Raw genomic sequence first — 103,953 nt, 5'->3', positions numbered from 1 at the left:
GTTGAGTAGTTGTAGTCTATTTCTTGCATTGTATTTTATTGCCACCATAGCAGCTGGCATAGATATGATGTTGAAACTGGCAAAAGTGTGTTAATTGCTTTCTTCATTAGATTAGGACACTCAGTTTCTCTGTTAGACTCTCTCAGTCCGAGCCAAAAAGCAGGGTTGGTAAAAAAACGTTTTTTTTAAAAAAACCAAAAACCGGGTTTTTTTGGTTTAAACTGGTTTTTTGTTTTATATAGTATTAACATTAAAAACAATAAAATTTCTGAAAAATCATTAAAACTTCCAATAATTAACTAAAATAAAATGTTTATTAATTTTAATTAACACTATTCCCATGCTAATTAATCAATAAATATTTATTACATTTTAACAAAAACCAACTTTCCAAATTTAATTATTTTTTGCTTAACTCAATGGATTATTGTGTGTTTGAAAATTCTTTTAATGTTATTATTAACCATATAGTATATAAAGGTTTTTCTCCAGTTACTTTCAGTATACTTAATTAGGAAGCTATTTTACGAAAAGTAATAAAAATTAGGTGAATATAATGTATCTAATGAAGCATAAATAATGCAGATTAATTAGCAATGATTTATACGATATACAAGGTGATTATAACTAAGGTTCTGATTTCAAAACACTGTAAAAAAAGAACGATTGTCAAAATGACTTGAAAATTTACATGAATATTCCTGAAAAAATTCAATTTTATTTGATAAAGGGGAAAAAATACTTAAAAATGTAAAATTAATGACATCATCCAACATGTGGGAAATTTGCCCGTAGAATGGAAACGATAGCCAGTCATGGCAGAAAGATACCTTAATTATAGCATTTCACGATTTCATAATTCATGGAAACATCACAAAAAACAAAGTAATTGAACAAATAACTACAACTTACTTAAGAAATGTTAAATATGTTGTCCACCGCGTGTTCTGGCAATGAGGTTGAAAGCACAAAAATTCTTGTTCAACAGCAGAATCGGAATATGCCATGGTCATAATGTGGATGTGCTTGCAATTCAGCTTTATTAAACTAAACCAAACGTGCCCCCCCCCCCCTCCCGTTAATATTCCTGAGGAACTTCTAACATATAGGGAATGTGCTGGAGATTGCAATTCACCAAAGTTTGCAATCTGACTACTGTTTATAACATTTTGAGGTACCCCCACAGCCAGAAGTTGCAAGGGTTAAGGTGCATCCCGTCAAAGTGGGTCTTCAGCAGCTGCTTTGCTGGTATTGCAATGTGCATCTTGATAGAAGTTCTATCCCCACACTGATGCTGTGGAAGTGCCGGAATGATGTGGTTGCACAAAATAGATTATACTGCTTTCCAAGTACAGCATCGTCTACTTGCACATTTTTCTTTTGCGAAAGAAACTTCCATTGCTTCAGGAGTACCCATGCAAATTTTCAAGTCATTCTGATCAGTACTTATTGTATAGTTTTGGAATCAAAACTTAAATTATAATCACCCTGTATATAGCTGATTATTTTTCATAAATCTGTTACTACTATACAGTAGAACCTTGATCAACTGGGCTTAACAGTGTGTGTGTGAAAGTATAAAAAAAACAACTATTGAATATTAAGACTGGGAGATATACAGTAGGCGATGTGCTACTTCTTATGGGAAAGAAAATGAAAATGTATGTGAGGTAACGTAACTACTAGTACACTAGTCTTTGTCCTTTAAGGACAGCTGGTGTCTTTATTGGATTATAGGACCACCTGCCCCTAACATGATGGTGTCATTACTGTAGCTGCTTCTTTGTGAAGGGAAAAAGAAACCCTGTGAGATATAATACACCACTACATTTAGATGTGTGATGCAATCGTCACTCATGAATTTGCTAAAGATAGAGCATCAGAATGTAGCCAAAGGTTAGAAAATGTTGTAAGAATGAGAAATTTTGGCTTTTATATATAACTTTAAATAACTAAGATACTTCATATGAAGAATATATATATATATATATATATATATTCTGGCCACTTTTTGAAAAAACCACTTATAAAATCTTATGCCATTTAAAGATATACCATCAGAATGTACCCCAAGGATATAAAATGTGGTAAAAATGAAACATTTTGGCTAATAATGAACCAATATGATATTTTTCAAGGAAAAAAAATGATATTTAGGCAACTTTTATTTGATTTTTTGAAAAAAACCACTTGGTTTAAACCAAACAACCCTGCCAAAAAGTAACACCTGACACCTCACTCTTGGTGAATTTACCTTTGAGTGTGAAATTGGCGCAAAGATCAATAAATTCACCTCGTTCACATGCAGTGAAAAAAAAAAATTGCTTAATCAAATGGTGAGACAACCAACCCAGTTGAGATTCTCAGTGGCAAGCGATGGAAAGTACATATCTATTGAATCTTCCAATCTTGATAAGCGTTCACAAATGGGGTCTTTCAGCTTATCCGAAGGTGTGATGTTACTCTCCACTATTACTACACAGGTTTCGAAAACTGGCTGATGCGAAGATAAATCCAAGAAAGAAAATTCAACTGGCCTTGCGGGGAATCGAACCCACGTCTTTTCACTTGCCTTGTGTGAGCGCCCTAGACCACTAAACTACAAAGCCAACAAATCCTCTTTCCTTGGAGCTCATGTGTGTTGAACCAACACCATCTATAGCAGAAAGCCTCCACACGAAGCTTTGACTCACTGAAGAAGTTTATTTCACCTGTAGCCCCATTGGATATAGCAGGCTGCAACGCTTGCGAAATCTTTACCTTTCTTGATGTAACATCAAATGCCTACAGGTGAAATGGACTTCTTCAGTGACGTCACGAGCTTCACGCGAAGACTTGCTGCTATAGATGGTGTTGGCTGAACGGGGCCTTACATGGCCAGCCAGACCTAACTCAGGCCAAAGCTCACATTGCTGACACTGCCACCAGATGGCGACATATCCGATGAGTCTGTCATGCACGAGTGTAATTAATTCCGCTTGATTTATTTTAAGACCTTAAGTAGGTTAATATTTTTATCTCCGTAACATCTCGCGGCACAATGGTCGGCAAACACTGCTCTACATTCTTGATTGGAAAATTTCTGTCTTAAGTGATACAAAATTTTCTTCCCACATCAAAAGGGGTCATTAAGTCCTGGAAAAAAACTTAAGACTGACAGAACCATGCTGTCCTGTCATATGAGCAACCTGTTATCTTCAATTTACGGAAACTTTGCCCTAAACATTTCACCAGGCCTGGCCATGTTAGTGGGTAAGTAACTGGTCATTTACATGATGAAGTGAGTGCATAAGTGACAGTATGAATGACCCTGAAGTTGGCTTTCTGTGGTTTCAACTTTGAGGCGCAAATGCGAGCCGATCTCCCCGTTGAGAAGTCTCATCACAGAGAACAACAGACCTACAAACAGTACAAATGTAATTAAATCATAACACATCACTCACTTCTGAAATATAGATGGCAGCACTGAAAAATAAAACACTACTTTCGGCACAACTCACTAGGTAGTAAATCGCCCATAGATGGTGACAGACCCGAGTTGTGCTCGGTTTGAAAGAAAGTATGAATGAGACCAAGTGGGTGATCTTATAAGTGATGGAGGTGCCTAATGAGTTACTGTATGAGTGATCAAGTGAGCTGGACATTTTGCCTGCACTGACCAAGTGCGTGACAGTCATTCACCTGAGACGAACCAGCTTACATCCCCTAGAGCGACAGAGCAAGGATCACAGTTGGTCTGGAGGTCATTCACTTAGTTACTCAGTCAGGACAAGCAAAATGTACCAGGGGTAAAATTCCCGGAACCCATTAGCTTCACGTCTTGACCTTTATAAATACAAGAACCTTGATCCCAACAGTTTTAACCATCAATACAAGATTTGGTATTTTGGGGGTCAAGAATCATAGAAAATTCATTACTCATCAACACAATCTGTAACATTAAGACAATGCAACTTATCACAAAACAAACTATGATCATTTTTTGTCGAACACTTTTTAATTTGTAGACTACAAATTTTCCACACTCAAAAAACACAAAATCAAAAAAAAAACCTAGTTAATGTGAAATGCATATATAAATCCTAAAGAAATATACATAAAACGACTATATTCATAGGTTGGTTTCGTCTTTCTGCAGCTCGTTGATTTTGCTCTTGTGACGATTGATTTCATCTTGCAATTTCTTGATAGAATCCTCGTGATGGGATATTTCTTCACTCAGGTGGTGCTTCAACTTTTGGATCTGATCTTTTTGCTAGAAGAAAAACAAATCGCCAAATTACAAACACGTATTTATTTGGATCCATTGAACAGCACATTTTCATCGAGATCCAAGGAATAATTTTGAATCTGGAATCATGAAGAAATATGGTCGTATCTGTCAATTAGGTGACAGAATTTCTGAGATCTACACCAGGGTTGCACGAATTCCTGTATGTAAAAGGGTTCAATCTGATACATGAAAGATTTTTGGGAAAAAATATCTTGTGGCTATGTGTTCCTGCCCTCTCCGTTCTGGAATTGTGTTTTCAAGAAATATACAGGATAAGTCTTAATTTTGTCCTTTTCGCATCAACCATTTGTTGTAGAGGTACGGTTTCAATTTAAATAAAATACTCAAAATGTGTTTAGAAATCACCCTGTTCCAGTTTTAAGAGAGAGAATACAGTGTATAGAGAGCTCCCACCTAAAAAATTAGAAAAACTAGGAATAAAAAATAGAACGGGGAGGTACTCCCCTTAGACAGCAAAATCATGACACAATTTTTAAAATCATTTTCTTCCATAGCAGTATTTCAGCATCCTGTAAGATTCACTCGAGTTAAAGCAAAATGACAGTAACAAAAACAATTTTTGGCCAACCAGGGTTCGCAAAAACACAACCCACCCAGGGATTTGTGGGTTTTTGTGAATGTGCTCTGTTTGTGTAATAATACATATCAATGTACATATTAAGTAATAAATATAAAAATAGTTTGTATATATTTAGAAATGAATATTCTAATATCATGCTAATTAAATTTTGATATAAAATTAGTATTAGTGAGATTGAGCTACTTTTCAAATGTTAAATCTTAATTTCTTTAAAACGTTCCGAGCTCTTCTGTTCTTTGCATACATTATAACATTCTTTTCTCCCATGCAAAAAAAATTCTTGTATTTCATCCAGTAATTTATTTACTAATTTCATCAAAAAAATTTTGGAAATTTTTAAAGCCAACAAATGGTTTTTAACGAAAAACCTAGTGATTTTTTGTACGTGGGCCTGTACTTTATACAGTGAATACCACTTATAACATTTAAAAAAAAAACCATTGTGAGAAAAACGTAAGAGGGAAAACGGAATAAACTGAAAATGTCAATAAGAATTTGTTGGAATTGTGGGACCATGAAAGTAAGTTGTATTGAGCGGGAAAATGTCTTAAGTGGGAACATTATAAGCGGGATCGACTGTATATGTTAGAATGGCATTCTCTTCTCCCATGCAAAGGAATTGTATTCAGGTGGTATAAAATGCAGTGAAACATACAGTAACACTGATCTTAACTCATAAGAAGGTAAAGCATATAATTTTATAAATGATTTTCTCAGATTTTTATCTCCAAGTATATTCAAGAATTTGAAAACAAAGAATTAATTTTTTAAAATTACTGATGAGGCTAAAAATACAAATTCCTATATTTCCACAGTGAAATATGCACTTTTAACATTGATTTCTGGAGCAATCATTCTGTGCTTATCCTTCAAAGTGATGCTGATGATTATTATGTGAATAGGCTCATATAGGATTTTTACCATATTAATTTCTATACAGGTTATTAAAAAAAACTAAGGCTAAAAAAAGGTTGTCATTTTACGAAAGACTTAATTAGTGTGATTTTGCAATTTTTTTAAGCTAACAAATGATTTTTATCAAAAACTCTGTGGGTTTTTGTAGGTGCGCCCAGAAAAACCAGCCCGGTTTTTCTGGGCTGGGCCCAGTTCACCAACCCTGGCCAAAACAGTGTACTAGCAACCACAGATAATTCTCTTCTGTCTCTCCTTACAATATAATTACATTTTTTTTGGAGTATTTATTCCACAGTCGTCTGTCAGCTCTTTTCAACAATGCACAGCAAATCATGAAGACATAAGTTTTTTAAGAATGTTCTCTCTAAACTACTTTCAAAAGCACAATGGAAAATGTGTAAATTACAGGGTCCAATGTAAATAAAACAAGGTGATGGTTTTACTGTGTTGTTTATCCCTTTTTAAAAGCATTTGTTTAAACTTCAACGCTCAATGCCAGTGTAATCACTTTTTACAAATGAAGCACTTTCATTTCTAGCTCTTTGCTGAGCGTTGTAAATATTGTTTACGCCTCTGCATGCCCTAAAAATACAGATGACAATTAAATATTATTGGGTGTCATCAAAGTCACATAACCTAGAATAAGCCTATGTACCCAAATGCTTTGTTATGTAAACTGTTGTTTTACCTATACACAAAATGTGCACCATAATTTTTAATGACGAATGTGAGTTACTGTCCAAGACCATGAAGTAATAAATACAAAGTTACTTTTCCCCATCCAGACAGAAGTTCTTATTGACAACTCTACTTGTTGAACCCCCAAACTAAACAGAAAAATTGATAAACCAAACGGTCCCACATACAACCCCCAAAATTGTAATACAAAAACAATGCTACAACAGGCAAAAAGAGGTGGCTGAGAAAAAGATGCCCATAACAAATATGGATGTCATATATTTCAAAAATACAGCAACCCAATTAAAAATGCAAACAATATATATACACATGAAATATTATACAATGCCCATAATGTATTTATGGATAGCTTCTCGATCTACCCCAACATCTTTATCGTATTTATTTTTAAACGTGTCAATTGTGTTAGAATTTATGATCTCCAGGGATAGCTATTCCATTTATTAACAACCCTATTAGAGAAAAACTCTGTGCGACACAACCTAGAATTGTCTCTTATCAATCGATACTGGTGTCTACTTGTAAAAGCAGTCGATTGACGGCGAATTAATAAATCATGATCCATCCTATCCATCTTGTTGAACATTTTTAGCACTTCGATTATATCTCCCTGACACCTGTGTTCATCCAATGAAAACACATTCAAAAAATGAAGTCTCTTCATAACTTAAGCGCAGTGTGCCAATAAAGACACTCTGTAGCTCTTCTCTGCACTCCTTCAACCAAGTCTATGTCCCTTTGTAGGTATGATCACCAAAACCTTACAGCATACCACAGGACAAACCAAGCCTCGGAAAAGCAATAGAATAGCTTCAGGAGAACCAAAGAGACTTTTTTGAAAATGAAACCGAGCATTCTATTCGCTTTCTCGACCATTGCTGAATGATGTTAAGAAAACCTAAGCCACTCCTCAATGAGAAATCCCAAATCTGTGACCCTAGTTGCACTCAGGATAGTGACACCATAAACTCATACGTGAAACGTGGGTTGTTCAAACAAATTGAGCTACCTTGTCAATGCTAAATTTCATGCTCCATTGATTTGCTAATGCTCCAGTCCTGTTTAAATTAGTCTGAAGTAACTCTCTATCGCTTTGATTTCCAGACTACCCCCATTAGCTTCACATCATCTTTAAATTTGCTAGCAATTCCATCGATACCCTGATCGAGTTTATCGATAAAAATGAAAAAGGCATAGGATCAAGGGCACTTCCTTGAGGAACCCCACTTGTGACGCCAGTCAAATCCGAGAATTCTCAGTTCACCATCACCCGTTGTGATCAATCTCTTAACCACGATTCTATCCAATTCAGTAAGTTCCGTCAATCCCAATTTCGTGTAAATACTTCAAGGGTTCACAGTGTTGGACTCGATCGAATGCTTACTGGAAATCAAGGTAAACAACGTCTACATTTTTGCCCTTACCCAAAGCCTTTTCGTCATGTGATCATAGTAGCAAATGAGGTTAGTCACGCATGACTTCCCTTCCTGAACCCATGTGAATTATCCGACAATACATTATTCTCATCTATCCACTTCACCAACTGCCTTTTGACAATAATTTCCGAAATTTTCGAGCGGGAGCTCGTCAAACTCACTGGATGATAATTGGGCACAGCTTCTCTATTACCAAAGCTTTTAAATATCGGAACAACATTAGCAAGTTTCCAATTCCTTGGGACGATACCCTCAGCAACACAACTGTATATCTGCGCGACCTGCCCCAATTCATTAGCACATTCCCTGAGGACCTTGGGATAGATATCATCAAAGTCCTGGTGCTTTGCTGGCACATACATTTTTAGAAAATTTAGGACCTCCACGTCCTCGACTTGAATATCGTTGAGGATTTTATTACCCCATGCAACACCCGTATATTGAATATCATTATCTCCATTAAAAACCGACATGAAAAAGTCATTGAAAGCACTACACATGCCTACATTGCTCTCTACCCTAGACCCTCCTATTGACGGGGGGGGGGGGGGCAACTATCTTCTTACATCCATTATTGACATATCTAAAAAATGATTTTGGGTCACAGTCAATGTTATCTGCTGCTAAGCAAATGTTATAACCTGAAAAACGTTACAATTTCTGCTTTGGCAGAATTCTGACTTATAGGACACCCTGTATACTATACAAAATTCATATCAGTAGAATTGCAACTATGGTTCTGGGGCTTCGAGATATTGGGGAGGCAAAGGAAAAGCCACAGCAAGAAACTCATACAATTTATAGAAAGAATATTGCTACTTGGAGGAGAGTATCACAGAATTGAAACATGATCAAAAGTGAGACAGTCAGGGCTGTCTTTAAAGAATCATGGATCCCCCTCCCTTCCCATGTACTGTTCTGTCTGGATGGGAGTACGAGCATTCCAATTCATATACTTACTCTAGAAAACCATAGTACCAGATCTCATTATGATCATCAGCGATGATGCAGATGATATTACATTTTCTTTAAAAGGAGAAAATCCTCTTTTTTTTTATGCCCTTTTTTACACTTGTATTGATACAGAATTTGGATCCATGTAAAAATCTCCCTAATTCTGCGACGTTGGCAACTATGATATGGGGAAAATCTGTCCATCCGGTATTTAACAGGATTATTGCAAACTTACGCAATCAACCACACCTTCCAGCATTTTTCCCTCAATCTACACCTGTCTGCATGTATGTAGAATTCTTTTTCTTTTTGCATTGTATAGCAAATTAAGATGATCTTTGTGCTGACACGAAACCCCAAAACAATGAAAAAAAAAATTCAACTATACCATTTTCTTGAAATATTCCTCTTCTCTAGCTGCTTCCATCTTTCCAAAGCTACCGCCCGCATCTCTGTAAAATGTAGGAGAAAAAAATGTTTCTAAAAAAATTTAGCTAACATGTGAGAAACATACACAGGGAGACCGGCATGATGGGAAATGTGTCATCACAGATTCCAGAAAATTCTTAAATATCTAGACTTCGAGAATCAATTGAATTGGGTAATTTGAACCTCACCTGGTCTCTGTAATTTACGGGATTCTCTATTTTTTAAGAACTATATTGTGAATAGCTTAAATGAGCTGCTGTCTAGTTTCAAAACCAGATGGATCCATTTTTTTCTTCGATTTTTAGATTGTCATTTATTTTTAGTTTTCCTACAAATCTATCAGTAGGCGAAGTCATAACATTAAAAAATTTGCAGCGGAATTACCTCACAGATCCTCCACTTCCACCACCCTGAAAAATTAAAATTTGCCAATTAGATTCTCCAAACAAAATGAATAACTTCTTACATGAAATTTAATATTAGCATGAGAAATAAAACTAAAAATACAGTAAACAAAAAGAAATGCGGCACAAATGTACCACTAGAAAGACAATCAGACTTAAAATTTCATTTATCCACGATTTCTGAGACAACAATCGCTGCTCGATTGCATATATTTATTGATTTAACTGAACGGAACAAGCCCAATACCGGTTCATTGATGCATTCTTTTTCCAGTCTGATCAAAACATCTTCACTCAGAACTGTGTTCTATCAAACGCGTGCATGTGAATTTGCCATTATGCTTTAATTCAAGGGTGCTCAACGTTTTGGAGAATGTGGACCACTTCATTGATTTGAAAACCGCATCGCGGATCGCTTGAGTTATCTAGAACTATGCCATGAATCACTCAGTTGACTTGAAAGTGTTCGTGAGTAACTCAGGTGATCTGAATGTGGCCTCTTGAGTGATCTGAAAATGTGCTGTGGGCAATTTAAGTGATCTGGAAATGTAAATTTAACTGGTAAATCTCTCTATCGCGATATGTTTTCAATATATTTTAAAATTCGGTAAAATATTTTTTTTATATCTCATTCAAAATTGACATCAATATATTTTTATACATGGAAATAGAAAACACATTGTGAGCATTTTCAAGGGATTCCACTGTAGATAATAAATAAGATGTATTTACCTTTCCAGCGCCACTTCCCCATTCACCAGCTTGTGAACCATTGGATCTTGATCTAAGACGAAAAACAAAAGAATATTCATCAGTAAACAATCAGCAGTAGAAATCAGCTTAATTGATTACAGATGGCAGCACTACACATAACAAGCATTACACAGAAACAAACTTCACCGAAGGTTCACTATACATCACACATATTCCAACCTATTCGTTAGAAATTCCGCTGAGGAATATGGACGAGGTGCATGTCTCGTTTAGTAGAAATAAGCTGGTTCACTTTGATCCAATAAAATTACAACCTCTGCGTGTCAGAGCCAACCCCCAATGGTGCATAACCACCCCTTTTTACCATCCCTTGGTATTGCTGGGAAGTAGAGCTCAGGGGGAAGAGGAGAAAATATAGAAATTATATCCCATTTGGACATCGGATGGGATTCAGACTGAAATGGGGATAAGAATGAAATAATAGGTTTACCAGCTTTTAGAGTCGAAAGCAATTCAGTATTCGAGTAATACAACTAAAAAAATTGTGAGAGTTGAATGTTTAACAATCCTCAGAGTTGCCAACTGCTAGGAATCGTCTATAGTTTCTACAGATGGCCGCACTCAACTACGGGCGATACTCTCAGTGTATTATAGAAATAGTTTTCTCTTCAAAAATTGTATACTATGTTTCCTCCTTTTTTTTCCAAAAAAAATAAAAAATTGGGTCTTTTTCGGCTTTTCGCTGTATTCTACTTTTTTTTCAAATCACAATCTTTACCCTAATGATGCATGTTAAAGAGTTAGAAAGAATAAACTTGGACTTGAAAAGGATTGGTGATCAAACTCAACCTTCCAGCGGGTGTGCATGCGTAGGAGATATACGCCGAGGAAATGAGAGAGCGCCTATCTTCTACATACAAGTGCTGGCTAGAAGGTTAGAGGATTATGATGACAAGCTTGTGATCCAGGCCGACATCAGAGCATGATGACAGGGCGAATAAAAAATATGTAATATCAGACATTAAAAATTTTGAAAAGTATAAGGAATGTGTGAAAATTGTCCTCTAGAAGGACCTTTGGTTGGTCCTCACGTCTGGTCTCGGCGATTTGGATCCATTCACTGCTGTGATGATCCCTGATCGCTCATCAATCTTAGATTGTATGTCTCCTAAAGGTGACAATCTATCTCATGTCAGAATAAAAGTTTCTAGACTATACCGCTGCACCACTGCCACAAGGGAAATTCCTCCTAGTATGAGAATTAATGTAGATGGTGCTTGGAACGCTTCAACTCATATAAGCCATAGTTTCTTCTTGCTCTGCTGCTTTTGTGCTCTGACTGAGTACGAGTACTGCTGGTGTGCTTGGAGTTCTCAATCTATCAAAAAGACCTCCCAAGTCACTGCTGAGGTCTTTGAATGCACATGGATCGAACTACTCTTTCTCTCAGGACCATCTCGCCTAGAATTTGCCTATGTTAAATTGTTGCAAAATATACTCATCATAGGTGTAAGCAGGATCTTCTCGAGAAGGGGGTTCCACGTTTTTTCTTCCAGGGGAAGAGAAATTTTTTTTCCCTGAAAAGTAACACTATAATCTCAACTTGAAAAGAAGGAGGTTATAACCCCAATTCCCCCCCCCCCTTTCCATACACCAATGATCATCATTCCAACCTGTTACATTGGACAAGGGAATTTCAACCTTTGAATGAGCACTTCCCGTGTCCACCATCAAACGAAGAGCATCCCTTACGGCACCACTGATATATGAATGCCATAAATCTGTATAATTTTAAACCTTGAATGCAATTTTTTCAGTGTAATTGAAGCTTTTATCGGGTGCTCGTGAGCACAAAATTGGATATGAGCATTGAGCATACTTGGTGCTTCAAAGAACACCCTGGTGCTCATGAGCAACAGGTTGAAGATGGCTGCACAGGGCTTAACTGCCATTTTTGAACACCCTTGCTTCCTCCTCATCAGATGGACAAGTCACACTAATGGGAGCCTATAGACTCATCGTAGCCAACTGGACCCTACAATCTCATCGCTGCCAACTGGGCCATATGGATTCGTCACCGCCAACCACTCTTCATCCCAGATGTATCATCTCTTATCGGCAAAAATACAGATTGCTTGTTGACTTGGCTCTGGCCCCTTTGAATTGCCCGACACGTGAAAAGGTGAAACATTTTCCTATTCAGAAACCTAATAAATTGCTTTGTTCATTTTCAATGTGTCTTTGCCTGGTCACATGCAGCGACATATAGAAAAATCCTTAACACCACCAAATCGTCACACAGCATTACTCAATGCCGAAACTTATAAAAAAAATAGTTTCTGTGGTCAAAATCACCCAGCGCTGTGGGCTGAAAACAACTTTTGAACAGTTGTGTGGTAGGTCTAGACCAGGGCCATCTTGAGAACATAATGGGAGGGGGGGGGGGGGCTCTCCCTAAATTCAATTACTTTTCATTTTCCCGAGGCCCAGGTGGGCTCATACATTAAGACAACACTTTTTCTTTCAAACCAAGCACAACTCAAGTCTATCACCATCTATGGGCAATTTACTACCTAGTCAGTTGTGTCGGAAGTGTGCGTATACCTAACAGTCTGAGTGTGTATCTAGTGTTGTGTCTGATTTTCTATACTCCCATCTATATTTCAGAAGTGAAGTGTAATGATTGATTTACATTGGTACTGTTTGTAGGTCTGCTGCTCTCTGTGGCAAGACCTTTTAAAGAGAAGATCAGCTCGCATTCGTGCCTCAAAGTTGGGAACTGTTAAGACGGCACTGGTCTGGACCCTGGTATATTTAAATGATAGTGCACAATTAAGTCCCCAAAACCTGTTTCATAGTAGGTGCTCTGACACGAAGAAAACAGAGGGAGGGTCGCTCGACATCCGTATATACGACCCACACAAGACCATATGCAGGGTGGGATTGCATCTAATCTTCATAAAGGATCTCAGCGACCTCACAAAGTTGATTTGTGGACGAGGAGGGAAGTACGAGATGATGTACTTGAATAAAACATTCAATAGAAATTTTAAACGAAAATATTTTTGAGTGTTTTTTTTAATAGAACAAAATGATTATGTTGTCCCATGGTGGGGGGGGGGGGGGTATCACCCCCATGACAAAGCTAAACATTTATCACTACTGAAAGGCTTCATGCCAATGTTGCCATGTCTGGATACATTCTTGAAAGTTTGTAAACAAAGAAGTTTTGTGCATGTGTAACCTTTACATGAAGTTGATAAACCTTTCACTTGTAACATTCACGCAAATTAATTAAATGATCACGGCGAACGAATTAAATATTTAAAAATTGAACTTGAAATTTAAAAAAAAAGGTACAAAATTCCCAATATACTTACGTCCACATTAAGGAAAGCAATCGAGGACGTAGAAGCCTAGACATCATTTTTCATTTACCTTGCGATAACCTACGGTGCAATATCAATGACAGTACAGCCCCCGGTGGATATCGTTGCCATAGCAGATGACAGTAATTTTATCAGACTCTGGATTCGATTACCATATTTTATCGACATGCACACGGGATATTATTATTTCCAGCATAAAAAAAAGGTATTTTTTGTTTCACTTTGTTTCCATTGAAAAACATGGACCCAGCTAACATCGCGCTAGGTGTATATCAAAGATAGGTCTGTTTCGGGGATTGAAAAAACAATGTGGAACTTTATTGGTTAAGTATTGCCATCTGTTGTAAACAAATGAAAGTGCCGTTGATTTGGTTTCGCGCACGCGCAAACGTCTTCATTTTTAATTTTTAGTCTCGCAATTTGGTACCCCATCGTCATAGTTTCCCAAACTGTTTTTACACATCGCAACCCCCTCAATTTTTTTTATTCATCGTTCCCCCACGGTATTTTCTATTGTGCCCCTCACCCTGTCGCAGGGCCCCAGTTTCGAATCCCGTTGGCGGCACAGTGGTAGTCGGTGAAGTCGGTTTTCTGTAGTTTTCCAACATATAGGTTCAAAGGACAACCAGTCTTACATTTGAGGAAGTCTCCCCGTAGAGAGCGTGGTGGACCTTGAAAATTCAAACATGGGGCATTTATCAAGGAATTCGCATATTGTGTGAATGTTTTTCCACACATTTTGTTCATTTTTAAATGGAAGAAGTAAGAGGTAACCCTAACCCCATCTCAACGCACGAGATAACTAGAGAGATTCGGGTAATTACAGGGACGCAACTAGATGCTTGGTCAGCCGGAGCAAGCGCGCATTTTGGCACTCCTTCGTAATGTTGAAGGAGAGGTCAAAAATTAAATTTGCACCTCCACTGTTCCGGCGCCCCAGACTCGCCTGCTCCCTCCCTCCTATTTGCGGCCCTGGGTGCACGGGAGGACTAGAGAGTCTACGAGACGATCAGATTCTATCGCAAGAAGCATCGTAAGCACGTCTGCCCCCAGGGGTGGAGTAATTCATCGGAGGCTTGTGGTTCTCGTTCTTTAGCGCTGTTTTCTTCATGGAATCTCGTTTTAAACGTCTCTCGATTACACGACTTCCACGTTCATACGACGTTTGACTTCGGTCGCAATTGGTTCCTATATATATTAATGCCAAACAGGCCCGTCATTTGGATGGGTGGGGAAGGAGGGCGGCCGTTGCCCCCCCCCCCGGCTTTAGCTAATTCACTAGAAATGGTATAATTAATTATATATATATATATTGAGTACATGTTCTTTGCCCCACGCCCTGGAAAAGTTGAAATGACGGCCCTGTGATGTTAAAGTAATTCATTATAACTCGACGTAAAACCTCAACTATTCGAAGTTTCCACTTGACTCGAACTCCAAATCTTCTGAAAAAATTTAATTTATATTCATCAAATGCGTGCAATTTTTGTGTGCTGTGAAAACGCGTTGCTCCACTAGTGTTTCCTGCATATTGTCATCGTAAAATCCACAAATTTTAAGGTGATTGCTGATGTACACTAAAATAGTCAGCTGACTGATGGCCATTTTTGACACTTGAAAGGCTTTTTTATTGCTTGTTTCTGAGAATTCGCAGACGAGGCGAGCCCTGAAAGAAACGAGCTTCAATTGTTTCGACGGCCATATGTCCTTTAAATTTCTTTTTTTTTTCTCCCAAATTTTCTTAGCGTTATCCCCAGAGGGTAAGATAAGAGTACAGGTATGCCGATAAGAGACACGTATGGCACACATACACAGTAAGTTCTTTCGTCATTAATTAATTAATAATAATTTCCTTGTTTCTAAGTATTTACTGATATTTGAGTTCAAAATCAGAGGAAAGTTGGGAAAAAAGCAGCAAAACTAATGGACAATGCTTCTTTTCCAACTTTTCTCCCATTTTTGAATTTAGATATCTCTGCGAATATTGTACTTACAAACGTGGAAATTTCTTCGTTGGCATCAGAAGAGACATGGCAACAACCTTCTATTTCGGTTTAATATTATTCGGGCATAGGTTGTCCGTATAAAAAGTCAATTTTTTTTAATAACTATACAATCTCTTGAAGCATGAATAACGTAGCTGAAATTCCTGACTTCAGACATTATGACTTCTATCTGTCACCGTTTTCTTGCTATTCCTATTTTCAAAACCGTCAGGCGATTGTGGGACACTGTATATTCAAATAGTGCAAGCATTTAAATCACACGAGTGTGCAAACTACCGGCGGCCCCTGTCTAGAATTTCAATCGGGCCACGAAACAATTTTGAAAAAGTATTTCATTATTTTAAAATGCACTTTAGGACGTGTGGTTGAGCATAATATGTATAGATACTGTATTGTGTAATGCATTATTGATTTTGTTGCTAGACTATAACTAATCATCATTGATTGGTGCTGAGATACTTTCATATGGGGCCGTTCAAGTATTACGTCATCGTCGCTGGAGGGGGGGGGGGGGTTTGGATAATGCTTACGTCATCAACCACCCTTTATGAAAACATGAAATATTTTTAATTGCATCGTACAACGAGATACACCTTTCGATAGTTTGTGGGCACTTGAAGTAACATCCACCCCCCCCCCCCCATTGATAAGTGCCCTACAGAGCCACTGTAGTGATCTATAAATTTTTCGCGGATCTAAGTGATCTGGAAATGTGTCCGGGCCGCTTAAGTGCTCTGGAACTGTGCCACGTATCACTCAAGTGATCCGTAATTATATGCTGTGGATCACTTAAATAATCTGAGAATGTGCCGTTGGTAACATGAGTGATGTAAAACCGCACTGGGGGCCACTTAAGTGCTCTAAAACTACGTCACACGTCACTCAAGGGATCTCTAAATGTGTCACGGATCGCTTAAGTGTTCTGGAACTGTGTCCCGGGTCATTTAATTGATCTGAAAATGTACCACGGGCCATTTAATTGATCTGAAAATGTACCACGGGCCATTTAATTGATCTGAAAATGTACCACGGGCCGCTTAAATGCTCTGGAATTGTACCACGGGACACTTAAGCGATCTGTAGATGTGCCGCTTAGTTCATTTTTCATACAAAATTAGGTTTGAGGAGGGTAGGCCGCATCAGATAACCCCCCGGGACCATATTTGGTCCAAGGGCCTTTATGCGAATTATCATTGTGTTTCTTAGAGGGTGGGTCGCAATGAATTTATTAAAAATAAATTTTGCGTTCATAGCCTTCAAATTACATTGAAATTAACAGAAATTGATTATAATAACATATAAAGGTATTTTCTTCCGAAATTTCAGTTCAAAAAATATTTTTTTGCATTAAAAAATAAAATTTTGAAACTATACATATACTGTGTACCACTTTTTTGTCTTCTGTTTATGACTTATTAGTAATGACATGGAAGGGGTAGGGGGGGGGGGGGTAAAAAAGTTAGACTGAAATAGGAAGGGGCTGCAAAATTTGTATAGCCCACAGGCGGCAAAAACATAAATACGGCCCTGTGTACTGCCGGTTGTTGGGTATAAATCTTTGGATGTTTTTAGTCTTTTTTTAGTGTGTAACAATCAACTGCCGTACTATTTCTAATGTGTCTGATGTGAATTTTTTTCTCAAATTTTTTGATAATTCGTTGTTACTGTTAGATCGATGTGATAGAACCATTCTGTTCTGCTATATAACAACACTGAATAGATTTGCGGATTCTTGTTTTTCCTCTGCTTCCTCATGTAGCTGACTTCTTGGAAAGGATTTTCCGTATTGGAAGAGATCTCGTCAACTTTCATCTACATGATTTGATATTATAGAGTCCTTTTATTGAGGATGGGAAGCTATGGAAAAATCGGTATCTGTGGGATTTTTTCAGAATTAGTCACAATGGGCGCATTCTTTTCTGCCGATTTTCTAACAATTCCGTGCTGTTTTTTAAAGCGCTGCCCTTGTGGTGATGGGGAGTCTGTTTTGTGTCAAACCACTGAGTTCTTGTTTTACCGTCTCTTAAATCCAAAATTCCACAATAGAATCAATCATAGAGTTGTTTTTTTTTCCAGTGACGCTGCAGGGAGGTTGTAATTGTTGCTTCACCACTGTTCAAGTCTTGTCCGAGTTCCAACTCCAGAGGAGTAGGTGTTGATGATAGCTTCAATACTATAGTTACATTGTTAATTGATGTGGTTGCAGATGGCGGTAATATAACTTTATCTGATTGTCGCAGATCATGCGATACTTCTGGAATGTTGGTGTTGACTCCAGCCTCTCTGTGAGTTTCTTTAAGCCGGGTTTTCCTAGGAGTATGTTTTTTTGCACCGCGTGAACCGAACTGGGCCATTGCGCGTCTGCAGAAACGTGTTGCATAATCATGCTACGCATTTGTGTTTTTCTAGCGTGGCGCATCAGATCAGGGTGGCTATATTATAGTAGTATATGGCCTTGGCATCAGCTACTCTGTCGTCTGCATGCTCCGGTTTGAAGGGAAGGGAAAAAAAACACACAAGAGTGAAGAGAACATCGGTGAAACGTAAGACTTGACTGTAAGATTTGACTCCTCCAGAAGCAGTCGGCCAATCACTCCCGACGTAAAGCGCTGTCGTGAAGCGTATTGAGCTCTGTAGGAAAACAGTCATGCTGCTTTTCTTATTGGTGAGTGACGGCGTGTCGCGCTGTGCGAATCACGTTGCGCGCGGCACAGGAAACCTGCTCTTAGGAAAACCCGGCTTAAGTGACATCTCTTTGTGGTTTCGGAGGTTGTTGTGGTGCACTGTAGCGCATCTCACTCATATTGCTAATCTGCTGTTGAAGAAGTTCCTCGATCTGTGGGTTGAGCTGAGAGACGGTCTTGGTGCGACTGAGTAACAAAATGTTGGGTAATCGAAGTGAGTGTTGGTTCCTGAGGAGAAGATATTTCTGTTTGGCAGAAGTTGTCCCTATTAGATTTGAGGATGTTGTCTGCCTAGATATTGATTGCATCAATTAGTTTATTGCTTCTTATGCGTTGTTTAGCGGGGATGTTGAACCCTACATTTTCTCTGGTTTTGTCACCTATATAGGAGTACAAAATTTCCCGAAGCTCCTCCGGGAGTACTTGAACATTTGGTTGGAGTGTCTTATGTGCTGAAAAATCAGTTGAGATTGTAGTAGTATCACCCATCGTTCTTTGTGCATCTACTTGATGACCGTTGAGTTTGGATATGACTTGATATGATGCTTGTTGAGAAGGTAAGGTTAGAGAATTATTTTTACTCAAATTATCACTAGATTGTATTTGTGCTATAAAACTGGGCTTGTCGAGTACCGCAGAACCCTCATGACCCTAGATATGCCAAGGTTCTTGTCTTTTTCCTTGAGTCTTGATGAACTTCGTCTGGCAGATTTTCCGGTTGATTTGAGTGTCTCTAACCGACGAGAAGTTTTTTTGGTATTCTTGTTCTGGGAGCAAAGTTTGTCTTCCCCATGAGTTTGTTTGTTAACACTTATCTCAGGGTTTTTCTTTTTTCCCCCTAAATGTTTTTGAACTATCTGTTTCTTGGGGAATGTTAAAAATGGCAGTATTGTCCTCCTCACTTCTTTTTTTGCCTAGAAACTTGACTTTTTGGTTACTCGAATTTTTATTTTTTTCTTAAGCTTATTTTTTTGGGATTTGTATACAAAGTGGTATTCTGTATATCTGTTGTCGTTTCATGTAGGAGAAAGAGGCTTCTATCAAGTTTAGGTTTTTTGAGGTCTAAGAAGTCAAGTATTGTTTGAAGTTCCTTGCTGTCCCTAGTGCATCCGCTTCCCTCTGGGAAAGAATCCAAAACACTATCGTCATCCCATGATTCAAATGATGAGTCCATTATTTTGGGTTGGAAGCGATTGTTTTGTTGCACCGTCACTATGAGAAGTTTCTTTTGAGTGAGATTCACACAGGGGTACAAAATATATTTCATTAATAACCATATATTTTCTATTTCCCACAATAAATTCAATCTAAAGAATGGCCGCGGAAATGATAGCAGCACCATCTGAGAATGTAGCACTCTATAAATACAAATACAACCCCACAACAGGCAAAATGCCCAACGAGGTGACTGAGAAAAATATGACCATAAAAATATGGATGTCATAATTTCAAAAATGCAGCAACCCAATTAGAAATACAATTAACACATGATAAAATATTATACAATGCCCATAAAGAATACTTATGGTTGTCTTATTCTAAGAATGGATAGCTTCTCGATTTACCCCAACATGTTTATTGTATTTCTTTTTAAACGTGTCAATTGTGTTACAATTTACTACCTCCGAGGGTAAGCTTTTCCATTTATTAACAACCCTATTAGAGAAAAATTCCCTGCGACACCATAGCCTTGCATTGTCCCTCACCAATCGATACTGGTGTCCCCATGTAAAAGCAGTCGATTGGCGGTGTACTAAAAGTTCATGGTCCATCCTATCCATCCCATTGAAAATTTTGAACACTTCGATCATATCTCCTCGACACCTGCGTTCATCCAATGTAAACATATTCAAAAAATGAAGTCTCTTTTCATAACTCAAGCCCCGTAAAAAAACCACTTATCTCACAATCCAACGTGCGAAAAAAAGAAAAAACCGCAGAATATGTCCCAAAAATAAACAACACGCTAAGTAAAACTCACGAGAACGAAGAAAAACACAAAGAAAGGCACAAAATGGCGCACTGACGTGACGGATAATCGTTCGGTAATCCCCCGACAACGGTTTCGGATAAAACTGCTGCTATCGGTTGGTGAGCGGAGCGCAATAAAAGCACGTCCGTTCTCAACCACGGCGAAGACGATAATGCATTATTAGGGATACGTAAATTTTGCGAAAAAAAATTCGAAGTTCACAAATTTTTTTTTTTAAATCAGAAATTTCGCATTTATTCACAATAATGAATACCAAATGAAAAATTTCACTTTCGTTCTCACACAAAAACAACAACTCGAATAAATGAAACGGTTTAAATCAAAAATTTCGCATTTAAAAAAAAAATGTATTTCTATTTTCTATTAATTTAACCTTATTTTTCAAACGCTTTTTACAGAACCATTTCCCGAAATTCAAAAAAGTTGCACATGCAGTCGGGTACACTTATAACATACGGTTGTGAAATCCTTAAAATTTGGCCCATTCACGTCTATACATTTTTATCTGTGTTATAACATACCCTGCTTAAAACACACTGTGGATATAACAAGCCAAAAAAACGGGATTAACCGAAAAAAAATAATCCAGATATAACATGGCAAAAAGAAAAAAGAACCCAGGAAAATATAGTCAAAAACAGCGTTTTATGGACAACATTCCTTGTATATACGGGCGACGTCTTAGACCTAAATTTCTTCAATAACGCAAAAATATATGGATGGAATAGTTACACTTCCTAATCAACAGATAGCACTGAATATTATAATTGGCAAAGTTTAGCGTCACCTGTCGATAATAAATGTAACTATTTTGGCAATAAGATCATGAGACTTGGCCACTCTTAGTATCGTAATTTGTGAGTCTATCGTGATCTTTGACACCCAGGTTCAGAAGGGCAGAAAAGGAAAGCGTTAAGTGACTCCAAAAAAAACTCAAACAGAATGAGAGGTAGAAATGGATATTTAATTAGGTTCTCCTTAACCTCGTTGCTGTTGAAAAAACAAAATTACATTCCTTAATTTCTTTAAATAAAACTTCACATAGAAATCACATTATTAACATCCTTTTTTTTTTTGATAATGAGATCTCAGTATTACACGGGCAGGTGCACCTAATTAAAACAACACAATTAAATTCTCGATTGTCATTATTAATTCTCGGAAGTGGGGAGGATTCCAACCAAAAGGAACATCAAAGAATTACTACTTAGGGCCCTTTCACACGGAGCGGATGCGGGTCCGGAAGAAGTTTTAACAATTGGAATATACTGCGCCGTTCAGACGAGCCGAAAAATCTCCTCACCTAGGAAATGTTCATGCGGGTCCGGACGTCGTCCGCATGTGTCAAAACCTAAGTGCGGACTCCGCATCCGCACATAGAAGTTTTGACAATAGGTTTATTCGGAGCTATTCACACGATGCGGATGCGGAGCGAATTCGTCCGCATCTTTGGCTACTTTTTGAAGGTGATTTTTCACGGAATTTTTTTAATTATTTGCCATAAATACCCTTAAAAACACCATATGATGGTCCCTGCTCATTAATATAATGTACCTACATACGTCTATCCCTCCGTTTCCTTCTGAGATGGAGATATAGCAACTTCAACTGCCTTTTGTCCATATTTCACAATTGTATACAAAAAACCTGTCAACAACGGCCACTGATGGGACCAAAATTATAAGCCATTACGAATATTTAATTGACTACATACTTTAATCACTTTTAAATTTAATTTTAAAATTTCAATTTTTTTATTTTTAAATTTTTAAAATTATTTAAAAATATAAGTATCAAATATTATTTTAAATATTTGTTATTTTTTAAATTTTTAATCTGTTAGTTTTTTTAAAGTTTAAAAAAAATACTTTTCATAAACAACGTTATCCACGTACGGTGTTCACTCTGGGCCGGATTAAGACGTTTGAAGACCCTAGCGCTTGAATATTTTTGGTGGTTCCCTCGATACCTACAAGTATATTTTACTCAATATTTAGTCTATAAACTTAAAAAAATGAAATTTAATATTTCAGAAGTGAGACTAATCTAAGGATGGGATTTCACTCTAAAAGGTTTATGAAAGTTATTTTATAAAACTTGAAAAAAGTAACTAATAAATTGCAAGTGCAACCGATAAATTTATTAGTTGCTTTTTTAAAAGAATTATTATAAAATTTTTATAGTGCAATCCATACTTGAGGCCGGGATTATACTATAAGGTTTTGTAAAAGCTCTTTTATAAAAGTTGAAAAATTCAACCAATAGGCGCATCGGTTGCATTCAAGCAAATGCAACCGGTGATCTTAATGGTTGAATTTTTCACGTTTTATCAAAGAGCTTTTACAAAACTTTTATAGTGTAATCCCGGCCTAAGACAGAATTGTGATGTGAATATTTCTAAGCACAGACATTTTGAAAGTCCCAACCCCTCCTTTTTTTTATACTTGCAAATTCTTTGATATTTGCTGAAATTTTTTTTTTTTTTTCTGGAACATCGAATATTTTGGATTGGATTTTTCGAACATCGGATGTTTTTGGAATTTTTCTTCCATATTTTTCCGAAAAGACGGATATTTTCTTCCATCGACTACTTGTGAGGATCGGAATGAAGACATCTTTATTCCCATATTCTATGTGGCTCTAGATTAAACCACCAAAGAATGCCTCTAGGCTGCCTATGGCCACTGAATCAGGGGTGAAGGAGAAAAATAATTACAAAAATTGCGAAAAAACAGTTTATATGCACGAATTTCGAACTAAAGATGCGGGCGATTCCTCCGCATCTTCAGCGCTCGTTTGAAAGGGTATGCGGACCCGCGTCCGCATCCGCTCCGTGTGAAAGGGGCCTTATCTAGATACCGTCACCCTTATTTCTTGACTGTTGACCCCGAAGTTACCTCGAGACACGCACAACACTGCTAGAACACTGCGATGGATGAAACGGAGGGTTGGTCGATCATTCCTGGCTGCAGTGCGATGGATTAGTAGGTGGCGTACGCGATGGCTCGGTTGTCCTCCTTGGACGTCTCTCGATGGCGAACCAGGTTGTTCGGTATCATTATGAGCTCTCTTTCTTGCTGGTTTGGGGAAAGGTCTAATTCGTTTTGTCTATTTTTTTTTTTTTTTGATTTTATATTATCACGGCAATATTACGATGGACCGCCATGGATTACACCAAGCCTCTAGGCACAGCCACCCGCATCTCTTCCTCCGTTCGTGCTAGTGCTTCGCTCCAACTGCCAGGAAAAACCGGTACTCATCGAGTATCCTACCTCGATTCCACGTGATCGGAGATACCCTATTGGTCGAGGTCCCCTGTACACGAGCTCTTCTCTAGGCATTCCCTGTACGAGATCACGTGCTTCGTTTGGGAGCGTCAGCTTGATGATGATGATTGGTACTTTTTCTGCCGATGAAGTTTTCATGAACGAACATGTTGAGGAATCTGCACGTACAGGGTGCTCTATGGCGTGTGTGTGGTACAATTCAGTACCATATATATATAATTTTTTTTTTTTGTTTCGATTATTTTTATATCTAATTTCAGCGAATAATTTCGACATTTTAACTCTTTAACACCAATATTTTTCCTATTTTGATTCATTTAGAACACATAAAAATTCGTCATATATATACACGTTTCAACTTTGAGGAATATTAAAAAAAAAAAAAATTTTAATCTGTTGTGAGCTGCCCCGCGGTACTGCACAAACACTCCCCCCTATAAAGGAAAAAAAAAAAAGGTCGGTTATTACATACCCTTCTCGAATCACCATCTTAATGCAGCTTTGCCTAGGGGCGATGTATAACCGAACTCGACTGTATTTATATCTAACACAACATTAAAGGGGAAAGAAGTAATGCTTGTGGTTTCCCTTTCAAGCACGCTCACGAGTACTGAGCAAAATTACCTAGATTTCGCGAAAAAGTAGTAAGAAAAATCAAATTTCGCATTTATCGTGGTTATTTCGTAAATACGAAATTTACGTATCCCCTAAGCATTGTATGTGAAGGCGTCTTATTACAATTCTCTTACTAAACAACTTCGCTTTTTTGGCAAAGCCAAAGCAACGACGAAATGATCGACAAGTGTATGATTGCAATACACAAAACAAAAACTGATATTATATGTAAAATTACACTGTCATAAACAGTTAACTGACAAACCATATCGATGAAATTATCCTTGTTATAGTTGTTAAATATCTTTTATCAATAATTTTCAAAACTTTTCTAAAACTATATAGCTTACTTTTAATTAAAAAAAAAAATTGGACTTTCTCTCTCTGATCAGCTTCAAAGATTCTTATTGAAATATATTGTAGATGGCGCGCATTAATGTGGTGCTGCCATCAGTAGCTTGCCTACACTGTCATCTAGGAACGTAAATAGTAAATAAGTGATTTCGGGAATTTCCCATTTCCGTTGGCTTCAAAATGTCGGGAATTTGAAAACCCTAGTCGTAGGAGCCACAGCTGCAAAAAGTAGGAAATGGCCCGCTTTAAGGGCCAGTCACCATCGCAAAATTTTGAGTCTAGGAAAACCGCCAATTCAGATCATTTCACACCATCGCTGTCTAATTGGTGCTCTGCGGAAACCCGAGGTTAAGGTTTTTTTTTTTTGGGGGGGGGGGGAACTGTGCCCTTTCCCATTTGTGCAGTAGCAATCTAATTAGTAGTTGTATTAAAGCAATAATCACGTTTGGTTCGACTCCGTGGGGCAGTCTAACCATCAATGGCTCTACGTGACATGTATGTGTCCAGTGCTCTCCCGCCCAGTCAATGATGAATGAAAGTATATTTATTTCAGAGGAGAAAAACCTACAAAATGGAATCAAAACTTTTGTCATCGATGGCCGGCGAATGTTCGAGAAACGAAATCCGCGGAAAATTACGGAAAGCAAATCCAAAATAAAAAAGTTATTTATTTCCGTAACAGCAAAAGGTTCTTAGCAACATCGTTGGGTATTTTGCCTGTTGTGGCGTTGTATTTGTATTTGTAAATGTAGGCATTTTTGCTGGTGAAAGACCTCAGGAATTTCGCTTCGAAGTTAAGTCAGATTTTCACAGAGTGCATTGAAAGGAAACAACAACAATAATAATAACGCATTCTTATGTTATAATCGATTTCTGTTAATTTAAATGGTATTCTAAGGCTAAGAACTTAAAATTTCTTTTTAAGAAATTCATTGCGACCCACCGTTTGAGACATATATGGTAAACCCTTGGCCCGCCGACCAAATGTGACCGCAGAGGGTTATCTGATGTGGCCTGCCCCCTCAATCCTAATTTTGTGAAAATGAACTAAGCGGCACGTTCACAGATCGCTAAGATGACCCGTGGCACAATTCCAGAACATTTAAGCGGTCTGTGCCGCAATTCCAGAGCATTTAAGCGGCCCGTGCCACATTTTCAGATCACTCAAATAGGCCCGTGGCCAGGGCCGTCTTAAGAGCATCATGGGCCCCCGGGACAAGTGATTTTTCTGAGGCCCTACCAGGCAAACTCTCCAAAATTTCAACTAATTCTCATTTTTGTGAGGCCCCTCTTCTCCTGAGGCGCCCGGGTGGGCCCATGCGTTAAGACGGCACTATCCGTGGCACATTCACAGACCACTTAAGCGACCCACGACATTGTTCTACAACACTTAAGCGACCCACGACACTGTTCCAGAACACTTAAGCGATCCGTGGCACATTTAGAGATTTCTTGAGTGACGTGTTTCACAGTTTTAGAGCACTTAAACGGCCCTCAGTGTGTCTCTACTTCACTCAAGTTACCCATAGCACATTCCCAGATTACTTAAGTGATCCGCGCCATAATTACGGATCACTTGAATGATGCGTGGCACAGTTCCAGAGCACTTGGATCCGTGAAACATTTAAAGATCACTAAAGTTGCTCTGTAGGGGACATATCAATAGGGAAGAATGTTAGTTCAGTTGCCCACAAACTAGCGAAAAAGTTTCTTCTCGTTTTTTGGCGCACCTATTGCGATGCCATTAAGAATATTTCATATTATTATAAAGGGTGGTTGATGACGTAAGCATCATCCAATCCCTCCCCCCACCCCCATCGATGCTGACGTAATACTTGAACAACCCCAATGCATACCAAAAATGACAAAAATTTTGATTGATTAAAGCTAAAACATTGTGCTATATTTTACTACATACTGTACAGATGAAATTATTAGTTAAGTTACACAATAAGTGTTAAATCACACTATATGCAAATACACTAAAATATATTCCAATTATTTTTGTTCGAGTCAGATTTCCTCTGAATTTTCGTCTCCTGTTTTTTCCAGTAACAATTTTGATACCAGTTGAGGTAATGCAAGTTTGTTGTGAACGATCCATTTCTACCAAATCGCCAAATCGGAATGGAAATTTCTAGATGTAAGTGTTTTTTTCACTGATGCCCCAATTTTCTGAAATTTCATGTTCAGCATTGTTCTGAGGATCGTTGAAATTCGAGTGAACCAACAGATCTGAGATCCGTCATCACTGAGATGACTGATTCCTTCTTGAAGCAATTTTTAATTGTCTGTTGGCTGACTTTTTGCCACGCTGAACAAAGCCATCCCCATGGCATCCAATTCTAGCCAAAATCATAGTATCCGCCTATAATTGACAAAATCCATCAACACAATGGGCTGTAATACGAACAATCCTTTCTTAGTTTATTTCACCATCGGAAAAATAAGCTAAATTTATGCAAACGACAATGAATTTCAGTGTTTTATTTTTACCATTATTTTGAATCGGCCTTCCAGATAGCGTTTTTTGAAAATTATTTTGAGACAGAATACATTGAGTGTTAGTGCAGTATAAATGCAAGAATTTTTTTTCTTCCTCGAGATGTTCGAGAGTTTTCGAGAAATATAGAAGTTTGACTGCATTATACCAAGTCAAATTTTAACATTATACAAGTCAAATTTTAACATTATACAAGTCAAATTTTAACATTATACAAGTCAAATTTTAACATTATACAAGTCAAATTTTAACATTATACAAGTCAAATTTTAACATTATACAAGTCAAATTTTAACATTATACAAGTCAAATTTTATCATTATACAAGTCAAATTTTAACATTATACAAGTCAAATTTTAACATTATACAAGTCAAATTTTAACATTATACAAGTCAAATTTTAACATTATACAAGTCAAATTTTAACATTATACAAGTCAAATTTTAACATTATACAAGTCAAATTTTAACATTATACAAGTCAAATTTTAACATTATACAACCCCCTCCCCCCCCCCCCCAAATGCAATAATTCTTTTTTTCCACATGTTTGACTGAGACATTTGTACCGCGGTCCTTCTGCTATGAATATCTCGTAATCTATAGATTATGGTTCCCGTGGCTCCTTTGCTTCATACACTTCATGATAGGGTATGGCTACCACGATCCCCTTCTGCTATGATCACCCCTTGATCGATACAGCATGGTTTTCGTTTTCCCTCTGCTATGAACACCCAGGGCCGTCTTAAGAGCGTTATGGGCCCCCCCCGGGCCAAGTGGTCTATTTGAGGCCCTACATTGCAAATTCTAGGAAAGTTCAAACGGATCTCATTTTTGTGGGGGGGGGGCCCATGCGTTAAAACGGCACTGTGAACACCTCGCGATCGATTGAGTAATGTTTCTCGTGATTTCTCTGCTATGAGAGATAATGCTTCTGGTGCACCCCTGGCCCAAACCTAAGAGCATACAGGTTAATTTCTGTAGATCTGACGTCGCCCTCTCACTCATTAGAAATCTGACAGGGCGGAAATAATTCCCGAATCGAGAGCCAGGTGCGGGGTGCTAACCCTCTTAATGTGGTTCGTCGTGTGGTTGCGTGCTAAAGATACAGATCTATATCTATACAGATCTAGTCCTAAACTGCAGGGCTTAAGTGCTGACGCGCTGCCTACTGCGCTACTGAGGCATTAGGGCTTTAGTGCTATATAACCGCAGCTCCAAGCTGAAGCCCTACCCTACATGCAAGAGCAAAATACTCAAAAGCATGGTAAAACTATGTTTCACGACGGTCCGCCACGAGTGATGAAGTACGGTTCCCGTGGTCCCTCTTATATGATCATCTCGTGATCGATAGAGTATGGTTTTCGTGGTCCTTCTGCAATAAACGCCGCGAGAAATAAAGCATGGTTCCGGTGGTCCTTATATGATTTCATGATACATTGAGTAAAGGTTCTCGTGGTACCTCGGCTATGAATAACTCGTGAATCGTACCGGCTGTTATAACGAACTTTGACTGTGCCATCAAATGATTGAGAATAAGTAAAATTTTAATCAAAAACGTGAAACACAAATAATAAAATGAAACGTTTTACCTCCTCGCGACGGAGAAGTGACAGTCAATCGGTAATTGAAAACAGTGGATCTTATTTTCTCTCTTCTTGAACATTTTTATATATTATTATTCTTCAAATTCAACAAAAGCAAATATAAATTTATTTTCCTTAGATTAAAGCCCCAAAATTAAAATGAAACAGAAATTGAAGAAATGAATTCAGAGGAGAGACCGTGCGTGCTAATATCAGTAACCACTGATGACATAAGAAATGAGTCTCTCACTCTTCCAGTCTTTCTGAGTTTCAATCAAAGCCACTTGAAAGTTAATGCAACATTGACATTTTATTTCACGTCCTACGAGGAAGCGAAACTTCGAAACTATATATGTGGGGACACGGTTGGCGCTGATCAATTGGAGCTTGTAGCTGTGGTTACATTTGCGAAGGCTCGTTGTCCTTATGCCTTAAAAGGGCTTTAGGACTACTTTAAAACAAAAATTGACACTATGTAATATGCATGTAAATATGTGAGCACATATTATGTATGTAAATACATGAATACAAAATTTAAATTAAAGAAGGTGGACTTTGCACAAACCATACATGATCGGGATGGGGGAAACCATAGTGTGAAATTCTAAACACATAGAAAAAACAAAATATAAAATTTCGAAGAGATAGATACAAAATACAAAAACACACACACGTACATACGCACATACACACACACGTACATACGCACATACACACACACGTACATACGCACATACATACACACGTACATACGCACATACACACACACACACACAAAAACAAGAACTACGAATCTCCTTGTCCATTCAAATGCTTCTCACATTCGAAAAAAAAAAAAAAATTAACGATATACGTAACAAAAATTATCACATTTCACATCTGATGCGAATACAGAAACAAAAAATCAAAAATAAACGCAAATTAAAATCTGTTGCATGCATGAAGATATTTTTCAAAAGCATGAACAAATTGTTTAGCATTCGTCTTTAATAAAATTATCCAAGACAAACGATTGACATTGGGAATCGAGAGGGCTAATAGCAAATTGTCTCTCGGCGTTGTTTAATCCAATGTTACATTGGACATGATGAAATGCACTGAAGTCTCAGGATCTGAACAATGGTCACAGATGTTAATGTAGCTCTGGTTTCCATCTATAAAGGCGTCAGTGATTTGCACTGCTATTGGAGACCATACGTTCCGTATTTCCCGGGGCATTAACATATTTTCACGTAATTTTGGCCATCCCTTCGCGTTTTTCCACGTATTTTGAAAGAATTTTCAATTGAATTTTCATTCTTTATTGAAATCAAGGATTGAAATACGAAGGATCGACTTTTGGATGGAGTACAAAGGATTGTGGGGTGAGGAGCACAAAAATTTTCATCCTAAGAAATTTTTAGTTGCCACCCTTCAAAAAGCATTTAAAATAGTAGAATTCGGTTTATACAGCATATAAAGGTTATTTCAAATTTTTCACTAAAACATTAATTTTTATCCTTGAAATTTTTGGTTGGCTTGGGGGGGGGGGGGGTACGGGTACCCAAGTGTATGTTCTGGAACAATGCCGTCTTAACGCATGGGTCCACCCGGGCCCGGCCCGATGGCCTCACGAGAAGAAGGGCTTCACAAAAATAAGACCTGGTTGAAATTTTATAGAATTTACCAGACAGTGTCTCATAAAAACCACTTGGTCCGGGGGCCCATGATGCTCTTAAGACGGCCCTGTGACCACCCTTTCCCCTGCGTAAGCCTCCGCCTCGGCTATATTTATATGTTTCGGAATCATATTCGTAAACCGAAATCTTCATTCGTCGAAACGCGTTTTCCCATAGTTTTCTTTCAAAGAAAAATGGTTCAATTCGTTTCGGGTAATGTCAGAAATTTAAAGATAAGATTTTTAATCCTTTTAGACCCTGTAGAGACAAACGTGCAGGTTGCTTTTCCCCTCACTGTAGATGTTTTTTTTTTTCTTAATCTCAGGGAGTCAAGCCCAGCTGTGCTCTTAAAGGATTGTGCATGTTTTGAGTCAGAAATATATGGGGAATATGAACTTTGAGGGAGAAGGGGCTTCCATCAGAGAGCAGCACTCAAAGTAGAATTTTACTGTGGAATTTCTCATTAACGAGCTTCATTCGTTTCACGAACGTGCTCGTTATCCGAATCACTCGTATATCGAATCAAACATCTCCTCAGGCAATAATGTAAACTCGGATAATCTGTTCTACAATTATTCATTCACATAAAAATGACTAATAGAACACAATAATTGCTTCATATAAATAGTACATAAACAATACAATGACCATTGAAAAACCGGACTAACCCCGCTTCTCATCTCAGAGAAATATCGAAGCATTCCCAAAGGATGGGTGTATCCGGAAATTTATTAATTTATGTGAAAATAACAATGTTTCTTTATATATATTGTTCCGGATAATTTTTCACAAGACTTCGAGCAGGGCCGTCATTTCATTTTTTCCAGGGGGGGGGGGCAAAACACATGGTTTTGTGGTCAAATCTGTCCCAGGTTTTCCGCACTTAAAAGAAAATTTTTCCGAAATTAAATGAGTCTTTCTTCTAATACTTCTTCTAAAGGAAGAGGTATTATAGAAGGAGTTTTCCACTGTATAATTAATCCTCGGTTCACAAACTTAATTTGTTCTTGAAATCCGTTCGTAAGTCGAATTGTTCGTAAACCGAAACACTTTCCTCGGTAAAATGTTCCTGGTACCCAGAAAATTTCACATTTAATCAGTCTGAGTGTGAGAATTTTTGCTGCAGCTCCTGTGCATAACGTGAAACTGATGAAAATCATTGAAATTATAAGTTAATGAAAGAATAACAGCAGTATGAGAGATACGAAATGAAAACGATGCTAGGGCCATGTCTGCTTTTGTTAATATCATAATCATAGTGTCAAAGCCATGAAAATCTCAGTGATAGCAAATGCAATACTACGCTATTTGCAACATACAATGAGAAATATTAAAATAACGTTTTGAGAAATTATTGAGCTTGCTATTTTTAATGCGAAAAATTATTGTGAAACATTTTGAAAAAAGTCTCTTGAGGTACAATTTCCTAAAGTATGAAATGACCTGCTGATTGATGAATCATCGGGTGTAAATCGTATTTGAGGGAGTTCACGCCCCCAAATACGATTTCTATTGAGAATTACTTCAATTTCTTCAACCAACTCAAAAAAAAGTCTAAATACAAATATGTTGTGTTTGCTTGTTTTTTCCCCACTAATATCGTATGTTCTTTCATAAATATATTTCAATCCTTATGTATTGATCGAAAAAGAGGGGAAACAAAGAGAAATGTACGTAATATCGATTACACTAATGAGATAAAATGTAAATGTACACGTACACATAACTTAACTAATATGCTGCTTCATATTTAAATAAAAAGTAAAATATCATTTCAAAATAACATGAATTAAAAGAATCCTTGAAAAATAAATGACCGTTGCCACGTGCCAATAGCAGACAATAGATTATTTTTTGTAGACCTACTTTCTTTTAAACGATCACAACATTACCGATTGAGTTGTGCCGTAAGTGTAAGTGTGTGTACCTAACAGTCTGAGTGCGTATATATAGTGTTGTTGTGTCCGAATTTTTCGTGCTGCCATCTATATTTAAAATTGTGAGTGAAGCGTTGTGATTGAATATTTATACCGTTGTGGGGCTGTTGCTCTCTGTGGCGCAACTTTTTATCCGGGAGATATGCTCACATTCGCTCCTCGAAGTTGGGAACCACAGAAACTAGCTTCAACTAACCACCACTGTGGTGAGGGTGGGGTTCAAACCCAGGTCCTCGATATGCGAGTCCGTCACATTTTGTAGATCTACTGGAAGGATAACCCAATTCCTTGAGGGTGACAGAGTAAATGAATGTTTCTAATCTGTGTATTTATGTTTTGTTTTGGTTTTTGGCGCCAGTTTTTTTAAATTTATTTAATATTATTATTTATACTTGTTGTATTTTGTATCAGTAGGCTGACCATATTTCCTCGAGAGAAATACGGGACATCGCCACTTATCGCCAAAAACGATGCCAAAACCAAACAAAGTTGCCAAATATTGTTGAAATTACGGAAAAATCACAATGGTGGGAAATGATGCATTACTGCAAATTGCAGTGGATTAAAATGTATTCCACGAAAAAAAAAAAAAAAACGTTTACCAAGGCAAATGTGGGAGATTAATATCCCATATATAGTTGTAACTATCATAAAATAATTTATGAGTTGAAAAATAATTTCAATCTTCGACTTCAATAAAGAATAAAAATTCAAGTAGGCGTCGTGTGAAATACGGGAAAAACCGGGACACTTTTGCCAAAAAGTCGGGACGGCCAAAAAAAGAGAAAACTGGAACTGTCCCGGGAAATACGGGACGTATGGTCACCCTATGTATCAGTATCCTTTCCTCGGGATTCAGTCCGTTGTGGATGTTCGTAAACCAAGGCGACAAGGTAGTAAACCGAATTATTTCTTGTTATTCGTAAACCGAATCGCTCGCAACCCGAAGGTTGACTCTAATTAGTGTTGGCAGTTAAAACAATTGCCGCTGTGGTGGTCAAGTGGTCATAATGACGGACTCGCATCGCGAGGATCCAGGTTCGAACCCCACCGTCACCATAGTGGTGGTCGGCTGAAGTTGGTTTCCTGTGGTTCCCAACTTCGAGGCGCAAATGCGAGCCGATCTCCCCATTAAAAAGTCTCGCCACAGAGAGCAACAGTCCTACAAACATTACAAATATCCACTCACTACACATCACTCACTTCACTTCTGAGATATAGATGGCAGCACTGAAAAATCACACACAACACTGGATACACACTCAGACTGTTAGGTACACACACTTACACTTCCGGCACAACAGGTAGTAAATTGCCTATGGCAATAGACCTGAGTTGTGCTCGGTCTGAAAAAAAAAAAAAAAAAAAGTTAAAACAATTGCCAAATGTGGCATAAAACAACCCCGCTCACGGAATATTCATCAGCTAATTGTTTTGTTTTTCATCCATAGAGGGCAGCAGTGATACCAGCACGAAGCTTTTCCTCACAATATCTTCACACCTCACATCGGAATATGGCCAACATCGAATTTAGCATATCGATCAGTTCAGGTGCGAGGCCCGCTAGTCGAGGCAAGTCCATCGCTAACCCCAGCGAGAGAGAAAAGAGAGGATTTCCGGTTTTCATTCATTGTGTGTGTGTATGTGTATATGTGTGTGTGGATTTTCTTTTATTTATTATTACGCTATCTCTTTAAAGAAAATTTCTCTCGAAATAAACAGGGTCATCCACGCAATAATCAAAACTCCTATTTGATTATTGCGGAGTTTGGAAATAAACAAACAAATAAAAATGGGAGCTCGAGTATACATCATCATTCAGTGTTAAGTTGATCGTGAGTATACAATCTCCGAAATTGTATGTGACGTTTTGTATATTGGTAAAATTTTGACTGCCTATGTGATTGCTGAGTGCCATTGTATGTGGGTTTTCGGACCGGAAACATCGGAGGATAAGCTTATAATGCTTTTAACAAATATCGTGATGTTGATTGATTTCTAATAAGACTCCGAAAATAATAAAAAAAAAATCTGACATGTCAGATCTTGATCTTCCCTGGTGACAGATCTGATTGCACACATTAATGTTTCCTTCCTATTGGTGAAGCTAGAATGCTGCAAATAGTCAACCCTCCGTTTAGGGAATACCCCTATTCAATTAACAAATGTCCATGTCCCTATATAAATAAGAACTCATTTACCTCTAGATAAGAGACACCTCTTCCTGGAATAAGAACTTCATCTCTGAATAAGAGACACTTCTGTTTAAGGGACAAATGTTTTGATCAGTGTCTCTGTGAACTAGAACTAATTTACCTCTGAATAAGAGAGACCTTTATTTAATGTCCTGATCGGTGTTCCTTCAAATAAGAACTTTATCTCTGAATAAGGGATCTCTGCTTCACAGGGACACGAATAAGAACTTTTCTTCTGAAAAAAAGACATCTCTATTTTAAGGACAAATATCCTGATCAGTGTTGCTTCGAAAGAGAAGCTTTTTTGTCTCTAAATAAGAGAACTCTCTTTAACCAGTCAACTGTCTAATTAATTTCTCCGAGCGTTACCCACAGTGCCCACTTTTTTTTTTTGCAGATGCGCGCGCTTTTTCCCTTTTCTTGGAAGTTTGAAATATTAAAATATTTTTTTTATAGCTTGAATGTGTCGAGACATAATGACACCCCAAAAGTGGGGGGGGGGCGGTCATAATGTCCTGTGACTAAAAGAAATGCTGTTGATGGAACCATAGTAGTTGAACCTTTGCTAAAACATATATGAGTAATAAAACAGATGCATCTTTGCAAGGGAGTTGGAAATTGAAACAAAAACGATGGGGATGCAGCTTTGCAAAGCATGACAAAGATAATAGTAATAATAATCTCAGACCTTGAAATATAATTGTCAACTCCATCTAGTGATGAGATAATAAAGTAGAAGGATGGCTGTACAGAGATGGCAGCACATGTATGACAAATTATTTCGTCATTTCTATGTGAAAAAGACCGAAAAGTCTGTGTGTCGGCAAATGCCGTCGTAGGCAACACCATTACGTATATCAGCGACGGCAAATGCTGTCTTAACACCTTGACTGGTGAAAAAGACCGAAAAAAGTCTGCGCGTCGGCAAATGCCGTCGTAGGCACCAACATTACGTATGGCAACGACGGCAAACGCCATCGTAACCACTTGACTGGTTAAGGGGCAAATGTTCTGATCAGTGTCCCTATGAACTAGAACTCTTTTACTTTGAATAATAGACCTGTACTTAAGGGACATAATGAGAACTACTTTATCTCTGAATAAGGGACATTTCTATTTAAGGGGCACATGCCCTGATCAGTTTTTTATTTCTGAATAAGAGATCTCTGCTTAAGGGATACAAATAAAAGAACTCTTTTATCTCTGAATAAGAGACACCTCTACTTCAGGGACACAAATATGAGCTCCTCTATTTAAGGGGAAAATGTCCTGATCAGTTTTTTATTTCTGAATAAGAGATCTCCGTTTCAGACACATGAATAAGAACTTCTTTATCTCTGACACTTCTATTTAAGGAACAAATGTTTTGATCAGTGTCTCTGTGAACTAGAACTAATTTTCTTTTGAATATGAGACACCTCTATTTAATGTTCTGATCAGTGTCCCTTCAAATAAGAACTCCTTTATCTCTGAATAAGAGATCTTTGTTTCACAAATAAGAACTTTTCTTCTGAATTAGAGACACTCTCTATTTTAGGGATAAATATCCTGATCAGCGTTCTTTCGAAAGAGAAGCTTTTTTATCTCTGAATAAGAGATACCTCTACTTCAGGGACAGGAATAAGAATTTTATCTCTAAATAAGAGACACCTCTTTAAGGGGCAAATGTCCTTATCAGAGTCCCTATGAACTAGAACTCATTTACCTCAGAATAAGAGGCATCTCTATTTAAGGGACAAAAATGTAAGAACTCTATTTAAAGAGACAAAAATGTAAGAACTCTATTTAAAGAGACAAATGTCCTGATACCAGTTGTCCCTTTGAATAAGAACTCCTTTACTTTCGAATAATAGACCTGTACTTAAGGGGACCTAATGAGAACTACTTTATCTCTGAATAAGAGACATTTCTATTCAAGGGACAAATGTGTCCTGATCAGTGTCCCTTTGAACAAGAAGTGTTTTATCTCTGAATAAGAAATCTCTACTTTATGGACATAAATAAGAACTCGTTTGTCTCTGAATAAGAGGCACCTCTATTTCAGGGACACAAATATAAGAGCTCCTCTATTTAAGGGAAAAATGTCCTGATCAGTTTTTTATTTCTGAATAGATTTCTATTTCAGGGACATGAATAAGAACTCCTTTATCTCTGAATAAGAGAGACTTCTATTTAAAGGACAAATGTTTTGATCTGTGTCTCTGTGAACTAGAACTAATTTTCTTCTGAATATGAGACACCTCTATTTAATGTTCTGATCAGTGTCCCTTCGAATAAGAACCCCTTTATCTCTACTTCAGAGGGACACAAATAAGAACTTTTCTTCTGAATAAGAAATCTCTACTTCAGGGACACGAATTAGAGACCTCTATTTTAGGGACAAATGTCCTGATCAGTGTCCCTTCAAATAAGAAGCTTTTTCATCTCTGAATAAGAGACATCTCTACTTAAGGGGACAAATTTCCTGATCAGTGTCTCTGAATAGGAACTCATTTTTGTCTGAATAAAAGAACCTTTATTTAAGGGCTAAAATGTCTTGATCTGTATCTCTTCGAATAAGAGCTCATTTACTTTTGAATAAGAGACACCTCTACTTAATAACATCTTGATCCATGTCCCTTTGAATAAGGATTTATTTACCTCTGAATAAGAAACAAATGTCTTGATCTATGTCCCTTCCAGTAAGAACTTTATCTCTGTGCCTAAAGGCAATACGAATATCTTGTGATTAGGACATCTTTTATATAAAAGGAATCAAGCACCATTTTTAACATTTTAGTGATATACAGACATCTGAACTTTTGAAAGAGGTGGGATTTTTTATCTGAATAGAACCGAGTGGCATATAGGCTGTGATGTCACCTGTGTGCACTTGAATCAACTACCAAACTGAAGAGATAACTGAATCGAAAAACCTTTACATGTCGTTTTTCTCAGTTTTGATTTAATGGTACTTGGTTCCTTTTATATAAAGCCGTCCATTTATGCCTCCACATTTATTGACATATAAAAACATTATCAAGTTCTAGAAATGTAGACAAAAATATAAAAAGATTTCGCACCAATTTTCTTCAAAAATATATTTGAAGCCTAAGAATTTTTGGTGGGTTATCCTTGCAAGTAAACCATGGCCGTTATTATTATTTTGAATCATCAAAGAGCAGATACACTCTTCCAAACTATCAACCAAAATATTTATGGAGAAACAAAGGTACAAGAGTACCCTGTGGTACACCTAGAAGCAGTTCTACAACAAAACCCATTAGAAAGCACACACATCTTGTAATACATGATGATCTCCCAAGTAAATAAGTATGAAGCCATCTAAACAAGGGTTCACAAAACTGATTGATTTTCTGAATTTCACTTATAGAATTACAAAATCAACATAATCAAAGACCTAGTCAAAGTCGGTATAAATCATACCCAATTGCTGATTATTTTTGAGAATTTTTTTTACAATATGAAAGTTTGAAAAATATTCAAGTTTATTGCCTATCAGAGGTACAACTTATAATTTACAAGATATACGGAAGACTGGATGTTTTGAAGATATTTATTATTTGAGATGTTAATTTTTTTAAGGAAGGAAGCGACATTCATGTCATATATATAGCCATCTGGTGGCTCGTCGTCCATGAGCTATTGGCTGATCGGTTCACCGTTCGGCACATATATACGCTCTAGCGAAGGAAAATCTCTATCTCCTCCGTAGCTTAGTGGCCAGAGCACTCGTCCGGCAATCGAGGGACCCAGGTTCGACTCCCGGTGGAGGCAGAGATGAGTTTTTCCTTCCTTAAAAAATTAACACCTCAAATAATAAATATCTTCACAACATCCAGTCTTCCGTATATCTTGTATTAACAAGTGAAGTAGCGACATTCATGTCATAACTTATAATTTGTGTATGAATTTTCTCAAGCACTTCAAAAACCTTTGGAAAAAAACAGAAAAGGACAACAATCTGCAGATAATTTTTAGTGAATGATCTGTCCAACTTTTTTTTTTGCAAAAGAACCATTTTTGATTCTTCCGAATACTGAGAGACAACATTGTATGAACAGATAAATATAAAAAACTACAGTAGATCCTCTTGATATAGTCTCCCTTACAATTCTTACCAGTCCCAACCAGAGTTCGCAAGTTTTTTTCATAGTGAAAAAAAACCGCGGTTAAAAGCATGGAGGGAAAATGCCTGCAAAAATAATTTTTGCCAAGAATTGAAAAAATAAAAATTTTAACTTCTACTTTTAGAGTTCGATTTTTATTAATTTGTCAGAGTAGGTTGCTTTTAGTGTACAAACGAGAATCTTAACTTGCGCTACATATTTTGAACAATAATATAATTTATTGTGCAATATTTTTAACTGCAATTGTCTTCACTTGTAATCTGCTATTTTTTTCTTTTGATCAGATAAAAGAGTTTGAGATAATTATGAATATAAAAACCATTTCTGTCAAGAAAGTTTTCTGTAAGCATGTTCTTAATCAAGCACTACTTTTCTTAACCAAACTCACAATAATGAATGATAACACTGGTGTGCAAAGAATATAGGGGAAAGCCAAGGATCTAGACTGGGTATTCTTAATATTCTGGGGGTAATTTGATTTTTAACCCTTTCACTTACAAGCAATTAGCAACAAATTTGGATGATCTCTATTTGATGAATCAGCAATAAATATGGTAACCTTGTCCTAACCTAACCCCATGTTAGAAAAAGTAGAAGGGAAAAGGAAGGGGAAAAAAAACAAAGAGTAAAGCAGTATAATAGATAAGTTGATATGAGTAGATACAAAGTAGATTCCTCTTTTCACACCATTGCCCTACTTGTTCTCTTTCACTCTGATATGTATATAGTAGAAAGATATATCATATGTGGCAAAAAAAAAATCAATATCAGGATATGGGAAAAATGAAGAGGGGGAGAAACTAGGGTTACAACAAAGATCCGCAATGATGAGGAGAGAGGAATGAAAACGGAGAGAACTTGTTTAACCCTTAACTTGTGTTGTGAAAATTCTGTGCACAACTGGTGTTATGGCACCATTTTTGGTTCCAACAAGTATTAATGCATTTAAAGATCAACAAAAAGAGTTTTCATAAAAGCAATGGTTTTTTTTACATGATTTCATTCATATTAATGTTAAGTTGCTAAATAATTTTTCAAATTTCTTTAATTATTATCTCAAAGGGGATAATTTACTGAGACACACAATTGAAAGAAATGAAGGGATACATGACTTGAATTTTTTTTTTTAAATTATACATTAAATTTTTTGAACGCAATTTTCATGATTTAAAAAATGAACAGATATGATCAAAATATACTCAGAAAATAAAATTTACTATATTTTTTTCACAAGCACCAAAATTAGTCTTATTTTAAGTTGGAAACACAGTACTTGCAAACAACACCATAACATGTTTCACACAGATCTTACGAACAATTCACTAACAATATTATCCTCATCTCGGATATTTGATGTTTCACTATTAATTTGAAATCGTTATTGAAAAACCTGGCTCTCTTCCAATGCACCATTTTGATCCGAATACTCCAGCTGTCAGACAAAAAAGACTTATGCAAGTGGTGTAGTGGGGTCATCTTGACCGTAACGGAAACTTCGATCAATTATATAGAGTAGAGAAAAGTGGAATAACATCATAAATTTGTCAAACACATGTAAACAACGTAGATGTCTTGGGAATACGTGTTAATCACATTATAAAAATAAAAAAAAGATTGAAAGGTACTGAAATTAAGATAGTGCAGATGCATTTTTTCTCAATGGGGTGGCAAGATGAAGAATGCGTGGGGTTACGCAATTTAAAGGGTTAAATCAATTAGAATTGTAAATTAATTCACAAATTAGGTTTATTCAGGAAAAGAAAAGTGTCTTTCTCCCTGCTACTTTTTTGTGAGAAATATTTAATTGAAAATTATTTTCACTTTACCATATGTTCAGTTCATCTATTTCTGAATAGCACATGTTCTCAATATGCTTAGTTTTAGATCAGTGTTGCAAAACCATGTAAAAATTGCCCTTCTGGCATTAGGTAACCGGGAGGACGGTTTGATCGTAAGTTAAGGGAGGAAAAAATTTTTAAAAATCAAAATTTCTTAACTACAGCACCAAACTGCAGTAATGTTTCATCTAAAGACTGCTTTGAGAATGCAACTCATGTTGTACCAAAACAGAGACAAAGTAGAAATTGAATTTTTTCCATAAAATTGATGTTAAAAGGAACGAGAAACGCATACAAAAAAAAGAAAAAAAAAAGGCAATTGGCAGTAAAATTATTCACAGTATCAGTGCTTGTCCAAGTCGAAAACGAGATAATGAAATAGACGGAACATATTGCGTGTGTCAGACATAAATATCAAGTTAATTAAGTGTTGAAAAAGGCAAATTTAGCATTTTGTCTATCTCTTAACATGGCTAAGCTTAAATGAATTTTTTTTTCACCATAAATTTTTCACAAAATTAATTGCTGACTATATTTCATTTATTAGCAGGTAATGATGAAGTGCCCCTAAGAATTTTTTTGTAACTTTTTTTTTTTGTTTTTTGTCCAATTTTGTGCGAAATAGGCCTTAAGTAATGATGAAAATCAAGTAAAGCGACAAAATAGTTATCGTAAAATATTTGGACGGGGATATGCCAGTCACATGTGTATTTTTTAGGGGGGTGGGGCCTGAAAGGTTGAAAACTACCTTTCATCACCACCACTGGTCTAATGAATGCATGGTATGCATTATGGTCACATAGCTTTTTTTTTCTGGTCATAGTAATTTAAGCAAAATGAACTACTTTTTTTAAAGTTTGCTAAATGATCAGCCGTTTCAGGTTTCAAAGACATATCCTACTCCATCATGATCTCATCTGATGCTGAGCAAGTGAAAGAATCTCGCCCAGAGTCAGTCACTCTGAAGAAGGGTACGTTATGGCAACAGAGAGACAGATTCTTCAGTCGCTGGAAAGAACGTTTCTTCATTCTGACGAGTGATTACTTGGCATGCTTCAAGAAGGCATCTAAAATCGGAATATCAGAAATGGGAGGATTCCTGTACAAGGTTAATATTTCAGCTGCCGATTATCTCTTGCTATAAGGAGCAAGAAAACTTGTTGATTATGCTGTTAATTGGTGCTGTTTGAGTTGTTTTTTTTCATAGTCTTTCATTTGGTCCAAGAATTTTTAGGCCATGTTGTTTTAATGTTCTCCTTCCTTCTTAAGGTAAACTTGGCAGATGTAGATGATTTGCAATGGATAGACAAGAAACAAGATGGTGTGATCGCTGTACGTGTTGCACAAGAAGAAGACCAACTACTATTATGGTCATCAAAAGGCTTGGACAATTGGATGTTTGCTCTGCGGGATGCTGTGAATTTGAGCAAGGGAAGAAGAGAAGCTCTTAGACGATCCCAGACGCTCATGCCTCAGATGCCTGACAGAGGCCTCATCATTGGACGGTAAGGCAAAATTTCAAATTATTTCTATGCTATTTTATGTCAGAAACTCAAAACTTTGTTGCAATTGAAATAAAGGGAAAACCCCAGATGATGTGGCAACTTGAGGAACTTATATTGATGCCTGAAATTTTATTTATGCAATTACTACGTTGAGGTCTGAAGAAAACCCACAAGTTTTGTGTGTTTGCATTCCGCTTGTTGACGAACATGGAAATTGGGCAGGGTAAGTAAGTCCTGTAAAAGTTGGGGCAGTGCTTTACTCCCAAAACATTTGGTTACCACCTGAATTTTTTCTTTCGATTTGTCAAGCTCTAGCAAAAATCTTAATTAATGCCAACATATAGCATGAACAACAGAATATAGCATTTAGCAATACACTTCATCATTTAGCAATAGAATATAGCATTTATCAATACAATTCATCATTTAGCAATAGAATATAGCATTTATCAATACAATTCATCATTTAGCAATAGAATATAGCATTTAGCTATAGAATTTAGCAACAGAATAATTTAGCATTTAGGTGTAGAATTTAGCAACGGAATAATTTAGCATTTAGCTATAGAATTTAGCAACAGAATAATTTAGCATTTAGCAACAGAATAATTTAGCATTTAGCAACAGAATAATTTAGCATTTAGCTATAGAATTTAGCAACAGAATAATTTAGCATTTAGTAACAGAATAATTTAGCATTTAGCAACAGAATAATTTAGCATTTAGCAACAGAATAATTTAGCATTTAGTAACAGAATAATTTAGCATTTAGCAATAGAATTTAGCATTTAGCAACAGAATAATTTAGCATTTAGCAACAGAATAATTTAGCATTTAGCAACAGAATAATTTAGCATTTAGCAACAGAATAATTTAGCATTTAGCAACAGAATAATTTAGCATTTAGCAACAGAATAATTTAGCATTTAGCAACAGAATAATTTAGCATTTAGCAACAGAATAATTTAGCATTTAGCAACAGAATGATTTAGCAATAGAATTCAGCATTTAGTAATAGAATTTAGTGTTTTGCAATGGAATTGAGTGTTTCGCAATAGAATTGAAGAGATTCATTTGTCTGCTTGTAAAATGTGAATGACTTTCTCGTGAAAGAAAAGATAAGCAGTCAAAAGTCACCACATTTTTTGACAGAAAATAATCTTGTATGCACTTTATTTATATAGTTTGTTTTTTATTCATACGAGTATCATGTGCGTGTCCGTATCCATAATACAATATGTACATGTAGTTTATTTCTAGATATTCTCATTAAATAATTAAATTATCTTATTAACTTATCTTTTTAAATTTCTTCATCTCCAGTACTGTGACATGTTTTACTGATATGATAATAACACTGCTATTTCGATAAATCTTTCTTTTTCACTTCTTTGAAATCAGAACTTTTGATGAGTTGAGCTAACAAAGTTTTTTGTTAGCCGGTGCACATTTGACTTATGAAGATTTGACTGTATATCATGACTACAGCCTAGATTATGCACTTTAAAAGTGGTGCGTTAAAAAAATCCCCAAAAAGTTGTTAAAAATTCCAAAATTATATTCTATAACCGAAAAAATATGCATGAAAACAAATAACCATGCAAAAAAAAACAGATTTGAAAATGTGCATTTTAAAACATTAATGTGTTTTTAAAAATACATATTTTCAATTTCTTAGTGCATATTCAGTTACAAAAAAATTTTGCCAATAAATTCTAGATGCTTTTTATTCAAGAATTTCTAGTTACTAATAGCTCCTTCTAGTTTTAGAAGGGAATAGGAAAAAAATTACTATAAGGAGAAATGAAGTACAAATTAGGAAGAACCAGAAATTTAAGAGCAAAATTCATGAATGTTCAAGCCCGAATTTACAGTGTGGCTGTAATTTTCATTTCTATCATCTAAGACAGGTTCTTAACCTTTTTCATCTATGACTCAAAATCAGCAGTAAGATCAGCTTCGCGATCCATGTAACTTTGTTTTTTAAAATTTGTGAAGCAAGTGGCGCAATAAGTACATTTATAACAAGGCTGTATGTGGATTTTTATGTCTCAGAAGCCCCTGTGAATTACGTTTGGGTTGTGATCCATAATTTCATTAGCCCCTGGCTGTTAGTGGATTTGTATGACGTCTTGCAAGCCCCTACACCAAAACTTTCATGCTTGGCTCATAGCTCAAGAATCCCTGGCTGTAAGTGAATTTGTTCGACCCATCTCAAAAGCCCCTGGCAAGCAAATCCTGGTAGTGACCCATAGCTCGAGATTGGGCTCCTCCCCTGGCTGTTTGTAGATTTTTATGACCCATCTCAGAAGCCTTGGCGAATGAAGGTTGGGTTGTGATCCATAGCTCAAGAATCCCTCTGTAAGTGAATTTGTACGACCCTTCTCGAAGCCCCTATGAATCATATTTGAGTCTGCATTCATAGCACAGAGTTCTTGGTTGTTAACGGATTCGGATGACGTCCCATCTCAGGAGCCTCTGCAATCCAAGTTTGGGTCGTGACCCATAGGTTATGAACCCCTGGTCTAGAGGTTCTCTTTGAGTATATCGCTGGTGAAAAATTTACATAAAGTAGATTGTCTTTTTAAATATCAAACTTTTTTTCCCCTTCACTATTGTAGTTTAAGAAGCTGTATCACTGCTGCTGAAATCCACATCAGCAAAATCTTGATGACAAATGAAATTTCCATCTCTATTCAAGTCTTCAACTTCTAAAATCAAAAGGTAAAGAGACTAATGTAGACCTCTATACAGAGAAGTTTTCTGATTCATTGGTCTCTAATTTTTGGTTCCAGCAGCTGAAGACTTTGTTTAAAAATGGAAAACACAGACCATATCAAAGATATTGCAATATCCATCAAATATAATTGATACACCCATGATTTTGTGATATCTGACGCATGTACCTAATGCTGATCTTATCAAGGGATTTTAGAGTGGAGCTAAAAAAAGGCTGATCAATTGCAAACTGGCTGCTATCGGCTCTACAATATCGAAGATGGGATAAATCTGGACCAGAGACTCATAAATTCAATGTCTTGATGTTTAAAATCCATGGCTAAGGTCAAAGATCGCCACAGTACAATGTATTTGTATGATATCAGCTCGTGTTTTTTTATATTGTCCAAGCAAATACACGCATAATTTTGTGTTCACAGAAATGTCCCATTTTTCTTCCTGTAATGTGTGCAAAAATTGAACTATTTGAGAGATTCAAATACATAAAGACATACACCACTTATTCGATCAAGTTGATGTAAATTTGCATGAAAATATTCATGCAATAATTTGTTTTAAGTCAAATGTTCTAATTTTTTAAAACAAAAAGAAAAAATGTAATTCAGCATTTTACGACATATTTGATCTACTTCATGCAAATGTTTTGCCAATGATATGTTCAAGAAGAACCTTGTCGAAGATGAAAATGCAAATTACAATCGTACCCTTAATTTGAGCTTTCCAACTTGAGCATTTCATGAACTGCTTTCGTAAATTTCTGGGGTGTTCTAACTTCTTGTAAAGGGCGTGTATATGACTTTTTTGTATCTCTCAACATGTTTGATATAATGGGGACCTTATATTGTTGTTTCAAATTTTGTAAAATTTCAGAATTTATCCTATTTTGTTTCTTTTAGTCAACGTGATTCCATTTGCAATAGTTTTTGATTTAATTTTGAATTGATTTCATTATCTTTCTCTTAGGCACAGGGTGAACTCTCAGCACTCTCTGTCTGACAGTCCCGTTAAAGGACTAGCACATTCAGGTTCAAACATAGAAATATGCAGCAGCACAGGAGCTTTTTCAAGATCTCTAGTCGATAAACATTTCATGCCTTCTATCAATGAATATGCTAGCCGAATGTCAGGTGAGCTTTCTGTGATGTTTCATGTTTCTTATTATTTCTGTGGGTGCACAGAAAAGGAAGAGACACGTGTAATATGTGTTGCCCACGTTCTGTCATCTTGATTCAACATGGGATAAAAAATATTGACTTTAAAATTTCAAATATGTTGAAGTTTTTGTCCCAATTTTTCCTTTATGTGTTCAATTAACAATAAATCAGGTGAGTAAGTTGTGAAATAAAGAGTTTCATCTTGATGCAAACCAGGGTTGTTTGGTTTAAACCTTGGTTTTTAACCAAGTGGTTTTTTTAAAAATAAAAGTGGCCTAAATATTATTTTTTTCCTTGAAAAATATCATTGGTTCATTACTAGCCAAAATTTTTCATTCTTACCACATTTTATATTCTTGGGGTACATTCAGATGGTATATCTTTAGATGATATAAGTGTTTTTTTCCCAAAAAGTCTCATATATATATATATTTTTCATATGAAGTATCTTAATTATTCAAAGTTATATACAGAAGTCAAAATCACATCAGTCTTATTCTTACCACATTTTCTAACCTTTGGTTAAATTCTGATGCTCTATCTTTAACAAATTCATTGATAAGGGTTGCATCATATCTAAATGTAGTGGTGCAACCCTTATCTCATAGGGTTTTTTTTGCTTTGCTTTTTTTCCTTCACAAAGAAGAAGCAACAGTAGTGACACCATCATGCTAAGGGCACACACAGGTGGTCTTATAATCCAATAAAGACACCTGCTGTCCTTAAAGGACAAAGACCAATGTACACACTAGTAGTTACATTACCTCACAGACATTCTCATTTTCTTTCCCATAAGAAGAAGCTCATCTCATACTGTATATCACCCAGTCTTGATATTCAGTATTTTTTTTTATACTTTCATGGTTAAGCCCAGTTCATCAAGATTCTACTGTATAGTAGTAACAAGTAGTAACAGATTTATGAAAAATAATTGGCTATATACAGGGTAATTGTAAGTAAAGTTTTGATTCCAAAACTATGCAATAAGTACTGGTCAGAATGACTTGAAAATTTGCACGGATACTCTTGAAGCAATGGAAATTTATTTGGCAAAAGAAAAAAGTGCAAGTAGATGATGCTGTACTTGGCCAGCAGTATAATCTATTTTGTGCAACCACATCATTTCGGCACTTCAACAGCATCAGTGTGTGGATAAAACAACTTTTATCAAGATGCACATTGTAATACCAGCAAAGCAGCTGCTGTCTGCTGCTATTTGACAATGATGCTGCTATTTTGACAATAACAGGATGACATGACACCTGGCCGGCAACCAGTTCACCTAACCTTAACCCTTGCAACTTCTAGCTGTGGGGGATACCTCAAAATGTTATGAAAGTGGTCAGATTGCAAACTTTGGTGAACTGCAAGCTCCAGCACGTCCCCTATAGTTCCTCAGGAATATTAACGTGGGGGTGCATTTGGTTTAATAAAGATGAAAATTGCAAGTGCATCCACATCATGACCATGGCATACTCTTGATCTGCTGTTGAACAAGCGTTTTTGTGCTTTCACTTCATAGCCAAAACATGGTGGATAACATATATAACATTTCTTGAGTAAGTTGTAGTTATTTATTCAATTACTTCATTTTTGTGATGTTTCCATGAACTATGAAATCGTGCAATGCTAATTAAGTTACCATTTTGCCCTGACTGGCTATCTTGCCCATTTTGTGAGCAAATTTCCCACGTGTTGGATGAGTACAGTGTAGTTAAATTTACATTTTTAAGTGTATTTTTCACCTTTGCCAGATAAAATTCCATTGCTTCAGGAATATTCATGTAAATTTTCAAGTCATTCTGACAATGGTTCTTTTTTTACAGTGTTGTGAAATCAGTACTTTAGTTATAATCACCCTATATATTGTAAATCATTGCTGATTAATCTGCATTATTTATGCTTCATTAAATACATTATATTCACCTAATTTTTAATATAGTTTTTGCAAAATAGCTTTCTGATTAAACATACCGAAAGTAACTGAAGAAAACATCTTTACATTATATGGTTAATAATAACATTTAAAATTTTCAAACATAAAGTAAGCTATTGAGTTACGCAAAAAATAATTAAATTGCAAAAGTTGGAGTTAAAATGTAAGAAATATTTATTGATTAATTAGCATGGGAATAGTGTTAATTACATTAATAAACATTTTATTTTAGTTAATTATTAGAAGTTTGAATGATTTTTCAGAAATTTTATTGTTTTTAATGTTAATGCTATTTAAATCAAAAAACTGGTTTAAACCAAAGAAACCCAGTTTTTTGGGTTTTTTTAAAAAAAAACCCATTTTTTTTTACCAACCCTGATGCAAACATTATTGAGAAACTCACTGTATTTGGGTAAGCATAGTCATGCTATAAAATGCCTGCTAGAAGCTCTGCAATGAGTAGTGAAACATATGGGTGCAAAATTTCCTGAGCATATCATTGAGCTGTTACAGTTTCTTGTGTAATGACTAAAGAACTAGTTCCCATGAGTGATGGTTCCCTAGACTGGCACAGCAGTTGGAATCATGTCTTTGTATAGAATAAGCAGGATTTGTCCTCTGAACACTGGGGTGGCATATGCTTTAACATTGCCATCATTGGATGCTGAAAAGGATCATGATTTATCGCTGAAGTCATTAAATACAAATACAAATACAACGCCACAACAGGCAAATTGCCCAACGAGGTGGCTGACTTAAGAACATCATGGATCCCCGAGCCCCTACCTACTACTGCTACACCACACATGCACCCCCCCTCCCGCGGAACCCCCCAACGAATCGGCAAATGCGGGAATGTGCGTGTACGTGTAGTGCAACCTGACGTATAGTTTGTTTCTGTGTAGTGCTGTCATCTGCCCCCAGTTTTACCAATTATGAGTGAAGTGTTATGGTTGAATGATTTACCGTTGTAGGACTGTTGCTCTCTGTGGCGAGACTTTTTAACGGGGAGATCGGCTCGCATTTGCGCCTTGAAGTTGGGAACCACAGAAAACCAACTTCAGCCGACCACCACTGTGGGGTTCGAACCCGGATCCTCGCATCACGAGTCCGGCACTATAACCACTCGACCACCACAGCGGCTTGATTCATGGTTCCAATCCATGACTGACCAGGTTTGTCACTCCCAGCCCTGCTGCAAACAAGTATGATAGTGTGAGGCTGTCAATCGTAACATATTAAGCAGACATTGTGTGAACAAACTTCCTTCTGCTAACTATCTAGAAGTGGTTTGGTATGAGATAAGGTTTCTGGATGAAGGCTACACTTGCGATTAGTTGGTGGGTGCTGTCACTGTTGACGTGGCCCAGGGTTGCCATCAGTTGAAGCAATCCTCTCTACAGTTTTGGCTGACGTAGGGCATCCAGAGCTTTGATGCATGTGGGTGCTTCAACGCATCCACTGCTCCCAGCATCTCCTTATATCTTGGTCAAAATAGTCAATACCTCATATTTTCACCCTGCTTGTCTCAATCCAATAATTCATTGCCGTTGAAAGTCCATCGGTTGCATGAAAGGTCTTTGAATACATCTAAAGGCTGTTGCATACTACTCTGACTATGTCATAGCTGCCAAGAATCCCGAATTTTAGCTTCATCTCGACCTTCTGAAAAGTTCTTAAATCTTCCGAATTTTTATGAAAATCACAAAAAATCCCTAATTGTCTCTAAAAATTCCCTACTTGATTTAAAAATAATCCCTGCTTCTGAAAACAATCCCTAAGGAATTTCTTGTGGGCAAAAAGTCTTTTGTCTCTGTTTTCTTCCCGTTTCGAAATGACGTTGCACATCATAAATGGGGGAATAGTGGGAAATTGCTTTTTAAGGAAGTTTTACAAACCCTCTGATGGTAACAAGAAAAGTTGTTTGTCTTATCATGCAGGGAAACAGCTTAGCAGCCAATAGTCCTGGATAATAATTGAAGATTATAGTGGCACGCATGTGGTCAAAACTTCCTCTTTAGTTGAAGTTACGTACATGCAATAACAAAACATGAATACTGATGAGCAAAAAAATATTTAATCAATTTTGAAAATACTTATTCCGATGAATTTTCTTTCATCAAACGTTCCAGAAAAAGGCAGACTTTTTCTTTTTATACAAGTTGTGTTTACTGGTTGAGCGGTGAAAGGTTTTTCGATTTCTATTTGAAAAATGGTGTTAGGTTATACGGAAAAATACTTGTAAAGTGGCGAAGCTTCTTTATCTCAAGTAGTGCTATCCCCCCCCCCCCCATCAAACATGCAGGACAACAGAGAAGGCTCGGTTGGTGGGCTCCATCCAAGTGACAGGTTGGCTACACCTATTCCTAAGTGATCCTATTCTTTACTAATACACACTCAACTTCAGTACCTGTTCTTTTGTTACAGTATTGGCTATTTTTTTTCTCCCTGTCGTGGTCACAGAACATATTTAGAAGTTCATTTTTCCTATTGCTGTGGAACCTCGCTAAAATGACACTTGATACAACGATATTTTTCAAGTATTGTTTGGAAATGTCTATACTCTAATATTAATCGGCTGCCTCTCGATATAGCGATAATCCCTCTACAGCGATATTTTTTCTTAGTCCGTAGACTATCATTATATCGATGTTTCACTGTATATATATTGTACTTTTCTCACTAATTTATTGGCGAAAAGAAGCGTTTATATTCTCTAAATGCATAGCAACACTATAACGGGGTATTAGGGATTACGCAACAAAGTTTTTCTTTTCTTTTTTATTTAAAAAAATATTTAAGCCCATTCTGAGTCTAAGTAGAGTTTCACTGCGTTACAATACTTTATAATTGCACTTCCTTGCAATTTTTTCGTTGCTCTTTCGCTGACGTTGCATGCGACTTATCATTTTTCGGTATCACTAAAGTATCTTAGCAAATTTTATCCGAGCAGTGTGATGCACTTTTCCAATGCATACTTTTCAGTTTAATTGAATACCTTTTTTGCAAGGTAAAAAGCTGCACAGTTTTAAACAGTATAGGAAATCTATGAAAGCAACACACATTATGTGTGATAAGACAAAAAAATATACATATATGGTGTACCTTGAATTTCCTAGAAAGTTGAAAATAACAGTAGTCGATGATTTTAATTACATAAACATCGATATTATATCTTATGAGTAAATTTGAAATATGCAATGAATTGAGAAATACCTTCGTTTTTATTTAATCTATTTATACAACACGAAATTTATACTTCACATAAAAAACTAACTGATTATAAAATATATCAATTTTATGTGTATATGGAAGGAAGCGATATTATGATGTATTTAATACATGCCAATTAATAATTTAAGATACTACGATTCTATGATACTTCTATTCTAATTTAAGATACGTTATAAATGCAAACATGTGTTTTAAAAGCCTATTTGAGCCTTGTTTCGCTGGGTGGCATGTTCAGCAACGCGATGTATCTTACGGAAAATTTTTTTCTTTTGATGAAATTTACTTTCTTTGATGATATACTGACCAAACAAAAACAAAAGGTAACAAAAGAAATGGAATATTTGCCAAAGTTTTAATTGAATTAACGATAACAACTGCTTTTCAGGGTTTATCTCAATGTAATGTAACATTCAGTTGGTCACATATAATTGAATTTTTACGCTTCACATAAATTACATGTGTTATAATAGGATTCTATAAACACATTAGAAAAAAAAAACCCTGCATACATACACACATACACAGTTGTACCTGCTTATAATGAAGTTAGAGAAAAAGCGAATGCATTCAATATACGCGAATTTCGTTATATCCGTACCAGCTTGGAAAATGATACGATTAAGCGAATGACACATTTTGCACGAGCGATACGCATTTTTCAGTAATCTGAACATTCTTAAAATGAATAGATTAAAATAATGTATTTTAATAAAGATTAAAAATTTAATTGATGATATACCGTATATACTCGTGTATAAGCAGAGTTCTTTTGTGGAAAAATTCGTTCCTCAAGTGGGGGGGGGGAGGGGTCGGCTTATACTCGGGTCAGTTTTTGATGGGAAAATATCGACCCCAGCAATCAGTAGTAATTTTGTAGCAGTGTGCGAGAAACTGGTATTCCATTACCATTATTGGTATGGAATATGTTCAAATCCCACAGAACCGATGATGTCAAAGCCAAGGCAAAGAAATCGAAAACATCATTGACTGAAATTATCATCCGATCCTTCAAAAAGTGTTGCATCAGCAATGCGATAGACGAAACTGAAGATGATATCCTCTTTGAAAGTGACAATGGTGATGAAACGGCCCAGATGAGGATAAAAACGAAGTTGCCGCACCCCAATGATGATCTGATGGATTACCATGAGCCTGGAGACTACGAAACAGATTACAAATTTAGAATTATTTTCTATTGTAAATTTCCGCAAGCTATTCATTTTGCATGAAAATATGACTTTTTTTTCTCTCTAAAATGCACGGATTTTTAGGGGTCAGCTTATACACGGGTTTTCAATTTATTGCGGTTTTGGTGGTCCTAAAGGGGGGGGGGGTGATGTCAGATTATATACGAGTATATACGGTAATAACATTCCGTATGAATAAATATGTGCCGATTATTATTTTTCTTGATATGATTGTAAATGTCAAACGTATTGCGTTTAAATAATTTTTGCCAAATAAGCATGCAAAATATGTCTTTTATTTTAGTAAGTGCATAAACACCAAACAATTTTTGGTCTCTTTTTTTTATTCATTTAAAGAGAATGAAAGAATTATACAAAAGGAATTATATTCTCAAATCCGGACCACAATCATCCCATTCTTTCTTGCATGCATTGTATGTATTACGAAAGCTACTATTTATATCGAGTAGCTATGTGTATCAAAAGTATACTAAATATAGCATAGGTGTTCTCAGAATTTTCTCAAGAATGGGGGAGGGGGGGAGTCAAATATTTTTTCTTCTGAAGGGGAGGGGGGAGTGAAGTTTTTACTGAAAAATAACGCTATGATCTCTGCCAAAGCTTGAACCCCAAATCCCCTTCTCCCCTTTTCATATGGCAACGAAACATTCTGTATTTGGGGGGGATCGTTTCATACCTTGACGTTGCTCAGAAAACATGTTAATTTCAATATTATTTTTGACAAACCGACATCTATGATTTTTTTTTCTTTCAAATTTCACATAAAAAAGAAAAAATTCTTGCTTAATAAAAGAAATTAAGATGTCGGATAAAACAGTAGATTTTGCTTTCGAAGACAAATTAAACATGCAGCACAATGTTTTAAAAAGGCCACATCACATACGTTTTAAAAAAACTAAGTCTTGGTTTTGACGTATACCGCGTACGAGCTATTTCTTTATAAAATTTAGTTTCTTTGGTAGGGTGCAATTCACATAGATCATTATTGCTTTCAAAAGAGAAAAAAAGTCTTTCTGATACGGGCTTTCTTATCGGTATATCGATCTCTAAGATATCGATATACCGATTCCTTTGATCGTTAGAGTTGCTGTCGTTAACCATAATTATAAATGGTCACAATATGCTAACGTGGCGATGACCCTAAATCACAGGAATCTATACATGGGAGCCGGTCAAAGCTCAAAACATTGGCTGGGCAAACTGCCCAATTTCGGGGTTCGCCACTATTATGCAGGGTCGCAACTAGATGTTTGGTCACCCAGGGCAAGTGCACATTTTGCCGCCCCCTTGTAATGTTGAAGGTAAGGTTTGAGAATGAAATTTGCACCCCCTCTGGTGCAGTGCCCAGGGCACGAGACCCGCCTGCTCCCCCCTAGTTGCAACCCTCTGCTATTGTGTATGTATATATGTATATATATATTTATTTATTTATGCAGACCAAGAAAGAAATATCGTTGTTTATTGGTTATCGTTATATCGAGAAGCAGCAATTTAACATTAGTGTAGTGATATTTCCGCACAAAACTTGAAAAAATATCATTGTTGAAGGATTTATCACTTATCGTTGTAGCGAGGTTCCACTGTATTTAAAAAATTTGTAAAATATAATTAAAACATGTAAAAAAAAATACAGCCATTGTGTATTAACAAATAGCACGAAATATTATGCAAGTCTCAAGTTAAATCTATATACATATAACTTAGAATAAATTCTAAAAAAAAAAAAAAAAATTCTGGAAACATATTTAATTTTAATTTCATCTTCCGGTCAATAAACTTTTTGTTGGATATTAGTGGATTGCATACGTTTATTTATGTGTTTATATACAGTGAAATCTCGTTACAATGACACTGGATACAACGATAAATCCTACTACAACGATATTTTTTCATCTTATTTAGCAGTGCCTATAGCCTAATATTCAAATGCTGCCTCTCGATATAGCAATAATCCTTCTACAATGATATTTTTCATGGTCCAGAGAATATCGTTATATCAAGATTTCACTGAAAAATTAAAATAAAAAAAAAACCAATGTTTTTCAGAAAAATTTTGAGGTACAGCTTCACATGTTGTGAATATAAGTGGGGAAAAAACAGTTTTCCTCCTTGGAAAGATAAACAGTTTCTCTCTTTCTTTCTCTGTACCATCCCTCCCTAATTCCATTCTAACAATCTAGCATTCTTACTTTCAAGATACCAGTAAAAAAGCCACACCTTATTGTGCTTTACCTTACCTGTACAGACGGTATTTATTGTGATGGTCTATAACCAATTCATTGTACTGTTAAATCGAGCGCTTCATTCATTTAAAGGATTAGGAGGCGTTGAAGGTGTCAGTCAAGGTATAATAGATTAAGGGGGAAGGAACAGGTCTTCCATGACCCATATATTCATCACCACCGCTCAAGGATTGGAAAAAGTTTGACCCATATATTCGTCATCACCACTCAAGGATTGGAAACATTATGACCCATATATTCGTCATTGCCACTTGACTGGTTAAGGACATAAACATCGGTCATGGTGAAAAGACTGACATCATCACCCATGTGAAATCAAAAAAAACATCATGCAAGTGTCATAAAAATTCAGGGTTCTTCAAAAATTGATGCTTTTTCCCTTCATCTCCCGATGATTTTGGGGTTATTCATACAGAATGTTTGTTCACATCGTTTCTGATTCAACACAATATTCTTTTTTTTAGATCACCATTGAAGTTTTGGCCTCCAATTTCACTTGTTTTCTGCATAGAGATTTTATTCCCAAGGGTTTAACTTCCATGTGTGGAAAATACCTATTTTATTTGGAAAAATCCCTTTTGTATTTATTAGGGAGTGGTTTTACTATGGAATATGGGTCCAAGCGAAAATCTCCCTAATTTTCATTTTCAAAAGTTGGCGGCTATGCTATGGTTAATTCCCAGAAGGTATCACTGACATGATGTGGTCCCACATCACATCAGAGACCATATTGTACTTGTACAATATGCAAACACAAGCTGTTTTAAAGAGCGGGGAGGGGAGTTCTTTTGAAGTTCTTTCCCTTAGGTAGCAGGAATATTTACATAATTCTTCTTCAATACTAATCATTTGCATATCTACATGTATTTTTATAAAGATAAAAATAAAATAAAGAATGTAGAGATCTATACACAAACTACCTGTTTGATTTCGTAGCAAAATGAAGATTCTTTCTTGGTGCTTTTTTTTCTTTTCTTTTTTTTTTTGACGGACGCTGTATAAATTAGTTTGAGCTTGAGTAAATATACTTCTGATGATTTTTAGTGCAAAAATTCAGTTCACAATGTGGCTGTGTTCAGAAGGGGTATGTGGAAAGTATGACTGCACTGGGCTCCACAGTTTAAGAGGTTTTGTACTTAAGGTAATAGAAGTGAAAAAATACACATATGCAATACATAAAACATTTTTTTTTTTGTAGTAAACAAAGTGTCTGAGATTTAACTGCTTTAATTTTGGAATTTTCATAATTTCTGGATTTTTGTTTTCCTCATCAATTCTGAATTTTCATTAGTTTTGGAATATTTGTTCAGAGCACACAAGTTCTAAGGAAAGATTGAGATATTTGTTGCCTTTGTAGTCTAGTCGGCGCTCACCTGACAAGTGAGAGGACGTGAGTTCGATTCGTCACGAAGGCAGTTGAATTTTCTCTCTTTTCCAAAATTCATCTTCACATCAGCCAGCTGTTGAAAACCTTTATCAATTCTAGAATTATTTCTTTCATCAATTCTGAATTTTTATCAATTTCGAAATTGTATTGTATCAATTGTACAATTGAAATTGTATTGTATCAATTGTACAATTGAAATTGTATTGTATCAATTGTACAATTAAAATTGTATTGTATCAATTGTACAATTGAAATTGTATTGTATCAATTGTACAATTGAAATTGTATTGTATCAATTGCACAATTGAAATTGTATCAATTTCAATTATTTCTCATTTTTAATTCATTTATTTTAGACTTTCATTAGTTCTCAGATTATTAGGTCCTAGTTTTCATTAGTTGTGAAATTATTTCCCTTATCCCCCAAAGCAGAATATTTTGCATTGTTCTGCAATGAGACCTCGGTTGACTGGAAATGTTCTGTGGTAAAAATTTCCATAATAGTGTTTTCTACACTTTCCATAAAATTCTTCCAGATTGTTCTGCGATGCACATTACATATTTCAGCATATTCTGCTTTGGGGCTCTTACCAATTTAAAATGTTTTTCAGTTCTGAATTTTCAACCATTTTTTTTTTTTAAATTTACATTTAATTGTGTCTAGTTTTTTTAATTGAATATTTTTCCTTACTGTATACTCTGTTGTGATGCATGAATCTCTTTGAATGCCGAATCCCCTCCTTCACAAAATATGCATAATTGGGGCTAATGCTGCCTGAGATTATTTTTGCCCCGAGTCTGATGAGGGTGGGCCTAACTATATCAGTCAAAACGATTTTGAACAAGTTTGTAAGTTTTTTTACACACATCAGACATATAAATGGTTGTAATAAATTTCCTGAAAAAATTAATTTATGTATCACTTAGAGAACATGTCCTACATTTCAAAGTGATTGTCTCATCCTAGATTCTTTTTTTTTTTGAACTCTTTGATTGCAGTCTTGACTGAAGGTGAATCAAATGGTGATGCGGACTGTGATGGTGCATCAAGCTGTGATTATTACCCGCTAAATCGTCACACTTTTGGTCCTCGTCTTGCTCCACAGTGTTCGTCAGGGTCTCACAGTTCCTTGGTGTCTCTCGGTCGCCGTTCTGACAATGGGCATTTGTATAAGCCCTCACCACGGTCGCTGCAGGTATCTCCAGCGCTAACGCAGAGATCATTGTATGCACAACACATTCTCTCCTCACCAGAGATATCCAATTCGGAGGGAGGACGACGCACAAAAAGTTCTTCGGCAACATCCGCGACCTCAGAGTTTTCCTTCGTGCATCCGGATTCACCGATGGCAACATCGTCCTTGCGTTCAAGACTCAACCGTCCAGCAGATCAGCCACCGAGGCCACCAAGGAATTGCTTCCGGCCCTCGAGTGTTTACGACCACCCGATGGCCGTGGCCGGTAAATCTTCTCCACTCCCAGCTCCACCGCTTCCCCCACCTCCAGACGTCGTTCCGGTAGAGACGTTCTCTCGAAGAGAAAGGTCGTTGCCTAAGTCCTCTCGTTACTGCAGCCATTCTAAGTCAAATTCCTCGTTTGCAGATGAGATTCTCGAACGTATAAATCCCAGTATGTCACTTTCTTCACAGAACTCGCAGAAACCTATAACCTAGTTTTTTTTAATTTCAAAGAATATGTCAATATTATTTAATTGAAAGAACAACTAAAAAATATATATTTCGGAAAAATTACGATCTGTGGTTCCTGATTCCTTTTTTGTAGCTATGTAAAACACCATTCTCTTCGCAATCGAAAATAATTTCTGCTGGTATATTAACGGTGTAAAAATTATAAAGATTTCTAATTTTCATAGAAATTTATACAGTTTTTACAATGCTGAACTGGGAATCAAGGAAGCGAAGCAATTTTTTTTTACTGCAGGGAAATTCTAAAGCGTTTCTGGCATATCAAAAGAAATGTTTCCGCCATGGGGGAAATACAAAACATTACATCATAAATGTTTGTAGGATTTACAGAATCGTTATCACATTTTTTTTATCGTTTCTAGTTTATCAATTTAGCTCTTGTTAATCATGAAGAAGTTGTTGAATTCGAGGGGATATAGGAAGGAACTTCGGGTTGCGAAATTGAAGGTCGCGGCCGTAGATTTGAATCCAAAATAAGTTTTTTGGAACATAGTGTTTTCTTTGAAAGAAAATACCAACAAACTGTAAACATGTTTATGTTTCTGTGTGTGAGTGTGTGATTGGTTGTTGTTTGATGTGTGAAGTGTTGTGTGTTTGCATTTAACGATGGGGAAAAAAGCAATATGATGTGATTTAAAAAAAAAAAGTTTGCATTTGTTGCTGCGCAAGTTGTATATGTGCATATACGTGTATATAGGTGTAAGTTGTTTTTTTTTTTGACTGATCTACAACTACAGGGCTTGAAATATCTTAACGAACACACAGAAGAAGAAGTGTATTTGAGAGAAATTATAGCAAGTACGGTATATACTCATATATTAGCCCGTTCATGTGTAAGCTGATTACCCCCCCCCCCTCCAACTTGAGGACCACCAACAAAACGACCAGAAAATTTGAAACCTGTGTATGAGCGGATCCTAAAAAATTGATGCATTTTCGAGAAAAAAATTTATATTTCTAATGTAAAAGTTACAATGACGAATGATCACAGCCTTCCAAGAGTATTGCTCTTCTTCAAATTTACTCACTCTCCACATTATTGTGAGATAGCAGCATTAAAATGTTTTCTGTCCTATCAAATGGCCACAGCATGGGCAAAAAGCATAGTTGTACAAAGTGTTCAGTCTACTGGCCAGATATAAGAGATGGCTACCATTCGCAGCCACAAACTATTGTAGTTATTGTGGTGTGTAGATTGATACTTTTTTTTTTTGAAAAAGCCCCTTTAATATAAGACTCACCTGGGCACTGCCTGTGGGCCTTTTGGTACATGAGGGAGGGTCTTAGCTGACCTTGCATGGCAAATACCATAAATTGTATCCAACTCGTAGGGGTCTCAGTTTATTGCTAGGTCAGAGGGCCCTCCGTGATGCTGAAACATGGCTTTGTTTTTGAGGACCGTGTCAAACCCATGGGGCCAGAAGTAGTGCAATTCACTATGAGAGTGATAAAACTTAAGATGAATGTTTTTTTCCTCAAAAACTAACCCACGTATAATTCGACCCTCTGATATATGAAAGATTTCCCGAACAAAAAAAACTCTGCTTATAACATGAGTATATACAGAATTCTTGGAATTTTCTCAAAATGGAAGAACTTTTATTTTTCATCACTTGACCTGCTTCTTCTGTGTTTTCTACCTGTAAACTTCTCATTTCTGCCTGTCTATTTCATGGCTGTCTGTAATCGTTGTAAATTCATTGCAGAGGCATAATTCAAAAAAGATGATGCCAAATACTTGTGATTTACCAAATACTCTCGGGCAACAAAACGCATTTCTGTTTTGGTGCATATCTTTTGAGGCTGAAAAATAACTGCGCGTGGATGTGATTTTCAAGCCCTGTATATTTTACGCATTAACCAAGCGGTTTGCTTGTTTCGACTTGAAAGCAATCATTTTTCCTCTATTGTAAGAAGAAATGATATAGGAAACATTCGTGTAAAGAAACATTATTTGTAAAATGTACAAGAAAAAACATATTGATATCAACTTTTGCGAAATGATTAAATTCCGTACCTGTAAATTCTTCAATTAGATTTTTCATCCCGAGTAAAAATAATTCAATGTATGATTAATTTTTTTTTTTGAAAAGGTCGTTCATTGACTGTTATAAAATTTATTTCGACGTTTTATTTTTCTTTCATGATTGCTCTTGTGACTCACATGGAGTTTGAATATAGAATGCATGTAATGAAATACTTCCTTGCAAATTGATGATTGCTGTTATCTCTTTTCTCATTCTATTACTATTATATCATAAGAATTGCTAAATTGAATCAATAGAAGCTACACTGTACAACCATAATTCAGTGTTTACTTTTAAGTTTAGAGATTTTTTAAAGTTTCTAGAAAAATCTCGAATTATTATGAAGTTTTGGTCAAGTAAACCTAATGCTTGTGCTCACCCTTTCCAGTGAAGATTTAATCTCAATGTAAAGTAGTTTATGCTCCACGATTCTTTTTGTTCATAATAAGTTTGACAGACAGCAAAGGTGAAATGGATATAACAAGCTTATAAGTCAGTTTTCCACAATAGAATATTTGTTCACATTCACAAAGTTAAAAGTTACACTGCTAATCAATTACTTCATCGACATTAACTTGTAACAAAGATGTTCAAGTCTCTCTTACCCAGTCTGTGGTATCCATACCATATTTGGAAACTTCTGTTTTTCTGTATGTTGATCGGCTCTTACTGAATATCAATTCAAAATTTTGAGATCAGTTCATGAGATCAACGTGAACAGCAGGTTGGACAGGAACATGATCAGTCGTATGACGAACACATATTAGCAAGTCTCATAGCAAAATACAGTGAAATCTGTGACTTACGTTGCAGAACAATCTGGAAGAATTCAAAGAAAAATGTAGAAACACTATTGCGGGAATTTTTACTGCGGGACATTTCCAGTCAGCCGAGGGTTCGTTGCTGAACAATGCAAAGCATTCTCCTTTGGGGTTAGCAAGTCAGGAGGAAATCACTGTTTCCAGTCATCTCAAAGTTCATTGCGGCTTCTACTGCCTAAGGCATGGCTCAGCACCACATTGATTAGACAGGTCAGTGGTATAGGAAGGAAGGGTGTCATGACACCATAGACGGAGATAGACTTGGAAGTCTGGGGGGGGGGGCACGGGCACTATTGCTGGGGGGGGGACAAGATGATGATGTCAATTCATATATACATAAGATCAGTCGACTCCACCTTTGACGCTGGGACCCGTATCTCTGCCCATGCATGACACCACCACCATTATTGAATATGGATCACTATCCCAAACTTCATAGGCCATCATGTCCGAGCAGCAGATTAAACACTCAAAAATTATAGTGCACAGAAAATATAAGACATTTAATTTGAAAATTCTATTTAAATGTCAACAAAATTCAAAAAGATGTCTACGATATAGGAAACAGTTATTTTCAGTTACTTGCTAAAAGTTGTGGGATGTTTTAGGGATTTTCAACAAATCCGTATTTCAATGATTTTCTGTCATTTGATTATTTTTCCAGTTTGTTCATATGTTATGCTCAAGTACTTCTCTTACATAGCATTGGACACAAGTTTCTGCTCATTTGCAATATGCTCATAAGGCCAAGAGCTTATTCCAGAAATAATGAACACAATAATTTATTATAGTGTTCTCTCGGTAACCAATAAAATTGATTTTCTATGTGTGTGTATGTTCGCTATACAAATCTACAATTCTAAATCTATTGTAGCCAAATTTTGCATGTAAATCAAACGGGACCCGAATTGCGAATGATAGGCTACTTCAAAAGTTTGTCAGAGCTGGACAAATGCCAAAAATTGGCAAAAAAAAAAACCTGTCGGGCAACAATTGCTCCTGGGCCTCAACAATCAACTTTTGAAATGTTTACTTTTGTTACCATCGTTCCTTAGCAACGTGTTTTAGACATGCATATGCCTCTACAATTGTTTTGTAACTTCTTTGATGCTGCTAGTATTATGAATAGCACCTGAGTGGCGTGGTGGTAAGATGCTTGTCTACCACCGGTGAAGGTTTCTGTCACGGTCCTGGGTTCGAACCCGTGGGAAGATATAGATATTTCCCTAATGAACTTGAGGCGACCACTGATAGACAGCGCCTTCACTTCCAACCCATTTCATTAATGGCAGTAAATTGCAATATAGCGATATGGCTGGAGTTGGTGTTTGGTGAAGTAGTATTATGTATAATAGAGCTTATTCCTTTATAATGGTTTGTCACTTTTTCAATCCTCCCAGCAATTGAAGAAAACCTGGGCAGCGCTAGGTATTATGGTTAGTTTCATTATAATATGTTCCACACACGTATGTTGTAAAATTTTCTGTAAGTCTAGTAAAAATTCGCTCAAAACTCTGCTTGCTGTAAGCAAAAAACATGCAATAAAAATCTGTATTTTTAGAAGAAACATTTATAGAGCCGACGCTCGTTATAATGACTCCCATCGATTAAAAATAGGCATTGTATCGGTTGGCCATTATATCAAACGAAAGACATATAGGATAGCCATTATGGGCACTATAATGGGGGGTAATTATAATGAGTGTTAATTGTATATTCTTGAATATACACACATGCCAAAATGCATATAAATGTTTCCATAAAGCAAGTAAAATATTTTGTGAAAGTAACAAATTGTTTGCATCTTTTTATGATGAAATCTTTTTTTTTGTCCCGTAAATTCACTTGTGACTAAATCTTCATTGGAAAATATGAGTACAGGTGGTTTACATTAATAAAAACTCAAAACAAGTCATTGATTATTTTTCTAGACATTCGGGAAAAAAAACCTCAAAAGTGAACACTGACTTATGGCTATAGAGTGTATATGTGGAGATCCAGGTTTTTATACATTGATTTTTTTTTTTCCGATTTGGATGCTTAATGTGTTTCCAGAACTATGACCGCAAAAAGTCATGTCCAATCTGATAAGTTTCAATATTCAAACTCTTGTACTGGCTACCACAAACAGTTTCCTTTGATTTATCAAGCCCTAGTCTATATCTAGTATTTTACAAGCAATGATGTTCGATAAGGGGTCATTGAAGTATTACGTCAGCATCGAGGGGTGTTTTGGATTTGCTGATTTTTGATGACAAGGGGGGGGGGGGGTTTGAAGGTTGCTTACGTCATCAACCACCCCTTTTTGAAGATATAAAATATTCTAAGTTGCTGACGGGGGTGGGGGTCAGGGTTTTGCTGCAAGGGGGGAGGCTGTCAAAAATGGCTGAAAAAATCTGCTTACGTAATACTTGTGTGTGTGAGTGAGAGAGAGAGTGAGTGGAGGGAGTGTGTGTGAGAGAGAGAGAGTGAGTGAGTGAGAATGGCCCCTAAACAAAAACCTACCACTTGTGCTGATTTAGCTCAAGCTTAGGGTAATATTTTTCCCTATCAAGTCAATGAAGAAAAATCTGGATTTTGACATTTATTTGCTTTGAATGTTTTGAAATGTAGACGTTTTTTGAAGTTTATTATTTAAATTATTTGTAGAGAAAGCTCGAAAATTTTTTATCAGAAATAATTACTACCATTGCTACCAAAGATTCATGTTTATCGTAGACTGTATTTTCAAAAATGATAACTTGTAAAATTTATTCTAAAATTCTGCCACCTCTGGAAAAATGCTTAGCAAATATGTCTTCCCCACTTGTAACTGAAAACAAAAGCAGAATGTAATGAGCTGACAACACGGGAATGAGTCCCAGGACCTGTTTAACACTCTGGGCTATTGCCATCAAGACTGTTTCCAGCTTAGAAATTATCAAAGCAAGTGTGGTTGATCTGTAACTCTTCAACGTCACACAGTTATTTTTGTTGGACAGTGCAGTATTTTTTCTTCTATTTCTAATGAGGGAGTGATTGAGAATTTTTGTGGTACTCTGGGAAGAGAGTCAAAGAATGACGCAAGAGAAGCTGTGTACGCACTAATAATGTCCTTTGTAAGTAGTCTATTGAACTTTTTTGGTGAATGTTGAATGTAGAAAGTGTTTTTCAAGCGAAAAGACTGTTATGGGTTCGAGTTTCTGAAATGGTGGATGTTTTGAAGAATATCTCTGAGAGATATTGTCAGATCCTGAGGTTGTAGAACAAGGGTTTTGAACTCATTGCCTGCTGGCCAAATGTGGCCCTCAGAGGTGTTTGCTGTGGCCTGCCAACCTATAGCTTCTTTACTTGGAAAAAAGATTGAATTTTTAGAAAAAAATCATTAAAGAACCCTGGCCACTGAAATCTCTACCACTGTATTTAGAACTGAGATACCCCCCAGATTTTTTCAATAGTAATGCTGTGCATCTGATACAGCAAAAAGAGCCATTGTAACAAATTTGGGGACCCAGAGCCAAAAAACTTTTTGAGGCATATGATTTGATACTTATCACATAACCAGGGCACCCACTCATCCTACTTTTCGTGATAAAATATCCTACTTTTGTTCTACTTTCTTGGTTTTGTCCTACTTTTCCTATTTTTTTTACTAAATCCTATCAACAAAATTCGTGTAATTGATTTTGATTTATGAGGGGATCGTTGATATATTGTCAAATACTACAAATGTTGTAGATTGCAATTAATGATTCTGCCAAAGCAGAAATTTTATTGTTTTTAAGGTTGTTTGGTGGTGTATGTGCCTATTTTGGTTTATTAATTTATCATTTGCTTATTTTGAGGGTTCAACCAGTAGATGCAGAGACAATAAATAATATTTACAATGCTCAGCAAAGAACTAGAAATGAAAGTGCTTCATTTGTCAAAAACGGTTACACTGGTATTGAACAGTAAAATGTAAACAAATCCCTTTAAAAAGAAAAGATGGACATCGCAGTAATATCACGATATGAATTGATGGTCCGCAGGTTTTAATTTGGCAAGCAATGACTGAAAGGTTGAGCAGTGACAGGCGAGCAATGACAGAAGATGATTATTCAGCAATTCAATATCCTTGTAGATTCAGATCTGGATCACAGTAACCTAAGTTGTAGTTTAACAAATTGCATTTTTTAGCACGTTTATAATCAAACATCGGCTAAGAAACTTGAGTTGTACGGAAATCACCTCTTTGAAGAATATAAGGGCAGTAGGTTAAGGCAAGGTATCTGACCTTAAAACTCCTATATAATCTCTTTATAATTGAGTGAGCAATAATAAAGTTCTTAATCAGTGAGTTTTGATCCTTTTTGTTGCACCACTGTCGTTTCCGAGTTGCTTCATTTGCAAGAGATGATTCTCTCGGCTTATATATGTCTGATTACAAATTGCTTTTTCTTTCTCTGTCTTTCTACAGAGAAACAATTTTTTGGGAAGTACCTGCAATAGCAATGGCTTCACTTCAAAATATGAAAGACAGGTGGCATCACCATTATAAATTAAAACAAACACAACTCTGACAACAAAAAATGTGTTACACACACACACACACAAAATTCAACACATGCTGACATATACCAATAAATTTGCTAGAAATTCCCCAGAAGGATTTTACAAGGTATGTTTAAGTAGTAGCAGCAGCAATGATGCTTCTGTGCTATGTTTTGGACATTGTGAGTTATGATTACCAGATTCCAAAACCGAGGAAAGAAGACCCTCGTACTTGCACCCTGTGGGTAACGTCACTTTCCCTAATTGCTCAACAGATGGCGGCACCATAGTAATAAAACCCACCACCACAATCATTTTTCCCAACTAGAACCACTAAAAAAAAGAAAAAACAAATACTTATCCACCTTGACTCGCTTTTAATGAATTGTTCACAGTCTGGTCAGTTTTATCACTTTGTTTGGTTTTCTTTTTCTACCGTCAGGCATTTTTTCTTCTTTCGGGAGCATAGGGGTATGCAGGATTTTCTCGGGGGGGGGGGTTACATTTTCTCCTGCAAAATAACACTATCATCTCGGCTTTGCATAGGCCAATGTGCTGCTTCATTGTTTTTTTTGACAGAGGTGATTTGGCCATAGTAATCAGTATGGAGTGTTGTTTGTGTCCTATTTGCTTCATTTCTTTATGCAAGAGGACACCCTCCTCCCCCCACCACGTCAGTATACAGCATTAGCTGTTGTTGAGCAGACAATGGTATTCTCAAAATAGATGTTGCCATTTTGTCTTTCCAGAACTGTTTTTGAGGCTGTCTTTTCCATATTATCCTGGAGCAAACTGGCCTGTGGTTACAATAGCATCTGCCATGGTTGGAGACAACTTGGGTTCTTGTACTCTGGGAATTTCGGTAGCGAATTATTAAAGCATGTAAAAAAAGGGGGTATTGTTGTAAAAAAAAAAAATAAAGATATATGTTTCAGAGTGAAATTTTTTTTTCCCAGAGAAGAAAAGAAAAAATTCCAGAAACCTGAAAAGGAGGACAATAGAGCACCTTTTCTCAAATGCAGGAGGCTGCTTGAAATGACATCAAAAAGGAGGATGTCTGGTAACCTTAATTGTGAGGATTTAGGTTTGAGCAGTCCTGGTGGCACAGTGGAGATCAACTGAAGATGGTTTTCTGTGGGTTTTCATTTGAGGTGCGAATACAAGCTGGTATTATCATTTGAAAAAGTTTCTCCGCAGAGAGCAGGCAGAACTTCAACACGAAGCACTTACGTTAACATGAAAATTCAGGCATCTGCCACTTTCACTTCCAATAAGGAAGGCAAATGGCCGCAGCACTTCTCAAACACATAACAGCAAAAAGATGTCAAGTCCATTCGTATACATGTACAACAGATTCTGGCAAGCATTGATTCACTAGAAATCCTGCGTAGGAATATTTATGAGATGTGTGTGTGTGTGATTTAATAGTAGTAGTAGGGCTACAAGGTTGTCTTGATATCATTTTTGTAGTGCCTCTGTCTCTAGAAAAAATCTGACGAGGATATCGAATTGATGGCGCATCTGAATAGCCTCTGATATAATGGGCCAGCATCTTATACACCTAGGTTACCGTGATAGTGAAATTTAGTGAAAATCTGGACCATATGCTTTGATAAGGTTATGTTCCACGTTTGTATTGAATGTCTACCAAGTGATTAAATTGAAAAATAATAATTTTCATCGGGTTCCAAAAACATCTTGTGTAATTGCAGATTTCAGGAAATGATATCGCTAGAACATCAAGAAGGAACTCTGACCCATTGAACAAAAAACATTTCTTAGCTCAATAGGGTTTGTTTTCGAGTATTATCGCTTTCCTTTATGTGCTTATATACTCTTGCCGAGTAAAAAAAGATCTTTAGCTCTGCAGGTTGATGTTTCGGAACTTGTTTTTTTATTATGTTTTTTGTTAACCTTCGTGTATATGCAGAAACTTGTACAAAATTAGTTGGTGTGGATCCCACCGATGGAAATGTTTGCCACACCAATGAAAAGACAAGGTTATTTGGTTCTCATTTTTAGAATTAATATGAGAATCGGAAAAATGTCTCGCTATTATTAGAGTATGGTTGATTTTTCTACGTTTTTAATTCATTTTTTTTTTTTTTGAAAAATAACAGTTTGAATTGTTTTCTTTTTAAATTGTAATAATACAGTCGGCTCGAAAGTATTAATAATATTTGTTCAAATGAGTCGATTTAAACGTAATTTGCAAATAACAATCTGTGATAAAGATATTTTTATTGCTTTTTTTTACACCGCAATGAAAAGCACAAAAATAAAAATGTATAAATATGCGTGAATTATAGCACGTTAATATGTATACATGATGACTTGAGAAGTATATATATATATATATCATATTTTCAACTAGGTTTTGTAGATATTGATATTTGAAGTGCGTGACAATTTTTTTCCTCCCATTTATATCTCTATTTATTCGTTGTGATGCAGTAGAGAGAAGCTGTTTGTGTGTGTGTTTGTTTACCATGATGATGAACGTTTCAGTTGAAACCATACAGTGGGTGTGACCAAGTAACGATCTGTTGTTGCTGTTGCATGTTTGATGTCTAGAGTGATGCCATCTCTGGCTAGAAAGTTGAATGTGAATGGAATCCGAAGACATTTGGATTTGTTAACATGTTTGAACTCATACTTACATTGCTTGAACAATTTCAATGAGGAATAGGAAAGAAAAGTGTCTAAATTTCAAAAAAAAAAACTGAATTTTTTTCTTTAACTCTAGAACACTAATTCTGCGTCTCGTAAGTATGAGACGTAAAAGTATAGGCAGTTAACATGCAGTTTTTATCAACTTTTAATAAGATTATAATATTCTTTTAAAATACACGTTACTTTACCGACCATTCCCAACCTGTTGTTATTACCAGACAGGAACAAGAATCATGCTGACAACATATATACGTTAGGGCCACGCACACCCAGAGCATGCTTTTTAGCATATACCAATTCATTAGAAATTCTCCAAAGGAATGTTTATAAGTTGCATGTATGGTTAAGTAGTAGTCAGAGCATTGAAATAGGCGACAAATCATTGTGAAGGGATAAATAAGTTAAACACATGTTTTATAGGAATCGCATTAAAGAAATTAATTTTTCCAAAGGTCATTGTTGAAGTCGAGAAACCAGTGGTGCTGAACAGTTTGTCATCCATTCTGGTCATTGGTCTAACTTTGCAAAACTTTGAAAGTAGTCTCTCATTCATGTTGGGTCCTGTTTGTTATAATCAAATTCCGGTCTAACAAATGGGAAGTAACTAACAATTTTATTTGTTAAATCTGGGTCAAATTGAGCAGGAACATAAACATGTTCGAACGACTAACGAATTTTAAAAGCTACTTTGGAGGCTGCTGTTACTACTTATTTTTGAGACAACAAGTGAAAAAATATATATTTAAGCAGTCAGGATGCATGAAAAATTTCTTGATAGAAGTTTGTTTGGTACGGCCAACATTTTTATCAAACCCAGCCCAAGTTGTGATTATTTCTCTGACTGAAAAACGCTTTCTCTTCAGATGACCCGCCATTTTTTGCTTTTCAAGACAGAGCATAAACTTGAAGTAACTTTATTTCTGTACTGAAATCTGAACATGCGAACAGCACAGTGTTTTATGGTATTGGTGTGCACCAATTGGTCACTGAAACCTTTCTATTCTAACTGCCTCTCTATTATCTCCTTCACTCAGAATAAAATAAATTCTTACTCCCCCTTTGTTCGTCTCTAAAGGGGAGTTGAAAGTCAAATCTTTGAATTGTGGTTTTGGGTGGCGAGAAATAAGAAAATTAAGGAGAGTTCGAAAAGAAATAATTTTATCGAGGGTTTTTATTTGTTAAATAGGGGTTCGACCTATATTTTTGTTAGAAATTGGAGTTTGTTGTATTGACGTCCAACTGTATACATACAAAATTTGGCAGAGATCAGTCAAAAATTACGAATTTGTATTGAGAACATGTATACATACACACACTGGTTTTACATATTTTATATTTTTTAGATAGTCTTGAGTTTTTATAGTGGTCTGTGAAGGTCTGTGGCCCATTCACCATGAATTATCAAGACTATTGTTTCATTGTCAATTACTGAAGGTGTTGAAATGAAATTCTTTAATCATTCAAAATTTCAAGGCAAGTGGTTGTCGGTACCTCATTTCTTACGATTTCCTAAAATATCAATGGACTTGTTCTCCATCATAATTGTTGGAACAAGAAGCAAGGGTCTGAGACTGTGCCAGCAAAAAGCACCCCAAACCAAAACTATCATTGCTAAACTCCACACATCGGATATTTAAACAAAAAAAGAAATTGAGAGTTGCAACATGACAACATGAGTTCTCAACAGGTGTTCAAATCCAAATTTCTTCTGTACACATTTGTTTGATAGATTTTATAGCGTAAGTTTTGATGTGGTTAGAAACAATGTCAGTTTTCACTCCCGTTTGATGCTTGTGTATGTATGTAAGTACGTACCACAATGAATTTATATGAGAAATTTTTTTTTTCTTTTCTCTCCCTTATTATTGCGGTGCTTTGAAGTGATAGTGTAAAGTGCTTGTGTAGCGTGATCCTTCATTATTAGCTATTAGTTCCTGTTTTCAATGAAATAATGATGATGTTACACAACATCAACACTCTCATGTACATGTAAATGTTTGATGTTTTTTCCTACTTCTTTACAAAGCAATAGCATTTAAATGTTTAGGAGGTAATTGATAACCGAGCGTGTTCGTGTGTTTGTGTAGCTTTTTTCGGGTGGTAAAAAAAAAATTATTTTTCTTTCCAAAAGTTTGATGTTTAGCGAGAAAAGAAAAGAGTTTTCTTAAAGAAGGAGGCACCAAAACTTTTTTGCACGCATTTTATATTTACTAATAATTAATCACTGCCGTTGAAACTATTTTAATTTTCTTAGTTATGTTCAAATCAGACATAAATGTTAGGGAAAATTGTATATTTTCTGCCCTGGAGCTTCTATCATGAAATTTGTATTCATCGAAATGTTTAGTCCTGGCACATTGATTTCGATTTTATAAATACCTCAATTTCGATTCGAAATATTAATGCTGCCTTCCCTCTTAATATTTAAATGGAAGTTTTGACATCAACGATGATTGAAAAAGTATATGAGGTGATAAAATTAAACCTATACAAGAGTGGCTTTATTGAGAAAGACAAAAATTTATAAAAATTTATATCTAACTGTGCAGCAGAATTAAATGAAGTGATCCATAGGGAGGCCAAATAGCACTTGTTTTCATTAGAAGAAGTCGCTGTAAACCAGGTTTTGACAAATCCCAGGTGCCAGGTTACCATTGTGACTAAAAAACTTTCATTGGCACCTAAAATTCTTTGTGTGATTATTAAATTGAAGTCTGAAGACAACAAAAAATCTCATAATTTATGTTAATATACCTACCTGCATTGCATGTCCAAATGGCAATAGTGACTTCTTTAATGAACACAAGTATGTTTGTACTTCCTCATACAATGAAACCTTGCTACAACGATACTCGATATAATGATAACTCCCTCTACAACAATATTTTTTAAAATCTTGTTTGGAATTGCTTATAGTTTAATGTTGAATTCCTCTCAATACAACAGTACCTTTTACTACGATAAATTTCTCTATAACAATATTTTAAAAATATTGTTATAGAGAGATGTTATAAGAGATTTTTGAAACGCTACAAAAAGTAAGAAGATATTTTTTATATTTTGCTCAAGATAGTTTTAAATTTGATTTTAATTCTGTCACTTGTTTTCGTTTTTCGAAAGGCATCTAATAACATCAGTATTTCTCACTGCAGTATCACCAAAAGCGCTAAGGAAGTTATTCTCAAGAAATCGTCAATGAATAAAGCAAATACCAGGAAATACTAAAAAATTCCTAATGTATTTCGACATCCTATGGGTGTAATCTTCAGAGGATAAGATTATCATGTTGATCGAGTTTCTCTCCCACTTGGATTGAGCACCAAATCTTCAATCTTGGTTGCTCAGCAGAATGTGAAAAACATTACATTTGTTCAAGTCAAACGTCGTGGCAAGAATGAAGCAAAGTGCCTGCGTGTAAGTCTTTTGCAACAACCTGATTGGCTGCTTGCGAAATGGAGCTATCGGATAGGTCTATTCAAATTTTCTTTAAATTCCTGCTCGTAATGAATTTAAGCCATGGCGATGCGATCGGTGGTGTTAATTTACTGTCATTTACTAATTTATTTTTGAAGGCCCAGAGATGTATGTGCCTTTGTAGAGGTCTAAATTGGCCATAGATTTCACTTTATGAAAAACTCTCGCTTCCTAAATTTTGAATCTATGGCCCTCTTGCCAGCAGTGAGCAGCGATGGCCGATTTTCACATTCTTGATTTTTAACACAGCAAGCATGTTCATTTAATCTAGTTTTTATGGGTCTCTGTGTTTGTCCTATGTAGCAAAGCAGGCAACCACCATATGGAGAGTTTTTCACAAAGTGAAATCCCCCCCCTCCCCCCCTGCAGAGAGAGATTTAGACTTCTACGAAGGCACATACATCGTGCCTTCAAAAGTAAATTAACATGGCTTAAATTCATTATGAGTGGGAATTTAAAGAAAATTTGAATAGACCTATCTGATAGCTCCATTTTGCAAGCAGCCAATCAGGTTGTTGCAAAAGACTTACACGCAGGCACTTCGCTTCATTCTTGCCACGACGTTTGACTTGAAGAAACGTATTGTTTTTTCGTTCCACTTAGCTACCGAGATTGAAGATTTGGTACTCAATCCAAGTAGGAAACTCGGTCCAAGTGATACTCTTATCCTCTGAAGATTACACCCATAGTGTGTCGAAATGTCTTGAGAATTTTTTAGTATTTCCTTGTATTTTCTTTATTCATTGATGATATTTTGATTATTATTAGGCAAAGTCATCTATTCTTCCAAAGTTATTATTGCTCCTACTCTCTGTGTAAGGCACAAAAGTACAATGCCGTAAACAACTTTACGAGGCAATGCACCTAACTGAATTTTATTAATCAACTTAAAATTTTCAAGGTGAATAAATACTCAAAAGCACATTTTCTGGTGATACTAATAATGCCAATTTTGAAATGATAACAACAGCATAAATTTGATGACATATACACTGTGATTATGTCGCCTTTCAATATAATGATAACCCCTTTATAGCCATATCTTTTTTTGGTCCGTAGAGTATGGTTATATCAAGGTTTCACTGTATATATTGTTTTGTTTAATTTTGCTACACTATCAGATTTACCCTGTTTGAAAAGCTGAAACTAAGACAACAGGTAGCTCTGGATTCCAAGAGCTTGCTTTGGCTGATGATCAAGTGTGTAGTTTGCGGCGTACTTTTTTGTCCCCCTTAATAAGCCTATCCAAATGGGTTTCATTTCATCAACCTATATATACAGGGTGTCCCAGAACTCCATATACAAACTTGGAGGGGAGGTGAAGAAAATCATTAGAAATCATGATCACACAGGAGAGCATGGTCGAAATGCCACCCTCAAGGGATGAAGAGACAGAAAGACACATTAAGGACACAATACAGAAAGCAGTGCAAAGCACTTTATTACCCAAAAACAGAGTACAACAATAGTTACAAGCATTACGGGGGGGTTCAAAATTTTGCCCATCATCATTAATTCATGCATGGTATTTATGCTGCACGGATTGCCGAATATTTTTAAAGATACAAGGCATTAACACAGATCATAGCAGCAGCGATGGTGATTTGTGCCACCAAGTCCATGTCTGAATCTACTGGTATTTCGTAAATAATGGCCTTCAATGTACCCTGGAAAAAAAATCGAGACATAAATCAGATAATCTGGGGGGGGGGGGGTTGCATGTAACACGACCACCATGTCCCATCCATCTACTTTGACCTATCCATTTCAGACCATACTTTCCTACGTGATTATGATTTCTAATGATGTTTTCTACCTTCCCCTCCAAGTTCGTATGTGGAGTTCCAGGACAACCTGTATATTACGACCTTATCTTGACTGATACAGTGAAATCATAGTATAGATTAGAATTTGGTCTGTTGTTACTGTGGTTGGCTGAAGTTCAACCGATCCTTTAAGAATTTAACTGATAGTATATTTTGATTCCAAAAATAATCCATGTTATCGGTTAATAAAATGTTTTCCTTATATATATATTGTGATTCTGAACTTGTATCCTCTGCTTTAATGCAATGATAGCCACCGATTAAAATAAGCTATGCTTTATTTATGTGCGGATGAAAACAAGGCTAGTCAAGTCAAGAGCGCTGTGTAGCTTGAAAAACAAAAGTGGTTTTGAATAAGAAAAATAATTATATTTAATTTATGGTTAAACTGTGTATCTGAGTTTTGTCTTTTTGTTTCGCTTACAATTCTGGTTCCTAGTTTTTTTTCTGCTTTAACTTTATCCTGAGGAATATTGCCGAATCCTGTTGTTTTCATAATAATTGCATCGTTTGTGAGATCTATAGAGATTTAGTTCAGTTTTGTAATTGCTTTTGTCTTAATTTATAAATTTTTTTAACAAAGACAGAAAGCAAAATTTCTCAGTTGTCAGTACATTATTTGTTTCTTTGAGCTAGTGTTTTACATGTCAGAAGTGTATGTTTTGCTTTCTATATGCATCTGTGATCGTCGCATGTTCGAAATGTGGCTTTTATGCATATAAAAGATATATTTTTTGAAAAGTTATTTAGATCAGTGGTTCTCAACAGGGGGCCATATGGCCCCCTAGTGGTACTGGGATACTTCAAGGGGGCCACGGAAGAAAATTTAGAAAGGGGCCATGACAGGTGGTTTGGAGGGCCGCAGAGAGCTGAGGAGAAAAATTAAGGTGCGAAGAAATAATGTTTTTATATTAGTGACTATGCACTTATACAGAATCCAACAAAACCACCCACAAAACTAGGGCCGTCTTAGGGCATGGACCCACCCGGGCCTCATCGCCTACATTTTACAGCAGGCTTCCTAGGAGGTTCCCCACTCTTGTGAGGGGGTCTCATGTCCATAAGTGATCCCACCTTATGATATTTTGTATAGTACAATAAATTTTGAAAATAAGTAGGCTGTTTATTTCCGGCTAAGTATGGGACTACCATAGCATCACTTTGCCTATGGGGCCATGATGTTGAGACGATCCTGAATAGAACTCGGATTAGCGGGGATCTCAATAAATTCTAGGCCAGTCGTCTGGAGGCCAATCTCATTTGCAAAATTTTCATTCAGTATAAATTCACTGAAAAAATCAATTCAATACGTATAAAGGATCTTGCTTCTAGATGAGGGTCGAAGACTCTGGGTAATAAGGGCCACGGGCAAAAAAAGGTTAAGAAATGCTGATTTAGATCATTGTTCATCAACATTTTTGACAGCTGCGTACCGGTGAAAATGCTTGAACAATTTTGTGGACCACCAGAATCAGAGCTATAATTTGCTGGAAAAAATAAAATAGGACAAATAGTTTGAGGAATCAGAAACAGTTTGTGGGTCGCCAAAAAAAATATAAATATGAGAGAAATAATTTTCAGGCCTGCAAAAAATAAATGGTAGAAATTACTTTCAGACCTGCTGATATCTAAGACAGAAATAATAACCAATATCGAGAAGGCATGATTTAAAAAATAAATTTAAAATTATGTATTGGCTATATAAGTTGGTCTAAATGTTTCGCGGATAGGCAGGAAATTCTCACGGATCAGCATATTCCGCTGATGAGCGATTGAAGAACACTAATGATAATGTTCAGTGAAATCCAGGATGCAGCTCACAATAATACCTAAATCCACGCATGTGTCCGATTGCTGTAACAATTTGGTGCCTGAGAGAGATACGCAAGTGAACATTGTTTCAAAATCTGATTCCAAAATGTATGTGGGGGTACCTGGAGAATCGTCCCTGATATTGGTGATTGAAATTCTTAAATTTTCTGCTTTTTACAGCAATCACTCATATCATGGAATATTTATCCCTGAACATTGCAGTGCTATAGAAAAAATAAATGTCATTAATTGGTCTTTTGTAGAGATTACATGGATTGGCCCTCCACGTAATGTTCAGGGATAAATATTCCATGATGTGAGTGATTGTTGTAAAAAGCAGAAAATCATATGCCCCTCCATAATAAATAATAAATTTATAAATTAATAATAATGGAGGGAGCGATTTGTTGAAGTTAAGGGAAACCATCAAGTCCTTCAGCCTCTCACGCTACTATGTGTGTGTAAGATAAGGAAAGCTGAGTTGCTTGACAGGCTGGAGTATAGACTTGACATCCTCCCTTAACTTGAGCAAAATCGCTTCCCCCATGGCGACAGTACAGAGACAGAATTCTCTTGAGTTCATTCTCTCATGATAATGAACACACTTGCCCAAATTGTAAGAGAACCAGGGTTTATTTCTCGGTAGAGACAGAAACTTCTCTTTCAGATTTCATCTCAGCATGATATTCATTAAAGTCTCTTTCCTTGATTAGGTTTTTATATCCCCCCCCCCCCCAAGTATTATTTCATTCCTGCTTTTTTATTTTCTCTGATGCAGTGCTCACTTTACTTGTTATCTAAGTTGCATAGCTGTAGTTCTTTCCATTCACAAGTTATTTTGCGCCAAAGGGACTTTCCTACATACCATGTATTTCTAATCCAGCTTTGCCTTGGTTTCAATTGCCCCATTTCCACTGTATTTATTTCTCTCAACCAGCAGAGATCTCTTTCTTTCTTGCATACTCTTAATGTGACAAGCAACTGAAGACTTTTGATATGATAACTGTAGTCGAGATGTTCAGGAAAATTTTTGTAAATGTCTGCAGTTATTTTGCAAGTTTATATTTCAAAAATACACCAATCATAATCTTCTCAACCTCAATTCTATCTTTTATTTTGATATCCTGAAGGAATCAGTTGATCTGGTTTTAGAAACATACACCGAAACTCGTAAAACACTGGTTCGAAAAAAAAAGAAACAGCGAAGAACGATTACTTATCATTTGTTAACAAATTCATATTCTTCGTACTAGATAATATGGTTGATATGTGCTTCACCTGTTATATTTATATGTTGATCAAATATGTTTTGTGTGAGAAAAAAGCGATCAATGGTTTTGTTTTTTCAATGAACAATATTATGATGATTTTGTATAGTCATTATTTGAGACTCCGTTTATGTAAATTGTGTTTTAGCGAATAAATTGAAAATATGATGTGAATAGAATCTCTATAATTATTTATGGTTAATTCCGAAGCTCAATGGCTTTCTTTTCTCAGAATACTCACAGATTTGTATCGACACTCACGAAAATTTTGTGCGAAACTTACAGATGAGTTTTTTTATTGTGCCAAATATGCTTGTTTCATACTGATCGATTGATTGATAACTAGTAATATATGATAATTATGATAGTAATAAATATGTGTGTGTGTGCGTAATGGTTTTTCTCCTCACCTCACAAATGTTTTATATTAATTTAATTTTAGAGTTTTTTATTTATACATTATAATATATGTACCTATATATAATATATACACGATACACGTGTTTTTAATGTGTACTGATTTTTTTTTGTTTCTCTTTTTTGGGGGAAACTTTGATGCATTTGCTTTTTTTTCTTGAGGAAACAAAACATCTGGCGTGTGTAATTCTGTACTGGTGTGTGCATTGTGTTATAATTTTTTTCCCTTTTGTTTCTTCTCCTCTTATTTTGAATAAAGAAAATTCGATTTTGAATTTCTAGTGTATTTGTTATGATTTTACTGTGCAGTGTGACTTTTGACAACATACGTATCCATATGTTTAAGGAGACCGAACGTCTAACCACACCAGATAATTATTCAGTCGTCACAGGAGAAAATGATACGATTTGTTCTTGAATACAGAATGATTATCCAAAAAGTCACGCAAATCATCATAAAATATTTCATTTTAAATGTTACAAAAAAGTAACAAAAGTATATTATAAAAAAAGGGGGCCGTTCGAGTATTACGTCATCATCGATGGGGGAGGGGGGTTTGGATGATGCTTACGTCATCAACCACGCTTTATGAAAATATGAAATATTCTTAATGTCATCTTACTCGGTGAGCCAAAAACGAGAAAAACCTTTCGATAGTTTGTGGGCACTCTTGAAGTAACATCCCCCCCCCCCCACTATAGATAAGTGCCCTACACAAAGCCACTTTTATGTGATCTCTAAATTTTTCGCGATCCAAGTGATCTGGAAATGTGTCCGGGCAGCTTAAATGCTCTAGAATTTTTTGTGTCTAACTAATTTCTAATTTTCCGTCCCTTATAACCTGCTGCCCGGATGCGACGCAGTGGATGCGACAAGTAATTCGTAATTATATGCCGCGGATCACTTGAATAATCTGAGAATGTGCCGCGGGTAACTTGAGTGATGTAGAACCGCACTGGGACCACATAAGTGCTCTAAAACTACGTCACTCAAGGGATCTCTAAATGTGACACGGATCGCTTAAGTGTTCTGGAACTGTGTGCCATCGCTTAAGTGTTCTGGAACTGTGTGCCATCGCTTAAGTGTTCTGGAACTGTGTGCCATCGCTTAAGTGTTCTGGAACTGTGTGCCATCGCTTAAGTGTTCTGGAACTGTGTGCCATCGCTTAAGTTATCTGAAAATGTGCCACGGGCCTTTTAAGTTATCTGAAAATGTGCCTCGGGCCTTTTAAGTTATCTGAAAATGTGCCACGGGCCGCTTAAATGTTCTGGAATTGTACCAAAGGACACTTAAGCAATCTGTAAATGTGCCGCTTAGTTCATTTTTACAAAATTAGGTTTTAGGAGGGCAGGCCGCATCAGATAATCCCTAGGGCCATATTTGGTCCGCGGGCTTTTATGCGATTTATCATTATATGGCTTATAGAGGGTGGTGTCGCAATGAATTTATTAAAGATGAATTATGAGTTCATAGCCTTCAAATGACATTGAGATTAACAGAAATTTATTATAATAACATAAAGGTATTTTCTTCAATTAATTCTTTAATTTAAATTAAAAATATTTTTTGCATTAAAAAAATAAATTTTTGATCGGGGTGGAGGGGCCCCCATGCCCCCCCCCCCCCCGTGTACGTCTCCGATCCCGCCAATATGCGTTAGGATTCAGAGGGGCAGAGCTGATGACGAAATTTTGCTGACGAGGGGGGAGGGGGGTCAAAATTGCCTAAAGATTTGCGTACGTAATACTTGAACAGCCCCAAAGTATATTTATTGTAATGAAAGAACATTCATGGATACAAACAAAAACAACGTTTGCATCTCTCGCATCAAAATGTTACAACATATCTGCGTTCAGACAAAAATTACCAAGTCCAAAAATTGCGATTTAGTGATAATTACCCCAGCGTCGTATCCAATTGATGCTCGACAGTTTGGTAAAGCTCACTAACGAAATTGAATTTCCGTTGCCAAGCAACAGAGGTTTCATCAAGTGCTGTAAACACTTTTATCGTTAGGCAGAAAGCACTAAATCCACTTGATGATTTTTAGCAGATTTCGTCGGCGTTCAAGAAAAAGTTACCAAGTCCACCAAAATTCTTTTGGTAGATTGCTGCAATGGATTAGGAAAAAAAATCCAATTAATTAACTCATGATATCAACCACGAAGCAGTTGTCTACTGTAGGAGTTGGAAATTTTTACTATTTTTCAGATATATATGTTTACTGCCGATGTGCATGAGTCATTAAATGTGCTTGGTGATTTATACACTGGTGAAATAAATTAAGAGAATTTGCATATTTTATCGAATTTAATGAAAAAAACTAAACTGAATGTAAAACCACTGCTTCTAGACAAAAATGCAAATCTTGTACGTCAAATACGTAAGCGTACACGTGTGTGTGTAGACGGAGCCAGTAGAGGCTTTATAAGCGCGCGTAAGTTAAGACGCATTTCGTTCGCTAGCACACCTCGGCGAATTTCTTGGTGTTATTTTGCAGCAATCGGTTAATTTCAAATTGTAACAGTAAAAATGAGTAACCACCAACGTCTAGATGATGTAATGAGGTGGCGAATTGTGGGGAGGCTAGAAGCAGGCCAATCTCAAGTCCAGATTTGTAGAGAGTTCAATTTAACGCCCAGCGTCGTGTGTAACTTAAGGAAACAGTTCCAGGATACCGGATCCATCGAGAGAAAGCCTGGGCAAGGTCGTCCAAGAGCCACGACGGCCAGAGAAGATCGCCATTTGTCGATTATAGCGAGGCGTAATAGGAGTGCTACAGCTTCTCAGCTCTCTCGTGACTTGTATGCAGCCACAGGAACCCGTGTATCAAGGGTGACTGTTTCCAAAAGACTTCATGAGAGAGGGTTGTTTGCAAGAAGACCTGCTGTTTGAGTCCCGCTCACTTCTACGGACAGGAGAATCCGTTTATCATGGTGCAGAGAGCATAGAGATTGGAGTATGGATCAATGGGCGACCGTTCTCTTCACTGATGAGTCCCGGTTCAGCCTAAGCACCGATTCTCGCCGTACGTTCATATGGAGAGAACCAGGGACCCGCTACCTACCCTCCAATGTCTGCGAAATAGACCATTATGGCGGAGGAGGTTTAATGGTCTGGGCAGGCATCATGTTGGATGGCCGCAAACCTCTCCATGTCTTTGAAAGAGGCACTGTGACTGGTGTGAGGTCTTGGAGCCCTATGTTCGCCTTTTCAGAGGTGCAGTTGGCCCCGAGTTCATTTTAATGGACGATAATGCGAGGTCACATAGAGCTCTTCTGCTCGACGATTTTCTAGAGAGTGAGGATATTCGCCGGATGGATTGGCCAGCCAGATCTCCAGACCTTAACCCTATAGAGCATGTTTGGGACGCTCTGGGGAGGGCAATTGCAACCCCCCTCCGGGAACCATCCAGGGAATGAAAACAGCGTTGCTGAATGAGTGGGACCAATTGCCACAGGAAATGATAAACTGCCTTATTTCAAGTATGAAATCACGCTGCGAGTCCTGTATATCTGTAAGAGGGGACCATACCCGCTATTAACCCATTTTTTTGTTTATTCTGCAACCGCTGTTTCATACCTTCCGACTCCAACGAGTGTTACGCACGATCATGGGCGTGTATTAAAATTATTGAATGGTTATTTCTTTTGTATTGTATCAATGTATGTACATATCAAATTTCATTAAAATCGGTACAGTAGTTCTAGAGATAATCGACCAAGTCTGCAAATTCTCTTAATTTCTTACACCAGTGTACTACAGTGAAACCTCGACATAATGATATTCTGTCTAATAAAAAAAAATGTTGTATAGGGGTTAACGCGTTATATCGAGAGGCAACAAACACTCGTCATATGCCACCAAATTAATGCTGCTGTTGGCATCTTTTCTAAATCTGCGTTGTTAGTACCCTCAGAAAACGTGTTTTGAAGTATTTATCCGTCGCTAAATACTGTAATTAATTTCTTGATTAATGAAATTCATTCAGATGCATTGTTTCTATGAAGAAGTTTACCGTATTGCACTTTTGTGTCGTACAGAGAAAGTGGCAATATCAACATTTTCGGTGATCATGTGGTGCAAAACACCGATGTTATTTGACGCTTTTGGAAGAATGAAAACAAGTGACGAAGTTAGAATTAAATTCAAGAATATTTTTTGCGTAATATAAAAAAAATATCGTTGTAGGAGGTTTTCAAAATCTTTTTTAAAAATATCGTTGTAAAGGATATCGTTTTATTGAGAAGTGTTTAACATTAAATATTGTTGTAGAGATAATTCAAGTCACAAGTGAACTATATTTGCAATAGTGGCATTAGTTGTAGGTCTGTCTTGCACGCGAATTATACATTAGGTTTATGCATCATCACGTTGGTAGTAGTTATAAAATGGCATGAAGTAAACGGTAAGCGTGGTAGTTTAGAAATCGGAACATATGCCTGTACACACACTCCTAGGAAATACTGAAAAGAGGTGTCTGTTTTCCCCTACACATGTAGTTGTCAGAACTGAAACCAAAATATAGCAGTTTTATTGATGTATTTGGTTCAAACTACTCGAATTGAAATTTTAATGTTAGGAAACTTTTTATTTATTTTGCTATTTTAATTGCATTATTATATTATGCATGCTTCTTATGCATTACACTGAAGTTCAATTTCCATTTTATATCAAAAACTACGGTCAATCTGATAAAACCAATAACAGATTCAGATTCAGCGCCCCAAGGTCACCCTAAAAATCACTGAAATATATTCGGCAATAAAATCATTGTTGAGTAGTGTTATTACTGATTCAAATTTATTCTCATTGACGAGCGGCTTAGGTTTTCTGAACATTGCTCAGCGATGGTCAAAAAAGCGAATAGAAAGGTGGTCTCATTTTCAAAAAGGTCTCTTCGCGTTCTCCTAAAATCATTCTTCCGCTTTTTCGAGGCTTGGTTCGTCCTGGACTGGAGTATGCGGTAAGGTTTTGGAGACCATACCTACAGAGGGACATAGACTTGGTTGAAGGGGTGCAGAGAAGAGCTACGCGTGTCCTTATTGGCACACAGGGCTTGAGTTATGAAGAGAGACTTCATTTTTTGAATATGTTTACATTGGATGAACGCAGGTGTCGAGGAGATGTGATCGAAGTGTTTAAAATTTTCAATGGGATGGATAAGATGGACCATGAACTTTTAGTACACCGCCAATCGACTGCTTTTACAAGGGGACACCAGTATCGATTGGTGAGAGACAATGCAAGGTTATGGTGTCGCAGGGAATTTTTCTCTAATAGGGTTGTTAATAAATGGAATAGCTTACCCCCGGAGGTAGTAAATTCTAATGCAATTGACACGTTTGAAAAGAAATACGATAAACATGTTGGGGTAAATCGATTAGCTATCCATTCTTAGAATAAGACAACCATAATTACTCTTTATGGGCGTTGTATAATATTTTATCATGTGTATATATTGTTTATAATTTTTGTTTATTGTATTTTTAATAGGGTTGCTGTATTGTTGAATTATATGACATCCATATTTTTATGGGCATCTTTTTATCAGCCACCTCGTTGGGCATTTTGTCTGATGTGGCGTTGTATTTGTATAAATAATTCATAGAATTAGTTTACATTTTGGCAAGCAAAAGTCACTAAATGCACAAAAAAAGAACGTAGGTAGAAAAGTTGGCACAGTATCTTTACAGCAAAGGCGAACACATGCTGGGAGTTACCTTCTGTAGTAACGCCTTTTGTTGTTTCAGCATACTCACAGAAACTGCAGTTTGTACAAATACAGTAAATACTAAATGTAATAAAAGTAAAATGTCTGCGTGTAAATGATGCTATTAAAAAAACTGTCGTCAAACTCTCAGAATTCTGTAGTCAAATTTTTCAAATGTCACCATACTACGTGACGTTACTGGTTTTTGCTCGTTATTTAAAATTTTTGGCATTTGATCCTTTTGCCGGAGTTACACTATAAAAGTTTGATAAAAGTTCGTTTATAAAACTTGAAAAATGCAACCAGTAGGCGGATCACTTAAGTTCACTCGAATGTAACAGATGTGCTTATTGGTTGCATTTTTCAAGTTTTATAAAATAATTTTTAACAAACTTTTATAGTGTAATACCGGCTTTAGAGCAGATATAAGGGAGATATAATGCATCTCCTCAAAAATTTGAAACGGGTGTGAAAATGTGGGTGGGCAAATGTGAAGAATGGGTGGTAAAGAAAATTAGTAGAATGGGAGGTAAAGAAAATTAGTAGAATGGGAGGTAAAGAAAATTAGTAGAATGGGAGCAGTGCCGCAACATTTGTTTTGCTCACAGATAGGGTATAAAACCATAAAATTTAAGAAGATTTTAATCTTCCGTCTTTAAATTGGGTCAGTAACGTTCCTCAACACAGCTGTCTGCGAGATATCGAGCTTGAATTTTTATCATTTTTTTAAGTTATCATGATTTTCAGCAACTGATATCTTCACCGAATTCTAATGGACATTACTTGGATCTTTGCCTTGCGAAGCTTCTTCGTGTCAATGTAGTAGTGACCACATGTGATGATCCATTAATTAGAGAAGAGCTACATCACCCCAGTTTCGAGATTAGCATTTTTTGTGTAAAAAATAGTTCTCGGGGTGTCGCAAGAAAGTACGTCAACAGTGAATACAACTTTCGTAAGGCAGACTTCTTCTTATTATATAATCTTCTGGATCAAACAGACTGGTCTTACCTTCGAGCTCACTATACCGTAGACGATGCTCTTACTTGCTTCTATAGTTTAATCTTCGCTGCATTTGACTCTGCTGTCCCTCGAAAAAGTGATTCCAAAGATCTTTTCCTCGTTGGTTCGACACTAATGTAATCAAGGCAATACGCAAGAAAAATTCAATTAGAAATAAACTTCTATCTAGTAATGGTCAATTGCATCTTAACAATTTTCGTGACCAACGTAGACTCGTTAAATCCCTGATCCGAAGTGCACGGGACGCATATTATCACCGCATTGAAGATGATATTCATACGGACCCTTCTACATTTTGGAACTTTATGAAATCTCAATTACGAAAACTTACTTCTCAACGACCGAGAAACTTCAATTATGAAGGAATGAGTTTTTCGGAGGATGAGGAAATTGCAAACAAATTCGCCGAGTACTTCCAGTCTGTATTCTCTTCTCAGGTTCAAAGTACATCTTGGGAAGATCTGATAGCTAATAGACTTGATATTTTTGACATTGGTGAAATAACTGAAAGGGATGTTATCGGCGCTATACGGCATATGAAATCTGTCAAATCCATAGGCCCAGATGGTATCCCAGCCTTCATAATCAAAGCATGTGGAAATATTTTTTCAGAACCTCTCGTAATTCTCTTTAATCTCTCCTTGCGTAAAAATGTTTTCCCATCTTCTTGGAAGCTCGCAAATGTCATTCCGATTTTAAAAAGCGGTCTAGTATCCGAAGTCACCAACTATAGACCCATTTCTATTTTATCCGCCGTCTCTAAACTCTTCGAGCACATCGTATATTGCAAATTGTACAACCATATCCGTCTTGAATTATCTCCATCTCAACATGGGTTTTTGCCGAATCGATCTACTGAAACAACTCAATGAAATTCATCTCACTCACGATCTTGCTAAGTCAATCGACGCCAACAAGCAAACAGACGTCATTTACACGGATTTCACTAAGGCTTTCGACAAAATAAATCATCAGACACTACAAACTCCGTTCTTTCAATGTGTCCGAGAACTCTATTAAGTGGTTCACCAGCTACTTAAATTTGAGAACATCCCAAGTTGTATTTCATAACGCAATTTCAACAAAGTATGTCAGTGCATCAGGTGTTCCCCAGGGTTCGAATCTTGGACAATTGCTGTTCTTAATATTCTTGAATGACCTTCCTCGATGCTTCAGTGCATCAAAGTGTCTGATGTATGCTGATGACGTGAAAATTTATCGCGAAATTGGGAGTATGGAAGAATTCATGGCTCTACAAAGAGACCTACAAGAACAGTCTCTCCATGATTGGTGTGGGGCTAATTTCTTCCAGCTCAATGTTCGAAAATGCCACGTCATCAGTTATACAAGAAAATTGTCATCGACCGAATTTGACTACACCATTGATGCTGTTTCGATCAGTCGTGTTTACGTAATCAAAGACCTTGGTGTTTTCTTTGACTCGAAGCTTGCATTTACCGATCACATATATGATCTCACCAATAAATGCTTAAAACTGCTAGGATTTGTTGTGAGGAGCAGCAATAATTTCAAATCAATCACAACAATAGCGACACTTTTCAGGACTTATGTGCTCCCGAAACTAGAGTACTGCACTATTATATGGAGTCCTCACAACAATCTAGACTCACTGATTCTAGAAAGAGTCCTGAGCAGATTTGTACGTTACATGTTTTACAGGCATTTCACGTCTACATCAATGACGTAAGTACAACTGAACTGCGACGTTTTTTCCATTGCCAATCATTGGAATGCCGAAGAAGAAGGAGTTACCTTCGCTTTTTGTACAAAATTGTCAGTAATATAATTGATGACTGCTATCTTCTTCAACTTGTTGATTTTTCTGTGCCAATTGGAAATAAGCCTGTTCTGCGGCCTTTTTGCCTCCATAAACCCAGAACAAATATTTTACAACGGTCCCTTATTTTTGAGATGTACAATATAATATAATCAGTGCGATGTGAAACCCGATATGTTCAATTCAACTATAAGGGAATTTCTTAAAAGTATGTGTGAGTATTGAATATTCATGTTATTATGCTTTTCCGTATGTATTTCCATTCGGTTTTTTTTGTAGTTTGTTGTATTTGTGTTTTTGTATTTTTGTTCTCTTGTCCATCTCTGTAATTGGGCAACCCTTGCCTGTTGAGACGTGAATAAATAAATATATAAAGCCGCCTCTGCCTATAGAGAAAGGGACTAAATCAGAATGACCTAGAGACGAAAAAGTGACCTAGAGCATGAGCAAGCACGTGAGTGACCAAAACAGTGTGCAAGTATGAGAATGGTCAAAAGAGAGTTAAACTCGGAGTGACTGAAAGGGAACGCTAGAGCGTGTGACCATTGAGTTCATTAGTGTGTAAGGGACTAAAACGGTGTTTCCCGAAGTGGGCGATGGAATAGTCCATGGGTGCGATAGAAACTACGGGTATAGCATAGGATCTTATGGGTTCGCTTGAGTTGGGGTGGGGCGATGAGGGAAAAAATTTCTTGGAAGAAGGGGGCGATGGGACAGAAAGTTTGGGAAACTATGGACTGAAGAAAGACGGGGGGGGGGGGGGTCGAACCGGAGCAATGAGTGCTAAAAAAAACTAGACTAATGGGAGAAAGGCGACGAAATTCGTGTAGCCCGCAGGTGGCAAAAACAATAAATCCGTGTCTGAAGACATTGCATTATTGGAATCATTGCTTCTCAAAAATATAATGTTTCAAAACATCTTTATTGCTGATCACAACTTTCGAAAAATTTCGATCCTGTTTATACAAGTTCTTTGTCTCTTGTTCGTATGGAGTCCTTAACGCCTTGGAGGAGAAACAGTCGGGGTACCTAGAAAAGAAAACATTAGTTGTTTTTCTTCAGATTCATTATAGCACACGGTTTCGGGTGAAATACCGCCATCAGGAGGGGGGGGGGGTATGCATAGCAACTCAAGGATACTTCTGTAAAAAGCAACAGGACAATCTGGAAATATGTCAGCGAGTTGATTACTGCATCATAAAAGAAGTAGACTTACTGTTAGCTTTGACCACACAGAAAGGCAAAGGTGGCGAAAAGGTTCCTTGGAGTGTACAGGAATAAGACTGTTTCCGGACCTCGGGGATGTCATCGTATTCGTCGCATTCGATGTCACATTCGATAGGTGAGCTCAATCGGTTGTAGACGCAGTTGACGGATCCTGGAGACGTCAGTTTCAAGGAGCAATCGACGTAGGCTGCAATGAATAACGGACAATTTCAACGAGTATAACTCTCATCTAGGCTTTTGAAAAATACAGTGCTTCGTTGTACATGTAGGTTACAACCGGCATTTTTTTTTTTGAGGGGGGGAGGGGTGAAAGTGATAGAACAGTAGATTTAACTATGCTATTTCACATACAGGGTATCCTGCAAGTCCTAATGCGGCTTTTATCTGAACAACCGTTCGTCGTAGGGGAATAATTTCAGTCTTAAAAATGCTCAAAATGTGTTCAAAAATCATCCTTTACTAGTTCTGAGAGTGTCAGAAAATAAAATAAAAAATTTAAATTTTTTTCGCGGAGAACCTGTCTTAAAAAACTCAGATAGAAAGTTGTTGCTTTATCACTTCTGAAGCCAACAAAAAAATTTCACGTTTGTAAGTGCAATATTCGTGGAGATATTTGAATTCCTCAAAAATCGGAGAAAAGTTGGGAAAGAACAGCGTAAACTAACGGAAATGCTTTTTTCTCCGCTTTTTGAATTCAAATATCTCCACGAATATTGCACTTGGAAACAAGAAATATTTTTGGATGGCTTCAGAAAAGAAAAATGGCCTCCATATGAAAAATTCGATTTTAATTAAATTAAACCAATAAAAAGAAAGCCCTATTTTTTTTAACCATAGGACTTTTAGATGACCTACATGCACAGTACATATAGGTACACAATAAGAATTATTATTCTCAAACTCACGTTCGCATTCCTTGAAGCCCATTGGTTTCCAAGAGTTATCACGGTTCTTGCACTTGATGGAAACGGCGCGTTCACCGTTCAAGGCGTGACCCCAGATACAAGAGACGTTGCATTTCCTTCAGCGAATAAATAAAAAAATAATTACGCAAATGTAGACACTAGTTAACGTGAAAACAATTAACTTCTCAAGAGAGATGTTTTTTCTCAGCCTAATAACACATCTAGAAAAGCTAGTTGTTTACTGGTGAAAGCAATTATGTGTTCTTTCCCAAGTTCGCCTCGGCATAATATCCAGAATGTCTTTTTCCTAGAGATGTCGTAGGCTAAGAAAAAACATTTGTCTTCGAAAGGTCGAAAACATGGAATGGCTATGTCTCTACTCAGAGCATTATGCTGATATACGTGTTACAAGGGAGGAAGAGTTGTGTCTCTGTAGTCTGAAAGAACCTTACAAAAAAAGCAGCTAAGAATTATGGCTGGAGGAAGCTCAACTTTGATCAGTCGCAGTCATCGCCAGAAGATATTGACGAGAAAACCCTATGAAGACGGCAATGAAGATGATGACGCTTTTGGTTTATTTGATACTGATGTTGAAATGTGTGCGATTTGTGGAGAGTTTGGTAATAACGAACTTCGGTACCGCGGCATTATGTGCTCAAAGTAGGCTCATTTTGAATACAGTGGATACGGCAGTCCAAAAAATTACATTTGTGATTTTTACACACGCCCATAAACATTTTCACCTTTTATTATGACTGGATAAGCCTGTTAATATTAAGTGTATATAATAATAATAATAATAATATAGTGAAACCAGAGAGAGTATACGAAACGAAACGCTACGAGACTGAAATATTATTCCGTTTTAGACAAAATTCCGTTTTATAAGGGTGCAAATCAAAGCACTAATCACTCAACAGACTATATTTTGATTCCGTTTAAGAGAAGTTTCCGTTTCATACAGTGTCCGTCTTAGACAGCTTTTACTGTACTTAACGTGTCGGCATTACCCCCACTACAACAAATTTTTCTTTTCCAAGTTCTCCTCGGCCGGAGTGTCTCTTTCCTAGATGAATTAATTTATTGCTTTTTCGTTATTATGTGCTGAATATTAATCTATAAAGTGGTCCGTGTCCTTCATCTTGTTGGCAAGAGAGTCCCCAGCCTTCATCTTGTTGGTGCAAATTTGTCATGTACAACGGAATCGAAAGCCTTTCGAAATTCTTTTCACCAAAGATGATCTCCTTGCAGGAGAAGCTGACGGGGCTCTTGATGATGTGAATACATTATTTTAATATTTTTCCATTATAAATTTACTATAGAGAAGACCGTAGAAAATCCTGACACCGGGGCCACAATCACTCGATCAGTACTGTTTACACTGTGTCAAGATAAATACAAAATACTTATACTCACGTATAGGTTGGCCAGATAGTGCATTTGATTTCGGCGGTGTCCATGTGATCGGGAAAGAAACATTGACTGGAAGACCGGATGTAACGATTGTGTCCAATTGATTCACCTGAAACATTGAGGACGATTACATTTTTGGTATTATGGGAATCATTCGACATGCTATGTCAGTTTCCCAACTATAGTTACATTGACTAACAAATGCTAAAGAAAAACCAATTCATGCAAAACTGTGTTTCAGAAGCCTGTAAAATGCATTCCGCTACGGCCACATAATCATCAACGAGAAAGATTACATTGGTGCATTGAGAATATTCGTTGGGATCAGCAACAGTGGGTCCAGAGACATGTTCTCGGACGAATCGCGCTTCAGCATCATCAGTGATTCTGGACCCCAACTACTGTGGAGAGAGCAGGGAACTCGTTACCAACTGAAAAATGTTCAGGATATTGATCGCTATGGCCAAGGAGTGATGGTGTGGGCGGGTATCATGCACAATAGCAAAACCCCGCTTCATATATTTGATGGTGGTACCGTAACATCGAAGCGGTGTTGCACCGACATTCTTCTATGTCATTTTCCCGAGGGGAAGTTGGCCCAGACTTTCGGTTCATGGATGACAATACCCGTCCACATAGGACAGATGAAGAAGTGTCCGACACATTACCACGTGAAGCATTGAGCTCATGACATGACCTACATACTCACCGGACCTAAAGCTCATAGAGCACGCTTGGGATGCACTTGGCAGACCTATTGCTCAAAGACATAACCCTCCTCGAACCATAGTGGAACTCAAAATCGCCTTGAAGGACGAATGGGACGAAATTCTTCGAGCTCTCCTCAACAATTCAGTGTACAGCATGTGTGTGCGCGTTTTTCTTTTTTGTACTTATTTTCCATTTTATTTTGTACACCACAGTTGTAATCATGTTGTCAAATAAATGTTTTTTCTATTAGCATTGTTGTCCCACTCGACGTCACACCCTTGATAAGTATTTTTGCAATTTTCACCGACTAAACGTGGTTTGCGATACCATGTTCTATAGCAATTTCTGTTTCTCTTGATGCCTAAGATCCACCCCTCTGAGCTCGTCGCCACTTCAAGGCAACACTTTGTATATAAGTTTCCGGCCTGCGAGCGGCAGAAATACCGCATATCTGCCCACGGAGTGAATTGGTAGCGCACTCCTGCCGTAAAGGATGTCTATCATTAGCTATGAAGAAAGATAATGCTGTTCACCGGTGTTTAAAATTAGAGAAGCGAACAGAAAAGTTTATCAAATTTGTGAACAAAATGTTAAACTGAAACTGGAAAACTTATCGGAAAAGATTGAGAATGAATTTGTTTTTGAAAATGCTGAGGAGAACAGAGCAAAGCTCCACTAAAACTATGGATATTGTCTGTTAGGGATGATAATTACACATACATACATAAATAAATCTGGCAATTTCCATTTCACTGGAATTAAATAATGAGTGCGACAGAATGTGAACTACCAACATTATTAGGTACTAGGGATTCGGATGGTCAATCGTTGGCAGGAGCGAATCCAGGACGATGTGACGGGAAGAGAAATTTTGTACGTTCGTTTGATAGTCCCGTATTTTATGGACCAGACAAATTCTTCTAACATCATTCGAAAGCGGTCGTTCTCATCAACCCCTTCGTGATTCCCGCTTGAACGAAGGCAGACATCTTCAGCTACGAATGGAGTCGATGCAGATACATATCTTCAGATGTGAATAAATCCGGGGCAAATATTTTCAGCTGCAAATGGAACGGAGGCAGACATCTTCAGATTTGAATAGAGCGAAGGTCATTTTCTTCAGTTGCGAATAAACATGAAACAGATATCTTCAGCTGTGAATAGAGCGAATGTAGACATACTCAGCTGCTAATGAAGCAGAAGCAGGCATCGTCAGCTGCGAATGAAACCGAGGCAGATATCTTCAACTGCGAATAGAACGAAGGTAGACATCTTCAGCTGTGAATGAAACGGAGGCAGACATCTTTAGATTCGAATTAAGCGAAGGTTATTTTCTTCAGTTGCGAATGAAGCCGAAGCAGATATCTTCAGCTGTGAATAGAGTGAAAATAGATGCGAGAGGAGCGATTCAGCGATGAATAGAATGATTTCAGCTGCGAGAGGAGTGGATCCAAGGCGATGTGTCGAAGAAGCGACTTGTGTAGGTACATCGGATTGTATTTTAAAAGACAGAAAAATTTGCCCCACATTATCGGGTTCTTGGGAAGGGCAATCGCCCCCCTCTGGATCAGAGCTTGATTGGTGGAGGATTTCGATGCAGAACGTTCAGAATCTGTAATTGTAAGTAAGCTACATAGAATTGCTGTTCGTTGTTGCTGTTCGCAGAGTCATACGATATATGGATGATGAATATCTCAGCCTGAAAATTTGAGTTATTCAGTCAGCGCGAAAAGCGCTCTTGAACCTTATCGCTGGAGGTAAAGATAGCATGAGATTCGGCAGTTTCTTCTGAGGGCAGGGAACTATCATCATATGTATGGAGAGATGACACCACACTCTGGTCACTTGAGAGCGCAGTTGTATTCAAAAGTATTTGTTCTGATTGCAGCCGGAGGCCAATTTAGAGGGAGAGGGAGAGGGTAAGAGGGGTATAGTCCACGGCTGCAAGTTGGGAGGAATGGAAAATTTGAAGAATTAGTGGTAAAAAAATGAGTACAGTACAACGGGAGAAGAGTGGCAAAACCATAAATCCACCTCTGCCTTGAGATCGAGGAACTATGTCAGTGGGTGACCAAAACTGACACTCAGAGTGTGGAAGCATGCGAGTGTGCGAGTGAGCAAACGAAATACACGGTTATTTAGTGACCCAGCGAATGTAGAAGCATGTGAGTGACCGGAAGAAATTCCAGGTCAGTGAGTGACCTAGAGAGTGTTCAAGCATGTGCGTGACTGAAAGAGGGACTGGATCAGTGAGCAACTACAAGTTACCTATAGTGTGCAAGTATTTGAATGACTAAGAGATTGACCTAGGGAGCGACGGACGAGGTCAGTAAGTGACCAAAAAGAATGAGCCAGAGAGAAAGTGTGTAAGCATGAGAGTGACAAAAAAAACACAGTGAGAGGGTAGGGCCGTAGCCAAAAATTTATTTTGGGAACAACTGGCACTTCGGCGGGGGGGGGGGGGCAAAGTTATACAACAATAGACTTAAGCATGTTAATCCATATATATAAATTATTTTATAATATTTAAGGGAAGTAGCGGATCCCCCTGGTTTCCCTTTCTACGGCCTCGAACTGAGGGACGAAAAAAGTTTCTTAGAGGTCTTAGAGGGTGTGAATGCATATGAGCGACCAAAAAAGTGGTTTAGGGACAGACACATATTTATTGGGGGAGGGGGGCTCAGTGGGCTATAACTCAGGGAAGTTAATTTTGACTAATTAGTAACGTGGAACATTACACTGGAATTGAAAGGAGATCGGCACATTTCGTATAGCCCAAAAGCTTTAAAATCACAAAATCACCTCCGTTCGAAAATGAACACCTGGATAATGCAACCATGATTTCTCCGAAAGCTCATGCTCAGTGGCATGAACGCTGGGTACATCCAATGAAGAAGTTTGTCGATGTCCTCCAACAAGAACCCTAGAAGCATCCCAGATTTCTATGCTTAGTGACCAGGCGTCAGATTTTGTGATGCTCCCAGGGCTCTTGAGTTGCTTGTCCTTTCGTGAGACCAGATCCAGGGCAGCTACTAAATGATTAGTCACCCGGGGCAAGCGCACATTTTGACGCCCCCCTGTTGAAGGGGAGGTTTCAGAATGAAATTTGTGCCCCCTCGGGTCCAGCGCCCGGGCACGAGACCCGCCTGCACCTCCCTCGTTGAGGCCCTGACCAGATCCATAAGCAGTAGTAAGAGCACCCAAGATCAGCGACGGTGAATGAGGATAGTTCTATGTTACAAATATTAAGATGTCTGAAAACATTTAACAGAAACATTTACAACGCCATTGCATGTTCAATATTCAACTGAAAGTCCAGAGCAGTTGTCCTGTGAAGGGTTCTCCTACAAGAACCCTAGGACAGCAACTGTATCTATGCTTAATAACGACGCGTAAGACCCTGTGATTCTCCTAGGGTTCTTGAGGTACTTGTTCTTTCGTGAGACCAGATCCATAAGTAGGAGCAAGAGCACCCAAAATTAGTAAAGGTGAATGGAGATAGTTGTATGTTACAAACATCAAATAGTCTAAACAAACTTTCAGGAACGTTAACAACGCCACTGCATCCTTGAAACTGTATCCAATTATCGTCCACTGAGTTTGACGAGCTCCCTCTCGAAAATGTTGGCAATTATTATTAAAAGGCAAATGGTGAAGTTGATCGACGAGAATAATGTATTGTCAGATAATCAGCAGAGGTTCAGGAAGGGGAAGTTATGTGTAAGTAACTTCCTCTGCGTCTATGACCACATGACTAAGGCTTTGGGCAAGGGCAAAAATGTAGACGTTGTTTACTTTGATGTCCGAAAAGCATTCGATCGGGTCCAACATGGTAAGATCTTGAAGTGTTTACATGTGACGTTGATTGGGGGCTCCTTGCTGAATTGGATAGAATCGTGGTTAAGAGATCGGTCACAACGGGTTGTGATGAACGGGGAATTCTCTGATTGGACAGGCGTCACAAGTGGAGTTTCTCAAAGAAGTGTCCTTGGCCCCTCCATACTTTTGTCACTTTTTATCGATTAACTCGATCAGGGTGTCGATGGGATTTTTGTCCTTCCGTGACAATTTCAAATAATTACAAAAAAATAAAATAAAATATCATTCCCACATATACAAGTGCAAAACAATCAAGGAGACACATTAGTCCCATACAGATTGTTACAATCAAAATGTTTGTGTATGTTAAGATTACTACAATAAATTAGAATTCTTGACAAATAGATAGAAAAATTATAATCAATGAACAAAGAGTAAAAATATATGAAGATAAGTGAAAATAAACAATAGAAAACAAAAGAAAGTAAGAGAAAGGAAAGAGAAAAATGTAATTGAATTTAGTATAATAATAGGTGAGACAAGATATATACAACTGGTGTGAATAATAAACATGTAACGGGGTTGAAGGTGCTACCAAATTCGCGGATGACGTGAAGCTAAATGCGGGTAGTCGGGAATCAAAGCGATAGGGAGCTCCAGACCAACTTGAACAGGATTGGAGCATGGGCAAATGAATTTAGAATCGCGTTTAGCGTTGACAAGTGCAAGGTCACTCATTTTGTTCAAACAACCCATGTTTCACTTACGAGTTTAATGGTGTCACAATCCTGGGTGCAACTAGGGTCAGCGATTTGAGATTTCTCCTTGACGAGTGGCTTAGGTTTTCTTAACATTGTTCAGCAATGGTCAAGAAAAGCAAATAGAATGCTCAGTTTCATTTTCAAAATAGTCTCTTCGGTTCTCCTGAAGCTATTCTTCCGCTTTTCCAAGGCTTAGTTCGTCCCGGACTGGAGTATGCTGTAAGGTTCTGAAGACTGGTTAAATGGGTGCAGAGAAGAGCTACGCGTGTCCTTGTTGCCACACGGGGCTTGAGTTACGAAGAGAGACTTCATTTTTTGAATATGTTTACATTGGATGAACGCAGGTGACAGGGAGATATGATTGATCGGGGAGATTGAAGTGTTTAAAAGTTTCAACAAGATGGATAGGATGGACCATGAATTATTAATATGTCACCAATCGACTGCTTCAGTATCGATTGGTAAGGGACAATTCTAGGTTATGGTGTCACAGGGAATTTTTCTCTAATAGGGTTGTTAATAAATGGAATAGCTTACCTGTATCATATTTTATCATGTATATATATATATATATGTATTGTTTATAATTTTTTGATTGCATTTTTAATTGGGTTGCTGTATTTTAGTAATATATGACATCCATGCTTGTTATGGGCATCTTTTTCTCAGCCATCTCATTGGGCATTTTGCCTGTTGTGGCCTTGTGTATTTGCATTCGTAAAAACATCCTTTGGTACTTTACGCGAGTATCTTAACAACCTGGGTGCCCAACACCTGATTGTCTCGGTTTTAATTTGCATACTCAGTGATTCATAAAATGAAACTATATATATTTTTTAAATGTTTACTTGGCAGAACTATTTGATTACGGCATTTAAAACTACCCACATATTTTTAGTTTCGAATCCTGTGGACGGTGTTATCAACACAGCCGCAAATTAGGACAGAATGCTTATCTTGAGTTACAAAGAAAGACTTCATTTTTTGAACATGTTTACATTGGATGAACGCAGGTGTCGGGAAGATATGACTGAAGTGTTCAAAATTTTCAACGGGATGGATAGAATGGACGATGACTTATTGATACGACGTCGATTAACTGCTTTTACACCGGGACATCAGTATCGATCGGTAAAGGACAATTCTAGTTTAATGTAACTAGTCATGAGGTAGCAGCATAACCTGACTCTCCGAGATATCGTGACAGACGAATTTTCTAATCAGAGATCAGAAGGATTATAGACAATTTAGACAACAACAAGGCGCCTGGATTCGATAGAGTGAATAATCGAATTGTCAAGGTGATCAACAGATCCTTTCCAGATCTACTACACACTTTGTTCAACAAGTGCCTCTGAATCGAGTGTTTTCCAAGTAATTTTAAAATCGGAAAGCTCCTCTTATTTCTAAAAAGAGGCCGTAACCCCAATGACCTGAGGTCATATATGCTAATATCTTCACTCTCCTCTGTTGGTAAAGTATTGGAGCGAATTATAGTTCAGCGGATCATGTATTACAAGGAGAGGGTTGACTGGTGGCACATTCATCAGTATGGGTTCCGACAAGGCAAATCAGCTGAGATGGCTTTGGAAGATATGATGATAGAAATTAAGTCTCAGCGAGACAAAGATAACGATGTAGCCGTCCTATCTCTGGACATTGAAAGTGCCTTTGATAATATAAGGTACGAATCTATCCTACACCGAATAACGGAAATGCCTGTACCTCCACAGCTCAAGGCAATTTTGTGTGACATTCTACGCGATCGACAAGCACTTGACGCGGGATCGAATACTAAATATCTACAAAAAGGAGCACCACAAGGGTCGTGCTTGGATCCTCTTTTATGGAATCTAGTTCTCGGTGAGCTGTTGAAAATGCAGTGGCCAGCCAACATCCGAGTCCAGGAATTTGTCGATGATATACTTGTTATTGCGTCTCACCCGACGATCAAAGGAGCTGCAGAGCTAGCGGAAAAGGCGCTCCGATCCGTCACAAATTGGTTAGCATTCCATAGCCTTTGCCTGTCGGCGAGCAAAACGAGATTTCTCTGGATCTGAAAGAAGCATTCCCCCATCGATTTGGATGATGGGAAAGATAATAAAAAGAATTAAGTATCTAGGAGTCTCTATTAACCAAGACCTTAAATGGGAGTCCTATTTCCAGAAAATGAAGGATAAAGTTGTTGCTACCTGGCAGAAAATGCGACTTATGGCCGGAGCAAAGTGGGGCATTAAGCAAGAAATGCGCAGAATTCTTTATATGACGGCGGCAGAGTTATTCGGTGTAACTATGGCTTACGGAGTGTCAATTTGGTGCGTGTCGCCTGGGGTACAGCTTTCAAATAGACTGAACTCAATTCAGAAAGGACACATGCTCTCCACCTCGGGGCTTCTAGTACAACCCCGACAAATGCTCTCCAGACAATCTTGGGCCCCCACCCCTGTTGAGCCTGAAAATTGTGTTCCTAGGTAAGTCGGCTCGTCTACTCCAGTTCCACAAGACAGTCTCAACGACGGAAAATACATGGGCTCTTCAAGCATATGAACGCAAAATAAAGGGTTGGTCATCCCATCCGTCAGTCGGGTTGCGGAATAGCCAAATACGTTTTGATGTACCAAAAAGCGAAGGTGAGCTGCTTGAGTACTCCACACTTATATACTACATGGATGGATCAAAGTTTGAGAAAGGGACTGGAGCAGCGTACGTTAAGACTAAAAGTAAACAAGTAATAGCCCGATGGTCGGTCAAGCTAAAGGATGATAACTCGGTGTTTCAGGGTGAGCTTTTTGCCATCTACAACTCAAACTCAGTCTTAGATGCTTCTTTACGTCAAGAAGCTGCCCTAATTAGATCTGACAGCCGCTCCAGCATACAGGCGGTCTCTAATTCTCAGTCATGAAATGGTAAGCAACAATAAGAAAGCTTCTCTGCAATCATACCAGCATAAGCCTCTCCTGGGTTAAAGCACATACAGGCCAATGGGGCAATGAATTGGCTGATACCACGGTGAATGAAGCTACCGAAGATGAAATAATTAGAGGTGATCTGCTGATCACTCACCAAACCAATCCTATGCAAGTAGCTAATGAATAAATGATGACAGAGGTGGGATGACTACACAGAGTTCGGTCGATCAACCTACAGCATCCTGCGACATGTAATACCTTGGAACCATAAATGGTCACGTGAGATGATAATGTTCGTAACGGGTCATGGTTCGTTCTGGCTAACCTTCATAGGATCAAATCAATCCCCAGTGATATATGTGCATGTTCGGCCATAGGCACGTCTTTTCACTGCGCAACTCTATGCCCCAAGACAACAACAGCCTTCCACTTCAGAGAGCCAGCTGAACATCTGCGAATACCTTGGCCTGAGTACATCCTGAAGCGGGAAGATTTGAAAGTAAAATGCGTAGACTAGTCCACTTTCTGGAGCAGCACCCTAAGAATATCAGAGCTACAGCCCCGGAACCAGAACCAGATAGAGAGCCATATATGCCTGTTAGGAGATCTACTAGAATAAGACGTCAACTACACCCAGACAGTGATCTCCTACATCTATTTAGGGAAGAGGAGTTAGAGTAGTCGAGAATAGTATGATCCACGAGAGCTTATCGAGAAGCTGGATACAGGCAGCAATTGCTGACGAATGTCTTTGGACCAAATGAAACCACACGGTGAAGCGATTAGATCAACCCAGCTTCAATTGATGTGATAGTAACTGATTCAATGAAAATCCCTGAAAAGAAGCAGATCATATTTTATTAAGAACTATTCTCGATTATGACCATTATTATGACGATTTCGTGATTTATAATCTGTGATTTATTTACATGAATCACCATTTTTCGATCATAAATTTTAAATTTTATACATGTTTACTGGCGATGCGCGTAATGACACTTGCCCATGTATGTAATATATCTTTCTCAAGCTCAATATATGGTTAGGTTCCCCGGAGTCACCCGAGTCCTCAGGGACAGTGTTCCAATCGTTACAACGATTATAAATAGCGCGCTGTACTGTGTATGTTGTTTTTTCCCCTCGATTTTAACTTTCTGTTGATTTTTTCCCCTTTGTTTTGATCCGATTATGTGTTTAGTTGTTCTTAACTTTTATACTAATGTTTTTGTTGAGTTTAATCTAATAAATTAATTATTCGCATTCTCTGTCCGTACCTGCATCGATGTTATACCCGAACGTTAAACGACACTTCACTCCTAAAATCCAAAGGTTCACATTTTTCAAGTGACGATTCGATGTGTAACCTGTGTGTCTGGTAGAGAGAGTACCATACATCTCATTAGCCTCATTTTACGTACCAAAATTTACAACGCCAATTTTGAATATTCCTTCTTATATAAGTGTGATTCGTTTTCGGCATGACAACTATTTAGTCGGCTGCAAAAGCTTCCAGGTATATCAACGGCTGCCATTGCTTCTTCAACTGAGAGTCCAAAATAATTGCCCAGAAAAACGGTCCGCCACAAGAACCCAGAAGGCACATCAGAGTCTCACGTTTGTTAACGACGCGTGAGAACCTGAGATGATGTCCCAGGGTTGGTTGTGTAGTTTTTTGATTGCAAAATAAATTTTAAGATCTCGTACCGTGCATTGGTACATTTAATTATAACTATGTCAAATTTTTCCCATACAATCAATCCTATTATGAATTTCATGGAATAATGGTAAAAATAAAAATTCTCTCTATACGATCATCAAAACCAGTGTTTTTTAAAGCCTGTGGTCCGCGGAGCCCCGAGGGTCCGTGAGTACTTTTAAGATAGTGTTTTCAACCCTTTTTTTAGTCGTGATTACTGCCTGTAGCCATCATAAGAAGAAAGAGCACCCTTACGGCATATTTGACGTACGAATGCATGAAATCGGGATGATTTCGATCCTTGAAAACAATTTTTACAAGTTGTTTAATTGGAATTTTGATCAAGTGTTCACGAGCATGAAATCGGACATGAGCATCGAGGTACTCTGCGTACTTCAAGGGTGCTCGCGAGCAACGGGTTGAAGATGCTTGTTATAAGGAGAGTGCGCAGGATCATTTTCATTTTCTACCATTGCATGAATGACACATTTTGTGCTGTGAAATTGGAATTAGTTGAATTCTCTATGATATGAAAAATTTTTGTAAAAAACAATATATTTTTTGGATTTTTAATGGGAAGTTTGGACCATCGAATCGATCTTAACGCTATGGGGGGGGGGGGAAGCGTGCAGCATTGACCGGCAAACACAGTGGGTCTGCGCTTGATTGATCGCTACAGCGGGCTCGAGACATCGAAAAGGTTGAGAAAGCACTGATTTAAAGTAACAACATGAAACAACGAGCATGAAAATGTGACAGTAAGAACTTCGTGATTGACACCAAATTTTTGGAAATTGAAGAAATCTGTATTATACACAGACTCCAATTATTTTATTCGATAATCATAAACAGCGTTTCAAATAGTGCAGGCATATTCAAGTTTCAGATCGAATTAGAATTCAACTGCACTATTAGAGCACTAGTACCCTCAAAATTTCATGGTGATTTTGATAATATAACCAATTTTTTTATAAGAACCAATATCACTGATATGTTTCGACAAAATAAAGTTGTGCAGAATATACAGAACAGCAAGATCTCCCAGTTGTGGGATCGGTGCATGGCTGAGCAGTATTATTTTAATAATATGAATGGGTTATAAGAGAAAATTTTCGGGTATAAGTTATATATAACTAGGGTAACTATATACGTCCCGTATTTTCCGGGACAGTCCCGGTATTTTTTGTTTTTCTGGCCGTCCCGACATTTTGGCAAAAGTGTCCCGGTTTTTCACGTTTTTTATGACTCCCTATGTGTAATAAAGCCCTTTTACGAGAGAGAAACTATGCTAACATGTCATTTACTATCTCAGGAAAGGTGCATACTGGCGCGATATTGCAAGCAATGCAGAATGCAACATGACGTGGATTAACGGAGGGAAAAAATCCTGAAATTCAGACTTTTAACTTATCTGCGTTGAGTTGCACGTTGCATCGCTTATAGTATCGCACCAGTTCGGAATGTGCCTTAAGCCATGGCCACATTCGTGTCAAGGCTGATCCAATACGTTCCATGGGTAAGTAGTGTGGCCCCTTTACCATTAGCGATGACCGTCAAATGTTGGAGGCTGGAATGTATTGAAAGGCTGGTCGAGTACCTTCCAGCTTCCAACCCAAGTCATAGGTGTCGCTTTTGTTCCCGATCTTCCAAACCGTCTGGTGACACATTGGTCGAAGAACGCCAACAATCACTACACGAAGAGTGTCCTGAAAAAAGCGTTTCTGTTCTTGTTCTTGACAAATATTCTCCAAGGAATATTGGGCCAAGGTGGGCAGTCTATGCCACTGCTGCTTCTTTGCAACAGGGAAAGGCAAATATTGGAAGCAAATATTCGTGAATGACTATTAGGCCAGAATTACCACTAGTGTAGCCCTGGCTTTACTGTGGAAAGTACGTGCGACACATGACGAGTACCACATTTTCCTTGAACCCAACTTCAGTTGGCTCTAATTTTTTTAAGTGACGTCTCGCTGTGCAAATCCATGTGTCTCTCTGTTATAGGGTACCATACATGTATCTCAACAGACTCATATGAGAGAGAGAGAGTTGCCAAAATTCACAAAGCCAATTTTGGACATCCCTACTTATAAAAGTGTGATCCATTCTCAATTTATTAAATATTAAGTCATCTGCAGAAGCGTTAAGGTATGTCAGATGTGCCATTGCATTTTCAACTCAGGTTCCAGAACAGTTGTCCGGTGAAGCGGTCCTCTACGAGAACCTTAAGGGCATCGCAAATACACACGCTCAGCAGTAGTCTACAAAAGCTTCCAGGTACGTAAACGGTGCCATTGCATTTTCAACTGAGTGCTCGGAATAGTTGTCCAGCGGAGTGATCTTCCCCAAGAACCTTAAGGGCCTGCCAGATACTCACGCTTGAGAACCACGCGTCAGCACCTGAGATGCCCCCAAGGTTCTTGAGGTGCTTGTCCTCAAGATTTCTGGAGACTGGACTCAGAAGAGGAAGGAACAAGACCATCCAAGATCAACGGCAGCAAAAGACGATCGGTGTTTTCCATTTTTAGTCGATATACCAGTGGTTCCTTGAAAACGGTAGACAATCCATAGCAGTGGTTCCCAACATTTTTTATTCCATGCCCACAATCCCGATGTGCCTCCGTTCTTTTGTCAGTTGGTATCTCCCCCCCCCCCCCCCATGAAACTTCATAGTTTTATAACAACGATTTTTTTTTTTAATGTGAAAGTCATTGTTTTTGCTTTGTTTCTTTAAATGTTAAGAGGGTCTTTGCCCCTCTTTCCTATCTGTCTACTCTTAAGCCCAGTTGACATGTGCAAGATTGGGGTCGCTTTGGTGATTATTACCTGCATGGCAACTTTTTGTTTCCTCATGGGGGGGGGGGGGAAGGAGGGACGAAGATCCATCAAAAGAGTCCCATCTTTGTTGCGGAATATAATTGTGGGTGATTCCGACCTCCTCTCTCATAATCCTTTGTGCCGCGTAAACTACTGTAAGCTCCTTCGTCAGCCATCTTGAACCAACCACTTCCGTTCAACCCACGTGACTAGTGACGACTTCCGGAAAGAAGAGGGGGGGGGGGATATCCGCATAAACTAAACGTCATGTAAACCACTATAGCGAAAATCCCAGTTACGGGTAACTTCCCGGGATTGCACATGTAAACGGGGCTTTACTTATCAAAAGCGGTGGTTCTTTGTCAGGGGTTCTCTGAGAGACTTCAGAGGGTCAATGAGCTTATATGAGAAAACAGTTAACTGTTAACTCATTGTCTTTACATTACTATGCACACAATATTATTTTTTAAAGGCATTCGTGATTCGTAATATTGATTTTCTTCATTTTAATGGAATGTGGGGTGGTTCGTGGACTTAATCTTGCTGACACAAATTTTCTGTGGGACACACAACATTAAGAACCCTTAGTCAAACCCTTTCTACTGAAAGAGAAAAATGAAAGAAATAACATCAAGAGAAATTGTTAAAAAATTGAAGGGGATTCTAAAGGTTCCAAGTCTTCATAGAAAAACTCAAATTGCATCCACCCGTAAAAAACCAATTGCCTCTTTGTGGGGCGTAGGCCCCACGTTGGGAATTACTGACCTATTGGTTATATTATCGTCGAAAATTTCAAACCGTGCCATTGAAAGCAGGGTGTGGGCCATTGAGTTTGAACACCGCCATTTCCCAAAATACGGCCTTCAATAAACCGCAACGAGTCGTCCATCTTACACTCTTGGGTAGCAACCATTACCGATTCAAACACATCAGTTCATCACAATCAGCGTAACAATGTGCATTTTGCAATCACTTAATATTCACATATTACTCACCACCCGTTGCCTCAGGGAACATAGTTATCCATTTACACCAAGGATGCTCATGCTCAATCATTTGGAGAGTGCGGACCACTTCATTGGTTTGAAAACGTGACGCGGGCCACTTAAGTGGTCTGGGAATGTGCCGCGGACAACTTGATTGAAATGAGAATGTGTCGCCCAGGTCATAGGTCATTTAGGTGATTTTTAAATGTACCACGAGTCACTTAAAAGATCTTTAAATGTACCACTGGTCAGTTAAAAATCTCTAAATGTGCCATGGGTCACTTTGCGTGATTTATAAATATGCCACGGACCACTTATTTGGAATGATAATGTGCTCCAGGCCAATTAGGTGAGCTGTAAAAGTGTCACGGGGGTGACTTAGAAGATCTTTAACATTGTGCTGAGTCACTTTAAACTTAAAAGATTTTTAAATGTACCACGAGTCTCTTTAAAAAATCGTTAAATGTGTCACGACGCACTTAAATGACATGGGAATGTGCCGCGGGCCACTTAAGTGATATGAAACAGCGACACAAGCCCATTATTAATCTGTAAATCTGCCCCAGCTTACTTGAGCAATCTGTAACTGTGCCATATGGGTCACTTAAGTCATCTGTAAATGTGCAGTGGGTCACTTGAGTGATGTGGAACGAGTCAATTAAATGATTTGCAAATGTGCCACTCAATTCATTTTTACATAAATAGGTCGTGGGCCACATCAGATGATTCCGAGATCCACATTTGTCCCGCGGGCCATAGGTTGAGCATGTATGATTTACAGTGGTACAAGTTTCGGGGAGATAAGCAAAATTAAAAAGCAATACTATTAGGTGATGATAAAGAACATCGTTGTTCATGCAACTAAAAAAATTACCAAGAAAAATTATTACACGTAAATTATACACAGTAGGCTTCCCAAGTAATATAAAAGGGAAACCAAACACCTTGGATTCTTCCTATGACATACATGCTTAACCCCTGGCCCGCGAGTCAAATGTGGCCCTCGGAATCATCTGATGTTGACCGCTTCTTCAAAACTAATTTTATAAAAATGAACTAGGCGGCACATTTCTATATCACTTAAGAGACTCTCAGTGCGGTTCCACATCATTTGAGTAGCTTGTGACATATTCCCACATCACTTAAATGACCACCAGAACATTTACAGATCACTCAAGTGGCATTTACATATCACTTAAGTGACGCACGACACAGTTCCAGACCACTCAAGTGTCCCACGGCACACTCATAGATCAACTAAATACCCTGCAACACATTTACCGATCACTTAAACGATCAGCAGTATATTTACAGATCACTTAAGTATCCCGCGGCACATTTTCAGATAACTTGCGTGCCCCGCGGCGTATTCACATATCGCTTAAATAACCGAGACATATTTCAAATCACCACAGTAATTAATAGACCTCCGGCACGGTTCCAGATCACTCACACGGCATATTTACAGATCAATTTAATGGCCCGAGACAAGTTTCCAAAACACCCAAGTGACCCGGAGTCTCCTAAACGTCAAACACCATTGTCATATAACATCACGAACACCGAAACCAAGCCCGTTTCACGTGATACGGTCAATATTGGAGCGTGTACAAAAGTGACTCCCATAATAAGGT

The 103,953-nt window shown here is 37.3% G+C and overlaps 3 protein-coding genes across 4 annotated transcripts; 1 reads left to right on the top strand and 2 right to left on the bottom strand.

The window, feature by feature from the left end:
- Nucleotides 1-3,975: 3,975 nt before the first annotated feature.
- LOC149063382 (ATPase inhibitor mai-2, mitochondrial-like) lies at nt 3,976-13,949 on the bottom strand. The gene is made up of 5 exons (XM_089255865.1): nt 13,806-13,949; nt 10,444-10,495; nt 9,692-9,717; nt 9,267-9,330; nt 3,976-4,255 (listed from the first exon to the last, which is right to left on the bottom strand). Exons 1-5 carry the CDS (start codon nt 13,850-13,852, stop codon nt 4,112-4,114), a joined length of 333 nt encoding a protein of 110 aa, XP_089111991.1. The 5' UTR covers nt 13,853-13,949; the 3' UTR covers nt 3,976-4,111.
- Nucleotides 13,950-34,033: 20,084 nt separating this feature from the next.
- On the top strand, nt 34,034-58,348 carry LOC149063381 (uncharacterized). 2 transcript variants are annotated; one of them, XM_089255863.1, is made up of 5 exons: nt 34,034-34,273; nt 41,483-41,709; nt 41,871-42,106; nt 45,809-45,972; nt 57,007-58,348. In XM_089255863.1, the coding sequence occupies exons 2-5, from the start codon at nt 41,509-41,511 to the stop codon at nt 57,678-57,680; spliced, it is 1,275 nt and encodes a 424-aa protein (XP_089111989.1). In that variant the 5' UTR covers nt 34,034-34,273; nt 41,483-41,508; the 3' UTR covers nt 57,681-58,348. The 2 variants fall into 2 exon arrangements, with proteins under 2 accessions (XP_089111989.1, XP_089111990.1); XM_089255864.1 differs by having other exon boundaries at nt 34,196-34,273; nt 41,474-41,709; nt 57,007-57,823.
- Nucleotides 58,349-86,075: 27,727 nt separating this feature from the next.
- Nucleotides 86,076-88,784, bottom strand: LOC149063380 (uncharacterized). The gene is made up of 4 exons (XM_089255690.1): nt 88,627-88,784; nt 87,211-87,326; nt 86,295-86,492; nt 86,076-86,107 (listed from the first exon to the last, which is right to left on the bottom strand). The coding sequence occupies exons 1-4, from the start codon at nt 88,782-88,784 to the stop codon at nt 86,076-86,078; spliced, it is 504 nt and encodes a 167-aa protein (XP_089111816.1).
- Nucleotides 88,785-103,953: the final 15,169 nt, after the last annotated feature.

Source organism: Pholcus phalangioides, unplaced genomic scaffold, assembly GCF_987345545.1.
Source record: "Pholcus phalangioides strain wild (caught in Gottingen) unplaced genomic scaffold, Ppha-v1.0 ptg000172l_1, whole genome shotgun sequence".
Classification (NCBI taxonomy): Eukaryota; Metazoa; Arthropoda; class Arachnida; order Araneae; family Pholcidae; genus Pholcus; species Pholcus phalangioides.
Note: the sequence above shows the minus strand (reverse complement) of the source record. Positions and strands in the feature narration are given on the sequence as shown.

What these genes read in the sequence shown, in the direction of transcription:
- LOC149063381 (XM_089255863.1), top strand. Translation starts at nt 41,509, where the DNA reads ATGATCTCATCTGATGCTGAGCAAGTGAAAGAATCTCGCCCAGAGTCA. An exon ending in AGAGGCCTCATCATTGGACG is followed by an intron (nt 42,107 to 45,808) that starts GTAAGGCAAAAT and finishes TCTTTCTCTTAG; the next exon opens with GCACAGGGTGAACTCTCAGC. An exon ending in ATATGCTAGCCGAATGTCAG is followed by an intron (nt 45,973 to 57,006) that starts GTGAGCTTTCTG and finishes CTTTGATTGCAG; the next exon opens with TCTTGACTGAAGGTGAATCA.
- LOC149063380 (XM_089255690.1), bottom strand. Translation starts at nt 88,784, where the DNA reads ATGTCGAATGATTCCCATAATACCAAAAATGTAATCGTCCTCAATGTT. An exon ending in GGGCTTCAAGGAATGCGAAC is followed by an intron (nt 86,493 to 87,210) that starts GTGAGTTTGAGA and finishes TATTCATTGCAG; the next exon opens with CCTACGTCGATTGCTCCTTG. An exon ending in CTGTGTGGTCAAAGCTAACA is followed by an intron (nt 86,108 to 86,294) that starts GTAAGTCTACTT and finishes TTTCTTTTCTAG; the next exon opens with GTACCCCGACTGTTTCTCCT.
- LOC149063382 (XM_089255865.1), bottom strand. Translation starts at nt 13,852, where the DNA reads ATGATGTCTAGGCTTCTACGTCCTCGATTGCTTTCCTTAATGTGGAC. An exon ending in TTGCTTTCCTTAATGTGGAC is followed by an intron (nt 10,496 to 13,805) that starts GTAAGTATATTG and finishes TTTTCGTCTTAG; the next exon opens with ATCAAGATCCAATGGTTCAC. An exon ending in AGGAATATTTCAAGAAAATG is followed by an intron (nt 4,256 to 9,266) that starts GTATAGTTGAAT and finishes TTTTTCTTCTAG; the next exon opens with CAAAAAGATCAGATCCAAAA.